The 144,179-nt window shown below is 41.0% G+C and overlaps 1 pseudogene; it reads left to right on the top strand.

Moving 5' to 3' along the window:
* The first annotated feature begins 42,219 nt into the window (after window positions 1-42,219).
* Window positions 42,220-135,578, top strand: LOC140203715 (piggyBac transposable element-derived protein 4-like; annotated as a pseudogene).
* The last annotated feature ends 8,601 nt before the right edge of the window (window positions 135,579-144,179 follow it).

Here is a 144,179-nt window from a genome sequence, read left to right as displayed (position 1 = left end):
CTGCAATTTCTTTTAGCTAATGCCTGCTAAAGCTGATCTGCTCCACTTGAAGCTTATACGTTCATCTTGAAGGTGTGTCTTTTGGTTGGGAAAAAAATACGTGGAAAGATAATGTAATCTGGAAATAATGACCAATAGGGGAGAATGGGTTCAGCGATGGAAGCACAATATGAAAGATAAAGTATCCACAGGCGTCAGGACTCAAGACTTACGGTTAGAAGCTATGGAGCTCAATGTCAGGCATCAAGATTCATCAGACCTGGATGTAGTATTGCAGCTAGCTCAGCGATCAAGGTCAGTGAATGCATGCTCCAATGTAATTTTCAACTATCAGCTGGCATCATGCACTTCTTTATACACTCAGGCATTATTTACTTCACTACACTTCCATCTTTATCTACAAAAAATGGGGACGTGGTGGTATAGTGGTTAGCACAACACTTTACAGTACTGGTGACCTGGGTTCACTTCTCACTGCTGACTATACATTCTCCCGGTGACTACGTGAGTTTCCTCCGGGTGCTCCGGTTTCTCCTCACATTCCAAAGACATACCATTCTTCACTGTAAATTTTTCCATGAATCCATTGATTAGGCTAGGATTAAATTGGGGGATTGCTGGGAGGCGTGGCTCAAAGGCCCAGAAGGGCCTATTCCCCACCACCGTATCTGAATAAATAAATAATGTCCATGAATATTCACTTACATGTAACATTCATAATTTAAATTCATAAGCTCCACTGCATCCTCACCCACTGTTATGAAACCTGCACCTTGCATCTCACCCAACTAGACTGCATGACATCTACACACTTTCTGGTTAAGTCATGCTAGATGTATAAACTCATGTCAATCTGCACCCAGCATTCGTTATTGTTGGAATAGTCTTTCTGAGATAACAATCAGTGGTAAATTGGGATGCTGTATACTGTGTTCAAAGCTAATCCTTTACTTCACATGTCTTGCCCACCTCGGCCCACACATTTTTTTTAGTTGTGTTCTTTTCCCCTGTCCTCACTTCACACAAACCATGCACTGTGCATTTTGAACATGCAAGAACTGCAAATTGGTGGGCAACCATTGATGAGGGAAACACACTATTATTTAATTCACACTCACACAGTCAGCAGCTCAGCATGGAGACTGTGTGCACTTTAGAATTACATTCTGCATGTGGTGTTGCATCGCCTTGTAGCGTGGGGAGCAAGAAGACTTGAGGTGCCAGAATATTAGACAGCAAGGTTGCAAGTGAGATTGCTGTAGGGTACCTGGATGACAACTTTCCTGAATGCAGAATGAAATGATCATACCATTGGAATGCCATTCAGATGGCAAGTGTTCAATATCCTGGAGCCTAGTTTAAGGATTGGCTGCAGATGTATACTTTTAATTATGGGATTGGAGACCAGCTCCTTTTGCATATTAGGGAGTAATCTGTGTTGTATCCTCCAGTGCCCAGTTTTGCAGCTTTTTAAGCCAGAATTTGCTTTAGATTCTTCTTGAAGTCCAACTGCAGTCTCTTCCACCGAAATTCAGCAGGGTGAAACCATCAAGTGGGCATTTTGAAGGGCAGACAGAAGTACATGGAAGGCAAGTATGATCTGAAAGTAAAAACAGCAAGTTATCACTAATCCGAAGCCATTGCATGAGAACTGAAAGATGGAGAGCATAATCAGAGTAAAGGAGAGCAAAATTCATGCTAGCACTTAATTTCCTGAGTCATCATTAAAATTTTTCTCAGAGGAGATCAGCTTCTTATTTAAATATCAGTAATATTATTATTAATCTATGATCCTAATATTCCTGATATTAGTTGTCTTTCTTTGGTACTATGGTATAAGTTCATTTATAAGTTTAGTTTGGAATGTTTGTTTGTGGTGGTGAGTTGTAAATTTTAACCTGTGACCATACAGATAGTAAAGAAGCAGGGACACTAGGTTGATCTTTTGAATGATGAACCAGGCAGAGTGGATTGATTGGGGTTTTATTTCTTCAATGTCTTAACTTTAACTGTTTAACTTTGGTCCACATCATTACTGGGACATTTTGCCCGATGGTGAGACCAGCTTTACTCCTTGACTTTCCTCCACATTATTCTCTGCTCAATATTGTAAATGATATCATCAGATGTGATATCTATTTTCAAAACCTTTTCTGCAGATATTCTACTTGTCTTCTCAGAAGAATATGTTAATTTGGGGAATTGCTGGAAAAGAAACAAAATTATCAAGTGTAACTGAACAACCATTATTTTACTGCATTAAATGCTAGTCTTTATCTCATTGGTTCATCTGAAATCTGTCACTATTGCAGTGGATGTAATGTAAGTTTAGGGCAGCTTTGTACAGTTGCACTTGCTAAGACCACACCTTCAAATATTGCAGTTCTGATCTCCTTATTTAAGAAAGGATATACCTTAATTAGAGGATACTCAGAAAAACGTCTACCAGTTTCATTCCTGGAATGAAGGTTTTGATTGATGAAATAAGCCTGAACAGGTTGGGGCATATTCACTGAAACGCATAAGAATCTGATTGGGCTTGGAAGGCTAGATACTGGGGACTTCTCTCCTTGTGAATGAATTTAAAGCAAGAGGAAATAATTTCAGAATAGAAGATCACTCACTGAAGACAGACATAATAAGGAATTTCTTCTCTCAGGTGGTTATGAACATTTTGAATTGTCTAACCCAGAGAGTTATAGAGACTGAATCATTATTAACTCACTTATGGTGTGATAAGACTTAGGGAAATAAGCCAGAAAGTGAAAATAAGGCCAAGATCCAATCATCTACAGTCTTATTTAAATGAAGAGAGAAGGCTCATTCTACTCTGTTCCTTTTTTTATGTTTTATATATCTGTGTTAGCTGCAGCTACAGTTAATGTCCTTTGCTTTTTGTTAACAATCTTTGAGTCCTCATAGTATTTAGGTTTAATTTTATTTTTTGTATGATACACATATCCTGATTCACTTGTCTCCAATGTGAAAATTCTTAACTTCCAGGTTTTCACCTACACTAGAAAGATTCTTGATTTCCCTCTTAAGTAACATTGGTGGCTCTGGGTAAAAATGCACAAACTGAAAACTAAATTTGTGTCATCACAACTCTGCATAAGGCTTGCAAAGAAAATATGTATTTTGCCAACTGCCAAAATTTATACATTTAAATTAGATTTACTGTCAAAACAGTATTAGAGAAACCAACATATGTTCTGTATTTTACTTAACGTCTCATATTGACATCCTTATTTATGCATTGCATGCATTACAAATACATACATTAAAATGTGGAAGCAATAGAAATAAAAACTTATATTTTAATAGTCATCTGTCAGGTCTGCACAGACAGGCACCTCCCAGTCTCCACCCAGCTAACAGGAGTCAGCTACCTTTCATTTCCAACTTGTCACCTGCAACCTATTTAACTCATCTTTCATCCATAGTCCTTCTTCACCCATTGAACCTGTCAGCCTCAACCAGTTGCCCCTAGCCTTCAGTTACAATTTTGCCTGTGTCTTTAGTACCTGTTCTCACTCGTTTGGTGGCCCCTTGTGGCTTGTTATTTTTGCAATGTATTATTAAAGTTATTGTTTATCACAGAATTGTCTCCACTGCTCTGCTTTTGGGTCAAGCATCCTGTGCATTCCCCGACAGCATGGGTGATCAGTGATTGACCCAGCAAAGTTTGTTAAACTAAAGTAAGTCATCTGTCGACACAAGTGCATAATCCAGAAACAGCAGGAAAACATTGACCATCTGTTCATCATTTCTGTCTCGATACAGTTAACACCAGTCCCTGAACATTTTGATGTATCTCCAACCCAATGCCGCAACTTCTTGACCCAGTGTGTCTTACATTTCAAGCTCCAGCCATCTATGTGTTCTACATACTGAGCCAAGATTGCAGTCGTAAGCTCTGGGCGAGCTCTGCCTGGGCTATCACTAACTGGGACAATAAAACCACTATTTGCAATAAATATGAGGAATTCACCACTGAGATGTGCCAGGTTTTCAACCATCCAGGAAGTGGAAGGGAGGCAGCTGATTGGATACTTCTCATGCATCAAGATCCTGCTTGGTGCTGGATTACACCATGGAATTCAGGACCCTTGCAGTGGAGTCAGCTGGAATGAGGAAATACTGCTGGCCCATTAACATGACAACCTCCTGGAGCTCTTGCAAAATGAGCTGTCTACCTGGTAGATGTCCACACCCCTCTGAAGCCTTATCACTCTAGCCCTCCACATTGACAAACTTCTCGTGGAAAGACCCCACAGATCACCAGCCAGAACCGCAGTTCCATTCTCAGAACCACTTTAGGCTGCGGGACCCTCTTCAACAATCCCTCCAGAATCCATGTAGTTAAGGACAGCTCCCTTAAGCTCTCCCTAAGGGTATGAGCATTGGTGGAAAAACAACTTGTGCACTAACTGCATAGCAGTTGATCTCACACACATCAAATGCCCACTGTATTCAGGAAACGGCACCCCGAGGTAAAGATGAAGGGCATTCTATCTGGCAAGCTCCCATCGGTCTCTTGTTCCAGCACCATAGCCTGACTTACTCTCCTTCTCATTCTAATGGCTCTATGTGTGCATGATGCTCTGGTGGATTCCAGCGCAGCAGGCAACTTTTTGGACCAGACCTTATGTGTGCTCTTGGACTTCCTACCAAGCCTATCTCTCACCTCTTCTGCATTATGGCTATTTTCAGGCATCTCATGGAATCTGGAGTAATGAGAACACACAAAAGGCCTGTTCACTTGAGCACCGGAAAGCACCGCAAGTCCATCAAATTCGTCCTATTGACTCACCCAACATTCTTGTCATCCTCAGTTACCTGTGGCTCTCCACTCACAACCCTCATTTTGAACAGTCATCCAGTTTATTGCTGAGATGGGGACATGCTTGCTTCCACCCTCAGCTGACTTCACCCTGTAAATCCATTGCAATGGCGGAAACCTTTGACCTCGCCAAACACCCACAGGAATATCATGATGTAGCTAACACCTTCAGTAACAGAGAAGACAGCTCCCTACCACAATGTTCTCTCTAAGGTGTGCACGTGTGAGCGTGCACACCTTTCGCTACTAGCGCACAAAGGAATTTAAACTGCACACAAAAGGTTGTCACCCTCCACCTCATTGGCATTGTATGTATATTTCACAATCTACATTCAAAGAAGGAGTCTGAGAGTCTGAGTAGGAGTGCCGAGAAAGACATTTTTCGAAGAAGGAGTCTGAGAGTCTGAGTGGGAGTGCCGAGAAAGACATTTTTGAAATTTTCGTTATTTTTTTCTCCAACGGCGTTCTGAGAGGCGGGACTGCGCAGGCGTGTGACGTCGGGCTGTGCAGTGCGGCAGATTTAAAAGGAACAGAGCCTCATAGAGCGGGCAGCGTAGTTTGCGGGCTGCGGACTGAGCCGGGAGCAGAGTGAAGACTTAAGGGCTTCGGCTCAACGGGCTTAGGTGGAAACGGGCGAAGAAGGTTTGGCATTCATTTTATGTTGTTATTTGAGGAAAGGGGCAGTATGAGTGTGAGGGCAGTTTGCTGTTCTCAGTGTCAGATGTGGGAGGCCCTGGAGTCTCCAAGCCTCCCGGACGTCTACATCTGCGCCAAGTGCATCGAGATGCAGCTCCTAAGGGACCGCGTTACGGAACTGGAGCTGCAGCTCGATGACCTTCGTCTGGTCAGGGAGAGTGAGGAGGTGATAGAGAGGAGTTGCAGGCAGGTGGTCACGCCAGGGCCACGGGAGGCAGACAAGTGGGTCATGGTTAGGAGGGGGAAGGGGAAAGGTCAGGTAATAGGGAGTACCCCGGTGGCTGTGCCCCTTAACAACAGGTACTCCTGTTTGAGTACTGTTGGGGGGGACAGCTTACCCGGGGGAAGCGACAGTGGCCGTGCCTCCGGCACAGAGTCTGGCCCTGTAGCTCAGAAGGGTAGGGCAAGGAAGAGGAGGGCAGTTGTGATAGGGGACTCGATAGTAAGGGGGTCAGATAGGCCATTCTGTGGATGCAGTCCAGAGACCCGGATGGTAGTTTGCCTCCCTGGTGCCAGGGTTCGGGATATTTCTGATCGTGTCCAAGATATCCTGAAGTGGGAGGGTGAGGAGCCAGAGGTCGTGGTACATATAGGTACCAATGACATAGGTAGGAAAAGGGATGAGGTCCTGAAAGGAGAATATAGGGAGCTAGGAAGGGAGTTGAGAAAAAGGACCACAAAGGTAGTAATCTCGGGATTACTGCCTGTGCCACGCAACAGTGAGAGTAGGAATGCGATGAGGTGGAGGATAAATGCGTGGCTGAGGGATTGGAGCAGGGGGCAGGGATTCAAGTTTTTGGATCATTGGGACCTCTTTTGGCGCAGGTGTGACCTGTACAAAAAGGACGGGTTGCACTTTAATCCTAGGGGGACCAATATCCTGGCAGGGAGATTAGCGGGGGCTACTGAGGTGACTTTAAACTAGAATGGTTGGGGGGTGGGAATCAAATTAAAGAGGCTAGGCGTGAGGAGGTTAGTTCACAACAGGGGGATGGGAACCAGTGCAGAGAGACAGAGGGGTGTAAAGTGAGGGTAGAAGCAAAAAGTACTATGGAGAAAAGTAAAAGTGGCAGGCCGACAAATCCAGGGCAAGCATTAAAAAGGGCCACTTTTCAGCATAATTATATAAGGGCTAAGAGAGTTGTAAAAGAGCGCCTGAAGGCTTTGTGTGTCAATGCAAGGAGCATTCATAATAAGGTGGATGAATTGAAAGTGCAGATTGTTATTAATGATTATGATATAGTTGGGATCACAGAGACATGGCTCCAGGGTGACCAGGGATGGGAGCTCAACGTTCAGGGATATTCAATATTCAGGAGGGATAGACATGAAGGAAGAGGAGGTGGGGTGGCGTTGCTGGTTAAAGAAGGGATTAACGCAATAGAAAGGAAGGACATAAGCCGGGAAGATATGGAATCGATATGGGTAGAGCTGCGTAACACTAAGGGGCAGAAGACGCTGGTGGGAGTTGTGTACAGGCCACCTAACAGTAGTAGTGAGGTCGGAGCTGGTATTAAACAGGAAATTAGAAATGTGTGCAATAAAGGAACAGCAGTTATAATGGGTGACTTCAATCTACATGTAGATTGGGTGAACCAAATTGGTAAAGGTGCTGAGGAAGAGGATTTCTTGGAATGTATGCGGGATGGTTTTTTGAACCAACATGTCGAGGAACCAACTAGAGAGCAGGCTATTCTGGACTGGGTTTTGAGCAATGAGGAAGGGTTAATTAGCAATCTTGTCGTGAGAGGCCCCTTGGGTAAGAGTGACCATAATATGGTGGAAGTCTTCATTAAGATGGAGAGTGACATAGTTAATTCAGAAACAAAGGTTCTGAACTTAAAGAGGGGTAACTTTGAAGGTATGAGACATGAATTAGCTAAGATAGACTGGCAAGTGACACTTAAAGGATTGACGGTGGATATGCAATGGCAAGCATTTAAAGGTTGCATGGATGAACTACAACAATTGTTCATCCCAGTTTGGCAAAAGAATAAATCAAGGAAGGTGGTGCACCCGTGGCTGACAAGAGAAATTAGGGATAGTATCAATTCCAAAGAAGAAGCATACAAATTAGCCAGAGAAAGTGGATCACCTGAGGACTGGGAGAAATTAAGAGTTCAGCAGAGGAGGATTAAGGGCTTAATTAGGAAGGGGAAAAAAGATTATGAGAGAAAACTGGCAGGGAACATAAAAACAGACTGTAAAAGCTTTTATAGATATGTAAAAAGGAAAAGACTGGTAAAGACAAATGTAGGTCCCCTACAGACAGAAACAGGTGAATTGATTATGGGGAGCAAGGACATGGCAGACCAATTGAATAATTACTTTGGTTCTGTCTTCACTAAGGAGGACATGAATAATCTTCCAGAAATAGTAGGGGACAGAGGGTCCAGTGAGATGGAGGAACTGAGCGAAATACATGTTAGTAGGGAAGTGGTGTTAGGTAAATTGAAGGGATTGAAGGCGGATAAATCCCCAGGGCCAGATGGTCTGCATCCCAGAGTGCTTAAGGAAGTAGCCCAAGAAATAGTGGATGCATTAGTGATAATTTTTCAAAACTTGTTAGATTCTGGACTAGTTCCTGAGGATTGGAGGGTGGCTAATGTAACTCCACTTTTTAAAAAAGGAGGGAGAGAGAAACCGGGGAATTATAGATCGGTTAGCCTAACGTCGGTGGTGGGGAAACTGCTGGAGTCAGTTATCAAGGATGTGATAACAGCACATTTGGAAAGCAGTGAAATGATCGGACAAAGTCAGCATGGATTTGTGAAAGGAAAATCATGTCTGACGAATCTCATAGAATTTTTTGAGGATGTAACTAGTAGAGTGGATAGGGGAGAACCTGTGGATGTGGTATATTTGGATTTTCAGAAGGCTTTTGACAAGGTCGCACACAGGAGATTAGTGTGCAAACTTAAAGCACACGGTATTGGGGGTAAGGTATTGGTGTGGGTGGAGAGTTGGTTAGCAGACAGGAAGCAAAGAGTGGGAATAAACGGGACCTTTTCAGAATGGCAGGCGGTGACTAGTGGGGTACCGCAAGTCTCAGTGCTGGGACCCCAGTTGTTTACAATATATATTAATGACTTGGATGAGGGAATTAAATGCAACATCTCCAAGTTTGTGGATGACACGAAGCTGGGGGGCAATGTTAGCTGTGAGGAGGATGCTAAGAGGATGCAGGGTGACTTGGATAGGTTGGGTGAGTCGGCAAATTCATGGCAGATGCAATTTAATGTGGATAAATGTGAAGTTATCCACTTTGGTGGCAAAAATAGGAAAACAGATTATTATCTGAATGGTGGCCGATTAGGAAAAGGGGAGGTGCAACGAGATCTGGGTGTCATTATACACCAGTCATTGAAAGTGGGCATGCAGGTACGGCAGGCGGTGAAAAAGGCGAATGGTATGCTGGCATTTATAGCAAGAGGATTCGAGTACAGGAGCAGGGAGTTACTACTGCAGTTGTACAAGGCCTTGGTGAGACCACACCTGGAGTATTGTGTGCAGTTTTGGTCCCCTAATCTGAGGAAAGACATCCTTGCCATAGAGGGAGTACAAAGAAGATTCACCAGATTGATTCCTGGGATGGCAGGACTTTCATATGAAGAAAGACTGGATGAACTGGGCTTGTACTCGTTGGAATTTAGAAGATTGAGGGGGGATCTGATTGAAACGTATAAGATTCTAAAGGGATTGGACAGGCTAGATGCAGGAAGATTGTTCCCGATGTTGGGGAAGTCCAGAACGAGGGGCCACAGTTTGAGGATAGAGGGGAAGCCTTTTAGGACCGAGATTAGGAAAAACTTCTTCACACAGAGAGTGGTGAATCTGTGAAATTCTCTGCCACAGGAAGCAGTTGAGGCCAGTTCATTGGCTATATTTAAGAGGGAGTTAGATATGGCCCTTGTGGCTACGGGGGTCAGGGGGTATGGAGGGAAGGCTGGGGCGGTGTTCTGAGTTGGATGATCAGCCATGATCATAATAAATGGCGGTGCAGGCTCGAAGGGCCGAATGGCCTACTCCTGCACCTATTTTCTATGTTTCTATGTTTCTATGTACATAATCACACTTCCTTTTCTGGTTTCCAATGTGGATGGAGTTGATAACATGGAGTTTGCGTTGATTTGTCTGCAGATTTTAGAACTAGCCTATTTATAGTGATTTTATTGAAGAAGTTATTCAGTGCGCACTTGTTGTTGACACTGGGCAAATAATTTGCATGGCACAAGATTTTTGTGCACAGTGGTCATTACAAATTAGAGGGAACTTTGCTCTGCCACCTCACAGACCGCATGACTGTGCAATCTATCTCCCCTGGGCACCACCCCTCCTGGTTGTCTGTTCTCTCTCTCCCATCACAAGACTCACGTCATGAATGACCACATTGCCGAAGCACTACAGCATGGCTTCATTTAATCATCCCTGTCCTCAACCAATGCAGGATTCTTCTTTGTTCAAAAGAAAGGTGGGTGGTTCTCCAACCCTGCATTGATTACCATGGACTCAACAAAATTACTTTTAAGAAACGCTGCCTTCTCCCCTTGATGGATAATGCATTCAAGACACTCTACAGGGCCCAGATCTTCACCAAACTAGATTTATGGAGTGCGTACAAACTGATCCACATCTGCTGGGGGATGAATAGAAGATGGTCACTATGACTACTTGCTGATGCCTTTTGGACTTTTAAAAAGTCCAGCCATTTTCCAAACCTTGAATAATGAGATACTCTGAGACAGGCATGGGTTCCTCTACCTTAATGACATCCTCATTTTCTCCAATGACCCCTAAGACTACGTTTGTCATGTCAGTTCTGTCTTTCGGTGTCTCTCCAATAACCAACTGTACCTCAAGTTACAGAAATGCCAGTTCCACATCTCAGTCATTTCCTCACTGGGTTGCATCCTTTCATGCCAAAGCATAACTTTGGACTTATCTAAGATCTGCAATCATCACTGAATGGCCCTGACCACAATCCCTCCAACAGCTACAGTATTTTTTGGGCTTCTCCAACTTCTATTACTGCATTAAGAGGAACTACAGCCAAATCACTGTTCCTCTCACCTCCCTCAGAAAATCACCTATCTCACAGATGCCATGATCTGCTGCCACGGACCATGCATTCGAGGAGCTCAAGAGAGGTTTTACCACTGCCCCCATTCTCCATCAGAGGTGGATTAGCTGACCTGGGCACAGGGGATACCCGCTTCCGGCAAGAACCAGGTGGAAAGACAGATCCAACTGCCTTCTTCTCATGTAAGTTCAACTCTACACTGTGCCATTATGTAGAGCAGACAGGGAGCCACTTGCCATTAAATGTCCTTTGAGGAATGGAGACATTGGCTGATGGGAAACAGTGAGCCTTTCCTGATCTTGACTGACCACCAGAACCTCATATCCATACAACAGACCCACCAAGTCAACCCGTGGGTGCTCTTCTTCAAGCAGTTCAGCTTCACCACCTCCTACCAACCCAGCTCCTAGATCAACTAAGTCCCATCTCAACAGTTCAATCCAGATGAAACAGAGATCAACCCTCAGGCCATCAGTCCATCCTTTCAGATCCTTGTCTGAATAACCTGGGGGCTTGAGAACCAGATCCACCAGACCCTATAGTACAAGCCTGCTCTGGCTGACTCACCTGACAACCACGCCTACTGCTGCAAGGCCAACTGCTGGCTGTGCCTAGCCAGACTACGCCAGCCTGGGAACCATGCCTTGACTATCCAGCCAAGATTTGCTCCACGCATTAACTCCAGCAAGCTCTCACACTGGTTCATTAGTTGCTTTAATCCAGTCACTTACAATTTCCAGTTGCTTCCAGCGCTCAGAACACCTACCTTCCGCAAGTCCTGCCTCAAGCCCATCGTCCATGACCCACTCAACCCACCTGAGTTTGCACCTCTGGAACCTAGAATGGTGGAAGGTGGTCCAGTGTACACAGTTCACCGGTTGATAGCTTCGTGTATCTTGGAAGGGGTATGCAGTATCTGATTGATTGGGAAGGGTATGGTCCAATGGAGATGTTTTGGGTGCCATCCAGTTCCATCTTGGTTCCATCACTTATCAAGAAGTTCTCCTTGATCCATACAGATGGCTCTGGGCCAATGGGAGATGGGTATAGGGGGTTAGAGAGTTTCCATCAGACCTGCACAGTAAGGCACTCCCAGTCTCCACCCAGCTAACAGTCACCAGCCACTCATTTCCAATTCATCACCTGCAGCCTATTTAAACCAGCTCTAATGCACAGTCCTTGGTCACCCATTGAACTAGCCAGCATCAACTAGTTGCTCTTAGACTCTACTAGGGCGTCTCGTTTTTTGTGGCCCCTTGGGGCTTGTTATTTTTACATTCTATTATTAAAATTTTTGTTCATCGATGAATCATCTCCACTGTTCTGCTCTTGGGTCAAACTTCCTTTACATTTCTTGACATCATGAAGATAGTACTTTTTTTTTCTTTTTTTTTTGTATAGTGTAGCAGGGGTTCTTTTTTTCTTCATTTAAAATTCAAAGTTTTTTTTCTTTCCTCTTCATGAACTGATAAGAGGAGAATTGCTGTTTTCTTTTTTATTATATATTATATACTAGCTTAACACTATGTATGATTTTGATATTGTCTATTTCAATTTCTGTTTGTATTGTTATTAATATATATATTTGAGATAATTCTCCTCTTGTTTGCATTTATGTTCCTTTTAAATCAATAAAAAGATTAATAAAGAAAAAGAAAGAAGGTATTGCAAATTCAAAATCACTTCATTAAGATCAAAAGACAAATAGAAGAAGGGAAGGAGAAACAGAGTGAATTTTCTGAAGTAAACAGGAACACTCTCAAAACAATACTTTCTCTTCAGCAATTGCTTAAAATTTAAAGATGATAAGTCATTATTTAAGTATCATGGATCTTGGGCATAAATAATATTGGAAAATATTTCACATAACCCTTCATCCTATCATTATAAACACTGTAACATATGCTATTAGAGGTATTTCTGAAACCGTTTAGAGAATAGTTTCAATAAGAGACGATTTGGATATACAGTAAAGATGTTCTGTAATTCTCATACAAAATATGCATCTGCACGAGAATTACTATTCCAGTGTCCTTTTTTTTTGTTTTGAGAACAAAGCCAAATCTATTTCTTCAGATCAATTAAGTTACAGATTAAAGCTCAAAGATGAAAATATTTTTGTTTGAATGTTTAGTATTTGGTTTTATGGTGATTGCTACAGCTACATCAAAAGTTAAATTGCAAAATAAAACTATTGATATTCTTAGTATCATTTCACCTGCAATTTTCTACTGGAAGTATAAAATTCTTTAAACACAAAGGCACACTTTAAAACTTATTTTTGATGTATTGCTATAAATACCTTTCAGCAAAGGCTATACAATACAAATCATGCTTTATATTGTTTCATTATTAATGAGGGCTCCATAAAAGATGCATGTAGTACAGAAGATTGAGGTCTACTACAATGGTATCTAAATGACTGGAAATGAAACAAACAATAATCATGAAATCTGCAAATGATAGTGTTTCTTTGAGCATTACTCTGCCTAAAGTAGCAATGCTTCAAAATCTTTGGAAAACACAGTACTGAATTTTATTCATATAAATGTGGAGAAAGAACTTTGATAGTAGTTAAGAGATTTCCTGTTGTTAACTATTGAATTTTCTGATAGACATATCCAGTCTTGAAATATCACATGTATTTAGGTGCTATTTCTATCACGAATTTGAGCTACAATATCATTCTGTAGTAATTAGGCATAACAATTTCTCTTGCACTAAAATGTCCCAGAGCAGCCTTCCCAAAATGATCTCTGCAAAGCTGTAGATTTTTAAAAGCAGTCAATGTATATGTGCTGTTGGGAAAAAAAAACTAGCAGGATGTAGAACCATTTGATTTATATAATGGCTAATTGCATCCATGAGGCTCTTAATTTCTATTCAGTAGTTATAACATCATCAGAAATAATTAAACTACTATCTTGTTACACATTCAATTAATTCAGAATTTCTGCAAAGCATTAGCAAAAGCTAAAGCAAAATTATGTTGAAATTTGTTTTCCTTTTTACCACACCAGCTTTTGCATTTAGTCCATCATCTTCCATTAGTTCTGAAGTTTTGCTTAAGCAACCAAAATGCATTTTCTTATCCTCTCCTTTCAGTGTTTCAAAGCCCTGGTTCACTCTTCCATCTTCAAGTAACCTATTTTTAATTGCTTGATTAAAAATACATAATATTTTAATTATATTGTTTTATGTGAAATCTGTTTTTATAATTTTAATATTTTAAGTTGTTTAAGATAATTTAAACATCTAATAAATATTACAAGACTATTCAAATTATAATGTTTCTGAATATTAAGCATTTGAATGACAGTGTTAGTGAAACCAGAGAGCCTGATTCAACTGCAGTTGGTTAATTATGCTACTTGGTAGGAGGGGTTCCTCCACTTTCCCTCTCACCAATATAATTCTATCATTATGTATAAAGTGTTGTTTTTACACAGGCATTAAACTTGAAGAATCAAACTACTGTATATCCCAACCATAAGCTTCCTCAAGGGAAAAACCACACACTGCAAGTCCTCACATTTTATAGAGGTCATTGGCGACAGCAGTCAACTGAAGATTCTGGACTGATATATAAATTACATTGAGCCAGAAGATTGATATTATTATTAGGACTTAAGCTGCTGACATAACTCATCGGTCAGGTCTTTCCACAAAGTTACAACTTGTGTCCTAAGTGTTTACATTTCAAGATTTATGTTGTTTAAAGCTTCCAGCGTACAACCACAGGAGTTGGGTTGGTGGACATTATCATTACTCAGTAAGTCAGCCTGTTGCCCAATACATCAGAAACAATGACATCAACATCAATCAAACCCTGCAAAATGCTCATGATACAGACAAATTGACCACTTAATCCAAGCAAACTTTATGCTCTGGCAACAACTATGAATAAAGCAGTCAAATCCATTTACTTCATAGTAATCATTGAAGATCAGCAACAATTTTCATTTAAGAGCAAGTCAGGTCTATTGTCAGCACAGCACAAAAATGGATAAAGTTAGAAAAGTAAAGAATTAAATTGCTTCACAGAAAATACAAAAAATATTACCTAAATTACATTTGGACTACATGAAGGAGAAATTCACTTTGTTCATATTGTTGACAAAAACATGTCTGCTCTTTACCACTCTGTACTTTCGATTCAGTGAAGCCAGACATGCAATGATCAGTATAAATCATCAATCACTTTTAGCACTGGTGTATCAATTGATACTGATACTGGGTAATTCACTTAGGACATTGTTCATAAACAATGAATATATTAGATCACAGTCATCCATGTTCGTCTTTGTGAAATAAATTTTGAACGAAACTTGAGGACTTACATAGTTCTGGACCTCCAAGATTGTTATTCTGCGTTCCTTTGTGTCTCTGTTGTTTAACAATTTTTGAGCATATGCAGTGGAGTCCAGTGATGTTGTGGTGATCCTCGACCCTATTTTGCATTTAACAATTAATCTGCTAGAGGAACACAGTGCATTGAGCAAGATTTATTGGGGGAAAGGAAAAGCTGATATTTAGGATCAAAACGCTGCATCAGGACTGCAAGTGGAGAGGGGAGAGGGCCAATATAAAGAGGAGTGGTGTTATTGAAGCCAGAGGTGATAGGCGGAGTTGTGGTGAGAGGATTATAGGCAGATCAAGCCAGTAGGGAGTGAGTGAGATGGAGTTTGGAGACATGATAGATGGAAGCAGATAAACCTAAGAGGAAGATTCTACCAGGAGTACATAGAGAGGGGCTATTAATGGCAGGTGCAGTACTGAGAGCTTCAACATTCAACCAGCTCACATGGAAGTGAGAGGCACAAGAAGCAGATCTGTGCTGGTGCCACGGCTGAAATAATTCAACATAAGTTTTACTTCTTCCCACACAGCCTCAAACAAGGAAATTGGAAGGTTAGTTCACATACTGTTAAAGGTGTTAAGAAGAAGCCAATGACTGATAAAACATCACATTTAAACATAGATTTGGAGTATTTCTTCTAAATGTTAAAGGAAAGTCTTTCCTTCCATGGTGTACTGCCCTCAGCTATTAGATTCCTTCTTCAGCCCTTTACCTCATCCAACTATCCCCTCCCAGCTTGTTACTTCACCACCCCCACACTCAAGCATCTTCCCCTCACCTATCACCAGCCAGCTTGTCCACCTTCCCCTTCCACCACCTTCTTATTCTGGCTTCTGCCGCTTTCCTTTTCAATCCTGATGAAGGGTTGAGCCTACAGTGAAGATTGCTTATTCCCCTCCATAGGTGCTGCCTGACCTGCTGAGTTCCTGCAGCTCCTGTGGGTGTGGCAGGAATGTAGATACTCCGAATGAGGTTAAGTCTTATTCATTCCAGTTGGGAATGCACAGTAAAGCTAGATCAAGAAGAATATATGTCATTGTACAGGGAGCAAGACAAAGAGTTTCAGTCCTTTAGTTGAAGTTTGTGTCACAAATTTCTTTGTATAGATCCTTCCTGGCTCACATACGAAGAGGTATTTGGGAATCTGGCATGATGAATGGGATTAGATTTCATGGCTGCTGGGCCGCAGGTATCTTCTATCATGTGACAGCAGATCATTTCCACCTGCCTTCTCTCTCACCCATGCACCACCACCCCCCACCCCCCCCCGGCCTCACCGTGCTGCAATAATTGAGGGTTGGGTCAAGCCAAGCATAACTCTGAGCCTTGAGGATACTCACTGGTTCCCTCACTGAAACAATGAGGCAAGATGGCTGCTCCTCCTCTCACTCCTGCTTACTATGTTTCTGTGTCCTGTTCCATGCACGCTTCTCATTCATTCTTGACTGTTTCACAAACAGTTCTGGTTACAAACAATTCTCGGGAATGGAACACTGTCTTAACCCGACTACTGCCTATAGGTTGAAGATAAGATGGATACTGGAGAAATAGTGGCAACTTCTTTGAGAACTATCTCAAAAAGACAATAGAGACATTCAGAAAAGTTCATGCTGATCATTATGCAATACATCTCAGAGAAAACAAAGAGTAGTTCAGTACTTCCTAGTGGTGTGTCCTGGCAAATGACTAGTCAATACTGAAGCACCAACAACAGCATTACTTTTAATAGTTGCCTTTGCAGGTCTGCAGGTAATCATCCACTGGAGAGGCATGATCTATAAATACTGCTTCTATGATAATGAAGGTATGTTGCCTTGATCTGCATAATTGGGTGTGATATTATCAGCAAGTGGATGCTGGAATCAATTAACTCAGAGAAAAGTCTGTATGATTTAAGTTTAAAGGCTGAAAAACAGCAGTAGATATGTATGCAGATTACTGATGTGCCCTGGTGAAAGATTCAGATCTTTGCCCAAAGGGCAAATCCATAAAATTATAATTACCCCTTTAATGTAGCCACTGATGACCTCTGTGGTGCCTGCTCCTACAGTGTCTCAAATGAATGTATCTGTGTGTGTATGTGTGTGTGTGTGTGTGTGTGTGTGTGTGTGTGTGTGTGCGCGCGCGCGCGTGCACACGCACACATATTGGTGTGTAAAGGTAATACTAATCAATAAACAAGTGCCAGTTCACAAGGTGGGGGGAGGGTGGTGTTTAGAAGCATTAATCATTTTTGGCAGCTTCATATACCCTGCTCAAAAGAATTGTTGAAAGAAATGGTGAATAGATTGTTTTCACATTCCTTCTTGACTTTGGAAAGAAGCTTTGTATGTAGAAGGAACAGAACAGAAAAAGTTATAGATTTAAGGAATGGCTCTACAATCCTTTAATATGTCAGAATGGCACTTCCACACAACTCCATGCTAAGAATATCAGAAAACTGCAAAAAAAAACAGAACATTGTGCCTTTCACTCTAATAAACTGCAGTATATATTACACATAATAAATAGCTGACATGGAGTTTAAGGGTATAATTCAATCATGATATCCTGCTGACAATCTGGCAAACTAAAGTCATCATAAATGCAGCATTAAATTACAGTTTTGCAACTCACTGGCACCTATCATTATTCTGCATTTATTCAATAGGAATGAGTGACAGTTTCACCACTCCAGAGTGATAATTGACTGATGTAAATTGTAATTGGTAACCTGTCTGAATTATGACTTTAAATATTTGGCAGCCATATACAGTAGAGGTGCTTAACATTCATAAGCTCCATCCTGCTGTAAAGTGTGCAGAATAAAATAATGAGCCCATTCTACTTAACTGAAAAGTTTGAAAGATTCAATTTATTTACTTGGAAAAACAAATTTTGTCAGTTTTAAGCTTGCTAAGATAACTTTTTGTTTAACGAATTGCAATGATATGATGAATTCTGTGCTGAATAGCTACCATTTGCAATTTATTTCCACCTCTTTGTTTCCTACCCTAGCTAGATGTTTGACATGCTGCTTCTCAGGGAAAAGAAACAAACCCTTTTCACAGTGTAAATGTGAATGATTACTTGAATTTGATGTTTAAGAATTCTCCAAGTACCTTTCAAGTTAGTTTAAAACATGAGGAATGAAGTCACTCTTATAGAGAAAGGTGATAAAATTTATATTTGAAAATCTGGAGCTATCAACAGAGGTATTGTGAAATAGCATTTGATCATATAGCACAGATGTCACTGTCAATGTCTTTCTCCCCGAGTATTTGGAGCATTGGCCATGAGATGATGTTATCTTCCTGGAGTTTCCACGATAATTCAAGACATTTGGCAAAATTTGCTGGTTACATCATTTCTTGATGCTGATGAGCCTCCAAAAGTGTTCACAACCCTCAAGCTTGCATTTAAAGTTTGAATAATGAGGGGTTGGAGGTTGGTCAGTGTGATAATTGTTTACATATGACATGTACATGGTATAATTAATTGCTGATGCCAATCTCATGTAATGTTGATTTAACTCCAGGCCTGTCAAATTTGCTTGTGATGTTTAAATTAAGGTGAAATCATCTCCCTTCCATTTTTGAACTGCATTTCTGAAACAGTCTGCCACCATCGTAGGCCTTCCAATTGTGTTCAGTAAATTAACTGTACTTTCTATATCTTAAAAACTTCAGCTCAGAATGTAGAAGGATGTATGAAAGTTCATTGCTCAACTGGTTTGCAATTAAATATAAAATAACATAGTGGTCATCAAGGCAACTTAAGCAGTGTCTTGACTTTGTGCTTTCTAACTTTTACATCCAGACTAGACCAAAGAAGTCTTATGAGAATATTGGTCATCCTTTGTATGCCAAGTGCTCTGCCCAGAAGATCAGAATACTCACAATCTGAGATAGACTACTTGTAATTTCATTGAGCTGATCATTGGTGCACACCTCAGTGAGAATCTCAGTACTGGAGGCTCCAGTGATCATGCGGGCATGAAGGTGATGAGAAGGAAAAAGAAGGGAGAAATTAGCATAGGTGGACTCTCTCTCTCCTAGAATCAGTGATTCTAATATAGAAGAACATCGAACATAGAACAGTACAGCACAGTACAGGCCCTTCGGCCCACAATCATATAATTTAAATGATATCAATCCTGAGCTGACTAACTCATGTTCAGAGAGAGGTCATGTGAGGTAAGAGCTGGTCAATAATCAGGCATTGGCTTTAAGTAGGATACAACTATTGCACCATTCAGACCTCAGTCAATAACAGTTGCCAGCAAAGGAGCCAGAAGTCAATGGGTCAAATTTCAGAAGTGGAGCTTAATGAGCAGGTCTCAATGTGTAGTCTGACTGCCTAAGAGAGTAAGGTCAAATTTCTGTATAGATGCCCAAAAGTTCAAAGAAGAAATTGTTACAAATTAAGGTTGCACACCTTGGAATTTAGAACATTAAGTGGTGATTATACTGAGATTTGAAAGAAATTAAAGGGAGATTTCAGATTTGGTAGAGGGAAACTGCATCTGCTGGCTAATGAATTTAAAATCTGAAGCTAGACAGCTTTAGACTAAAGTTATAAAACATTTCTACATGTAAAGGGTGGTAGAGCTTTCAGATTTCTGCATCAGTAAAAATTGTTGGGTCCATTGTTAATTTGATATCTATTATTAGGTCTTCTGTTAATTAAAGGTATTCATAGAAATGAGGAAATAGACATGAAGTTTGCTATTCGGTCATATTGTTAGACAGCAAGGGGAATGGTCTATCACTGTTCCTGGAGGTTTACATTTCTATTGTTGCTCTTTCAAAGTGCTGGAACCCCCTTAAGTTACTGTGAGAGTATGTATATTGAGTGCAATGTTTCAAGAAGACAGCTCCCCACCACCACAAGAAATTAAGGATGATCATTCAGTGCAAATCTTCCTTGCCTTTGTACTCCAACATCCATGCAATAAAGACCAGTATGCCATTTGCTTTCCTAATTGCTTGCTGACAATATTGAGCTCAGCACTATCTGAATGCTGAAATAATGAGAGAGTTAGGAGCACACATTTGGCTTGTGCCCTGTGTGCGTATCTTTGAGAGGCAATCAGTCTCACAGTATGATCCCAGCGACATTTCCTATGCTGTACAATTTTGCCCTCTACAAGTTTTTGTGTATGTTCTCATTAGTCCTTCTTCAGCTACTTTTGATTTGTTCGTTCCAAGCATTTTTAGTACCTAATTTGTGTTAGTTTGACTTTCAGCAGACTAATAAAATCTGACAGGAAAATGCAGTGAAAAAAGTAAATAATTAAGAATGGTCATACAGTGCAACATTGAACATAATGTACTCTAACTGTAAAATAGTATATATTGTATGTCACTGTGACACCTTGAATTTTATAAGAGCATTTTATGTCACCTTGTACATAAGTAACACATGCTGGAAATATCAGTAATGCACTTACAATGATAGAAATGATAGACGGACATCATGTTACATGGTTATTATATAATAGATTACAATTCAGTCTTTCACAACAGGAGCTAAACCAAGCATAGCCCTTAAGCAAGACACTTAAATGGCAAGGGATAAATGAACAAAGATGAGGATATAGTTTAGCTTCTATTTTAAGGTGATGCTTGTGAAATTTGAAGGTTCAGTGAATCAGTTGGGTTTTTAATAACAATTCACTTTTACAGATTACTGTCTTTTTAAAATTCACACATTTAAAAAATATATATAATTTGAATTAGCATCTGAACTTACCTTATTAGTTCAAACCTTTATATTTCTAATTGAATAAACAGATGTTCTCTAATGAAAGCTAAGTATTTTGGAGATCCTACAAAGTCACACCTTCATGGTTTCATACATTGACTTATTTAATGGGTCTGTTTCTAAGAGAGATAAAACTCTTTCACTGTTCTTTAGAGCATTGTGAAATACCAAGAGCCCAATAGTTTCATTACAACACTTTGGCATTTTTATGGCACTTGTCCGACACCCATGCTCAAGAGCTGGTCTTGCATCATTAAATATGGGCTGCAATAAATCTCTCATACAGCAAAACCTAAAAATAAATGACAAACATCCAAACCTTTGTCAGCACTAGAACTCTGAACAAATGACGGTTCTCTGAGGTGTTTCTTTCCCTATAGTGATATGTAATGTGATGTCTGTTAGGGTAATCTGTATAATTACTAGTCCTGTCAATTTAGCTGCATTTACATTCCTGCAGGCTACAATGGATTTATGTGTGGCTGGCTGTGTTATCAATCATTAGGTGTTATGAGCCAAAGTAGCAGAAGCAGTTCAGTATGGTTAGTAGGGCCATCAATCTAAGAATAATTCTTCTGCAATCTACTGAATTAGTATCTTTAACATACTGGAGCTTTGACACTTTAAAGTTGATCCTAATATTAATCTTCAAGCTGGAAGGAACAGGAACTACTGCTGTTCACTGATGGATTTAAAAAATGTTCTGGATGCTGAAATAATGAAAAGGAAATGGGATCATAATGATGCGTATTTAATAGGAACCAGCTACCCTTGGCATTCATTGGCAAAATCATTGCTGTGTCCACCAGCATCAATGTCCTCAGAGTCACCACTGATCTGAAAATTGACTAGGTCAACCACATAAACATTGTGGCTGTAGGAATAGTGCTGAGGCTGTATTTCCTGCATTGTGAATATTCTGTTACACTAAAACTTTTTCTGCCATCTCTATGGCACAATTCATGTGTGTGATGGAACAATCTCTGCTCACCTGGATGAGCTCAATTCAAATCCCAAAGCTTGGCACTCTCCAGGACAAAGCAAGCGTATTGGAAAATTCACTTACTTGGTATCTCCTCCACTACCTTTTACTTCCTCTCACCTGCCCATTACTTCCCCCTGGGTTCCTTCCTCCTTCCCTTTCTCCTCTTGACCACTTTCTTCTCCTCTCAGATTGTTTCTCCTCCAGCCCTTGATCTTTCCCACTCAAATGGCTTCACCTATCACCTTCTAGCTAGTCTCTTTCCCCTACACCACCTTTTTATTATGGTATTGTCCTCCTTCATTTTCAGTCCTGATGAAGGGACTCAGTCTGAAACGTCAACTGTTTACTCTTTTCCATGAATGCTGTCAAGCCTGCTGAGTTCCTCCAGCATTTTGTGTGTGTTGATTTGGATCTTTCATGTTTGTGATTCACTACCTTAAATGGTCACGCACTATGAACTAATTCAGTAGACCTCTGGGACATTATGGTTGCAGTGTACCCCATTTGCAAAATTGGCTGTCATTACTTGTTTGGGCTGTTCTGACATTTCCAAAACCTTTTCCTTCCAAGTAGAATAAAGGTGTTATGGAAGCTTATTGCCATTTCTAAATTCTTTGTAGAGTCAAAATCTACAAAATGTGGAAAAACTGCATCTGAATCACTAGGATTATTCAAATAGATGACTCACCACCACCAAGGGCAATTTGAAATGGGCATGATTTGTTATTTTCCAGTAGCACCTGAGTTTCTCATGCACAAAAAAAATTAAGTAAAGTGAATAACTGAAGTAAAAGTCTGGAGGAAATATTCTCTCTGGCCACAGAGATCATCATAAAAGCCTTTACTTTTACATTCTGGCCTTTTTGTCTCTTTTTATCTATACCTATACAAGATGGGTTAAAGAGAGAAATAAATGCAAAAATTAATGGAATTGTTCCTTTTCTTTAGAAAAAATAATAACAATGGTTTAACTTCACAATGACAATGATTTAACTTTAGTTCTATCTCACGTAACTGGAAGTTGCAAGGTTCAAGCAGGATCATGTTTTCATTTCATGCCTTTAAAATTTACACAACCCAGCCTAAACAAACTTATTTATGTATGAGGATTAAAGTTACCCCTAAAATACCCAACGCATGCATGTGGATAACTTGAGATAGAAAATTCTACATTTTTTATCTGGAAATTGAGAACAAGGGTAGGTTACAGCAAATCCCTGTCGTCATTTTGATTTTTTTCTCTCTAGATCCCTAACAGGTCAAGTGGATGTGCAAAAGAGGTCTCAGTAATAGAGAAGCCCCTTAGCAGCTGGTACATACAGCCAAGTCTGTCATTTATAATATTTAATATAGAGCAATACAACTATCTGTATTCAATCATGCAGGAACATTGTGCAGTGGGACAACCATATAAACCTCTAAGGTCTTCAACAGGGGTACAGTTCTGTAGGAATTATATGATAATACTATCAATTTATTTAATGCAAAATGGCTCTGTTTTATTACATTCTGCTTCTTTGAATAATAACTACACTCCATGAGATATTTAAGTAATGCTTAAAATATCCCTCAGTTATTTGTTCTCACATGGGTGCTCATGCAAATGTCTCACTCTAACCATCACCAAACACCTTCCCTTCCAGCTTCCACCAAATCCCACCAACGTGATCATTCCACCAAGGTGTTAAAACCCTTCTTATCATTCCCAATAGGCAATGTTGTATGCTGCACTCCATAGAATATCGTCTGTATTAATACCTTTAAAAGCATAAGAAAGGTCCAAGAGTTACCTATAATATGACATCTTACTCTATGTAAATAGAACTCTTATTCCATTGTTTCTCCGTTGCAATTAAGTGTAGAGAAGCTGTAGTGTACAATAAAACTTGTGTTACGTCTTAAAAACTTTGCTATAATTTGAAGAGGAGATTATGAACATAGCGAAGATAATTTAATAAAGAACAAAATGCTGAAAGTGCCTACCTGCATCCAGGCAGAGGCTAAAGGTCAAGGCTCCAGAGGTAAGTACAACAAGGAGGTGGTTAAGGGAGGCTGAAGAGCATCAAGTTGGTAATCTGGGCAGGACCCATCAGTGGATCTGGATGAATGCACCACAGCTGTCACGGACTTTATAAGAACAGTCGTAGACAAGTGTATCCCTACAAAATCATTCAGAGTCTTTCCTAACCAGAATCCTGGATGAACCATAAGATCCACAATCTGCTGAGGGCCAGATCAGTGACATTCAGGTATGGCGACCCAGTTAGGCACAAGAGATCCAAGGGTGATCACTGGAAAACCATCTCATATGCGCAGTGGCAATTCCGTACCAAACCTAACTCACTGAAGGCTCAACAGCTGTGGCAGGGTTTGAATGCTATTATCTCCTACAAAATTAGTCTAAGTGACTTGGGTGACACCAAAGCTTCACTCATGGATGAGCTCAATGGCTATTATGCTTGCTTTGATCATCAAAATATGGAGGTAACTTCAAAATTCCCACATCCCCTGATGACCCCGTGATATCAGTGTTTGAGCCTCATGTGAGAGCATCATTCAGGAGAGTGAACCAACAGAAAGCATCCGGCCTAGACGGGATACCTGGCTGAATGCTAAAGACCTGTGCTGATCAACTGGCTGGAGTGTTCACTGATATCTTTAACCTCTTGCTTCAGCAGTCTAAGGTACCCAGCTGCTTCAAGCAGTCTTCAGTTATACTGGTGCCTAAGAAGAACATGGTAACTTGACTCAATGACTATCATCCAGTAGCACTTACATCCACTGTGATGAAGTGATTTGAGAGGTTGGTGATGAATTATATCAACTCCTGCCTGAGGTGTAACATGGATCCACTCCAATTTTCCTCTCGTCACAACAGGTCAACAGCAGATGCCATTTCACTGGCTCTTCACTCAATGCTGGAACATATGGAAAATGTCTGCTTAGTCAACCTGCCCTGCTTGTTTTATACTTATGACTGTGAGGTTAAGCAGAACTCTAATGCCATGTAGATGTTTGACGATGACACCACTGTATTGGCTGAATCAGCATGTAGGAGGAGGACTGAAAATCTGGCTCAGTGGGACCACAACGGGTACCTCAATGTCAGCAAGACCAAGAAGATGATTATTGACTTCAGGAGGAGGAAACCGGAGGTCCATAAGGCTGTCCTCATCCGGTGATCAGAGGTCAACAACTTCACATTCCTCAGTGTTATACTTTCAAAGGATCTGTCCTGGGTCAATACATAAAAGTCATTATGAAGAAAGCACAGTAATGCCTCTACTTTTTAGAGGTTTGTGAAGATTTGGCATGTCATCTAAAACTTTGACAAACTTCTGAAAATGCATGGTGGAGAATATATTGACTGGTTGTATCACTGCCTGGTATGGAGACAGCAATGCCTTTGAATGGGAAAGCCTATAAAAAGTAATAGCCCTCCCTACTATTGAGCATATCGACACAGAGTGCTGTCGTGAAAAAGTAGCATCAATCGTCCATGACCTGCGTCATCCAGGCGATGCTCTCTTCTCACTACTGTCATCAGGAAGAAGGTACAGGAGCCTCAAGGTCTGCATCACATGGTTCAGGAAAAGTTATTACTCCTCAACCTTCAGGCCTGGAACCAGAGAAGATAACTTCTCTCAACTTCATACGCTTCATCACTGAACTGTTCCCACTAAACCTGACTCAATTTCAAGGACTCTTCATGTCAGGTTCTTGATATTTATTGCTTATTTATTTTTTCTCTCTCTTTCTTATTTTATTTGCACATTTTGTTTGTTTTTTGAACTTCGAACATTATTGCACTTCAACGAAAGGAAGACAGCAACATTCAATTAGCAAAATTGATGCTTTTATCCATTATTTGAAATGCATCATTTGAAAATTACAACATATCCATGCAAGTAACTCTACAAGAACTTTATCTCCCTACCCTTCTTCTGTTGCAAACCTAGAGTGGTGCAGAAATTCATCTCCAGCATTTTCAATTTGCAAATCTTCCTCCTCTTCCCATTAAAACTTTTTATAGCTCACTGGTTTGACCAGGTACTTTATCGTGTAGCATTCAAGTACAATACACTTTAGAAGGCACCGTGGTTGAAAAGTTTCATCTTTGTCCCTTCAACTTCTATGAATTGCCTTGATTGAAAAAAAACTATTTCAAAGCAATTTCTGTGATGTTGTTAAAAACAATTCTCTTTTATCAGGTTAATTGCATTGTTATTTATACTCAATGGCTTTGGTGCCACAATAACTCAAGACATATATGGTACTTCATTTCAAACATAATCCACATTAAGCAAGGATTATGTGAAGTGATGTTATATCCACCTAAGTAAGATGAATGGGAAATGCAATCACTTTTACTGAAATGACTTATTATTCCCAGTAAATGAATCAGTAGCTGCATAGTTGTACATTTGTTTCGCAAAATTATCTATAAAGACTCGTGCACTGTTATGGATAGAACAGTAGCAACTATTTTGATATGGCATACAATTCTGAAAAAGATCAGGTTTCGTAGATGATGCAATAGTGGTAGGGAAGAGAGAGTGATAGTGGAGTGCGGCTAAGGGTTGTGCTTCAGAATGTAGCACAGTAGGATGGATGATTGGGCTAGAGCATGAGGCAAGGTGGTGCTGTGATCAGGATAATGACGTCACAAGATGGCGGTGTGCCCAGTTGCAGTGGCCACCCTGACTCCAACTAAATGGTGAAATTTCTTGACTTGCTTTACACCGGGGTCAGGGATGGCCCAGGTGCAGAGGGAAGAGACAGAGAAACGGAATGAACAGTCACTAAGTTTTACTGAAAACTTCAGAACTCAAAAGATAATAAATGCTAGGCCAACAGGGCCACTAGCTAAAACTTTCAAATTAGATCTAACACCGTCATTATGGCTTGGAAGCAGAAACTTAAAACTAAATTAATATTGCTCCTTTATAGCATCTATCTAAATTATTCATCTTCTTTCTCAGAATGTGGACTAAGATAAACAGGGAACATTTCCATCGCTATGTTTTGGTCAAAATTTGACAAAACTGAAACAAAAGGAAGGGACTTAAATACAATTACCAAGAAACCCAGATTGGATGGAATGTGCATTTTCACATGTGTGAGTGCTGACTTCTTCCTGTTGCCCACCTGCGAGAGCGCCCAGATTCTGCGGCCTTGACCACAATTGTGACACTGTTCATCTTGTCTATGATTGAAAACAGTGTTGTTCATAATGAAACACTAAAATCAAGGCAGAGGCGGAACAAAGTGATGATGGCACTAAGCGGCGACTTCCTTGCTTGCGTCTTCAGAAACAGCCTATTTCCATCTTTAATATCTCTATTTTTTCCCTTTCAGGGTTCTTTTGAAGACCCTGACCTGGAGTTACACTCTGATTATGTTTCTTTGTGAGAATGAAACACGATCTCGGGGTTTCATAACTGGCCGTTGTTCAGCATGCCAAGGGCTCAGCCGAAGAGTTCGGCTCGCCTTTGGAGGCCTAGGACCTCAGGGCTCTGAAGACAGGTGGATTGAATGTTGGTGTCACGGCAGGTAATCCGTGTGTCATCGGGGGAGTCAGAAGATCTCCGGCTGTGTGTCCAGAGACTCGAGATCTTTGGGCACAGAACTCGAAAAACGCGATGTAACGGACTTTGAACATCGTAAACCAGTGAGTTGTTTGTTATGTTTCCCCTCTCATTGTGAAATGGAGATATCTCTTTCTCACTTATTAGGGAGCGAGAGAGAACCTGTGGTATCTCTAATACTGAGTGAATCACTAAGTCATTGGGGTAACTGCAAGTGTGTTGCCTTTAAGGCATTTATTTGACTTTTGTTGGGTCTATGCTTTAAATGATTTGTTTATAACTATTTTCCAGTTAAAGTTAAAGGTTGACAATTATGTTACAGTCTAACAAAGGTAAATTCATTGTCTATGGTATATCGCAGCATGTGATGATGTCATCTCTGGTTTCGCCGCGTCTTATGTGTAACCTCCGGTTCGGGAAGGTGTAAAGGTGGGTGCCATGCATGCAGCATGACCATGAAGAGCTCCGTTTCTACCCACAACGAAACATTATAGAAGCAACGCCCTAAGTTCCTATGAAAGCATTTGAAGTAAAAATATTAACGCGGTTTCTGTTAAGGAAGCGGCGGTTCAGGTGGCACGCTTGTCAGCTTTTCAATTTCAAACGCGGGGTGGGGTCGGGCCCGGCGGCGGTTTGACGGGACCCCCCTCACTCCCTACTCGGGGCGGCTAGAGACACTCGCTAAAAGAAGAGAGAGCACGTGGTCTCCAGAATGAAACAGACGCTGTATATGTTTGTATTTTTTTATCAACAGTTTTCACCATGCGATGTTAATGTGGAAGAGTGAACAGTAAATGTTTAACCTTACTACGACTCTGTCTTCATTGACTCCGGTTTAACTTAGTGTTTAGTCAGAGTTTCAACACACTGCACGAGAACATTACAGTGAAAAGGCGAAATCATTAGATGTTTTGAGAAGTGGTACGATGGCTTCATGATCAAACATCAAGTTGCTTGCACTCAGCACCAAGAGCAGTAGGACATTGACAAGTGTGGCTGCCCTCGCAAGAGCTAAAGCAGAAGCCGCCAAGGTGTGAGTGTCATTTGCTAACCAAGAAGCAAAACTGAAAATGGAAAAGGCTGCCAGAGAAGTGGAAAACCAGAAGGAAAAGGCACAAGAGAAGTGGAAAAGGCAAGGATAGATACAGAGTTAGAAGTACTGATGCAACAACGAGAAGCTGATGCAGCCGCGGTAGAATCACAAGTGTTGGAAAACGCTGAAGAGATGCACGTTCTAGACGAAACAGGATAAACTATGTCAGAAAGGGCCAAATTGGAATGCACCAGCGAATATGTCCAATCTCAAATTAACCTGAAGATTCATTCTCCCTCTCCATACTTGCCTGTTGGCGTCCCATCTCATGTGAAATCACAGGGAAGCTTTGTTTCATCGTGTCCACCTGGGGAAGACAATTCACAATTGCAACCTTGCCACAAATTCAAATATGAAAGGGCTTACTATGAATACTTACCGACACCAAACTTACCAGATCTGGCGAGATCAGAGACAAAGGCTGAAGTCAGAACATCAAATCCCATCTTGTACGTGCACGCTCAGTCATATGTTCCCCAACATATTCTCCCAGCTAGCAAGCCACCTGCAGCAGGACCCTTCACACAGTACTTAGCGCGACGAGACATCGTCAATTCAGGACTGTACCAGTTTGACAATAAGCCTGAAAATTACCGTGTGTGATACTCCTCATTCACCAGCGCCACTGGCGGGGTCCAGCTCACAGCAACCCAAGAGTTGGACCTTATGACTAAATGGCTGGGAAAGGAATCAAGTGAACAGGTGAAACGCATACGCTCAGTGTACGTCAGCAACCCCAAGCTAACCTTACACAAAGCATGGGAGAGACTGCAGGACTGATATGTGGCCCCTGAAATTATTGAGAAGGCGCTATTTCAACAGTTGGACAATTTTCCTAGAGTGTCAGCCAAGGACCACACTAAATTACGAGAACTCGATGATTTACTCATGGAGATTCAAGGTGCTAAAGAAGATGGCTATTTAACTGGCCTGTCGTATCTGGATACCCCATGTGGAGTTGGACCAATTGTGGACAAACTTCCATTTGGGCTGCAGGAAAGATGGGTGTCTGTTGGCTCAGAGTACAAGGAAGAGAACGGTGGTCGATTCCCTCCCTTTGAGTATTTTAGTAGGTTTGTGTGCAAGGAGGGGAAGAGACGAAACGACCCTAGCTTCGTGAATCAAGGCAGCACCACAACTCACATCAACCCAGTCAAACCCATTTCAAACAATTTTGTCATCAATAAACCCATCTCAGTGCATAAAACCGAAGTCTCCACAATCAACGATGACCCTAGCAAGAATTGTCCATTGCACAACAAACCCCACCCCCTCAGAAAATGCAGAATGTTTCGAAACAAACCCTTTGACAAAAGAAAGGCCCTTCTCAAGGAAAAAAGAATATGTTTTAAGTGCTGTCCTCTACCTCCCACCTCGCTAAAGAGTGTACGTTCCCTGTAATGTGCTCGGAATGTAACAGCACTAATCATGATGGGGCCACGTATCCTGGCCCGTCACTGCAAACTGCCAAGGCTCCTTCACTCCCACAAGAGGACGGCGGGGAGGAAGAGGATCACTCTGATACAACTATTGTCAGCTCGAGCTACACAGATGTTTGCAGTCCAGGTCAGTCGAGCTGTTCATGCTCAAAGATCTGCCTCACTAATGTATACCCTAAGGGAGCCAAAGACAAGGTCATCAAGGCCTTTGTAATTCTGGACGACCAGAGCAACCACTCACTAGTGAGACCAGAGTTCTTTGAGTTGTTCAGCGTAAATGGTAATCCATTCCCATGCTGCCTCAGAACTTGCTCTGGCATTGCAGAAACATATGGCAGGAAGGCAGAAGGTTTCCAGCTCGAGTCGCTGGATGGCAAAGTCATCATCAGTCTCCCTCCACTCATAGAGTGCAATGAGATTTTAAATAACCGATCTGAGATTCCGACGCCAAGTGCAGTACTACACCAGCCCCATCTCCACCACATTGCCAAGCACATCCCAGAACTGGATCCGGAAGCAGAAATACTCCTGCTACTCAGAAGCAACATTCTTAGGGTGCACAATGTCAGGCAGGGGGTCAGTGGACCACACAACGCCCCCTTCGCCCAACGTCTGGATCTGGGCTGGGTGGTGATAGGAGAGGTGTGCCCTGGCAACATACACAAACCGACAGTTAACACGCTTAAGAGTAACGTGCTAGAAAGTGGCCGCCATTAAATTTCTCAGCCCTCCACAAGCTTCATGTATATCAAGGAAGTACAACAAAGGCACGAGCATAGTAAAGTAACAGAGAAGACACTGGGACAGTTAGTCTTTGCTCAAACTAAGCACGATAATAAACTTGCTCCATCGGTAGAAGGCGCATCTTATTAAAAATAATGGACACAAAGGTCTTTAGAGATGAAGCAAACAACTGGGTCACCCCACTACCATTCAGAGAACCATGCCAGCGCTTACCAAACAACAAAGGGCAGGCATTCAACTGGTTCACATCTTTACAACAAACCCTGAAAAGGAAACCTGAGACCAGTTACAGAGGTTGTTCTACTTCTACCTAAATGCTGACCCAGAGACTAAAGTTCTGTACCATGTTTATAGTGACCTGACAAAGGTCAGGCGGGGAGTGTGTTGCCCTTAAGGCATTTATTTGACTTTTGTTGGGTCTACGCTTTAAGTGATTTGTTTGTAACTATTTTCTAGTTCAAGTTAAAGGTTGACAATTATGTTACAGTCTAACAAAGGTAAATTCATTGTCCATGGTATATCGCAGCATGTGATGACGTCACCTCTGGTTTTGCCGCATCTTATGTGTATCCTCCGGTTCGGGAAGGTGTAAAGGTGGGTGCCATGCGTGCAGCATGATCGTGAAGAGCTCCGTTTCTACCCACAAAGAAACATTATAGAAGCAACGCCCTAAGTTCCTATGAATGTATTCAAAGTAAAAATATTAACGCGGTTTCTGTTAAGGAAGCGATGGTTCGGGTAGCGCGCGTGTTGGCTTTTCAATTTCAAACGCGGGGTGGGCTCGGGCCCGGCGGCGGTTTGACGGGACCCCCTCGCTCCCTACTCGGGGCGGCTGGAGACACTCACTAAAAGAAGAGAGCGCGCGTGGTCTCCAGAATGAAACAGACGCTGTATATGTTTGTGTTTTTTTTATCAACAGTTTTCACCATGCGATGTTATTGTGGAAGAGTAAATAGTAAATGGTTAACCTTACTACGACTCTGTCTTCATTGGCTCCGGTTTAACTTGGTGTTTAGTCAGAGTTTCAACACACTGCATGAGAACACTACAGCAAGTCTGTGTCTTTACTGGAGCTTTGCTCACGCTTCAGTGCTCGGTGGTGGGTGCCGATGTTTTTTTTTGCTGGAGGGGGGAAGGAGGATCATTACTTGCTGTCGCTTACGTGTGGGAGGGAGGGGAGTGGGGGGGACTTTGGGGTTCTAACACTTAACTATCATTCATTCTTTGGGGGCTCTCCTCTGTTTTCGTGGATGGTTGCGAAGAAAAATCATTTCAGGATGTATATTGTATACATTTCTCTGACGTTAAATGTACCTTTGAAACCTTTGAAATCTACAGGTCTACCTTAATAGTGATCAGGATAATGAAGTTGCTGCTCAGTTACAGCCAAACGAGAGCTTTGCATCTTGGCCTACTACAACTATTTGGGGAAGTAGACATTGCAAGTGGTGCACGAGGATGCCGAAGCACAGTAAGTTCACCGGTATTTGAGCAAATATTAAACTGGATCATTGCAGGCCCGTGCTCAAGATGATTCTCTGCGCTAACATCCAGTTGCTAGAAAATAAGATGGATTAGCTGCATCTGTGTCAGAACCAGCAGGAGATAAGGGACTGCTGCACATCCATCTTGGCAGAAACATGGCTGCAGGACACCTCTCCAGATTTGACTATCCAACTAGAAGGCCTCATCTCCTTTGGTGCAAACAGAAATGCTGCAACCTCAGAAAAGGTCTGCGAAAGAGGTCTGTAAATCTACACCAATAAGAACTGGTGAGTGAATATCTTGGTAGTAAAAGACCCACTGCTCACAGCAGATGAAGTTTTTAATGGTGAAGTTCACTTCCATTGTGATTGTTGCTGTTTATATCCTTCCCTGGGTTGGTGCTAGGGTACGTCTGTAGGGGCTCTGTGATACCATCTGCAACCTCAAGCCACTCACCCCAATAGTTTCTTCATTGTTGCTGGTGACCTCAATCATGTCAACTTGAAAAAAGCCCTGGCAAATTTCTACCAGCATGTCAACTTTGCAAACGGAGCAGAGAATGTACTGGACCTGATCTGCACCAAGTGCTTGTGGAGACTACGAGGCTGCCCATCCCACTGCTGTCACCTCAGATACTCAGACCACATATCTATTTTACTAATCTTTGCATACAGATCACGGGTTAGAGTGAAACCAGTTTATAGGGAGATGAAGAACTGGTCAGCTCCGTGATGCAGGACTGTTTCGAAAGCACAAACTGGGGCATATTCAGGAAGACACTACTTCAGCATCACATCATCATTGAGAGTATGTGGGATCTGTGACACTGAGAACATTAACATGATTAACACTGCTAGGGCAAACCAGAAGCCATGGCTGACTGCAGGGTTTTGGGCACCACTTAGGGATTAGAACACCACATTCAGATGGAGGGCAGGACGACTCTAACGTTAGCAAGAGCCACACTCTCATGCACCATCAGGAAGGCAAAACAAAAGTACTCACAGAAACTTCACAGACACGTGACAAGGTGTACAAACCACAGCAGATTATTATTCTACCCTGTGCATCAATGACCGTGACACCTCCCATGCTGATTAGCTGAATGTCTTCTATGCACAATTTGATGCAACAAATGGTGTGATGCTATGGAAAGCCCCCTCTCTCCAGAGGAACAGGCACCCTCTCTGGCTGTAGCCGAAGTGAAGAAGATCTTAACCAGACTAAACCCATGCAAATCAGTGGAGCCAAACAACATACCTGGTTGGGCGTTGAAGGATTGTAAAGTCCAGCTAACAGAGAGCTTCATGGGCATGTTTAATATCCCTTTGCAACAGTCCACTGTCCTTGCAGGGTTCAAGGCTTCTGTTGCCCAAGACGCGACAGTATCTGACCTCAACGATTATCACTTTGTGGCATAGTCCTCAATAATCATGATGTGCTTTGAGTAGCTGGTAATAGATCATATAAAATCCCACCTTCCAGCTAGATTGGACCCTTTCAGTTTGCCTACTGCTCAAACCAGTGCACTGATGATGCCATAACCTCGGCCCTGCACTCCATCCTGCCCAACTTAGAAATTGACACCTCATACAACAGGCTGTTGTTTATTTACTTCAGGTCAGTACTTAACACGATCATCCCTCAGAGACTAGTGGGTTAACTGTCCTTGTTGGAACCCAGCACCCCCATCTGTAACTAGATCTTGAACTTCTTGATGGAAAGACCCCCAGGCAGTCCAAGTTGGCAGCAATATCTTGCTGAGCACCGGAGCCACCCTAGCTGTGTGCTCACCCACTACTGTTCACACTGCTGACTTATGATGGCACTGTCTTGTCCTGCTCAAATCACTTCAAGTTCACCAATAGTACAACAGTGGTTGTTCTCATCAGCAACAATGATGAGTTCCATACAGAGAGTAGGTAGAGTGGTTTGTCAACATGGACAAGAGAAAAAGATGATTGTGGACTTCAGGAAGGTGCAGGTCGACCTCTCTCCATTGCACATCAATGGCTCTGCCATGGGGACAGGGAAGAGCACAAAGTTTCTTGGTGTGTACATAATGGATGATCTGACCTGGAACCAAAGTTTCCCCTCATTAGGCTACACCTTTTGAGGAGATTGAGTGCAGGGTTTCCCATCCCCATTCCATCCACTTTCTACAGGAGCACCATTGAGAGAATTCTGTCTGGCTGCATCTTTGTGTGGTACAGAAGCTGCAAGATATTGGACTGCAAAATCCTAGGGAAGATGTCCCCCTCTCCACTATTTGTGACTTTTATCGGGAGTGCTGCATATGAATGGCTCAAAGCATTGTTGAGGATATCTGCCATCCATCGCACAATCTCTTTGACCCGCTACCATCAGGACGATTATTGAGAAGCATGAGGAATAGGATTGCCAGACTGGGTAGCAGCTTCTTCCCTCGCTGTGTGAGACTAATGACTAACATGCCACCGCCGAAATCTCATCACTAGGACAGAGAGTTGGGTACTGTTTGCCTGTTCTGTGCACGATTTGCTATTTGAATTGTACTTTATTAATTTTTTGTGGTGCTGTTTTGTTTTATGTGCAGTGTGTGATATATGTTTCGTGTGTGCACCGTGATCAGGCGGAACAATGATCCATTTAGTTGTATATCTGTACATAATGATGACAATAACACCATAGGAGTAAAAGACATAGGAGCAGAATTAGGCCATTTGGCCCCTCAAGTCTGCTCCGTCATTCCAACATAATTGATTTATTATCCAACTCCACCTCATTTTCCTGCCTTCTCTCCATAATCTTTAACATCTATCAACCTCCACTTTAAAGATACTCAACATCTTAGCCTCCACAGCAGCTTGTGACAATAAATTCCACAGATTCATTACCCTTTGGATAAAGAAACTGCTCCTCATCTCTGTTCTAAATGGGCATTCTTCTACTCTGAGGCTATAGGCTCTGATCCTTGACTTCCTACTATAGGAAACTAGGAAACATACTCTCCATATCCACTAAATCGAGACCTTTCAATATTTGATAATTTTCAATAAGGTCCCCCCACATTCATCTGAAGTCTAGTGAGTACAGGCCCAGAGGCATCAAATGCTCCTCATATCTTAACCCTTTCATTCCTGGAATCATACTTGTGAACCTCCTGTAGACCCTTCCCAAAGCCGGCACATCTTTTCTTTGGCAAGGGGCTCAGAACTGCTCATAATACTCCAGTTGCAGTCTAACCAACACCTTATAAAGCCTCAGCATTATATCCTTGTTGTAAAATTCTATTCCTCACAAAATGAATGCTACATTGCATTCACCTTCCTTATCACTGATTCAAGCTGCAAGTTAACCTGTAGGGAACTTTGCACCAGGACTCTCAAGTCCCTTTACATCTCTAATTTTAAAATTTTCTTCTCATTTAGAAAATAGTTTATGTCATTATTCTTCCTACCAAGGTGGATAATGAAACAGTTCCCTCCATTATATTCCATCTGCCACTTCATTGCCCATTCTTCCAATCTGTCTAGGTCCTCCTGCAGAGTCCCTGCTTCCTCAATGCTATTTTCCCCTTCGCCTACCTTTGTAACATCCACACACTTGGCCACAAATACATCAATTCTGTCATCCAAAGTATTTGTATACTGTATATTGTGAAAAGAAGCAGTCCCAACACCGAATCCTGCAGAACACAGCCAGTCACTAGCAGACAACCAGAAATGGCCCTCTTTATTCCCACTATTTGCCTCCTCCCGTTCAGCCAATCTCCTATCCATGCTAGTATATTTTCTGAAATCCCATGAACTCTTATCTTGATAAGCGGCCTCATGTGTGGCACCTTGTCAAAGGCCTACTGAAAATCCAAGTAAATAACATCCGCTAATTCTCCTTTGTCTATTTTGCCTGTTATTTCCTCAAAGAATTTCAACAGATTTCTCAGGCAAAGGAAGGAAATCTTGCTGACTTTGGCCTATTTTATTATGTGCCTCCAAGTTCTCCAAAGCATCATCCTCACTAATGGATTTCAACATCTTCCCAACCACTGAAATGAGGATAACTGGCTAATTTCCCTTTTCTGCCTCATTCTCTTCTTATAAGTGGCGTGACATTTGCAATTTCCAGTCTTCTGGAACTATAGCAGAAACTAGTGATTCATGAAAAATCATCACAAATGCCTACACAATCTCCTCAGCTACCTTTTTCAGAAACCTCGGATGTAGTACATCTGTTCCAGGTGACTTTTCTACCTTCAGACATTTCAGCTTCCCAAGCAACTTAGTAATAGCAACAACACTTACTCTGCCCCCTGACACTCTCAAATTCCTGGCACACTGCTGGTGTCTTCCATAGTGAACACTGACACAAAATACTGATTAATTTTGTTTGCCATTTCCTTACCCCCTATAACTAGCTTTCCATCATCATTTTTGAACAGTCCAATACCCACTCTCATTTCTCATTTTACTCTTTGTATCTCCAGAAAACAATGTTTGCATCTTCTTTTATATAATTAATTAGCTTTCCTTCATATTTTATCTTTTCCTTCCTTATATCCTTTTAGTTGCCTTCTGTTGGTTTTTAAAAGCTTCCCAATCCTCCTACTTCTCATTAATTTTTGCTCTATTATAGGGCATCTCTTTTTTTCTTTATATTGTCTTTGATTTCCCTTGTCAGCTACGGTTGCCTTATCTGCCCTTTTCAATGCATCTTTATCTTTGTGATATATCTATGCTGCACCTTCTGAATTGCCCAAAAACTCCAGTCATTGCTGTTTTCTAGTCATCCCTGCTAGTGTCTCCTTCCAATCAACTTTGGCCAGCTCATCTTTCATGCCTCTGTAATTTCCTTTACTCCTCTGTAATACTGATACATCTGACATTAGCTCCTTCTCAAATTACAGGATGAATTCGAATTTATTATGATCACTGCCTCTTAAGAGTTCTTTAACTTAAGCTCTCTGATCAAATCTGGTTTATTACATAATGCCCAATGAAGAATTTCCTTTTTGCTAGTGGGCTCAACCATAAACTGCTCAAAAAAGCCATCTCGTCAGCAATCTACAAATTCACTCTCTTGGTATCAGGCACCAAACTGATTTCCCAAATCTACCTACATATTGAAATCCCATTACTATCACAACTTTGCCCTTTTTTCATGTTTTTTCTATCTCCCATAGTGATTTGTACACCACATCCTATCTACTATTTGGAGGTCTTTATATAACTCTCACCAGAGTCTTTTTACCTATGAAGTTTCTGAACTCTACCTACAATGGTTCTACGTCTTCCAATCCTATGTCACCTCTTTCTAAGGATGTGATTTAATTTTTTTTTACCATCAGAGCCACCCCACCTCCTCTGCCTACCTTACTGCCCTTCTGATAAAATGTATATTTTTAGACGGTAAGATCTTCTTACAGCCATGGCTCAGTGATGCCTATAACATTGTACTTTTTAATATTCAAATGTGCTCCAAGATCATCTACCTTATTTTGTATACTGTATGCATTCAAATATAACACCCTCAGTCCTGCATTCATCACCCTTTTCAACTTTGACCCCATGTTACACTTCAACTCATCCCACTGAATTCAATTTTGCCCTAACATCTGCCTGTCCTTCCTTACAGTCTCACTACACACTGCAAGCTTCAAGTCATTGGCCTCAGTATCTCATTGTGCAATTGAATCCTTGATTCCATCACTTGCAGACTCCATTCAGTTTTGATTGGCAGCAACATCTCTTCCACAATCTCCATTAGCACAGAGGAACAAAAAGACTGTATGTTTAGCCCCCTGCTCTACTCACTTTATACTTATGACTGGGAGCCTATGCACAACTCTGATGCCTTATTTAAGTTTGCTGATAACAGCACCTTTGTTGGCCAAATCAAATGTGGTGATGAATATGAATATAGGAGATAAAAAATTTGGCTGAGTGATTCCCAGAACAACAACATCTCACTCAATGTCATCAAGACAAAAGAGATGATCATTGACTTCAGGAGGAGGAAACCAGAGGTCCATGAGCCAGTTCTCATTGGGGGATCAGAGGTGAAGAGGGTTAGCAACATTAAATTCTTCGATGTTATCATTTCAGAAGATCGGTAAGTGCCATTATGAAGAATGCATGGCAGATTTGGAATGATATCTAAAACACTGAAAAACTTCTACAGATGTGTGGTGGAGAGTATATTGACTAGCTGTATCACAATCTTTGCATGGAACACCAATGCCTTTGAATGGAAAATCCTACCATAAATAATGGATACAACCCAGTCCAACATGGATAAGTCCCTCCGCACCATTGAGCACATCTACATGGAAGGTTGTCACTGGAAAGCAGTATTTATCTTCAAGAAATATCACCATCCAGGCCATGCTCTCTTTTTGTTGCCATCAGGAGAGGTTACAAGAGTGATAGGATCCACATCTCCAGCTTCAGGAACAATTATTACCCTTCAACCAGAAAGGATGACATCACTCAACTTCACTGTCCCATAGCTGAACTGTTCCCACAATCTATGGACTCAAGTTCAAGAACTCTTCATCTCATGTTCTCAATATTTACTGCTTATTTATTCATTATTGTTATTTTTTTATATTTGTGGTCTGTTGAGTTTGCACATTGGTCTTTTTTTCCATCCTGTTGGGTGTGGCCTTTCATTGATTCTATTATGTTTCTTGGATTTAATCTGTATACCACCAAAAAAATGGAATCTCAAGGTTGTATCTGGTGACATATATGTCCTTTGATAATAAATTTACTTTGAAATTTGAACTTCAATCTATTTAACAGTGCCCTATCCTCAGCCCTATCATTCCAGTTCACATCCCACTGCCAAATTAATTTAAACCCTCCCCAACAGCTCTAGTAAACCTGCATGCAAGAATATTGGACCCCCTCCCCTTAGTTTCAGGTGTAAACCGTCCTTTTTGTACAGGTCATACAATCCCCAGAAGAAATCCCAATAATCCAGAATCTGAATCCCCACTCCATGCACCAATTCTTCGGCCACACAGTCATTTGCCCAATCACCCTATTCTTGTCCTCACTGCTGCGTTGCACAAGCAGCAATCCAGAGCTTACTACCCAGGAGGTCTGGCTTTTCAACTTTCTACCTAACTCCTTTTAGTCTTTCTTCAGGACCTCCTCCTATTTCTTATCTATGTCATTGCTACCCCTATGTATGACTTCTGCTGCTCACCCTCAACCTTTTAGCAGGCTGCAAACCCGGTCCGAGACATCCTTGCTCCTGGCACCTGGGAGGCAAAGTATCACCTGAGTGTCTTTTTCATGTCCAGAGAATCTCTTGTCTGTTTCTCTGACTATAGAATCCCCTGTCACTACCAAACTCCTCTTTTCTCCCTTCCCTTCTGAGCAACAGAACCAGTGCCGGAGACTTACTTGCTGTGATTTCTCCCTGGAGGATCACTCCCCCCGCAACAGTATGCAACATGGAATACTTATTATTGAGGGGGAAAACCACAAGGGTGCTCTGCAAAGGCTGCCTATTCTCTTTCCTTCTCCTGATAGTCACCCAGTTACCTGCCGCTCCATTCTCCTGTCTCATTCTAGTTCAAAAAACTTGAATTTGAGCTTAAAGTTGATAATCGTTATTCAAAGATATTAGCCTTTGTGCTTTCTTGGTTGCCGATTGGATAAGTTGTCTCAGTCGCCGCAATGTTCTGATCAGGGGCGTATGATTGGCTTATTCCTGCTTCAGTTACAGGACTGAGGAAAAACAGTTTAGAAATAGTCCTTATTGCATTTCTCTTTGGAAAAATAAAAATTATTTGCAAATGCATATCACTACAAGAAACAACATTGAATAATTGATATTTTGGGCAGTCACATGCTCAGAATTGACATTCTGCAGCCAAAAATCCACAACTCTTCAGCAGATCAAGCAGTATCCATCAAGAAAAATAAACAAGAGTTAATCAGGGTAGCATGATGGTTGAAGACAGCCGCTGGAGGGAGATACGCAGGAACACAGAGTGCTACCAGTGTCAGAATTTAATAAGTAGATGAGGTAATAATGGAAACCATTAGGGGAAAGGTGAATGGCAGGTGGAACCTGAACCCGGGGAAGGAGAAGGGGGTACCCATGGAAGAACTGTATGCAGTAGGTGGATGGAACCAGGAAGGGGAGGGGATGAAGATGGGCAATGGGTACCTGAAGGAGAGAGGATGGTGCTGCTGAAGGACCAGAAGAGGATCACAAGGAAGGGGATGAGGTTGAAAGAACACACTAGAGGGGAGAGTTGCCTAAAATTGTTTTTTCCTTGTCAAGTATTAAGAGGTAGTCTGCTTGCAACTATCGTAGAGCTGATAAATACTAAAGATTAATTTTTGCATCTACTCATGCCAGCAATCGAACCTGCAGGTCATAAAGGAAATGTCACAAAACACCTTCCCAGTAATTCGATCATGAATACAGGAGGTAACAGAAAAGCAAGATTAAAACTGTAGTGAAGTAAAAGGTGCTCCATCACTGTGTATCACAGTAATTTAGTCCCAAAAATTAAAATATGTTATGTATCATCCATAATATTGCACAGGCACTGAAAAGTCTGGACAAAGTTCTCAATGAACTCTTGATTGAACATGTTGGACACTGAACCAACTACATTCATTTTTGTTCAAAGAATGCACATATAACTTTAAGAAATACCTTATGAAATAGATGATTAACAACTATGAGAAAGTGAAAAGCCAAGGAAGAAAATATAAAAGGAAATGCAGGAAAATTCATGAAATAAATATCTACAATTTTACAGCTATACGACATGCAACCATTTGAAGAGATCAGCACAACAAGATCCACAATCACAGTATTTCATCATTTACAAATCATGACAAGGAATGTATCATTCTTCAAAGCATTCAAAATACCATTCACTCTGTGTAAATCCAAAACTGGGATGCTAGAGATTGAAAAAAAACTGAGCAATCACAGTTGACTCAACAGCAAAATTGTCACATCCAGAAATTACTTTATGTGTTCTATTGCACAGAAACAGCATTGGTATCTGAAAAAGATTTGCAACAAGTGATACAAAGTCCAAGAAAATCCAAGTATTTATTTTAATTAACGTGAAGAATGTTAGGGTATATTCTGGAGTTATGGTATATAGCAAATACTAATTTCAACAGCAACCAGACTTCAGACATGAATATGGATTGCAATTGAATTTAGATGCACCCAGAACAATGGTGTTCTTGGAACTGCAGACAAGGGTCCATTGCAAACAAAGACACACTCCATTTGACTTGAGAAACCTCCATATGCATGAACGTGGCCCAGAATTAGCAGGGATTAAAATTCATTTTGGGTGTCTGGAGTGTTGATGTGAATATGGAGGTGTTTGAAAATTATATGTAATTCGAAGGAAGCATTGTGGATACATTGTAACATAGAACATAGAAACTTACAGCACATTACAGGCCCTTCAGCCCTCAATGTTGTGTCGACCATGTAACCTACTCTAGAAACTGCCTAGAATTTCCTGCTATAGAATTGTCCTGCTGTTACCATTGACCTTAGGCATATAAGAATGTAACATTGGGTCATGAGGTCATCTTCTTCTAAGAGGGTCTCTAGTATGATGCCTGCTGCTTGTTTTGCTGAACAAAGACTTCTATATCCACCAGCTTTAGTGGCTCTCTAGTGACTTTGTTCACAGTCACAACATTTGGGTGCTTGTCTGAGGTATGTTCATATCCCATCGTGTGGTCAGTGATCTCTGAAGTCTAAGTGGGTGAACATTTTTAAGATTAACATTCACACAGATCTGTTCAAGTTGGTGACCAGGGGAATCATGAAGTATTACAAACACTGCAGAGAGCCTTCTTTCTTTCTTTTTAAATCTTTTTATTTCAGAGAGCCTTATGAAAGGTGGTTACTGATCATTTGGGAACTGTATAGTAGTCAATTCATTTGCAAGTGTATTTTAAGAATAAGTCTGTAACCTTGATGTAGCAGTTTTTTAATGAGAAGTAATACAAAAGGCATGTTGAGTTCAGATGCACATATGCAGCAGATTGCAAAGGAAATTCTCTATGGTTTAAGTATGTACTGTTTAATTTTTATCCATTATTTATATTTTGTGTAGTGGGGGAATTTGTGTGGAAATATCTGAGGGGGAGTTTATACCCAGATATATCTGTTGGGATGGCACCTCTTGAGGTCAGACAACATCAGGTCGGGAATCCTGGTGACCCGAGCCAGCCCTTGACCCTGATTATGACCACCCATAAGCCCATCACTTCTGGGGAGAAGCAAAGCATTTTGTCAGAGTTGCCCTCACTTAAAGTCGCCAGTGGAAATGCAGAATTCTGTTGCAAGCTCAAGGGAATGATGTAAGTTCATCAGGTGCACCCCAAAGACATACACTTGTTGGTAAAAGCAAAGTGCTCAATGAATATGTTGGACAGTATGGCCCAAGGCGTGCAAAGTAGCACAGGGAATGCCAGCAATGAAGAGAGATATTGCTTCTTTAAGAAAAGTGATGTGGGGGTAGTGAGACAAACTGGGGAATGATAACGTCAGTGGTTGGGAACTGATGAGCCTGCCATAGATTATGCAGAACATAAATATCAAACATATGAGGAATATTCAGGGCTGGATAATCCAGAGAGGGACGACCTAGTCTTCCTGAAAAGTCTAAAAGAAGTCCTGACCTCAGTCCACCAGGAAGCATTAGATTTCAGGATAGTGGTAGGATCATTATAGTAACTGTTATAGTATCATGGCTTGGTGAGTTAGACCAGAGGAGGGGAAGCAAATTCGTGAAGTAGCTGCTGTGACATCACAGTGGACTTGCCTTGTGTGCCAGCAGCCAGGGCACATAGTAAGGAAGTGCTGGAGAAGATGTGGGGTGGGGCTGGTAAAGGAGATGATTTGTTATAGCTGTGGCCTCTCAGGTACTGCTTGGAAGCAGTGTCCTGAAAAGAGAGGAAGGTTAGAGAATCTCTCAACAAAGCAGGCAGAATTCAGAGCCACGGCCTCTCTTTCTGATTTGACTCCAGACCAGTTTTTCAAGCTGGTGAGGTCAGTTAAATGGCTGACGTCAGCCTCTAATGGTTGTCCATGGATGTACATAAGAGGTTTATTAGGGGACAGGAAATGTGAAATATTAGTGGACGGGGCTGTCAGTATCAATAACTGATCTACCCTTCCCCACGACTGGAGAGATGATTTACATTACCCATGTTGGAGGTGAAACAATAAGGGCAGAAATAAATGAGTTTCAGGTACTTGAGATTGAAAGAGAGCACCTTCCTGTAGATTTTTTGATGTGCCCAAACAATATAGGTACTATAGACACACTGAGTAACACAGGTGTGATCATAGGCTCAGGAAAAGGAGCAATGAAGTGGACAAGACAGGGACAGCGAGCATATGCAACCCACAAAGCAGCTAACATGGCCCACAGAGACACAGCAGCCCCAAGCAGGAGGAGAGACAGGTTAATGTATGGAAATCATATCAGGAGGTCCCAAGAGTAGAGGGTCAAGCACAGTCAGGAGCTGTCAGAAGAGGCGCAGCTGCCTGAGGAGAGCAGTGATTAAAGTACAAGCTCGCCAGAAAGGGCAGATAGTAAGTAGGGAACAGAAAGGGAATGAGTGGGCAGACATCAGTGTGAGCAGGGCAACAGAAGAACACCAGGCAACAGCAATTACAAGTGTCCAGGAAGAAACTACAAATGCCAATTTAGTAAGATTACATGGAGACGTGAAGGACCTCAGTAAGCCGGGTAACACTTTGAGGGATCAAGCTAGGCGGATCAGAGAGAGCCAGAGGGAGAGAAGACAGTCCTCTCACAACCAGGTGAACAAGTCATAGAAAGCGAGCTGGCTGAAAAGACAGGTTTCACTCCCAGGCAGATAGAGCCACCGGGGGTGCTCTGGAAGAAAGGCACACGTTTGTGTGTAGACCTGGTGAGGTAGTCAGTAGAAAGACAAAACTCAGGTGTATGACTCACCTTCTTGACAACCACCCAGACAGAGTGGGAGATTGTGTACCTGGTAACAGTGTCATTGCAGAGAACCCAAGTGATGAACATCATCTGACCGCATCAGACCCGACCACACCTGATGGAAGTAGACCCACAGCAAACACAAAGGCAGAGGACACCGAGAAAGTGTGACAGCAAGCCATGAATAGCATGTTAAATTATAACGGTCACTGTACTCTGTAATGAAAGCTGGTCGCTGAAGGTAGATGACTAGTTGTATAGCTCAGAATAGAAAATATTGGGGAATATAGATGGGAAAGAATCTGAGTTACAGCAGAGACATCAGGTTCCACAACTTCAATGGTGTGACAGATTCTGACAATCTGTTGTCATGGCACAGAGTGTGAACTGTTGCCTGTAAGCCTGTTACAGTAAACTTGTTGGTGCCCCTGACCACAGAGTAACCACTGATAGCCACTGCTAGGTTTTAGCTAATAGAGAATGAGGAGTGGAGATTAAGAATGTGATCAAATCGCAATCAACCAGCAGGGAAGGAGGCAACAGGCATACAAATGACAAAGCTGCTCTTTAAACACTGTTGGTCAAGTTTCTGAAACAATCTTTGCTTAGAGTCTTGTAGGTAGACATTAGGAATGTTAGCTAGGATGTAGATCCTGAGGGCATTCCCCCAACACACCTCCAGTCTTTTGCTGCCTGTCAAAAGTTCTTAACTGGTATATATCCTTAAAATATTCAAATAGATTTAAACATAAAATTAAAAATAATTTATAGAGTCATAGAGACATACAGAATGAACATTGCCCTTTCACATCCACCCTCAAGCACCTGCTTAAGGTAATCCTTTGTTAATCCCATTGTTAATTAAAAAATAAAATAAGTGTTTAATTAAGATGCTAAAATGCTAAACTTCCACCACATAATTAAAAGTTATAAGATAAAATAAATGAAACATTTACCTTTTGTCATCCTATTGGATGACCATCCTATTTAATTAACGTTGACTGTCAGTGCTTTACAACAGAGAGATGAATGCAAGGTTCATGCAGGCACTCTATTAAGCAATTCTTTGGTGAGATCACATGTGACCCAGTAAAGGATCAGGACTGGTAAGCATTTGATCTTTGACCTCTGCCTTTGATTGTACACGTGCTGGTTCTCAGAATTGAAAGGCAACCGCCTGACATTCTGAGTATCACCTTTGAACCTCTGACCATGAGCCAGCTGGATCTAACCCATTAAATAGATCTCAGTCTTATATACCAGCATTATAAGATACCAATGAAATTTATAGGAAGATGTTTCCTGCTTGCCATTGCTGTCTGCTGCACCTCCAATGGTGCCCTTAGGTCAACTGCAGGGTCATCGGCCAGGGTCCACTGCTCAGTGATGTTTCGGTCCCTTAGCCTTGAAACATCTCCTGGTGGCGGACCAGTGGCAGGGACATCTCCTTGCCATCCCCTGCAGCTTTCAATGGGGCTAGTCAGTCCTGAAATTTCATAGAAAACTAAAAATGAAGGAAATACTTAACAGGTCAGGCAACAACTATGAAAAAAATACAATCATATTTCATATCAAATTTTCAGTAGTTGCAGAATGTTTTTCTTTTGGAACTCCGAGAAGAAATCTCTTTTTTGTTCTATTATTCAAGAAAATATTTCCATAATCTGAATAATTACACTCTATTTTGATCTTCACAGCTTTTGAGAGCTTTCTATCAAATATCGACATCACATTAACAGATCTTGTGTCTTTTATGCTTCCTTGTGTTTTCTATGTTCTGTCAAAAGTTAAAGATGCAATCTGATGTTTTAAGATAGATAATACGGCAGTTGGATGCATTTTCACATCACACTGAAGTGTAGTACTGCTGCCCTCCTGTCATGCATCTCTCGCATGAACAATCTCATGTGCTGCAGCTGTAAAATGTCTCCTTCTAGACACTTTCACATGCGGCTGCAAAATCTCAGCTCAGCACCTTTCCTTGTAGGGTTAAGAATGCTCTTATTAAACAGCTCCATTCTCGTTACTAAAGAGATCTATGTTATATTTAATGAATTGCCAGATTCACAGGGGTGTGAAAGTGAACTTCATCATTCTTGTTCAAAATTTATTACTAATAGATGACAAACTGGTTCATTAGCATCCAAAATTTCCAACGTTATGCATTTCACCTGTGTCAAAATAATATAGTTTTATATTTGTTCTACTAATTCTTACAATGTGAAGGCAGAGACGCATATAATCAAATACAGCATTTTAACAGCATGTTTTTAATAATCTCTTCCAAATGAGCTGCTGCTTGATGAAGATGAAAATAGTCTTCTATTTGATTTTGAGTTTTTTGAAGCTGTTTTTTGTATTGGCAATTTACTATTTAATTATTTTCTTGTTTTTTTTTCTCTCTCCACTATTCTCTTTCTACTTTCCTGTTATGTTAAATACTTGCCTTGGCATTCCCTTTTTATTTTTTGATCTACCTCACTGTGCTTAGAGCCATTACTCAATCATAACCCAAAGGCTCAAACAGTTGTCCCAGAGCATCCTGTTTACTTTCCTCCAAAATCAATTGTGACTTCCTTGCAGAAAAATGCTGCTTCCATCAATGAATTGAAAATAAAATCATACTTGACTTAAAATGGCATAGGTAAGAATGCTGGATTTTATTTTGTTCCTTTGCAGCTAAGGCTATCAAGAACCCTTCTGCACAAGGGAACAAGAATAGCAGAACTCGATACATTGTTCTTACCTTAATTTCTGAAAAGACCCAAATCCCACAGCTTCAAACGACTCTTGTCCTGTTTTTATTCGTAACAGTTGTGTGATGCTGTTGACATTGAGGTTTATTTGAAGTTCTGGCTGTTATGATATACTGCTCCATCTTAGGTTTTATTTTAATAAACTAATGGGATTTTCACTCCTCAGGGAGGTCAATTTACATGCAATATTATTGGTGATGACATTTATCTTTTTGACCAACATACTTTATTTCTTGACTAATGCTTGTATCAACTCCCAAGGTTTGTTTTAAAGAAAATAAGCCCATAACAATATAAAAACAGGATCATGCCATTTGACCATCTACGCACGCCCTGCCATTTAATGAGATCAGGGCTGATTTTCCACTCAGCCTTTTTCCTGCACTAACATCAACCTCCTTTAAACCTTATTTCCAAAAATCTTAAATATACTCCATAACTAAGACTCCATTGCCTTTTTGAGTGGAAAACTCTAAGGATTAACTACCCGGGGTGTGAAAAAAAAATTTTCATTGCAGTGCTAAACAACCCAGTACTTATTTTGAAGCCCTGTAATCCCTGTCACTTGACACTCAAAGCTATGGGAAACACAATTGAAATCAGAATCACAATCACAATCAGAATTAGAAGTAATATCACTGACAAATTATGTTGAAAACTGAGTTTTTGTGACAGTGTTACCTTGCAAATATAATAATAAAAACTATAAATTACATTTAGTACTGTGTATATAAAAAAGAAAATTAAATTGAATAAGCAGTGCCAAAAAAGAATTTAAAAATACTGAGATAGTGTTCATGAGTTCATTGTCTATTCAGAAATCTGATATCCTGCATCTACCTTGTTCAGAAAAGTGGTGTGTTCTCTTTGATGATTTGGCCAATATTTATTCTTTAAACAATACTTATAAATAACCTGGCTGCAGATCTAGTAAGTTTGCTGATGACACAAAGGTTGTGGGTGTTGTGGATAGTCTGGAGGGCTGTCAGAGGTTACAGCGGGACATCAATAGAGTGCAGAGCTGGGTTGAAAAGTGGTAGATGGAGTTCAACGCAGATAAGTATGAAGTGGTTCATTTTGAAAAGTCAAATTTGAAGACATAATATAGTATTCAAGGTAAGATTCTTGGCTGTGTGGAGGATCAGAGAGATCTTGGGGTCCAGGTCCATAGGACACCCAAAGCTGCTGCATAGGTTGACAGTGTTGTTAAAAAGGCATATGTTGTGTTGGCATTCATCAATCATGGGATTGAGTTCAAGAGCCATGGGGTAATGTTACAGCTATATCAAACCTTGGTCAGATCCCACTTGGAGTACTGTTCAGTTCTGGTCACCTCACTACAGGAAGGATGTGGATACTATAGAGAGAGCTCAGAAGAGATTTACAAGGATGTTGCTTGGATTGGAGAGCGTGCCTTATGAGAATAGGTTGAGTGAACTTGGCCTTTACTCCTTGGAGCAAAGGAGGATGAGAGATGACTTGATAGAGGTGTTTAAGATGATGAGAGGCATTGATCGTATTTTAGCCAGAGGCTTCTTCCCAGGGCTGAAATGGTTAACACGAGGGGGCATAGTTTTAAGATGCTTGGAAGTAGGTACAGAGGGGATGTCAGAGCAAATGTGCTGCCGCTGACGTTGGTGGAGGCGGATAAAGTAGGGTCTTTGAAGAGACTCTTAGATACATGGAACTTAGAAAAATAGGGGGCTATGCAGTAGGGAAATTCTAGGCAGTTTATAGAGTAGGTTACATGGTCAGCACAACACTGTGGGCCGAAGGGACTGTAATGTGCTTTAGATTTTTATGTTCTATCATTAAAAGCAGATTATCTATTTATTCTCTCTTTCGCATTTGTGGGAGCTCTCTGTTGCAATGCTGAGCTCCCCTGCATGTCAACCTTTAAAGCATGTTTAGACATTCTGATGCTCCATGAAATGCACTTTAAAATAGTTATTTTTTAATGTGATGGGTAATGATGTGGAAATGGCTATCATGTTCTAGATACTACTGCATTTTGGATTGAAACTGTTATGGCTTTAGTCTTCAGATTATCAGTCAATACAAAACACGGAAATCTGACTTTTCACATTTGATGCATGCTGAGTACAAAAAATCCTTCAAAGCTGCTCTTTATTGAAGTTTAAATGTCTTAAATGTATCAATTGGTGGCTTGTAACTTTTATCTTGTACTTAGCTTGTTTTTATTCTTTTATGCCTCTGCAGTTTGATTTGTTTTTGACATTTTTAAGTGGAACCAACGGTAAAAACACTGTTAAGTACTACGGAATGAGTAGAATGTCAGAGATATATACAAAGATAAACAGGCCTTATTAATTTTAACATAAGTGTGTGCTTTACTTCATTTAAAATGAGCCCTTATCCTGTCTGTGTTTGTTGGAGGACTGCTGCTGACATTGTCTGCCTGGATTGTAGGACTGTCTGTGTGGGTGGGTGGGTGGGAGTGAGGACGGGGGTCCGTTTTGCTGTTGCTTCTTTTCCCGTTGTCTTGTTGTTGTTGTCGCTTTTTCTGCGGAACATAGTGGGCATGCTATGTTGGCGTCAAAGTTTGTGGTGACACTTGTGGGCAGCTCCCTGCACTTCCTTAGGTTCTGTTAGTCGTTAATGCAAATGATGCATTCCACTGTATGTTTTGATGTACATGTAATAACTGAGTCTAACTCCAGGGTCACGAACAAGACAAAATCTGCAGATGCCGGAAATCCAAGAAACACACACAAAATGCTGGAGGAACTCAGCAAGCAAGGCAGCATCTAGGAAAAGAGTACAGTCGGCATGTTGGGCCAACACCCTCCTGAAACTCTAGGGTTTTTGTTCATTAAAGTAAAGAACATACCTTTATGTTCAGGGCAATCGAACTGTTTCTAATGAAAGGGTATGGTGATGAAGTGGTTTCATGAGAACAAGAGTTGCAACAGAACTGCCTGGATTAGACACCATGTGCTGCAGCAAGAGGTTGGACAAACTTGTGTTATTTTCTCTGGAGCAGAGGAGGTTGACGAGAGGTCTGACAGAGGTTTGTAGGATCATGAGAGGCTTTGATAGAGTAGACAGACAGCATCTTTTTCACAGAGTTGAAATGTCTAATGTCAGTGGGCATGTTTTTAAGGTGAGAGGGGTAAATTCAAAGGAGTAGGGGCATTTTTTTTACACAGAGAGTGGAGGGTGCCTAGAATATGCTGTCCGGAGAGTGGTTGAGGCAGATACATTATGCATGTTCAAGGGACATTTAGCTAGGCACATTAATGTGAGGAAAATGGAGGGATATGGACATTGTGTGGGCAGAAGATATTAATTTAGTTGGCCATTTAATTGGTACAGCACAATCTTGTGGGCCTGCACCATACTGTTCTATGTTTTTTGATATATGAATGTTGCTCTTTCGAAATATTTACTTCACTGTGATTGATATTCTTTCAGGTATCTTTAAGGTAGTGGAAGAATGCATGAAGTTAGGGATAAATGGTGTGTAAAGTATCAGAAGACAATAGTATTTCAAACTTCCAGATTATTTTCTGATCACACTGTTGACTAATTTGGAATTACCACTGAAAATAACAAAAGATTGGAAACACTGAAATTTCAGGCTGAGCACATAGAATTAGAGAAATGCTCTGTTCAGCTGGAAAGTGTCTTTGAATACCCATGTACAGGAATCAAACTTGGTGTACTGCAAACATGAAAACATTAAGATATTCTGAGAGATCCCATCATTAGTTCGTATGAAAATCAAATGCACAGAAACTCTAGAGGCTAAAGAGAATGGTTGGCTCAGCCAGTCCCATTTCAGGGACAGCTCTCCCCACCAGTGAGGTCATCTACAATGGACAAAAGTCTCAGAAAGATGACATCCATCCTTAAGGACCTCCACTATCTGGCCACGCTCCCTTCTCATTGCTGTCATCAAGCAGGAAATGCAAGAGCCTGAAGCCTCATGGTGCAAGGTTCAACAATAGCTTCTTACCCACTAAAATCAAGTTCTTGAGTTGATCTGAAAAGCCCAAGCTCAACTATGTATTTCCTAGTCAGGGACTATATTTCTCTCAGTTTGCACAAATGTCATTAGCATAGTTTTGTTTATTTTGTCATGATTGTTATGTGCTGTATAATTAAGGTTAATTTGAGTTTATATAATTTATGTCCGTCATGCTTGCAATGTACTGTGCTGCTGTTGGAATAAGCAAATTTACCCGGCATTTACACGCTGTGCATGTATGCCCATGGCTGTGTATAGGGTGTCCAGGGAGGGGTAGCACCTCTGGTGAAGAGGTTTGTCAAGTCCATTCTGGGGCAGCTCAATCACCTTTGGTCCCCACCGGACACTCTGCTCTCACATATTGCTTTCATGTGACAGCTGCCACAGGCTGGTACACTGCTTCAACTGGCAGCCAAAGCAGGTAGCTGGAAGTATTCATATCACAGTGAGACAGGGACACGCCTGTCTTAGACTGCAAATTCAGCTCTGAGGGAATGGGCGGATGAAATCAACAGTAAGATCCAATGTCCAGGAAGGCTGTTCTGCAATGCTTTGTGGAGAGCGAAGGGCATGATGAGCCCCAGAATAAATCATGTTTAGTCACTGCAAACAATGAAAACCCCATTTCTGATGACTACTCATCCAACTGGACCCAGATTTCCAAGACCAAGAGAGTAGAACTGTCCCAGTGCAATGGCTTTTCTACTTTAAAAACTCTCCTGCACAGGTCTCCTGTCAATGCAGATACAATGGACAACCATCACTCATGTATGCCCACGATAACAAACTTGGACTTGAACTTGAGACTCAGAAGAAAGAATACAGATCTTTTTTGACATATAAAAAGTAAGCATTTGAGAAAAAATACAGAAATGCTGCAATAGTTCAGCCAGTCAAACAACGTATGTGGAAAGAGAAACCAGTTGACTTCTCAGGTCAGTGACTTTTCTTCGGGATCTCTTTTAAGAATCAGTGAGGGCTTGATAGGATAGATTCTAGGAGAATGTTTCCACTTGTGGGCAAATTAAAACTTACAACCTTAAATGGACAATTTAGAGAAATTATAGCTCTAGAATAATTGGCTGTACTTCTAACATGGAAATGGGAAACATTTCTTTCTCCCAGAAAGACACAGAGATCTATGCTCTTCCACCCTGGGAAGCTGTGGAGACTAAATCATTGATTATACGCAAAGCTGAGATATTTATAGTGAACACGAGAAAATCTGCAGATGCTGGTAATTCAAGCAACACACACAAAATGCTGGTGGAACGCAACAGGCCAAGCAGCATCTATAGAAAGAAGTACAGTCGACATTTCGGGCCAAGACCCTTCATCAGGACTTCATAGTGATGTCAGGAGTTACGGATTTCAAGCAGGACATTATATTTGAGGCAACAGCAGATCAACCATGATCCTACTGAATGTAGTTCAGGCTCAAGGGGCAAATGACTTACACCAGCTCTTAACTCTTGTTCCTAGGTGGTTCATAGATATTTTGCAGGTAGAACAGAAGTCATTAACAGTTGAAGTCAGGTTGTTCTTCGGAAATGAATTGTGTGATATCAATGTTTCATTTAACAGTTGTGTCTCTTTTTAACAACCAATAACCACAGCAAGTTAAAGATACTCATTTGGTTTAAGAGGAATAGAAGGTCATTAGGCCCTATGAACCTGTTCTTCCATTCTCTGAAATCAGCTGAATGTTATTTATCTTCAATAAATCCACATCTCTTAATTCATTATAAAGAAATCCATCAGTCTTTGTTTTAAGTTAACTAATGACTCTATTCTCCAGAGCAGAGAATTTCAAAGATTCTGCATGAAGAATATTCCCCTTATCCCTGACCTTTGTGGCCTATCCCATGTTATAAGACTGTGACCCCAGTTCTCATTATCTCAATGAGATCTCATTGTTTCTTCTAAGATTTAGATAATGCAGGTCTTTTCTTATTCCATGCCTCCTCTACAGTAAACATGGAATTTCCTGAAATCAGTCCAATGGATCCTTGCTCATTAGCAAGAATATCCTTAATGAGGTAAAGTGTACAAAATACTCATTGGTGGTCACACCAAAGCCTCATATAATTGCAGTAAGATGACTTCACTCTTGTGTTCCAATCCATTCTTAATACTGCACCTGCATGTTAGCATTCTGTGACTTATGTGCAAGGACCCCTTATTCCTTTTGAGCAAGAACTTTACCCAGTATCCCGCTATTTAAAAACACTTTGTATTTTTTATTTGAGGATCATTTCACATTTTCAAGTTCAAGTTCAAGTCTATTTATTGTTCAACCATATACAGGAACGCAGCCAAATGAAACAGTGTTCTTCTGGGGCAAAGGTGCAAAGCACAGTACCAACAGTCAGACACAGAACGCTGCACGTTTAGCATACTATATATACACTTGACAGCAGAAAAACATACAGTTTCAAAAAAATATATATATATATAAGAAATAATGTAGCCCAAATCCCTGAGTGTCAAAGTCTATAGATTGATGATACACAGATGTTTACTTGGAGCCACGTTTCTGCAAGAACAAGCCGCAGCAGTTCCTCATTTTGTGCAATTATAGCCACAGAAGGGTGCGGTCCAGCTTGTCTTCCCAGGTGCTATCACTGGAGAGAAGCACCCAACCCAGTCCGAAATCCAACAGTACACAACCAGCTCCGGTGCTTTCTGCATCGTTGACTGCAGCACGTGACTCTGTGTAACATCTGAGGCAACATAGTTCCCCAGTTGTCATTCTCACCAGTGAACCAGTGAATTAGATTTGCAGTATTAGAGCATAAAACATAGGAATGGAATTAGGCCATTTGGCCTATCAAGTCTGCTCCACCATTTCATCATGGCTGATCCAATTTCCTCTCAGCCCCAGTCTCCTGCCTTCTCCTCATATCCCTTCATGCCCTGACCAAACAAGGATCTATCAACCTCTGCTTAAATACACATAAAGGCAGCCTCCAGAGCTGCCTGTGACAACAAATTCCATAGGTTCATCACTCTCTTTATCTTTATTCTAAAAGGATGCCCCTATATTCTGAGGTTTTGTCCTTTGGTCTTAGATTCTCCTATCATAAGAAACATGCTTTTCATATCCACTCTATCAAGACCTTCCAACACTAAATTAGTTTCAATGAGGTCTCCCCTCATTGTTCTGAATTCCAATAAATACAGTCCCAGAGCCATCAAATGCTTTTCATATGACAAGCCTACATTATCGATGTCCAACGTCTTCCAAACACAAGAATAAGGTCCAAGCCAATCATTTCCAGCATTTGTTAGATTCTGCAGTGCCTGAGTGGTTGAGGCAAGCTGAAACATGGTGTATGATAAGTTCAACTCCAATGCTATCCAGTAACTCACAAGTGGGATACACTCACTGTACCTGATGCTTTTGCTTTTGATTTTCACATTATACTGGATCTACCATGTCCTTAACCACAGTGTTACCTTTTACATCCCATTAAAGATGTTTTGAATGGTTGAGACCCAAACTATGATCTATGTAACACAGCATTCGTCAAAGCCTGCAAACCCTATTTTTTATTTATTGGGATTCAGTGCAGAATATGCCCTTCTGGCCCTTCGAGTCGTGCCACTGAGCAACCCCCAATTTAAGCTGAGCCTAATTATGGGTCAATTTACAATGGCCAATTAAACTACCGCTGTCTTTGAACTGTGATAGGAATCTGAAGCACCCGGAGGAAACCCATGTGGCCACAGGGAGAACAAACAAACTCTTTACTGACAGTGGGGGGAAATGAACTTGGGTCGCTGGTACTGTAGAGCATTATGCTCACCATTACACTACTATGCCGCCCTAAGAAAAACATGAGAAAAATATGTTTATGTCCTTTTTTTCTGCCTGATAATTATTTCTCAATCATGTCAGGGTATTATACCTAATTCTACACTCAAAACTTGATGACCAATCTCATGTGAGATACACCATATACACTGGTTCATTCTAATCTATTCTACTGGTCAGATCCTCCAAGGATTACGCTAGGTATGTCATACTTGATGATCTTTTCACCAATCTATTTTAATTCTGCTGAATCATAGTATTCATTTCAAGGTTTTCTGTTATTTCCTCCTTCATTATTGACTCCAGTGTTGTCCATAACACTGAGACTCACTCTTTTCTGAAATAAGGAGTTTATATTTGCTATGCTACAATCCACAGGAAGAATGCCAAAAACTTTGGCTGGGAATGTTCAGAGTATTTCAAATCTCTATCTCTTTCAAAACTCTATGGTATTTAAGAGAACTCACAGCCACTGATTAAAAGTAGCCTACTTTGTTGGAATTCAAGTCAATGCCTTACGCATTTAATCCCTCCACCAATAGTGCACCATCGCCGTAGTTTATACCAGTCACAAAATGTACTGCAATTACTTGACCGGTTCAGACAACAGCACCTTCCAAACTATGTGGTATCTTCCACCAAGAAAGTTGAGGGGAAGAGGTGCTCTCAGTTACCAGACAACATCAGTGTGAAAAATATTGTAACTGGATCTAAAATCTGGAGCTAAATGCCCAGCCGTGCTGTGGAAATAAGTTTGCTACAAAACAGCCTCAAGAACATGGCTCACTACTATTCTTAAGGGCAGGAAAGGATGGCCAATAAACAGTGACCTTGCTAGTTAAGACCATCATGATGAAAATTTAAAAAGATATAAAGGACTGATGCATTTTTAAAACCTAACAATCTGGAAGTAGGAAAAAGGAGCAAGCTGTCATGCTGAAAATGCAGTGGGATACAAGCTTGTGACAAATTAAATTGCAGGTGAGATTAACATTCCAGCATTTTTATTGTCAGGGAAAATGTAAATACTCAAAAGAGCAGTTTGCAGCAGATGTTGGCTGAGATGTTTCTGATGAGCTTTATGAATGCTGATAGAAGGAAGACCAGACAGAGGCAGAAGATTAGCTGGATTGAATGCATATTGATTTAAGCATTTAAATCATCAGCACAGATTTTGCTGCCAAAATAACTGTGTGTTTAATAGTGTCAGTGCTACCCATGGACAAATTGTCCAGCAACTTGTGGGGTGGAATTTTGTATTGCCATAAATTGATGAATAATTTGTTCAGTTTCTTAAGTAACCCTGCAAAAATGGCAGTCTGTCTTAAGCTGTCCGTGACTTGAAGGAAATTACTTCATTTGTGTATTATTTCCCAAATCATCTCAGCACAGTGAGTTAGACCTGCTACTTAGCAACATTTGTACCTTTTGAATTGGCTTGCTTTATAGTCCTGCAGTGTCTGTCAATCCCTCTGGGTCAGAAGGAAATAATTTAAATTGAAGTCTCATTCTTATCAGTAATAAATTGCTGGGAAAACTTTTTTTTTATGTTTTAGCATTAAAAATGTACTTATGTAGAACAATGTTTATTTGCATTCTTTCAGAGTCCTGCCAATATCTAATTGCGAACCCTCCATCTGCCCCTCAGCTAGCTCAACTGTTTTTGTCCCCCCATGTAAGCACAAAACCAACCTTGCCCAATGCACTGCAAGTGATCACACAATCTTATCCACAAATATCTGATTGAACCTTCAAAAACCCATTCAAGTCACCTCAGCCCGAAGTTTGACTCTCTAACCCTCCTTCCTCATCCTGTATAGTACGGCCTCCAACCATCTAAGAACTATGATCCATGGCCTAGCTGACTTGGTTTACCATATTGGAGCAAGTGGAATAAAAGTCTGTATGGAAAACTTTGCATCTTGTCCATAAGAGACAGACCCTCCTGTGCAATGGAAATCTGCAGTGGTGTGTTCCAGGTCATATCATCTTCTCCCACCAAGCCAGATCAGATGGGAAATTTCTAAGCCTACATGTTTAATTATTGTTTACTACACTTTTTTATTCTACCTTACATCGTGCTCTTTCCAATCCAGTCTTCCTTTCTTTCTGTTTCTGCAGAAAATTACATTTCTGTTTTGGCTTTTCTGAGAATCACGAAAGTACCAATGCAGACAATGAAGTATTGTAGATCTGAAATGCATCCACTGTTGTAAGCTTTGGTCTCAGAATAGTGTACGGCTCTGATCACCTGTCCTGGCCATGCACCTGCCTTGTTCCCAAATCCTGACACAAGTTGCACACCCCGACCACTAGCACCAGCTGCAAATCCACCCACTATCGGATCTTGGAAGAGCCAGGATGAGCAATGGGATAAGGTATGCACCGAATTCTGGAGCTGGTATCTGGGTGAGAAACCGGTGAGACTGAGCACATACATGTCATGTATATGTGTGTGTGTGTACATGTGAGTGTGCACGTGTCATGCATCATGTCTGCATGTGCCCACTCATGCAACAGACTTGTACAACCATGATTTTGGTCCCCCTTGTTACTGCAACATGACCTTGCTCTGTGAAACCTGTGCTGGTGTGTAACAGCTGATGTACTTAAACAAAACCATGTATGAGTGAACTCCACTACACAAGGCAAAGTTCTGGAACTGAAATGCCAAGACCCTTGTAGATAATAACAACAGCAACAGACTGGTATGGCACTCTGCTCTCAAAGCGTGAAAGTCAAAAACTTTGATCTTGACATTGCCACAGTAACTGGGCCACATCAAGTGTTATGCCCATGCTAGTTTAAGGAATCGATCAATGGGCGTAACTTCTGGAGGAGGAAAGCAAAAGATGAATTTTTTTCTTCACAGAGTGAGGGATATAGAGTCAAGTAGAATCAGCATATAGGTGCCACAACAACCTCTCACTCAATGTCTGAAACACCCAGGAGTTGATTATTGACCAGAGGAGGAGAAAACCAGAGGTCCTTGCACCGGTCCTCATTAGCAGATCAGGGGTGGAGAGGGTCAGCAACTTCAAATTTCTCAGTATTATCATTTCAGAGGATCTGTTCTGGGTCCAGCATGTACAGTAACAAAGGAAGCACTGCAGTGCCTCTACTTTCTTATACATTTCACTGATTCTGCATGTCATCTAAAACTTTGACAGAATGCTGTAGACGAGTGGTGGAAAGTATATTGACTGGTTGCATGATGGTCTGGCATGGGAGCACCACAGCCCTTGAATGGATAAGCATCCAAAAAATAGTGGATACAGCCCAGTCCATCACAGGTAATGCCTTCCCTGCCACTGAGCACATTTACAAGGAGCTCTGTCAGAGGAAATCAATATCCATCATCAAGGGCCATTTCATCCAGGTCATGCTCTCTTCTCGCTGCTGCCATCAGGAAGAAGGTACAAGAGCCACAAGACCCACACCACCAGGTTCAGGAACAGTTATTATCCCTCAAGCAACTGGGCTCTTGAAACAAAGGGGATAACTTCACTCATCTCAACACTGCACTGATCCCACAACATATAGACTCACTGTTAAGGACTCTACAATTCATGTTTCTGTTATTTATTTTTTTCTTTTTTTGTATTTGCACTTTGGTCATTTGTCCACCTGTGTCATTTGTGGATTTTCATTGATTCGACTACATTTCCTTATACTTACTCTGAATGCCTGCAAGAAAATTAATCTCAGGGAAGTAGATGGTGAAATATATGTACTTTGATCATAAATTTACTTTAAACTTTGAGTGTTGACATCAAAGTAAACTACTCCATCCTCTTATGCACTCCCCCTGCAGATTAAGCAAAGACTTTACAACATTTTGGTTCACTCTAATAAGAACCGACATGCAATAGTCATCAATGCAAATATCTCAAACCTGGAAATTTCAGCTGAGACCAATGAGGACCTGCAAGGAATCCATACTGATGCTCCTAGGTAACTGCATTGCCAGGGTGGTTGGTGACAAAGAAGTAGAGAAGACCAGCTCCACTGATTTTCTTCTCATGATAAAGTGCTTGGAACTCACTGTGTTTTATCAAAGGGACAAACATGAGATTTTATTGCAGCAACCCCAGTCTAAGCACTGCCACCTGTTAGATGATGCCATTGTCTAAGGAGGCTACTATGCCTATCACTGATGAATAACCTCTCCCAAAGCTTCTCTCTTATCCCATCAACTTGTTATCAAAGCTTCAGCATTTACAAGAGTGTTGCTGCAAGTAGATCAACGTCAAACTTGGAGACCCCACATAGGCAGCTCCTTCCAAACACTAACTTAAGGTGACCTATCACCTCCAGCCATCAGGAACCACAGAGCTTCTACAGATTATGATGTCCACCAAAACCGGCACATCTTAGGTTTCTTCGCCATGTCCTACCATGACTGGTTTAATTGGAATGACAAGGAGCTGAGAGAGCTAATCAACTTAATGCAAAGTGTCTCTCTTGGAAGTTCACCTGTATTCAAGGGAAAAGAAGCAGCTTTGTAGGTACCTGGAACCCCATGATCTTAAAAAAGGTGGCGAGATGGCAGGAAACAGATCAAAATACCCACAGTCATGACATGCATTGGTTCATCAGCACTGTAGGAGCCATCTACTGCCCAAATATCAAGCTTCATCCCATTCAGAACCAAAAACCGATGTAAACATATTAGGGATAGAGAGGTATTCAAAAACTTTTAGAAGGAACACTTTGAATACTGCTTTAAGACGAAATCTTCCTCAACGATCTCAGCCAAATAACCAAAGATCAGAATGACTTCCATCATTCTCCTTTGCAAAGCAATGGACATCATGGTGTTTTCAAAAATTAAAATCATTAAGCAGTGGGTAATTATGGTCCTCAATCTAATGCTAACTTTCAGAGATTGTCTAATTCAGCTACTAGTACATACAAGAGCAAATTTATGGCAAATAATCCATGGCTCCACATAAAGACATTGCTTGTTGTACCTGAGTGGACCTAATATTTTCTGAGCTACTTTCTTACTTCTAACATATTTATAAAACACCATTATAATTTGAAAAGTTTCCTATTAGTTCTGTAAACTAACTGCTCCTTAACAAGTTTGTTGGAGATGAAACTCAGTGATGCAGTGGTCCAGGAACAATGCTATCTAGTCTTTATGCAGCATCAGTCTTTAATGAGAGTCATCCTGTTGTACACCCACTGATTTGTGTCAAGATGAGGTTGAAGCAAATTTTCCATAGATAGACAAACCTAAGGTGGATTTCTCACAGTCCTTCTTGATTGAAAGGGTCAAAGGCTTTAGTGAGGTTAAAGAAGGCTGTACATAGTGATTGGTTCTGCTCATTGCAGTTTACTTGTAAATATTGTGTAGTTAAGATTGTGTCCATGATGTCTGTCTAGATGGATGGAATTCACTATAGGGAATGTCTGCCCTATTAATTTCCATGGACTCTATACAGATTACAGAGGAGGAGGAGCTTGCTATCTTGAAGTAAATTAGGGTAGATCAATCTCCAGGGCCTGACAAGGAGTTCCCTTGGATCCTGTGGGAGGCAAGTGCAGAAATTTGCAGGGGCCCTACCCTAGCAGAGATATTTAAGCCATCATTAATGACAGGTGAGGTAGCAAAGACTTGGAGGATAGATAATGTTATGTTGCTATTTAAGAAAGGCTCTAAAAATAAATAAGGAAATTACAGGCTGGTAAACCAGACATCAGTAGTGGGAAAGTTATTGGAAGGTATATGAGTATTTGGATAGACAAGAACTGATTAGGGTTAGTCACCATGGCTTTATGCATGGTAGGTCATGTCTAACCAATCTCATAGTTTTTTGAGGAAGTTACCAGGAAAGCTGATGAAGGCAAGGCAATAGATGTTGTCTATATGGATGTTAATAAGGCATTTGACAAGGTCCTGTATGAGATGTTGATCAAGAAGATTCAGTTGCTCAGTGCTCAAGATGAGGTAGTATATTGGATGAGACTTTAGCTTTGTGAGAAAAGCTAGAGAGTGGCTAGCTCTCTGACTGGAGGCCTGTGACTAGTGGAGTGCTATAGGGATTGGTGCTGAGTCCATTGTTGTTTGTCATCTAAATCAATGATCTAGATGATAATGTGGTTACATTTGCAGATGACACCAGGATTGGGGATGTAGTAGACAGCGAGGAAGACTTTCAGAGCTTGCAGCGGGAGCTGGAGCAGCTGGCAAAATAGGCAAAATAATAGCAGATGGAATTTAATGCAGACACGTGCGAGGTGTTGCACATTGGTAGGACCAACCAGGGTAGGTCTTACACAGTGATCGGTAGGGCACTGTAGAACAAAGTGACATGGAAATACAGGTTCATAATTCATTGAAGGTGGCGTCACAGGTAGAAAGGGCCGTGAAGATAGCTTTTGTCACAACTGGCCTTCATATGTCAAAGTATTGAGTAGAGGAGATGGATGTTATGTTGGAGTTGTATAAGATGTTGGTGGGGCCTAATTTGGAGTATTGTGTGCAGCTTTGATCAGACACTACAGGAATGATGTAAATAAGGTTGAAAGAGTAGAGAAAAACTTATAAGGATTTTGCAGGGTCTGAAGGACCTGAGTTATAAGGAAAGATTGAATAGATGGGGACTTTATTCCTAGGAATGTAGACGATTGAGGGGAGATTTGATAGAGGTATACAAAATCATGAGGGGTATAGATAGGATAAATGCAAACAGGCTTTTTCTACAGAGGTTGGGTGGAACTACAACTACGGTCTTGGGTAACGGGTAAAAGGTGAAAAGTTTAAGGGGAACATAAGGGGAAACTTCTTCGCTCAGAGGATCGTCAGAGTGGAATGGGTTGCCGGAACAAGTGGTGCATGCCAGCTCAATTTCAACATTTAAGAAAAATTTGGGTAGGTAATGGACAGTAGGAGTATGGAGGGCTATGGTCCCAGTGCAGGTTGATGGGAGTAGGCAGCTTAAATGGTTCAACATGGTCTAGATGGGCTGAAGGGTTTGTTCCTGTGCAGTACTTTTCTACGACTCTATGACTACATGTTTAACCTGACATAAGCTAAATGTGAGCTAAGGTCACATACTGAAACTAACTTAGCCATCCAGCATTCAGAGGGAATGCAGCCAGAGAATGTGAACAGTAACATGGAGCTTTGAAGTGTGTTTTTTTTTCCCAAATGAAGCTTACTGCTGAGGCTATGAGGTTGCAGGATTTCCAATCAGAATTTTCTTTTTCTAAACGGGAATCTAAGAAACAATTACATTGATAAAGACATCCAACACACGATTAAAGTCTGCAGGGATTAGTACTGGGAGTTGAATTTTGAGTAGTTATCAGGTGGATCTAACAGAAAGTCTTCAGTCTTGGCTCTCTACCATTTTGATGGATCAATACTACCACTGCATCCTTCCCTCCTTCCCTGCGGATGTTTGTATTTCTAACTCAGATGTTATGTTGTTTCCCCTTGAGGACCTGAACATCCACCACAAGTGCATGAGGAAGGCTGAAGAAAATGCTTGCAAGCTTATAGCACACAACTGGTTACGATATTTAAGGGAGAGCCTGGTGTGCAGAAGAGAGAGGATTATGTTGATTGGGTTAGATTAAGAAAGGTAAAAAGAAGCTTTTGGGAATCATAAATATTGGTTTAGAGCAGTTAGGCCAAATAGGCTGCTTCTGGAGTGTACTATAAGTAGCTAGCCTGAAGACTAAATATCTTTAGCACTGAACTGCACTGGAATGGAACTGAAGGCACTGAAATCAGAATTTAATTCTCTTAAAATTACTTTATGAAAGTAAAAATCAATTCAAGCTCAATGCGGCTGACCTTTTTCATCTTAAATCAGAGCAATTCCACATTTGGAGCCACAATAAATAAAAAAGACGGCTAATAAAGACATACCTCTGAGTCTCTGCTCAATTTATCAGAAAAAAATCCCTTCATAATTGTGGGTTCAGGACATGCCAATTTCGGTGTGATATCAGCCAACTTGAGTTTTGCAGGTATGTTGTCCCTTTTTCCAGCACATTCCATGTAATTTAGCTGTATAGATCTGCATTTTACAATTAAAACAAACTTGAGCAGGCGGAGTGGCTCTGGAAAAAAGTGGTAGGTTAGAGACTCTGATGAAACAAATGTAATTAGAATATGCACCAATTAAAAATCCAACTGCCCACAATATGCAAGCGTTTGGCAAGTGAGTAAAGTCCATGTGTAGGCAGAAAGGTATTACAAAGGTTCGACTGAATTTGACAAATAATGTTTGAAAGTCCTGATGAGGAAGGCATCTAAAATTCACAAACAGCTCAAATTACAACACAGAAAATAGGAAACGTACCGCTTGGAAAATTGGAACATTTGTTTGCTTCATTAAAAAAATATGGTTCCTTCAGGTTGCTATAGCTGGAGGTGGTAGTGGAGATAAGTTCCCACTACCTATTAACTGCTCCCAATGATGTGTGTTTCAAATAGAGCTCTGAAAACCAAGCCCAGCTCCTGGCCTTCAGCTTGTTCCCCATATCGTACAGTCCACAGGGAAATGCAATCCAAATATCTTCCACTGAGCGAGCACTGGAGACCGGTACCAATGGGAGAGGCCAGGCCCCAACCCAGCATAGATGCTGCGCCACACCGCTTTCAGTGTCTCCTCTCCTGGGCCAGTGCAATAGGCGACCTTACTGGATGAGGCCTAGTCCGTGGTACAATCAAGTCTACACAGCTCCCTTGCCATCGGCCTCACCAATAAACTAGCAGACAAACTTTTCATATTCTGAATTAGCAATGTCCAACAGGGTCTTGAAGTTACAAGAAAAATGTTCAAGACAAGCAGTCGTGATTAGACTGCACACCGTCATAGTGCACTGACTCTGACATCTTCATGTAGTAGGCAGCAACATGAACTGCACCAAGTCCGACCCCTGCAGCTGCTCTGCTGATGGGATACCCCTGCAGTACTTAAAGTTTTTAACATCCCGCAGTATCTTGCAATTGTAAAAATGACATTTCAAGAGGATGATAACACGCTACAAACAAGAGAAAATCTGCAGATGCCAGAAATCCAAGCAACAGACACAAAATGGTGGATGAACTCAGCAGGCCAGGCAGCATCTATGGAAAAGAATACAGTCAACGTTTTGTGCCGAGACCCTTCGGCAGGACTGGAGAAAAAAAAACTGAGGAGTAGATTTAAAAGGTGGGGGGAGGGGAGAGAGAAACACAAGGTTAAAACCCAGAGGGGGAGGGATGAAGTAAAGAGCTGGGAAGTTAATTAGTGAAAGGGATACAGAGCTGGAGAAGGGGGAGTCCGATAGAAGAGGACAGCAGGCCATGGAAGAAAGAAAAAAGGGGGATGGGTAAGCGAGGCAATGGGCAGGTAAGGAGCTAAGGTGAAAGAGGGAAAAGGGGATGCGGAATGGTGAAGGCGGTGGGGTTATTACCAGAAGTTCGAGAATTGATGTCCAGGCCATCAAGTTGGAGGCTACCCAGAAGGAATATAAGGTGTTGTTCCTCCAACCTACCTGCAGGCTTATCACAATTGTGGAGGAGGCCATGGATAGACATATTAGGATGGGAATGGGAAGTGAAATTAAAATGGGTGGCCATTGTGAAAACCCACGTTTTCTGGCAAAATGTCTCCCAATCTATGTTGGGTCTCACCAATATACAGGAGGCCATGCCAGGAGCACCAGACACAGTAAATGACCCCAACAGACTCACAGATGAAGTGTTGCATCACCTGGAAGAACTGTTTGGGGCCCTGAATGGTAGTGAATGGAGGAGGTGTAGGGATGGGTGTAGCACTTATTCCGCTTGCAGGGATAAGTGCCAGGAGGGAGATCAGTGGGGAGGGATGAATGGACAAGAGAATTGAGTAAGGAGCGATTACTGCAGAAAGCAGAAATTGTGTGGGGGAGGGAAAGATGTGCTTGGTGGTGGGATCCCGTTGGAGATGGCAAAAGTTTCAGAGAATTATGTGCTGGACGTGGAGGCTGATAGGGTGGTAGGTGTGGACAAGAGGAACCTTATCCCTGGTAGGGAGGCAGGAGGATGGGGTGAGAGCAGACATGTGTGAAATGGAAGAGATGCTGTTCAGGGTAGCATGGATGGTGGAGGAAAGGAAGCCCCTTTCTTTGAAGAAGGAGGACATCTCCTTCGTTCTAGAATGAAAAGCCTCATCCTGAGAGCAGAGGAGGAAATGAGAGAAGGGGGTGACGTTTTTACAAGTAACAGGGTGGGAACAGGTTTAGTCCAGGTAGCTGTGAAAGTCATTGCATTTGTGTACGGGGTCTTTCTTTTGTTACATTTAAAATGGCGATTTTGTTATGTTAATCTGGGGAATGCGGCTTTGTTGTGTTTTAACGCTGCAGAGAGTTTGCGCTAACAGTTTGTTTTACTTTAAAATGATGATAACAAGGTTCTATTAGCCAATGGGTGGTTATGTATCGTTTTGTTTTCGGATGCCATGCTGTATGATATGACTGTGGACTGGGTTTTGGCGGGGAGTCGGGAGGAGAGACGAGGAGGACGGCGGACGTGCGGAGAGGCTCCGGTCGATCACTCCGGGTGGTCCCGAGCCGTGAGTTGACGGAATTCGGGTGGTCGTCTGACGTCGAATTGAGCTCCAACGGTAGCGCGCGAAGAACTTGGACTTTGATAAGTGTTGGCGCCTTTTTTTTCCATTACTTTCCTCTCTGTATCAAATGCATATTAATGTCATAGAATTAGTAATATCTATGAAGTGTATTTGTTAAAATTTACTGGGTGTGCTGGCTGATGATTGATGTTTGTGAGTGATTCCGGCGGCGATTGACCCTGAGGGGAGTGTTGAAGCAGGTGCTGGGCGGGATTTCCCCTAGACATAAACGAGCCAATATAACGGAACGTTACATTTGTAATAGGCATCAGCAGATAAGCTGTCTCCAGAGACAGAGACAGAGAGATCAAGAAAGGGGAGGAAGGTGTCAGAAATGGACCGGGTGAATTTGAGAGCAGGGTGAAAGTTGGAGGCAAAGTAGATGAAGTCGATAATTTCAGCATGGGTGCAAGAAGCAGCACAAATGCAGTTGTCAATGTAGCACAGGGGAAGTGCGGGACGGTCACCAGTGTAGGCTTAGAACATAAACTGTTCCACATAGCTGACAAACAGGCAGGCATAGCTGGGGCCTGTGCAAGTGCCCATGGCTGCACCTTTTGTCTGAAGGAAGTGGGAGGAGCCGAAGGAGAAATTATTTAGAGTGAGGACATGTCCGCTAGGTGGAGGAGTGTGGTGGTGGAGGGGAACTGGTTGGGTCTGGTGTCCAGAAAGAAATGCAGAGCTTTGAGGCCTTCCTGTTGAGGGATGGAGGTGTATAGGGACTAGACATCCATAGTAAAAATAAGACGATGGGGGCCAGGGAACCTGAAATCATTGAAAAGAAGCAGAGCGTGAGGTTGGAACCGGGGAGGCCACTGTGTCTGAGTACTCTGCCCTCTTAACACAAGGCAGAAGGCAAAGAGTGGAGCATATTCTGCCTTGAGGTCTGTGACCAGAGGTGTGTGGAAGTGGAAAGGTGGATCAGTAAGTTTGTAAATGGCACAAAGTTTGCTGGTGCTGTTGGTAGTGTGGAAGGTTGTTGTAGGTTACAACAAGACATTGTTGAATGCAGAGCTGGGCTGAGAGGTGGCAGATGGAGTTCAATCCGTTGAAGTATGAAGTAGTATTATAGGGTTTATGGCAGGATTCTTATCAGTGTGGAGGAACAGAAGAATATTGAGCCTCACATCCATAGATCTCTCAAAGTTGCCACACAAGTTGATAAGATGGTTAAGTAGGCATACAATGTGTTGGTTTTCATTAGCCAGGGTATTCAATTCAACAACTGTGTGGTAATGTTCTAGCTCTATAAAACTCGGGTTAGACCACACTTGGAGAACTGTGTTCAGTTCTGGCCACCTCATTATAACAGGGATATGGAAGTGCTAGAGAGGGTGCAGAAGATTTTTACCAGAATGCTGTCTAGATTGGAGAGCATATCTTATGAGGATAGGTTGAGTGAGGTAGAACTTTACTCTAGGAGGGAAGGAAGATGATGCTGACTTGGAATAGAGAAGTACAGATGATAAATGGCCTTGATAGAGTGAACAGCCAGGGACCTTTTGCCCCAGGACAACAATGGATAATGTAAGAGAGTATAATTTTAAGATGATTAGAGGAAAGTATCGAAGGGATATCAGAGGAAGGTTTCTTACACAAAGACTGGTAGAAGCAGATACATTAGGGACTTATATATTAGAGACTGTGAGATACGCACATGGATGAAAGAAAAAATGGAGGGCTCTATTGGAGGGAAGATTAGATTGATATTAGAGTAGTAAGGTTCGTAAAACATCTTGGGTTGAAGGGCCTGTACTGCGTTCTATGTTCTATATTTGATGTTCCAGTTTCCTCCCACATTCCAACGAAGTCTCTTAGTTGACCACTGTATATAGTTTCAAGTGTGTAGATGAATAGTAGAATCTCAAGAAGCTGATGGAAATGTAGAGACAATAATTTGATAATCATGTAGGATTAATGCCAACAGGCAATTGATAATCAGCATGGTCCTATTGGATCAAAGGACCTGATTGCATGCCACATCACACTATGACTCCATTGACCTATGCATTCAGAATGGCAAATGGTAATGTATATGAGCGTTATACATGAAAACTGCGGGCAAATATTAATTTATAACAAATTATGATTACTGCTATTGTTGTGCCTCTGCACAACTACACAAACGAGAGGTGATTGTTAAGTTCGAGGCCTAAGGTAGAAGGAGTCAATTTTAGAAAACCTAGCACATTTATTTTTCAACATAGTCCCCTCCTACATTTGCACACTTAGACCAGCGGTCGCGGAGCATACGGATCTTGGACGTCCAGAAAGTGTCCACAGCAGGGGTGATTGATAAGTTCGTGGCCTAAGGCAGAAGAAGATGAGTTATTAACTTCAAGCTTTCTGCATAGTCACTCAAAGAGTTGAACTGCATGTGCATGTAACGAGAGCCGTATAACTCCTCCTTCTTATCAATCACCCCTGCTGTGGACACTTTCTGGAGGTCCAAGATCCGTATGCTCCATGACCTCTGGACCAAGTGTGTAAATGTAGGAGGGGACTATGTTGAAAAACAAATGTGCTATGTTTTCTAAAATTTATTCCTTCTACCTTAGGCCATGAACCGATCAATCACCCCTCGTAGATTAAGTAAAAGCACACATGTGGGAAATGGCTTTAACTGGTGTATTCATATTTCAGTGAGAGAGAACGATGCACATGCATCAACATGTAGTGCTGGGGGAGGGTGTTATTGCTCTAAAATAAATAGATCCATACATTACACTACCTCCCCCTTTAGATTAATGTAACATAAAACAGTATATGTACAAAACATACAATGTCCCTTTCATAAACCCATATTGCAAATAAACATGCTTTCACAAGTTTAAAAGTAATTCTGCAATTCTAAAGATTCAGTCTTTTGGGTGGCACTCTGTTTCTTTCGGGATAGCACCTCTGGACCTATGACGTGGCATCAGGTTTGGCAGCTGTCTTGTCAACAATAACGTTCTCGGTTTCCAATGTTAGTGACATGATCATCACTGAGAGGTAAGCCCAGTGACATGTAATGTGTCTATCTTGTTGGATGCAATTGATTCAGTGGTGTTCTTTAGTTGAGCAACCAGTATCTGGTCCTCATAATGCCTCCATGACCAATTTCCAACGTCAGTGGTCCAGTTCTTGTAGCTATCCTACTGAGTGTCCACTTGTCTTCTTGGTAATCAAGCACTAGGACTTCCTGTCCAATCTCGAAGCTCTGTGCTGCTTCACTTGGCAACCGATTGAACTGTTTATTCTGTACTTCCCTCCAGAGGTCTGGTTTCTGGAAGTCTATGTGAGATCTCAGATTCCTGCTCGTGAACAGCATTGCAGGTGTTTAATTTGTTGCCGCATGAACAGAGTGCTGATACACAAAAAAACAAGTGCTCCTTATCTATGGCTTTAAAACACTTCTTGAAGGTTTGGATAAACTTTTCAGCCATCCCATTCATTGCTGGGAAGGTAACAGTCTAGGTTGAAGTGGTTGCCTTCATCGGTATAACCTCCAGCCACTTTGAATGATCATCCACAGCAATCAGAAAAGTGGAGTCCATGAAAGGCCCAGCAAATTCAATATGTATTCTCTACCATGGTGAAGATGACCACTCACTCCCACAGGTGTAATGGTGTTTGTGCGGGTGCATTTTGAACTTTTTGGGGGACACATTTTTGCCTGTGTTGGTGTAGAAAACAGTCTGTTGTAGTCAGCCTCTGGAATTATAGACAAAGCTGACCCTGTATCCAGCTCCATTGTCAATTTTACACCAGACACATCGATGGTGATACATCATAAACTGCGATCTGCTTTAGTAATACTATCCAGTTCTTGGCATGGCTGTTCACCTTTGTCAGACTCTATGTTGTCTGGTTCTGTTTTCTATTTGGTAACTTTATACATTTGCCTAGTTTTGTGTTTCTTTCCAATATTTTTATTATTAATTTTACATATAAGAATACAGAGTACAAGGAAAAATATATATCAATACATTATACTAAATCACATATAAAGACTCCTTACCCTATATTCATATAGATTAATTAATTTGTAACAGTGAAATACAGTAATTTTTAATATAAAAAATATCTAACCCACTACCAAGACCGAAGCTGATTAGTAAAGAAAAAAAGGAAAGAAAAATTATTAGTCATCATCTGTGCTTTAACAGCAAATCAAAGGTTTTGAAAATAATTCAAAAAAGGCCCCCACAATATTTGAAAGTCTTGGCTAGATTCAGAGATTGAACATCAGATCTTCTCTAAATTTAAACATGACATCACATCACGTAACCATTGGGCATGAATAGGAGGGGCCGCATCCTTCCATTTAAGCAAGAGCGTCCTTCTGGCTGTAAGAGAAATAAAAGCCAAAATGTGTAAGTCAGATGACTCCAAAATAATATCCTTTCCTCCAACAATACCAAATAAAGTGGTCAAAGGATTAGGCTTAAAGTTTACTTTGTAAAGTACTGAAAAAGTTTGAAATACTTCTTTCCAATATTTTCCAAGACTCGGGTATGACCAAAGCATATGAATGAGTGAAGCTTCTCCATTATCACAATACGGAGATATATCTAAATAAAAACAAGACAACTTATCATTGGTCATATGGGCCCTATGGACCACTTTAAATTGTAGAAGAGAGTGGCGGGCACATAAAGATGAAGTGTTAACCATTTTAAAAATTTGATTCCAAGTTTCCTCAGAAATTGAAGCCTGTAATTTTATTTTAAAGAACACTTCTCATTCCCAACAGCATATTATAAATATTAGATATAGATCCATTATAAAAAAGTTTCAAATTAAAAATTACATCTAATAGATTCTTATCAGGACTTCTAGGAAATGTACTTATTTGATAACGTAAAAAATCTCCTTGTAGTTATCGAAAAAAATGAATTTTGGATAAACTATATTTAGTTGATATTTGTTCAAATGAAAAGAGACTTACCTCTACAAACAAGTCCTGAAACAATTTAATACCTAATCTGTTCCATTCTTTAAAAGCCACATCAGTCATAGAGGGTTTAAAAAACATTAGAAAAAATACTTTATACTTTATTGTCGCCAAACAATTGATACTAGAACGTACAATCATCACAGCGATATTTGATTCTGTGCTTCTCGCTCCCTGGATTACAAATCGATAGTAAATGTTAAAAATTTAAATTATAAATCAAAAAATAGAAAATAGAAAAATAGGAAGTAAGGTAGTGCAAAAAAAAAACCGAGATGCAGGTCCGGATATTTGGAGGGTACAGCCCAGATCTGGGTCAGGATTCATTCAGCAGTCTTATCACAGTTGGAAAGAAGCTGTTCCCAAATCTGGCCGTACGAGTCTTCAAGCTCCTGAGTCTTCTCCCGGAGGGAAGAGGGACAAAATGTGTGTTGGCTGGGTGGGTCGTGTCCTTGATTATCCTGGCATCACAGCTCCGACAGCGTGCAGTGTAAAGTGAGTCCAAGGACGGAAGATTGGTTTGTGTGATGTGCTGCGCTGTGTTCATGATCTTCTGCAGCTTCTTCCGGTCTTGGACAGGACAACTTCCATACCAGGTTGTGATGCACCCTAGAAGAATGCTTTCTACAGTAAAATTAGCGATGGTTTTAGGGGACAGGCCAAATTTCTTTAGTTTTCTCAGGAAGTAAAGGCACTGGGGGCCTTCTTGGCAGTGGACTCTGCTTGGTTGGACCAAGTCAGGTCACTTGTGATATTGACCCTGAGGAACTTAAAGCTTTTGACCTGTTCCACTTGCGCACCACCGATGTAAATGGGGTCGTGCGGTCCGCTATTCCTTCTGAAGTCAACAACCAATTCCTTTGTCTTGCTGATGTTGAGGGATAGGTTATTGTCTTCACACCATGCCACCAGGTTCTTAATTTCCTCTCTGTACTCAAACTCATCATTACCCGAGATATGGCCTACAATTGTTGTGTTATCTGCAAACTTATATATTGAGTTCGATGGAAACTTGGCCACACAATCATGAGTGTACAGTGAGTACAGCAGGGGGCTGAGTACACAGCCTTGTGGGGCACCGGTGCTCTGAGTGATTCTAGAGGAGAGCTTGTCCCCTATTTTTACAGCCTGGGTCCTGTCTGTGAGGAAGTTGAAGATCAGCTGCAGATTTGAGTGCTAAGGCCCTGGTTCCGGAGCTTAGGAATCAGTTTATTTGGAATGATGGTATTAAAGGCAGAGCTGTAGTCAATGAAAATGAGCCTTACATATGTGTCTTTATTCTCCAGGTGTTCTAAGGAGGAATGTAGGGCTAGCGAGATGGCATCTGCCATTGACCTGTTGCTCCGGTAGGCGAATTGCAAAGCATAGAGGTTGACTGGTAGGCTATGGTTGATATGTGCCATAACCAATCGCTGGAAGCACTTCATAGCAATTGATGTCAGAGCCACAGGTCAATAGTTATTCAGGCATGCCATCTTGCTCTTCTTCGACACTGGGATTATCGTTCCTTCTTAAAACACGAGAGGATCTTAGACTGACGCAAGGAGCAGTTGAAGATTTCAGCAAACCCTCCAACTAGCTCGCTTGCACAGGCCCGGAGAACCCATCCCGGGATGCCATCTGGGCTCATTGCCTTCCTTGGATTTATCTTCAGGAAGGTCCTTCTAACGTCCTCCTCAGTGACAATGAATCTCGATGCCACCAGGTCCGGTTCATCTGGAGGGAGTGGGACGCTCCTCTTCTGTTCGAATCTTGCTTAGAATACGTTAACACAAAATAATCTGCAGACGCTGGGGTCAAAGCAACACTTACAACACGCTGAAGGAACTCAGCAGGTCGGACAGCATCCGTGGAAAAGTTTGGTCGACATTTACAACACGCTGGAGGAACTCAGCAGGTTGGGCAGCATCCGTGGAAAAGATCGGTCGATGTTCCGGCCCGAAATGTCGACCGATCTTTTCCACGGATGCTGCCCAACCTGCTGAGTTCCTCCAGCATGTTGTAAATGTCGACCGATCTTTTCCACAGACGCTGCCTGACCTGCTGGTTTCCTCCAGCGTGTTGTGAGTATTGCTTAGAATACGTTAAGTTCGTCAGGAAGAGAAGCGCCACAGTTATTGATATTCCCAGCCTTTTCTTTGCACCCAGTGATCTCATTTAGACCCTGCCATAGTCTACTGGCACCCCTCTGGTTAACCTGGGCTTTCAACTTGGCTCGATATTGCCTCTTTGCCCCTTTAATGGCTTTCTGGAGTTCACGCCTGGATTCCGTGTAGCGACTGGTATCCCCAGACCTAAAAGCCACAGTTCTAGCCTTTAAAAGGGACTTGACCTCAAAATTCATCCAAGGTTTCTGGTTAGGGAATACCCGGATCGTCTTGTGAGACACACAGTCCTCCGTGCATTTCCAAATACAGTCCGTGACAGCTGAGGCATACTCATCGATTTTAGCTGCCGAGTCCTTGAATACTAACCAGTCCACCGATTCAAAGCAGTCACAGAGGACCTCATCTGTTTCCTCCGTCCAACGCGACACTACTATTGACACCGTGACCTCCCGCTTCAGGTGCTGTTTGTAAGCCGGGAGGAGGAGTACGGCCTGATGGTCCGATTTTCTGAAGTGAGGTCGTGGGACAGAACAGTAGGCATCCTTAACTGCTGTGTAGCAGTGGTCAAGTATATTCGGGCCTCTAGTGGGTCTGGAGACATGTTGGTATAACTTTGGCAGCACCTTTCTGAGGTTGGCCTGGTTAAAGTCCCCTGCTGTAATGAGCAAAGCCTCCAGTTACCTGGAGAGAGAATGAACTGGGACGCGAAAGAGAGATTCTCAATAAGCCAAAGTATTTTCGGAATTGTATCCAAATTCTCATAGTGTATTTAACTACCAGATTATCAGTTAACTTACTCAGAGACAAAGGAAGTGAGGATCCAAGAAGAGAAGTAACAGAAAATTTATTAACAGAGTTAGCTTCTGAAAAAAACCACATTGGGCAATCCTCATGATTAATGTAATATAACCAAAATGTAAGATTTCTTTTATTAACTGCCCAATAATACAATCTAAAGTTTGGTAAGGCTAATCCTCCATTCTTTTTATCTTTCTGAAGATGAAGTTTATTTAATCTAGAACGCTTATTCTTCCATATATAAGAAGATATAATGGAGGCAAGAGATTTAAAGAAAGATTTAGGAATAAAAACAGGCAATGCCTGAGAAAGATATATAAATTTAGGTAATATATTCATTTTTATAGAGTTAATTCGGCCAATCAGCAATAACAAAAGAGGCAACCAATCTGATAATTTCCTTTTTATGTGATTCAATAGGCTAAGAACATTTTCTTTAAATAGACGCTTATAATTTTTCGTAATTGTTACACCTAAGTAGGTAAATTCGTTTCTTACGATTTTAAAAGGAAGGTTAGAATTTGTTGGTATCAAATTATTGAAAGGGAAAAGTTCACTTTTATGTAGGTTTAATTTATAACCTGAGAGCTGGCTAAAACAGGACAGTAAGGAAAGTGCATGGGGTAACGAAGTCTCAACATTAGAAATAAATAGCAGAAGATCATCAGTATACAGCAAGACTTTGTGAATAGTGTCTCTCCTTAAAATACCAGTGATATCATTAGATTCTCGAAAGACCATGGCTGAAGATTCTAAGGCCAGATCGAAAAGCAAAGGGCTCAACGGACAGCCTTGTCTAGTGCTACGCTGAAGCTTAAATGGTTTGGAATTATGAGAATTAGTGATAACCCCAGCGGAAGGAGCTAAATAAAGTAATTAAATCCATTGAATGAAACGGGTCCAAAATTGAATTTTTCTAACGTTCTAAATAAATAATTCCATTCAACTCTGTCAAAAGCTTTCTCAGCATCTAGGGATAATACACATTCTGATATCATGCAAGAAGGAGAATAAATAACATTTAATAACCAACAAATATTAAAGTGAGAATATCGATTTTTGATAAATACAGTCTGGTTATCAGAAATGACAGTTGGTAAAATATTTTCAATCCTATGGGCCAAAACTTTAGATAGGATCTTAGTATCAACATTAAGTAAAGAAATTGGTCTATAAGAAGAGCATTCAGTTGGATCCTTATTCTTTTTAAGGATAAGCGAAATGGAAGCCTCAAAAAACGATTGAGGGAGTCTGCCCGACTTGAATGAATCCGAAAAAACTGTACATAAATGAGGTATAAGCAGTGAGGAAAAGATCTTGTAAAACTCTCCAGAAAATCCATCTGGATCCAGAGCTTTTTTCAAATGTAATGAGAACACAGCCTCAACAATTTCCTCAAAAGAAATAGGTTGTTCCAACAACTTTCTATTGTCGGCTAAAATTGTAAGTTTTGTGTTTGAGACTTTTCACTAGGTTGTGCTTTTTATCTGCCAAGCATGCTGTCTCTATGTGACCTTGTCTGTGACACTTGCCGCAGAATTTTCTTTGAACCAACAGTCATTTCTATAATGGGAGGATTTGCCACATTGACAACATTTTTGGCTTTTACATCATTCAGGGACATTCTAACCTTTTCTATAGTTCTGCTGCAGTCCCTGACGATATGACAATGGTCAATGCTCATTCTAAGGTCAGGTTTCTTTCAGACAGTAGCCATTTTTGAATCTTTGACTATGCTTGACACATACAAGTCTGTCCCTTAATGCATCAGATAGTCCATTTCTAAAGTCACAGTACTGGAAAAGTTTGCACAGCTCTGCAATGTATTCAGAAATGCTCTCATCTTTTGACTGGTCCCTTGTGTAAAATCTAAATTCTCAGCTATTGCCAGCAGTTTAGGGTTAAAATAATTTTGTAAAACTGTAACAATTCCTTTGAACATCTTGCTTGCTGGCTTTTCAGAGTTACTAGGTTACATAAGATACTGTACATCCTTGCACCTATTAAGCTAAGAAGTGCAGGGGCTTTCTTTTGCTCCTCCATGTTGTTTGCGTTACAATATAGTTCAACCCTCTTGACATACAGCTCCCAGCCTTCAGAAGCACCATCGAATTCATCAGCTTTCCCACCAGAAGCCATCGCCATGTTATTTTCATTTTAATTTTGCTGTGTCTTTCACGGTAACTCATGGGTCCTTCAGTGTTCTCATGCTGTTCAACTCTTGCTATTTGGTCCCGCAACTGTCAGTGCCGTTTGTGATATTTCCTGACATTCAGGATCCAATTTGTCACCAATTTATTGTGACTGTGCACAACTACATATATATTAAATAAAAGCATGCATGTGGGAGAAGGCTTTAACTGGTGTGTTGACATTACAGCGAGCGAGAGAGAGAACAACCAATTTGCATAGACAACAGAGCAATATGTAGTGCTAAATGTGTGTGTGTGTGTGTGTGGGGGGGTGTTTGCTCTGAAAGAAATCGATCCATACATTACAGCTATGTATCCTTTCATATTTATGGCACTGAATTTGTTGCAAAATATCATCCATTGCATTGCTACACATTTGAGATGAAATTGAGCAAAAATCTTATTATTTAGATTATTAATATATACTCAGCTAATGCTTATTAGAAATATGAATATCATGATACCAATCATGAACACCAATCTGAAGCTAAGTCTCCTACTGTGCCACCAAGCATTTAATTCAACAGGCTCTCCTAACCCTGTAGAGCCAATTGTGTGTTTGGCAGCAAGAATAAACAAGCTGCAAGAATTATTTAAAGATATCATCAATTACTTTGAGGCTAGCTTCTGCCAAATAATTTTTGGGTTTGTTATTATTCCACAGTTGTCGTTTAAGGTTATTAAAGACTCTAGAGAGCGATAGATGGATACACAGAAGATTCTGACTAACGGTGAGGATGAATGAAATAGCTGTATGGAACCTCTGAAATATTCGTACCTAGATAATCAGAATGAGATGAGGAGGCAAGCAGATGTTAAGATACCATCTTATTCCATGTTTCAATCCTACAGCAAGCAATGGCCTTTGCAACTAGCAATCCAGGCTAAAGTCACAGACCCATGCTGTTATCACCACCTGTTTCCTGCTGCTGTTGCTGTTAGTTACATAAAATCTTATCATAGTGACACAAGCGAAAGATTGCAGAAGCTAGAAATATGGATCAATAACACAGAATTGCTGGAGGAACCCTACAGGTCAGGCAGCATCAATGGAGGGAAATGACTGTCGAGATTTCAAAACTGGAAAGGATGAGGAGCAGAAGCCAAAATAAACATGTAGGGAATGAGGAAGGAGCAGGAGCTGGTAAGTGATAGGTGTATCCAGGTGACAGGCAGAAAACAGGAGGGTGAAGGGCAGATGGGGGGTAGATGGGAATGATGATAGAAGCTTGGAACTGCTAGATGGGGAAGGCCAAGTTCTGAAGAAGAAGGAACCTGATAAGAGACAACACTAATCCATGGAATAAAGGGAATGAGGAGAGCAACCAAAGGAAGGAAGTGTGGATGAAGAATAGGTCATAAAGTGTGGGAAAAGAAAGAGAAAAAGTGAGAGGGGAAACAGGGATAAGGGAAATTAAAAGGGGTAGGAGGAAAACAAAATGAAGTAGTTACTGGAATTTAGAGAAATCAATGTTCATGCCATCAGGTTGGAGAATACCAAGAAAGAATATGATGTGCTGCTCCTTCAATATGAGTCTGGTTTCAACATGTCAGTGGAGGAGGCCATGGAGAGGTGTATGAATATGGGAATGGGTAGTGAAATTAAAATAGCTGTCATCTGGGAATCCTGTCAGTTGCAGCAGACAGAGTTAATGTGTTTAATGAAGAGATTCCTCAACTTGCACTGGGTCTCGCCAATGTAGAGGAGGACACACCAGGACCACTGGATACAATAAATGCCACCAATGGATTTGCATGTGAAGCACTACCTCACCTGGAAGGCCTGTTAGGACCTTGAATGATCATTAGGCCCTAAGACATAAGAGCAGAATTAGGCCATCTGGCCCATTGAGTCTGCTCTGCCATTCCATCATGATGGATTCTTTTTTTCCTCCTCCTCAACCCCAGTTCCCGGCTTTCTCCCCGTAACCTTTGATGCCATGTCCAATCAAGAACCTATCAATCTCTGCCTTAAGTACACCTGGCCTCCACAGCTGCATGTGGCAACAAATTCCACAAATTCACCATCCTTTGGCTAAAGAAATTTCTCCGCATCTCAGTTTTGAAAGGACACCCCTCTATTCTGATACTGTGCCCTCTTGTCCTAGACTCTGTCAGCATAGGAAACATCTTTTCCACATCTACTCTGTCTAGGCCTTTCAACATTCAAAAGGTTTCAATGAGATCCCCCTCATCCTTCTGAATTCCAGTGAGTACAGACCTAGAGCCATCAAACATTTCTCTTATGATAACGCTTTCATTCTTGGAATCATCCTTGTTAACCTCCTCTGGACTCTCTCCAAATGCCAGCACGTCATTTCTAAGATCTTTTCTAACTCTTCATAATACTCAAGGTGAGGCCTCACCAGTGCTTTATAAAGCTTCAGCATTACATCTCTGCTTTTGTAATCTAGACCTCTTGAAATGAATACTAACATGGTATTAGCCTTTCTCACTACTGACTCAATCTGCAAGTTAACCTTCAGGGTGTTCTGCACAAGGGCTCCCAAGTCCCTTTGCATCTCAGATTTTTGGATTTTCTCCCCATTTAGAATATAGTCCACACATTTATTTCTACTACCAAAGTGCATGACCATGCATTTTCCAACGTTATATTTCATTTGTCAATTTCTTGCCCATTCTCTTAATCTATCTGAGTCCTTCTGCATCCTACCTGTTTCCTCCAAACTACCTGCCCCTCCACCAATCTCCATATCATCTGCAAACTTGGCAACAAAGCCATCTATTCCATCATCTAAATCATTTATATACAGCATAAAAAGAAGTGGTCCCAACATCAACCCCTGTGGAACACCACTAGCCACTGGCAGCCAACCAGAAAAGGATCCTTTTATTCCCACTCGCTGCCTCCTACCAATCAGCCAATACTCTAACCACGTTAGTAACTTTTCTGTAATACCATGAGCTCTTAACTTGCTAAGCAACCTCATGTGTGGCACCTTGTCAAAGGCCTTCTGAAAGTCCGAATATACAACATCCACTACATCCCCTTTATCTATCCTATTTGTAATCTCCTCAAGGAATTCCAACAGGTTCGTCAGGCAGGATTTTCCCTGAAGGAAACAATGTTGACTTTGTACTATCTTGTCCTGTGTCACCAAGTACTCCATTGTCTCAACCTTAACAATTGACTCTAACATTTTCCCAACCACTGAGGTCAGGCTAGCTGAGCTATGATTTGCTTTCTGCTGCCTTCCTCCTTTGAGGGAGGAGGGGTAGCAGCAAGTCTAACACTTACCATGGTTGCAGGAGCAAGTGCCTGGAAGGAAACTTGTGGGAAGGGGCAGTCAGATAAGAGAGTTGCAGAGACAGTGATCCCTGTGGAAAGTGGAGAGAGGAGGAGAAGATGTTTTTAGTAGTGGGGTCCCAATGAAGGTGATAGAATGTGCAGAGAATAATGTGTTGGATACTATTCTGTACTAAAGAGGGAAAAAATGACAGTGAGTGCATTGCAATTTTTTAGGTGAAGTCCATGACCTTATTTAATAATTAGCTCTGTGTGTTTGTGAGTGTGCGTAAGCTGTGAAATGTTGATTTGAGAGTGTACAATAAAGTATTTGTGTGAGGGTGAGATAATCTTATGAATATCTGGTATAATGCCTGATTAAAGTTCATTGTGGGGTCCACAATGAGACTATAATGCAAGGTGCACTTTCTGAGGCTAGAAGTGTATTCAGTGATCTTGAACATTCACATGAAGTCATTAAAATTTCTTAGATTCTCATTTCAGATCCTGCAGGCTTAACCATTGGTCTTGATTTCCATGGTCACATTACAGAGTCATTAAATGCTTTGTGGCTCTATTTATTTCTTACTCCCTCCCTACATCATGTCTATTATACTCTCAAACATATTCACAGAGCAGGAGATCATTCTGGACTTTAAGATTATTCTGTTTTGTTAACATTAATCCCATCAATTCTCTTTGCCCACACTTGCTCTCTCACATGTACTCACTGGTGTCTCAGATAATCTTATCATGCATTTACACCAGGGATATATTGCTGTAGTTTAGAAACCAGCACATTTGTGAGACATAGAAGGAAACTTGGGAGCACATCAAGGAAGACAAGTGGTCACAAGAAGAACTTGCAAACTCTACACAGGTAGCCAGAATTAGTGTTCTCATATTCCAGATCATTATTCTCAGATTACAGCAAGTACCCTGAAGCTTCTTTGGTCCTAAAGCACTTGTAGGAAAAATACTAAACAGGACAGATAGGTTCTATAATGTTCCACATTATGTTTTGTACAACTGGAGAATTGACTGCAGCTAATATACATCTCCTCTCAAAGTAAAAGTTGATTTTAAGTCATGAGGCTAACTCGCCAAGAGGGATATTGAATTCTTACTGATGCAATGCAGCTAATGTCCTTGCTGCAGGTAGCAATCTTGCAAAGTTATGGACTGCATGAAGATTTCCAATATCAAAAGCATGAGGCAGTGAGCAATTAGAGCGTTCAATATAATTTCAATTTTCAGAGCTTATCTGATTTTAGCTACCAAGAAATTTTACCGCAATTATATACATAGCAAGAAGGCAAGTGGAATATTATATACCAATTCAGTTTTCTTATTTTACAGAAAGTTTAGTTTTAGTGGTAAGGTTTCAGTAAACTGATTTTTGGATTAAAGGGATTATTTTTTGTAAATGAATTGACTACTCCAGCTAGTGTAAAGTAGAATCTTGTTGAATTGCAAATAACACAATGTTGATGCTGAGATTGCTGTTGTGGACTGTCCCACTGTCAATATCCAGGAATGAGATAACAGAATTAGGGATAATGACAGATCAGAAATGTGACTGGACCAGCCATGTTCAGAATAAGGTTCCAAGAATGAATATAAGGCAGGGTAACTTAATTGGACCACCTGCATACATACAATGGACTTTCCCTAAGTAGGCTCAAGCACAAGCTACTTTAAAAAAGCTATCTCATAAGCATTCGACAAATTCCCTCTCTGGCAATTCAACACCAACCTAATTTTCCCAATTCCCTTGCATATTGAAGTCCTTTATTACAATTGTGACATTATCCTTATTATATGCCTTTTTCTGCTCCCTTTGCATTCTCAACCCCACATCTTGTCTACTATTTAGAGGCTTATATATGATTCCCATAATGTTTTTTTTAACCCTTGTAGTTTCTTAATTTTGCCCACAAAGATTCGACATTCTCTGGCCTTATGTCACCTCTTTCTGAAAATGTAACTTCATCTCTTATCGACAGTGCCACATCACCGCCTATGCTTTCCTGCCTGTCCATTTGATACAAAGTTTATCTTTTGATGTTTAGCTCCCAACTATGGCCTTCTTTCACCCACAACTCAGTGATGCCCACAACGTCATACTGACTAATATCTAATTGCGCCAGGAATCTGTCCACCCTATTCTGAATGCTATGCACATTTAAATAAGCACCTTCAGTCTTGCATTCTTCATCCTTTTGAATTTTGCCTCTGTGGTACAATTTAACTCTTTGCTCTGTCTGCATTTGTACCCAATCATTGGCTTGTCTTTCCTTACATTCATGTAACACCTATCATCTACTTGTAAACCTGCTGGCTCATCCTCAGTGCTATACACTGGTTCCCATCTCCCTACCATATTAGTTTAAACCACTCCCAATAGCTCTAGTAAACCTGTCTGCAAGAATATTGGTCCCCCTCTGATTCAAGTGCAACCAGTCCCTTTTGTACAGGTCACACCTTGCCCAGAAAATGCACCAATGTCCAGAAATCTGAATCCCTACCGTTTGTTCCAATTCTCAGCCATGCATTTATCTGCCACCTCATTCTATTCCTACCCTCAATGTCATGTGGCACAGGCAGTAATCCCAAGATTGCCAACCCTGGGATCCTGCTTCCCAGTTTCCTTCCTAACTCCCTTAATTCTGTTTCCAGGACCTCCTCCCTTTTTTTACCTATGTCATTGGTGCCCATATGTACCACAACTTCTGGCTGCTTACCTTCCCTTTTCAGGGTATTGTGGAAGCGTTCAGAAACACCACAGACCAGGCACCTAGAAGGCAAACTACATGTTCCCACAGAATTGCCTATCTGCCTCCCTGATTATAGAGTCTCCTATTACTGCTGCCATCCTCTTCAGTCCTCTACCCTTCCAAGCCACAGGGCTAAACCCAGTGCCAGATGCACAGCCATTGTTGCTATTCCCAGGTAGCTCATCCCTTCCAACAGTACTCAAACTGGAGTACTCATTGTTGAGGGGGACAATCATAGGGGTGCTCTCCACTATCTGATGTTCTCCCTTCCCTCTCCTGACTATCACCCATTTACCTGTCTCCTGTCACCTTGGAGTGACTACCTCCCTGTAGCTCCACTCTATTGCTGCCTCACTTTCCCTAACAAGCCGAAGGTTATCGAGCTGCAGCTCCAGTTCCCTAACACGGTCTCTAAGGAGCAGCATCTCAATGCACCTGGTGCAGATGTAGCCATCGGAGGCTGGTAGTCTCCCAGGAATCCCACATCTGACACGCAGAACAGAACACTGACTCTGTAGACATACCTCCTATTCTCTCAAGAGTTAAAAAAGAAAGAAAAAATAAGAAAAGAGCTTACCTACTTACTCAGGAATACTTCTACTGCGTCTGCGCAGTAAACCTATCAAATCCTGGTAGCCAGCGCTATTTATTGTTCTTGTTTTAAAATGCATCCGTGAGATTACAGTGGTATGATCAAGTCCATTTATTGTTACATTTTAGCCTGGGCTATACAGTTGTTCACATGTGGACCACCCTGATTGTAATTGTGTGTGCAATAATCATCTTCCCCGACCGTAAGTAACTGAGTGGGCAGTGCAAGTAAACAATATGGTGCAGGATCATAACAACATAGAAACATAGAAACATAGAAAATAGGTGCAGGAGTAGGCCATTCGGCCCTTCGAGCCTGCACCGCCATTTATTATGATCATGGCTGATCATTCAACTCAGAACCCCACCCCAGCCTTCCCTCCATACCCCCTGATCCCCATAGCCACAAGGGCCATATCTAACTCCGTCTTAAATATAGCCAATGAACTGGCCTCAACTGTTTCCTGTGGCAGAGAATTCCACAGACTCACCACTCTCTGTGTGAAGAAGTTTTTCCTAATCTCGGTCCTAAAAGGCTTCCCCTTTATCCTCAAACTGTGGCCCCTTGTTCTGGACTTCCCCAACATCGGGAACAATCTTCCTGCATCTAGCCTGTCCAATCCCTTTAGGATTTTATACGTTTCAATCAGATCCCCCCTCAATCTTCTAAATTCCAATGAGTACAAGCCCAGTTCATCCAGTCTTTCTTCATATGAAAGTCATATGAAAAAAAAGCGGTGGGGGCCAGGGAACTTAAACTCTCTTAAACTCACGCTCTTAAACTTTTCGATGATTTTAAGTTCCCTGGCCCCCACTGCTTTATTTTCACCATGGATGTCCAGTCCTTATATACTTCCATCCCCCTCTCTTTTTGGATTCCAGACCTAATCAGTTCCCCTCTACCACCACTCTGCTCCGTCTAGCGGAATTAGTCCTTACTCTTAATGATTTCTCCTTTGGCTCCTCCCACTTCCTCCAAACTAAAGGTGTAGCTATGGGCATCCGTATGGGTCCTAACTATGCCTGCCTTTTTGTTGGGTTTGTGGAACAATCTATGTTCCGTGCCTATTCTGGTATCTGTCCCCCACTTTTCCTTCGCTACATCGATGACTGCATTGGCGCTGCTTCCTGCACGCATGCAGAACTCATTGACTTTATTAACTTTGCCTCCAACTTTCACCCTGCCCTCAAGTTTACCTGGTCCATTTCCGACACCTCCCTCCCCTTTCTAGATCTTTCTGTCTCTGTCTCTGGAGACAGCTTATCCACTGATGTCTACTATAAGCCTACTGACTCTCACAGCTATCTGGACTATTCCTCTTCTCACCCTGTCTCTTGCAAAAACGCCATCCCCTTCTCGCAATTCCTCCGTCTCCACCGCATCTGCTCTCAGGATGAGGCTTTTCATTCTAGGACGAGGGAGATGTCTTCCTTTTTTAAAGAAAGGGGCTTCCCTTCCTCCACTATCAACTCTGCTCTTAAATGCATCTCCCCCATTTCACGTACATCTGCTCTCACTCCATCCTCTCGCCACCCCACTAGGAATAGGGTTCCCCTGGTCCTCACCTACCACCCCACCAGCCTCCGGGTCTAATATATTATTCTCCGTAACTTCCGCCACCTCCAATGGGATCCCACCACTAAGCACATCTTTCCCTCCCCTCCTCTCTCTGCATTCCGCAGGGATCGCTCCCTACACAACTCCCTTGTCCATTCATCCTCCTCATCCCTCCCCACTGATCTCCCTCCTGGCACTTATCCGTGTAAGCGGAACAAGTGCTACACATGCCCTTACACTTCCTCCCTTACCACCATTCAGGGCCCCAACCAGTCCTTCCAAGTGAGGCAACACTTCACCTGTGAGTCGACTGGGGTGATATACTGCATCCAGTGCTCCTGATGTGGCCTTTTATATATTGGCGAGACCCGATGCAGACTGGGAGACCGCTTTGCTGAACATCTACGCTCTGTCCGCCAGAGAAAGCAGGATCTCCCAGTGGCCACATATTTTAATTCCACATCCCATTCCCATTCTGACATGTCTATCCACGGCCTCCTCTACTGTAAAGATGAAGCCACACTCAGGTTGGAGGAACAACACCTTATATTTCGTCTGGGTAGCCTCCAACCTGATGGCATGAACATCGACTTCTCTAACTTCCGCTAGGCCCCACCTCCCCCTCGTTCCCCATCTGTTACTTATTTTTATGCACACATTCTTTCTCTCACTCTCCTTTTTCTCCCTCTGTCCCTCTGAATATACCTCTTGCCCATCCTCTGGGTCCCCCCCCCCTGTCTTTCTTCCCGGACCTCCTATCCCATGATCCTCTCGTATCCCCTTTTGCCTATCACCTGTCCAGCTCTTGGCTCTATCCCTCCCCCTCCTGTCTTCTCCTATCATTTTGGATATCCTCCTCCCCCTCCAACTTTCAAATCCCTTACTCACTCTTCCTTCAGTTAGTCCTGACGAAGGGTCTCGGCCTGAAACGTCGACTGCACCTCTTCCTACAGATGCTGCCTGGCCTGCTGCGTTCACCAGCAACTTTGATGTGTGTTGTCTGCACTGATTTTGTTCATTTACAGTCAATCTAAAGAACAGAACAGTACATACTGGATGAATTCCTCCATCGATAAATATTAGGAATCAATATACAGTTTTATAGTATTGTAGCAGTATTGGAAGTGTTATAATTTCTTCTGGATTTCATTTAACTTCATAATTTGTTACTCAGCTAAACAATGGTTTGTCTTTTTTATACCTTTTTAATCATTTCCATGAAAATTCGGCTAACTGGGGCAACCACTTAATTGAGCCAAAATGTACTGGTCCTGATGTGTCCCAATTAACCTGAATCCACAGTACTTATAGAAATCCTCAGAGCATCCAGAGAATCAGACACAGTTGCAAAGTAGGAGTAATAGAAAAAAAAACTTATCAACAATTATATGTTTAGACAAAACAAATCGTGAATGCAAATCCCTCTTAAGGTGCTATAAATATTGTTTTTCCGCAAATCAGTACATGCTTCTGCACTGGTGAACAGCCAACATTAAAATGCAAACTCTCTGTTATCCATTTCAACTGCAAAGTACCAGCCTGAGGGTTAAAATGACAAATGTATGCATGGTTGGTGTAAATGAAAGTGAAGTGAGAAGTAGTAAGTGTAAATGATCAGCTATACACAGTAATTTTTTTTTAGCGCATTTTCTCCTTCCATGTTGAAAATTGCACCACTCCACATTTGGCCCAGGGGAAAAGTTCCCCATTTGCTTTAGTGCTGAATGTTTACCTCTGTCCTAAAACATGAAAAATGACAGTAGCCAAATGCTCACTTGTCTTTTTTTGACCACATAGGCCACAAAGTGCACTCTCAAACCCGTAGAGGACTTTTTTTTGTGCATCTGAATCATGTTAGTCAATATCTAGTAATACATCAGCTACAGTGAAGGCAATCTAGAAAGTCAGCATCCTTCAATTATTTCAAGGCTGTTAAAGCTAAACAGGACCATTAACTGTCCTTCCCCACACAAAATAAAAATGACAAACGATTTTCCAATTTTCAAAACAAAAATGTACCTTTATAAGATCTTTTCTGTTTGCTGTACATCATTAATCTCCTTGATTGCAGGACAATTACATGCTAATGATGAAAGTACTTTGCCCAAAAGCCAAAGGCAATATAGAGGCTAATAGAGAAAATTCATATTGGTGGTTAACCTTGAAATATAACAAGCTCCATTTAATAATAGAGGTAAATTGAATCACAGAGTAATTACTGTACAGGATAGAAGGAGGGTATTCCTTTCCAGCCCAATCCAGTCTATATGGGTAGCAATGCAAGATTTTTTTTCCTCAAGTGCTTATCAAAATTCCTTTTGATAACCTCTGCTTCAAACACCTTTGTGAGCACTGAGTTCTAGACAATTAATACTCACTGCATAAAAAAAATCCCTCAAATTCTGTCTGTACATTTTCCCCAAAAACTGAATCCTGGAGCCCATGGTCCTTGACCAATAATACATGTAACAGTCTTTCCTTGTCTATATTATCAAACCATCATTATATTTCACACTGTCTTCCATTAGTATCCACCAATCCAAATGAATCACATTTCACTTCTGACAAAAATTTTTATCCTCGGTATCATTCTATTCAGTTTTTCCACCTTTTCACCTAAAATATGGCAGAGTATAGGCACAATAATCTGGTTATAATCCAACAAGAACTTTTCAAAGTATGCTTCAATCTTTTGATGTACATGTGACAAACAACACTAAATGCTTTTTTAATATCTAGCTTCATTTCTGCAGCTTGCAATACCATGTACTTTGCCAAATAGCCTCTCAATATGTCCTGCTACCTTCAACAATCTATGGACATGAAGCCCAAGTTCCCTCATACTCTTTCAGCTATACTACTACGTACATGTTGTCTCTTCCCATCCCTTCCATCGAAACGCATCACCTCATACTTTTGAACAAAAAATTCTGTTAGCCAAGCGTCTGCCTGTCTTACTCGCTTACTAATGCTTTGATGCCATTGAGTAAGTGCAGTTGATTGGTATATCATCTCTGTCTGCCACATATCCAAATTTGCTATCGTCATTAAATTGGAAATCAGTAAATTTTGAAATATTACCTTGTATTCAAATACATAAGTCTTTATCAAAACAAAGCACTGACTTTGGGCAATACACTGATCTACTATTCAAAAGTCACTTTTTCTACAAGAACCTGTGTATAATTCAACTTGTCTCTTTAGGTATTACTTAAAGTGTTTGTGTCTATTGTTAATAATACCAACATAAAATGTCAGCCTTCCTTGAGGAAGTGCGATATTTAATGGAATTGAGCAGTGGCTCAGATAAAAGTGGAGTACAACTCATTTCCTTAAATACCAAACAATTAGCCTTAAACAAGTGCTCTGAATTCAGCTCATGTGATCTTGGAAAATAATTTGCCATCTTAAAAAAGTCATTCCTCAATGTGAGACTTGCATTACACAGTTGGAAATTGGAGCCTGTATGGATTTTAATAGCAAATGACAATTTGTACAGCTTACACCTGAGTCTCTGTCATTATTGGCAAACTTTCCCAATAATGTTATCTATTTTCTTCCCCCTCAAAAGTAATAATATATTTAATGTTTGTATGCCAGACTATCTAGTCTTTTCCCATCATGAAAAAAACTCTATTCCAGGCAACATCCTGGTGAATATCCTCTCTACCCTTTCCAGCTCAATCACATCTTTACTGTGGTGACCAGGCTGCACACAATCTTCCAAGTGGGGCTATTGGGACCTTGAGACTTTTTTTTTACCGTGCCCATGGTCTGTTCTTTATCAAATTACGGTATTGCTTTGCACTGTTGTAACTATATATTATAATTATGTGGTTTTTGTCAGTTTTAGTCTTGGTCTGTCTTGTGTTTCTGTGATATCATACTGGAGGAACATTGTATTATTTCTTAATGCATGCATTACTAAATGACAATAAATGAGGACTGAGTGTCCTCATAATCTAGAAAAAAGTGCAGCCTAACTAGCATTTTGTAAATTGCTAACATACCATCCCAACTATTATATTCCATGTCCTGATCTAAGAAAGTAATTATTCCATCTACCATCCAATCCACCTGTGTTGTCACTTTCAGGAATTATGGACTTGAACTCTTTTGTTTCCTCCGAACATGAACATTACTTCATGCCCAACCATTATTATATACTTTGCTGTATGTTCAGTATTTGTTTGAAAATACATCACCTCACATTTAATGGAGTTAAATTCCACCCGCTTTTGGTCTGCCTAACTTTCCGCAGCCTTAGACCCTGTCCTCACTATTCGTAGCACCACCAGTATTCATAACATCTGCAACTCTGCCGACCATCCCTCATACATCACAATATATATCACAAACAACTAAATTCCAACATCAGGCTCTGTAGTACAGCATTGGATACAATGGCACAAGGATAGAATAACATTCTGACAAAATATTGCTTGTTATTACCTCCATAGTGAGGGCTGTACAAAATAAAATTCCATCAAATACCACGTTTCCGTTGTTTTTTTTAGGGTTTGTGTATGATGTCCTAACTAGTTAGCTTTTTAAAGTATCAGCGCATGTCACTCTTTCATGTCTGAAGTAATTATCAAGCTTGTCTGTTGACAGATTTCAGTGAGACCTCTGAGACTGTTGAACAGAAAATGTCATGACAGATCAATCAAATTGCTTGCTAATTGGTATCATTCAGTAATTCATTTCTTTGTTATACCTGAGAAGCTACAGTAAATGGAATGTCTAAAAAGTCCCCAGTAAGCAACCTTTGAACTTATTTCAAATAGGCTGACGAGAGTAGCTTGAAATATTAGTGAATCTTTTTTTTTTCTTTTTGCATTGCTTACATTGCATTAAATTGACCTAATTTCATTGTTATCAGATGGTTCAAATGCACTTTGCCAACATGAAGTATTGGCTTCACTGAAATAAGCCGTACAATTTGTTAATTTTTTAATAATTGAGATACTGTTTATATGCTGGATTATTGAAGGTGGAAGGCTTTGAGAACTTTGAAAGTTCCTCTTGGGTTCGAGACCTTGGATTGAAGTATAAGTGACAATTAGTGGATTATCATCAGCTAATCACAGTTTATAATGAGTACTTCAGGAGATATTCTAAATTCACATGAAATTATACATCATTTGAAGATAGTCTAATTTGAGCTTCCTATCCTGCATCTAGCTTTGTTCTGCCTTAGGAATGCTGGAAGTTACAGCTGTCCTACCAGAAAGAATGTTAAAACAGTGTACAAAGAGATACTCTTCCATAAAAAGTTAGTTTTTAAATTTCTCCAGTTAAACTTTCTATACTTGATCAATTTTGTTCTCTATGAGAAAGCCTCTGTTACTTCATTGTTTAGCAATCAAACCATTATTTATCATATTACATTATTATTATTACAAGGTCAAGAAAGCTCAGCAATCCGTTACTCCCTCAGGAGGCCAAAGAAATTCAACATGTTTGTGATGATTCTTACTACATGTTATTGTTATTCCATAGAAAGCATTCTGTCCAGATGTGTAATGGCTTGGCATGGCAACTGTTCTGCATGTAACAGCAAGAAACTGCAGAGTTTAACTGCGACTTTATAGTTTACTTGTACTGCATTTTTTTGGAAGCTTATAGACTTTATTCTGCATTGTTATTGTTTTACCTTATTCTAGCTCATTGCACTGTTTAGTGATTTGATCCGTATGAACAGTATGCAAGACAAGATTTTCACAGTATCTTGGCATATGTGTCAATAATAAACCAGTACCAATATCTAGGTTATTTAATGTAATTATGGAATCACAGTACATAAAGAACTTTGACTCATCCAGTCTTTGGAGAGACATCCTGTCAATTCTAAATCCCTTTTCTTTCCGTATAGGCCTAGAAGCTTTCACCCACAAATAGTTATCCAAGCACTTTTGAAAGCAGTAATTGATTTGCACTCACTGCATGTTCAAATGGTGCAAAATACAGCAGATGCTCACAACTAACTACTTTTAAAAAGTTTCACTCTCTTCAGCCATGCATCTTTTACCAACATCTGTGCTCCTTTTTCCTGCTCAGCCTTTCAACATATTTCTCTACAGTGAAGACAGTACAGCAAAGTAACAATCCCTTCAGCTGGCATTATCTGTACCGAACATAATGCCGACTTAAATTGCACATCTGGTCTATATCCATCATCTCCTTATTTGTTGATGGTCCAACTTAAATGTCTCTTAAACATTGCGATCATTTCTGTTTCCAGCATCCCACCCCGCTAACACCCTATCTTCTCTGACTTCTGGTATGGTTGCAATAAACAAATGGATGAGCAATAATTTCCTAAAGCTAAATGAAGATAAAATTGAAATACTTTTGGTTGATCCCAAAACTAAAAGAGATAAACCTCTTGATAAACTTAGGTTATACTGCTCAACCATCGGGCTCTTGAACCAGATAAGATAACCCCTCTGGTCCAAGAGAAGCATGTTAGCATAATGGTTAGCACAAAGCTTTACAGTACCAGCGACCCAAGTTCAATTCCTGCCGCTGTCTTTAAGGAGCTTATATGATCACCCCGTGACTGAGGGGGTTTCCTCTGGGTACTCCGGTTTCCCTGCATAGGCAAAGGTTTACTGCTTGGCAGATTAATTGATCATTGTAAATTTTCCCATGATCAGGCTAGGGTTAAATTAAGGGTTGCTGAGCAGTGCAAGTGTAAGAGCCAGAAGTACCTATTCCATGCTGCATCTCAATAAATACATAAATAAATAAATAATGTCACTCAACTTCACTCACTCTGTGTTCACACAACCTATGGATTCACTTTCAAGAACTCTTCATTTCATGATTTTATGCATATTGCATATTTATTTATTATTATTATTACTATTATTATCATTTTCTCTTTCTTTTAGTATTTGCACAGTTTGTTGTCTTTTGCACATTGGTTGTTTGTCTATCCTGTTGGGTGCATTCTTTCATTGATTCTATTACGATTTTTGTATTTACTGTTAGTACCCGCAAGAAAATCTATCTCAGAGTTGTATATGGTGACATATATGTATTTTGATAGTAAACTTACTCTGAGCATTTGGCCCCTTTGTCAAATCATAAGCAACAAGCCTAGGCGTCGTTCTTGATTCAGATTTGAATTTTAAATGCCACATATAGAAAGTGACCAGAACAGCATTTCTGCACTTAAGGTGTACTGTAAAGGTACTGTACATCCATTTCTGTAAAATAATGATGCTGATAAACTAATGCACACCTTTATATCGATTAGATTAGATTACTGCAATTCTCTTTTTACTGGCCATCCAAAGCAATCTATTGACATTCATTCAGAATGCAGCTGCTAGACTTTTAACTAAAATCAAGATGAGGGAACATTCTCATCCTAGCTACTCTGCACTGGCTTCCTGTATCTTTTAGAATTGATTTTAAAGTTTTCTTAGTTATTTTTAATGAACTCAGTGGTTGGGACTAGAGTACATCACAGAATCACTTTTGGTTTTCATTCCTGCTCAAGCTCTCAGGTCTTCTTCCGCTAGTCTCTTAAATTTAAACTATCTCACTCAAAAGATAAATGGCTGGTCAGTCTTTTTGAACTATGCTCCTAAACTGTGGATTTCAATACCTATGACTACAAGGGATGTAGACTTTATTGACATTTTCAAATGTCTGCTCGAAACATATTTATTTAACCTTGCTTTTAATTAACATCTTTTTATCCTTTATTTTCATGTTTGTACTTTATCCCATTGTAAAGCATTTTGAACTACATTATTTGAATGAAAAGTGCTCTAAAACATTATTATTATTATTACTATTATGGTGCTATAGTCCAGATCGGGGTCCCTTTAAATTTACCTTGTTTATGTTACGATCCGGACCAATGATTCCCTGTTTTCCCGTGTCCCTCAACTTTGGTGATTAGAGGCAATTAACGCTCGGCTGAACCGGTAGTTTATAGTCTCCGGCTTTCAGCCGTTTGGCCCGGAAGCGTCTGCAAAGTCATCTGAGGTACGGTGTGCCGATGTCATCTGGTCAGAGCAAGCCTAGTCTCTGCTGAAGCGAGTGCCGGTAATTCGCCTCTCCTCACCGGAGCAACCCTGTCCAGTTACCTCACCAAAGCGAGCCTGCAAGGTTTCCTCACCGAGGTGGGTCCATCAGTTAACCCGCCAGAGAGAATCAAGAACCGCTGTCTACTGTTCCTGGGCCAAGTCGAGAGCTCACCACTACCCGGAGGCTCCAAGGCAAGTCCTGGCCCTGGCGGCTTCCCAGTTCTGAGTCAAGTCCTGGCCCTGGCGGTCTGTGATTCCTGTCCTACCCCCTTGCCTGAATCCTTTCTCTGCCCCTCTCGCTTCTAGCCCTCGTCTGCAGCCCCTGCCTGCTCTTCGGTCCAGCTCCATCACCGGAGCTAGATAGGTACTGTCTGGTGTTCATTCGTGTTGGTCTTGTCTTGTTTTGTCCTTGCCTCCGTGGGATAAGTCAGGCCATCTTGCCGTTGCCCCGCGGGGAGTCATGTCTTGTCTTGTCTTGTCCTCGCCTCCGTGGGGTAAGTCAGGCCGTCTTGGCGTTGCCCCGCGGGGGGTCATGTTCTGTTTTGTCTTGTCCTCGCCTCCGTGGGGTAAGTCAGGCTGTCTTGTCATTGCCCCGCGGATGGTCATGAGTCCCGGCCCTATGTCCTGTACCCAAGGAGGGGTCCCGGCTCTCTGTTCTGTGTGCGAGTCCCTGCCCTATGTCCTGTACCCAAGGAGGGGTCCCGACTCTGTGTTCTGTGTATGTGTCTATGGTTCCATGTACCTGCTCCCCGAGACCAAGGCTCTGTGTTCCCATGTTCCTCCTCTCCCTAGCCCATGTCATGTCCTTGCCTGCTTCTGGGGTCCGACCCCGAGGCAAGATCCAGTTACTGGGTCCTTGCCCAGTCTCTGGCTTGGAGTCCATACCCTAGCCTCTTCATGTCTCCTCTAGTTCTGGGAGCCGATTCCGAGTCCAAGCCCAGACCCTTGGTCCCAGCCTAGTCATAGTCCTGAGTCCTTGTCCAGTTCACTATTTCCTGCTCCTGCCTTGCTCTCCTGGTATTGAACAATAAACTAAATCTAAGTAACTTCACAAGATGTGTCTTGCATTTGGGTCCACCCTTGCTCCCTATGCCCCGCCACTGTGACATATGGGTCCAAATCAGATTTTTTGAATTTCCTACTTGTTTAAAAGAATAATCTATGCCTTTATTTCTGCAACCAAAGTGCATGACCAAACACTTCCCTACACTATATTCCATCTTCCACTTCTTTGCCAATTCTCCCAATGCGTCCAAGTTCTTCTGCAGACTCCCTGCTTCCTTAGCACTACCTACCCCTCCACCTCTCTTTGTATCATCAGCAAACCTGGCCAGAGCCAGCAATTCTGTTATCCAAATTATTGACGTAGCATGAAAAGATGCAACCTTAACAGCAGTCCCCTTCATTCCCACTCTTCGTTTCCTGCCAATCAGCCAATTGTCTAACAATGCTAATATCTTTTTGTAACACCATAGGCTCTTATCACGTTTAGCAGCTTCATGTGTGTCACCTTGTCAATAGCTTTCTAAAAATCCAAGCAAGCAACGTTCACTGATTCTCCTTTGTATGCCCTGCCTGTTATTTTTTCAAGGAATTCCAACAGATTTGTCAGGCAATATTTCCCTTAAATTCAACTATAGTGACTTTGGCCAATATTTTATCATGTACCTCTAGGTACCCTGAACTTCATCCTTAATAATGGGCTTCAACATTTTACCAACCATTGAAATTAGGCTAACCAGCTTAAATATTCCTGTCTTTTGCTTCTCTCCATTCTTAAAGTGTGGAGTGACATTTGCAATTTTCCAGTCCTCTGGAATCATTCCAGGATCTAGTGTTTCTTGACAGATCATTACCAATACTTCCCCAGTCTCTCTAGCTATCTCTTTCCGAACACTGGGGTGTATCCATCTAGTCCAGATGACTTATTTACCTTCCGACCTTTCAGCTTCCCAACTACCTTCCGTCTAGTAATTGCAACTATGCTCACATCTACCCCTGACATTCTCAAATTTCTGGCATACTGCTGGTGTCTTCTACAGCAAAGTCAGACACAAAATACCTATAGAGTTCATCTGACATTCCTTTGTCCCCCATTACACCACTCCAGTGTCATTTTCCAGTAGCCCAATATCCACTCTCATCTCTCTTTTAACCTTTATATACCTGAAAAAATGGAGGCAAGGAAGTACTCAGTTGGTCTTGCAGTAGGTTAAAAGTTCGATACAGGTGAAGGACCTCTATGGTGCTTTATTGTTCTATGTTCTATATGTTATCAATGAAACTATAAGAAATATCAAACTTTTTGTTTTCCAGCAGGAACATCTTTTATTGATGAAACTATCTAATAAGTTTCAACATAGTGGTGGATTTCCTAAAGGCATTTAAGATATATATTTTGCTTCAGTTTGGTAACAGCTGAGGAAATGTTATTGACAGTTTCAGTTAACTTACACTTGGATATTTGTATCCTCCATCAGTGACTAACGACAGAATACTAAACTTTTTATGAGTATTGCTTTTGAAACTGAATTGATCGATCTTGCCAAAGATAATAAAAAAAGATGAAAGTATTGTAAAATATTGTTATCTAATTATTGTGACTTGGCTTCTTAAACATCTAAAGTTCTTGGAATAAAGAAATAGAGTTCTGGGATCTTTAACCAGCAACGATGAAGGAAAAGCCCTGGGAGTTTCTCTGTACTGCTGACTTTGTCCTCTCAATGACAAAGAGACTTTGATGACTTGCAAAGTGTGATTTACAGATTTCATATATTGCTCCAGTAAGTTAATGTTTTAAGGCAGTGGGCAAAATATTGATTGAACTGATTGCTATTAGCTGAAGCTTGCAAACACTTTTTTGTTTATTGAGGCTGTTTTCACCTAGACAGGAAAAGCTTTTTTCAGTGTGTCCTTAATTGTGTCTGTTAGGTCAAAAATATTGGGCAGTCAGAAGGTGTATCAAAATCAAAGATTATCTAGACACTATATCATATAATTACATATATCTACAAATCTACCTCCGATTAATGATGAAATGTTGCTTATAATGTTGCATATCAATGTAAACTGATTAAACAATTTCTTGCCAGAGACAGTCAGTCTTTGACATAAGCATGGCATAAATATAACCTGACAAATTAGTTCCCATCTGGATATGATCAAGATTTAGCCATATTCGATATAAACTTTATTATTGGATCAATTACAAATGGAAATTGACATTGTGAACTTAAGAAGAAGTTAAACAAAGTGAGAAATCAGGACAGGATACAGTTATATAGCTCTTTCAGCCATTCAGTGATATCATGTTTAATTTGTTCTTAGCCACGCCACACTCCTATTGCTCCATTTGTTCCCCGCCAATGGTACAAAAAGTTGATTCTCTCAGCCTCTTATATATCTATTGATTTTGCCTCAAATATCAATTTCTTCAATTCATGATCCTTTATGTGAAACAAATCCTGCTCTTCTTCATCTTGAATAAGCAGCACTCCCTTTTCCATAACTATACCACCTAGTTCTTGATTGTCTCTCAAAATGACACATCTTCTGAATATTTACTCTGCCAACCATCTCAGAATCCAATACTTGTCAATAAAAGTCCCTTTAATTCTATTAAATTCAAGTAAGTAGAGACACAATCTACTCAATTCTACCTCAAAATAAAACACTTCAGACAAAGAATCATTCTATGTGAATCTTCTCTAAAATGCCTTCAATGAAAATATATTGATTCTTAAATGAGTCCAAGTAACCTATACAGTTTTAGTAAGGCATCCTAAATATTAAATTCCAAAATTCAAAGTAAATGAATTATCAAAGTACGAATATGTCACCAGATCCGATCCTTCATTTCATTTTTCTTGTGGATATTCACAGTAAATAGAAAAAACCACAATAGATAGAATCAATGAAAAACCTCACACTACAGAGATGGACAAACAACCAGTGTGCAAAAGACAAAAACTTTGCCAATAAAAAAAATAAAATGAAACAAAAAGAAAAAAAAATAAATAAAATAAACAAGCAATAATTATCAATGGCATGAGTTGTAGTCTCCTTGAAAATAAGTTCATAGGTGACGGACTCAGTTCATTGTTGAAGTAAGTGAAGATATCCCTTTTGGTTGAAGAGCCTGATGGCTGAGGGATAATAGCTGTTTCTGAAACTCATGGTGTAGGACTTGAGACTCCAGTACCTCCTTCCTGTTGGCATCAGCAAGAAGAGATCATGGCTAGGATGTTGAAGGTCCTTGATAATGGATGCCTCTTTCCTGCAACAAAGCAGCATGTAAATATGCTCAATAGTGGGGAAGTCATTACCTGTGATGGGCTGGGCTGTATCCACCACTTTTTGTAGATTTTTTTTTCCCTTCAAAGCAGTGGTGCTCCCATACCAAGCTGTGATGCAATCGATCAGGATATGTTCCACCATATATCTACAGAATTCTTCATGTCAAATCTATAGAATCTGAGATGTTGAATCTGCGCAAACTTCTAAGAAAATAGAAGCACTGCCGTGCCTTCTTTGTAATGGGATTTACATGCTGGACTCGGGACTTATCTTCTGAAATGATAATGCCAAGAAGTGTAAAGTTTCTGACTCTCTCCACCTCTGATCCCCTAATGAGGTCTGGCTCATGGGCCTCTGGTGTTCTCCTCCTATAGTCAATAATCAGCTCTTTGGTTTTGATGACATTGAGTAAGAGGTTGTTGCCATTGCACCAGTCAGCCAGATTTTCAGTCTCCCTCCTACTTGCAAATTCGTCACCACCTTTGATTTGTCCCACAACAATACTGTCATCAGCAAAATAAAATACGACATTGGATCTGTACTTAGTATCATAGTCATTAGTGTAAAATGCGTGGAACAAGGGGCTCAGCACACAGCCTTGTGGTGCGTTTTTGCTAATGGTAATTGTTGCTAATCCAAACTGACTGGGATCTACAAGAGAGGAAGTTGAAGATGTAGCTGCACAAGGAGGTATGAGGCCTAGGTCTTGGAGTTTTCAGCTCCCTTGCACTAAAAACTACATATCATTCTGCTTCCTTATTTGTTCTACCTAAAAACTAACTTCTTTTGTTCCACAGAAACATTTACATTCCTCTGTACACTGGTGTTTTGTAACAATATTCTGTTTCTTCCTTCTTCCTGCAAAAATAGATACCCTCACCATTCCTCATATTGCAGACCCTGCATCAGATTTTGACAGTTCAGCTAATCTGACCAACTCACAAGATCACAAGACAACGGAGCAGAAGTGGTCCATTCAGCCCATCGAGTCTGCTCCGCCACTCCACCATGAGCTAAACTATTCTCCCATCTAGTTCCAATTTCTGGCTTTTCCCCCATATCCCTTGATACCCTGACTAACTGCCTTTGCTATAAAGACACAAAATGCTGGGAAGATCCAGGAGGTCAGGAGGCATCTGTGAAATAGAAACATTTTTTCATTAGAACCTCTGCAGACTCGTTTTGAATACCCAAAAGTTGCTTTCTTGTTTATCTATAACAGCATATTTTACAACATATTCTATCTCATCATCTGTCATTAATAGAGATTCTAAGTATATGAGATTCCAGCACTGATGCTAGTGCAACCCACTAGTTGAAGATGGCAAAATGAAAAAGATCCATGCATCCCAAGCAATAAACACAAAATGCTGGAGGAGGTCAGCACAACAGGGAGCATCTATAGAAATGAGTAAACAGTCAACAGGGTCTCAGCCCAAAACATTGACTGTTTGCTCTTTTCCATAGATGCTGCCTGGCCTACTGAGTTCCTCCAGCATTTTTGTGCATTTTGCTTTGGATTTCCAGCATTTGCAGATTTTCTTGTGTTTACCATCTATCCCAACACTTCTTTTTGATAGCCAGCCAATTCTCTGTTCATCTTAATAATAACCTTCATCTCCATGAGCTTTGTAATTTTTATGCATTATATTGTCAGAAGTGTTTTTAAAATCCAAATCCATCACAGCATGCCAGCTGTTTACCCTCTATCTACCATGCTTGTTACATCCTGAAATAAGTCCAATAAATCTTCTCTCCCTTTTTTTAATGTAATGACTTCAAATGCCTAGGCAGTGCACTTCAGATAATAATATATATATGGCTGATTGATGGAGATGAATGCTGAATAAAAAGACAAAAAAAAGTTCAGAAGGTTATCAAGGATATGCAGGTAATTTAGCACCAATCAACCTAGGCTTTAGGTAGTTAGCCCCCTGTGAATTAAAATCAACTACATACAGTAATAAGTTGATAATGTAAATTGACCTTTGTCTACCATCAGTTAATTAAAATTAGTTAATTAAATGATCCAGAATTTGGGGAGGGCAATATTTGCAATATAGAACTAACTGTGCATTACCCATGCTGCCTTAGTACAGATGAAGCATTGGCATCCATCCAACTGTGTTAATATACATCCTTTTGCATAAAAACAGGACAGCTTCAGCCTAGCTAATTACCATGCCATCAATCTTCTTTCAATAATCTGCAAATTGATCGGAGGTGTCATTGACAATGATACCAAGCAACAATAACCAGTGTATTAATTCTCAGTTATGGTTTCACCAAGTTCACTCTGCTACTGTGCCCATCACAGGCCTGGTTCAAATATGGACCGCAGTGATGAATTCTAGAGTTGATGACAGAATGAATTCTTTAACAAGACAGATACCTGGTGAATATGGAATCAAAGAGCCCTGGTAAGAATGAATTCGATGAGCACCAATGAGGAAAAAAATCCAGTGACTGGATTTGTAGTTTAGATGAGGGAAGATGGTTGTTGATTTTGGAAGGTAATTATGCCATCTATAGGACATGAGTGCAAGATTTAGAGTTTGGTGGAGGGGTGGAAGGAATTGATGGAAATATAGAAGAATAAAATGGTTTAGTGTATCTTCAAGAACATTGAAACAGTCAAAACTATCATTGTCATCCTCTACCATAAACTCCACCATAAATATTTACATTATTGATGCTGTGGCCAGATTCCGATTGAGCATCATCTATAAATTTGAAGATGATACCACCGTGGTAGGCCATATCCCAAATAATGATGAGTCATAGTATAGAGAGCTCAGTAAAATGATGCTATGACAATAATCCTCTTCAGCATAATCAAAACAAAAAAGCTTGTCATTGACTTTGGTGGGGGGTGGGAGAGGGGTGGGGTTGGTGGCATGTGTATTGTGATGCACATGCTCCATGCTCTTGTCTGCATCGATAATGTTGGAGTTGAGTGGGTTGAGAGCTTCACGTTCATTAATCACTAATGGCCTGTCCAGGTCCAAACGCAGCCAATAAAACTCACAAAAGCTTCTACTTACTCTGGAGCTAAAGGAATATGGCATGCCTCTATTGATCCTTCCCAATTTTTATCATCTTATCAGGTTGCCTAATGGCTTAGTAAGGCAACTACTCAGCACATCATTAAAATCAGCCTCCCCTGCATAGGCCCTTTCTATAGTTTTTACTGCCTCAATGAAACAGCTAGCGTAATCAAAGACCCCATCCATCCTGGACATTCTCTCTTCTGCCCTCTACCATTAAGTAGAAGATACAAAGGTCTGAAAGCATATATTACTAGGCTCAAGGAATAGTTCAAGCTCATTGTTATAAGACTACTGAATATTTGACTTGTACGATAAGATGGTCTCTCGACCTCACAATCTACCCTGTTATGATCTTGCACCTTATTGTTCATCTGCTCTATACTTTCTCTGCAGCAGTTACACTCTATTCTGCATTCTGTTATTGTTTAACTTTGTACCATCTCAATACATCATATAATGTTTTGGTCTGGTCGAATAGTAAGCAATGTAAGTTTTCCACTATACTTTGGTAAATATGACAATAATAAAACCAACTTCTATTCCAATAACCATTCACTCTCTTTATCACTGGCACACAGTGACTGTGGTATGTATTATTTTCAAAGTTCACTGCACTTACTCACCTTGAAAACTCCAATGTAACTTACGTAATTCAGAATCTCTGTCACCAAAAAGAATAAGTGCAGCTGTTGGAAATCCAAAGTAGCACACACAAAATGCTGGAGGAAATCAGCAGGCCAGGCAGCACAGGCAGCATCTATGGAAAAGATTAAACAGCTGATGTTTAGGGCCGAGACCCTTCTTCAGGACTCAAAGATAGCGCCTGACATTCAGTAACGTAGAGGCAAAATACTTTCATTCCTTATTTAACTGTGTTGTGGAAGTACAATTACGAGACAAACTGCAGCAGTTCAACAAGAAAATTAGGACTGAATTGAATTGAATTGACCTTATTACTTAATATGCTTAATATATCCTTCATATGCATGAGGAGTAAAAATCTTTAAGTTACGTCTCCGTTCAATGTGCAATGTACAATTTTAGTAATTTATAATAAATATCATATACAACAGGATAGTCAATATAACATAGAAATACAGTTGCATCAGCATGAATTAATCAGTCTGATGGTCTGGTGGAAGAAGCTGTCCCGGAACCTGTTGGTCCTGGCTTTTATGCTACGGTACCGTTTCCCGGATGGTAGCAGCTGGAACAGTTTGTGGTTGGGGTAACTTGGGTCTCTAATGACCCTTCAGGCCCTTTTTACAGGCCTGTATTTGTAAATGTCCTGAATAGTGGGAAGTTCATATCTACAGATGTGCTGGGCTGCCGCACCACTCTCTGCAGAGACCTGTGATTGAGGGAAGTACGGTTCTCATTTCAGGCAGTGACACAACCAGTCAGGATGCTCACAATCGTGCCCCTATAGAAAGTTCTTAGAATATGGGGGGCCATACTAAACTCTTTAACTGTCTGAGATGAAAGAGGCGCTGTTGTGCCTTTTTCACCGCACAGCCGGTATGTACAAACCACGTGAGATCCTCAGTGATGTTTATGCTGAGGAATTTAAAGCTGTTCACCCTCTCAACCCCAGATCCATCGATGTCTATAGGGGTTAACCTGTCTCCATTCCTCCTGTAGTCCATAACCAACTCCTTTGTTTTTGCAACATTGAGGGAAAGGTTATTTTCTTGACACCACTGTGTCAAGGTGACGACCTCCTCTCTGTACGCTGCCACATTATTATTTGAAATTAGGCCAATCAATGTAGTGTCATCAGCAAATTTAATTAGCTGTTTGAAGCTGTAGGTGACAACCCAGTCATGGGTATACAGAGAGTAAAGGAGAGGGCTTCATACAAAGCCCAGAGGGGCACTTGTGTTGTGGGTCAGAGGGGCAGAAATGAGGGAGCCAATTCTTACCACCTGCCGGCAATCTGACAGGAAGTCCAGGAAGAACAGGAATTCTGCTGATGCTGGAAATTCAAGCAACACACATCAAAGTTGCTGGTGAACGCAGCAGGCCAGGCAGCATCTATAGGAAGAGGTACAGTCGACGTTTCAGGCCGAGACCCTTCGTCAGGACTAACTGAAGGAAGAGTTAGTAAGAGAGTTGAAAGTGGGAGGAGGAGGGGGAGATCCAAAATGATAGGAGAAGACAGGAGGGGGAGGGATGGAGCCAAGAGCTGGACAGGTGATTGGCAAAGGGGATATGAGAGGATCATGGGACAGGAGGTCCGGGGAGAAAGACAAGGTGGGGGGGAACCCAGAGGATGGGCAAGGGGTATAGTCAGAGGGACAGAGGGAGAAAACGGAGAGTGAGAGAAAGAATGTGTGTATAAAAATAAATAACAGATGGGGTACGAGGGGGAGGTGGGGCATTAGCGGAAGTTAGAGATCCAGCAACACAAGGCAGAGTGAAGGCCGAGGTCTTTCAGCTTCTTGTTGAGCCTGGAAGGAATTATGGTGTTGAATGCTGAACTGTAGTTCAAGAACAGCATTCTCACATAAACATCCCTCTTCTCCAGATGTGTAAGGACGGTGTGTAGAGCTGTGGCTACTGCGTCGTCTGTCGATCAGTTGTGTCGGTAGGCGAATCGTAGGGGGTCCAGTGTGGGTGGTAGAATGCTGCAGATGTGGTACTTGACCGACCTCTCAAAGCATTTGTTTATTATTGAGGTGAGAGCAACAGGACTCCAGTCGTTCAGACATGTTACCTTGGTCTGTTTAGGTACAGGGACAATGGTGGATGTTTTGAAGCAGAAGGGCACTCTACTCTTGGGAAAGGGAGAGATTAAAGATGTCCATCAACACACCTGCCAGTTGTGCTGTGCATATCCTGAGTACTCACCCTGGGATGCCATCCAGTCCCACAGCCTTGCAACTGTCCATCCGTTGGAAGTACCTGCATACGTGGACCGTCGAGATGACCAACCTGCCGGTCACATTATCTGCAGGTCTTCTCAGGGGCTCAGTATTGGCGACATTGAATTGAGCGTAAAAAACATTTAGCTCATCTGGGAGAGAGGCATTGGTGTTGGAAACTCCACTGCGTTTAGCATTGATATCTGCCATGGTGTGCATACCTTGCCATAAGCTGCGTGTGTTGTTGGTGGAAAGTTGAGTCTGAATCTTGTCTCTGTCTTGTTGTTTTGTTGCCTTAATGACTTTGTGCAGATGGTAGCTGTATTTCTTGAGTTCATGTGGTTACCGCCACTGTAAGCTCTGTCTCGCGTGGTAAGTGCTGCTCGCATGGAACTATTGATCCAGGATTTTTGATTCGGGAAGACCCTGACCTATTTCTGGAGCACAACATCCTCGATACACTTCCAGATGAAACTCGTGACCCCATCAATGAACTCGGAGACATCATCATCATGGAAGACATTCCAGTCAACATTATCAAAGCAGTCCTGTAGCATGGAGGCAGATTGGTCGGTCCAACAGTGGACGGTTTTATCTATGGTCGCCTCTTGTTTCAGCTTCTGCCTGTACTTTGACACCAAAAAAACCAGAGTGATCTGATTTTCCAAATGGGGGGCAGAGGAGAGCTTTGTAGGCGTTGTGGAAGGGAAAGTAGTAGTAGTTGAGTATGCTATCTCCCTGTGGGCTCACCTGGATGTGTTGGCAAAACCTTGGAGAGACTTTAGACAGTGATGCTCCATTAAACTCTTCGGTGACGATGAAGGCAGCCTCCGGGTATTCAGTCTTCAGGGTGCTGATGGTCTCGTACAGTTCCTTGAGAGCCAATAAATGGTGGTTTTGCCAATGAGGTTCAGATTCTGAAAAATGAAGAAATGAAAGAGAGAATAGGATGAAAACCAGTCAGCAAGGTGCCTTCTAATTTGCTCATTTTCAGAATGATTGTCTATTTTTCAGACAGTTTGCATCCTACTTACTTAAGAATGTGAGGGAGAAGATAACAACAATGCTTTCAATAATTTTCCAATCTTTCAAAGAGACGAGGACAATTGGAAGGTCATAAATATAAAGGTCATTTTCAAGAAAGGAAATTAGGCATTCTATATAACTACAGTGCCATCAATTTGTTCATCAGTGCTGGCAAAGCTTTGCAAAAGATATCAGGAATAAAATTAACAGGATATAGAGAAATTTATGTTAAATTATACTGCTGGATGTAGACAATTACCACATTGAGCCAAGGTGCATAAAGCTTATTCAACATATTCCAAAGGATATGCTGAGAGTAACTACCAATAATTATACACTTCTACATGTAATATCCTCAAAACAGATGGAACTTCCTAAATCATCACTGCTGAGCTGATTACACCACTTTATATCTTGCAAAACATTAATTAGTAGCATTTATATTTAAATCCATTACATTATGACTAAATCATTCGGAGTGGGTCAAGCCTTCAGACTAACATTAACTGTAATAAAAGGGAATGAAATGTTTAAGATATTGTATCCGCATGAACCATGCTTTAGTAATAGTTGTATTCTATATCATAATGCATCACATAACAAACTCAGGGGAACATAAACTATAGCATATTGTGCATTTTTTATCTTGTGATGGAAGCTGAAATTTAATTGCCATAATTGGTCCCATTGTCATCAATCAGATATGAATTCACTGATGACTACTGATATCCATTGGCAATATCTGTTCTCATTAACTTTAAAAATGTAATTGAGCACTATTGCAAACTACTACTTTCAGGAAATTACTAAAATGTATCAGTAGACCATAAGATGTAGGAGCACAATTAGACTATTCAGGCCATTGAGTCTGTTCCAGCAATCCATAATGGCTGATTTATTGTGCTCCTCAACTGTATTCTCCTTCCTTCTCCACATCTTTTGATGCTGTGATGAACCAGGAGCCTATCAATCTCTGCTTTAAATATGCCCAATAACCTGACCTCTACCAGTGTCTGTGGCAATGAATTCCACAGATTCATGACCATCTGGCTAAAGAAATTCCTCATCTCCATTCTGTGACATCCTTCTAGTCAGATTCTCTGCTCTCTGGTCATAGACATCACCCCTACAGGAAACATCCTCTCCACATACACACAATCTAAACCTTTTAATATTCAATAGGTTTAAATGGGATCCCCCTCCTTCATCATTCTAAACTCCAGCAAGTACAGGCCCAGAGCCATAATACACTCCTTGTATGTTAACCCTTCATTCCCAGAATCATTTCTGTGAAACTCCTTTTGGACCCTCCCCAATGCCAGTGCCTATTTTCTTATTAGATTAGGGGCCCAAAACTGCTCACAATATTCCAAGTGCAATGTGGCAAATGCCTTATAAAGCCTCAGCATTACGTCCTTGCTTTTATATTCTAGTCCTCTTGAAATGAATGCTAACATTGCATATGTCTTCCTTACCTCTGACTCAACCTGCAAGTTAAACTTTAGTGAATGCTGCAGGATAAATTCTTTTGCACCTCTGATTTTATAATTTTCTTCCTGTTTAAAGAATAGTCTATGCGCTTATTTCTTTGAACAAAATGCATAACCATACATTTCCCTGCCTAAACTATATTTCATCAGCCACTTTGCCTATTCTGCCATCTGTCTAAGCCCTTCTGCAGACTTCTTGTTTCCTCAGCACTGTTTATTGAAACATGGAAACATATAGCAAATGACTTCTGCAACTGACTTTCAGCCACCAGTCTTCAGATGCAAATTTGAATTGTGGATTAAATTTAAAATTCTGTTTTGAACAATGGGTTCCTAATAATCATGGACAAAGTTAATTAGAAGACACCACAGTTAATTGGAAGACCAGACAATGCTAATTTAAGTTTGTTATTTGTGCGTATTTGGATGTCTGTAGAATGTGTGTGAAGAGGGAGGTGTGAAGGTGGCACGTAGCTCAAAGGAAGCATTGTAAGTATGGAATCGTCCTGAATTTTTCTTTGGTCTTTGACTCCAGAAGGCTGTCAACCTATTTGTGAGGGGATGTATCAAGTAAAGGGACTATCTTTCATATCTACCAACTGCATCTCTCCGGAGACTTTGTTCACGCAACAACAAACACTACCTGCCCCTACACCTGTCTTTGTATCATCAGCAGGCTTGGCCACAAAGCCATTAATTCCATCATCTAAAATATTGACATACCGTATAATATGAAAGAGAATAGTCCCAACACCAACCACTGCAGAGCATCACTAGTCACCAGCAGCCAATCAGAAAAGGTTCCTTTTTTTCACACTATTTTCCTCCTGCCAAACAACCAATCTTCTACCCATGCTAGTATCTTTCCTATAACATCATGGACTCTTGTTAAGCAGCCTCATGTGCAGCACCTTGTCAAATGCCTTCTGAAAATCCAAGTAAACAACATCCACTGACTCTCCTTTGTCTATCCTGCCTGTTATTTCCTCAGAGAATTCCAACAGACTTGTCAGGCAAGATTTCCCCTTAAGGAAACTATGCTGACTTTGTTTTACTTCATTATGAGCCCTTAAGTACTCTTAAACTTCATCCTTAATAATGCATTCCAATATCTTCCCAACCACTGAAATGAAACTAACCGGCTTATAATTTTAAAAACGCAAACAACAGGAATTCTGCAGATGCTGGAAATTCAAGCAACACACATCAAAGTTGCCGGTGAACGCAGCAGGCCAGGCAGCATCTATAGGAAGAGGTACAGTCGACGTTTCAGGCCGAGACCCTTCGTCAGGACTAACTGAAGGAAGAGTGAGTAAGAGATTTGAAAGTGGGAGGGGGAGGGGGAGATCCAAAATGATAGGAGAAGACAGGAGGGAGAGGGATGGAGCCAAGAGCTGGACAGGTGATTGGCAAAGGGGATATGAGAGGATCATGGGACAGGGAGTCCAGGGAGAAAGACAAGGTGGGGTGGGGGGGGAACCCAGAGGATGGGCAAGGGGTATAGTCAGAGGGACAGAGGGAGAAAAAGGAGAGTGAGAGAAAGAATGTGTGTATAAAATAAATAATGGATGAGGTACGAGAGGGAGGTGGGGTATTAGTAGAAGTTAGAGAAGCCGATGTTCATGCCATCAGGTTGGAGGCTACCCAGACGGAATATAAGGTGTTGTTCCTCCAACCTGAGTGTGGCTTCATCTTTACAGTAGAGGAGGCCGTGGATAGACATGTCAGAATGGGAATGGGATGTGGAATTAAAATGTGTGGCCACTGGGAGATCCTGCTTTCTCTGGCGGACAGAGCATAGGTGTTCAGCAAAGTGGTCTCCCAGTCTGTGTCGGATCTCGCCATTATATAGAAGGCCACATCAGGAGCACCGAGCGCAGTATATCACCCCAGCCGACTCACAGGTGAAGTGTTGCCTCACCTGGAAGGACTGTCTGGGGCTCTGAATGGTGGTAAGTGAGGAAGTGTAAGGGCATGTGTAGCACTTGTTCTGCTTACAAGGATAAGTGCCAGGAGGGAGATCAGTGGGGAGGGATGGGGGGGACGAATGGACAAGGGAGTCGCGTAGGGAGCGATCCCTGTGGAAAGCGGGGGGGGGGGTGGAGGGAAAGATGTGCTTACTGGTGGGATTCTTTTGGAGGTGGCAGAAGTTACGGAAAATAATATGTTGGACCCGAAGGCTGGTGGGGTGGTAGGTGAGGACCAGGGGAACCCTATTCCTAGTGGGGTGGCGGGAGGATGGAGTGAGAGCAGATGTGCATGAAATGGGGGAGATGCGTTTGAGAGCAGAGTTGACTACTGACTCTCACAGCTATCTGGACCTACTGACTCTCACAGCTATCTGGACTATTCCTCTTCTCACCCTGTCCCTTGCAAAAATGCCATCCCCTTCTCGTAATTCCTCCGTCTCCGCCGCATCTGCTCTCAGGATGAGGCTTTTCATTCCAGGACGAGGGAGATGTCCTCCTTTTTTAAAGAAAGGGGCTTCCCTTCCTCCACTATCAACTCTGCTCTCAAACGCATCTCCCCCATTTCACGCACATCTGCTCTCACTCCATCCTCCCGCCATCCCACTAGGAATAGGGTTCCCCTGGTCCTCACCTACCACCCCACCAGCCTCCAGGTCCAACATATTATTCTCTGTAACTTCTGCCACCTCCATCGGGATCCCACAACTAAGCACATCTTTCCCTCCCCCCCCCCCCCCCGCTTTCCGCAGGGATTGCTCCCTACGCGACTCCCTTGTCCATTCATCCCACTGATCTCCCTCCTGGCACTTATCCCTGTAAACGGAACAAGTGCTACACATGCCCTTACACTAGCTCCCTTACCACCATTCAGGGCCCCAGACAGTCCTTCCAGGTGAGGCGACACTTCACCTGTGACTCGACTGGGGTGATATACTGCGTCCGCTGCTCCCGATGTGGCCTTCTATATGTTGGCGAGACCGACGCAGACTGGGAGTCCGCTTTGCTGAACACCTATGCCCTGTCCGCCAGAGAAAGCAGGATCTCCCAGTGGCCACACATTTTAATTCCACATCCCATTCCCATTCTGACATGTCTATCCACGGCCTCCTCTACTGTAAAGATGAAGCCACACTCAGGTTGGAGGAACAACACCTTATATTCCGTCTGGGTAGCTTCCAACCTGATGGCATGAACATCGACCTCTCTAGCTTCCGCTAATGCCCCACCTCCCCCTCGTACCCCATCCGTTATTTATTTTTATACACACATTCTTTCTCTCACTCTCCTTTTTCTCCCTCTGTCCCTCTGACTATACCCCTTGCCCATCCTCTGGGTTTCCCCCCACCACCTTGTCTTTCTCCTTGAACCTCCTGTCCCATGATCCTCTCATATCCCTTTTGCCAATCACCCGTCCAGCTCTTGGCTCCATCCCTCCCCTCCTGTCTTCTCCTATCATTTTGGATCTCCCCCTCCCCTTCCCACTTTCAAATCTCTTACCAACTCTTCCTTCAGTTAGTCCTGACGAAGGGTCTCGGCCTGAAACGTCGACTATACCTCTTCCTAGAGATACTGCCTGGCCTGCTGCGTTCACCAACAACTTTGATGCGTGTTGCTTGGCTTATAATTTCCTTTCTTCTGTTCCCACCCCCCCATTCTTATAGAGTGGAGTGATATTTGTAATTTTCCAGTCCCCCAGAATTGTTCTAGAATGTAGGGATTCTTAAAAAGGTCATTACTAATGCCCCCCAAATCTCTTCAGCTACCCCTTTCTGAACCTTGGAGTGTAGTTAGTCTGAAGGTAGTCTGAACTTCCTTCAGACCTTTCAGCTTCCCAAGCACCTTCTGTGAGTACAAACAACCGTACTTCCTTCCCCACCCCACCCCGACACTTTTGAATTGCTGGCATACTGTTAGTGGTTTCTACTGTGAAAACTGACACAAAATGCTTATTAGGTTTGTCTGCCATTTCTTTGTTCTCATATTATTATATCTCCAGTGTCATTTTCCAGCAGTCCAATATCCACTCTCACCTCTCTTCTATTCTTTATCTTTCATATTTCATCTCTATATTCCTTAAGGCATTTTTAGTTGCCATCTATTGTTTTTCAAAAGCTTCCCAAGCCTCTAATTTCCCTCCAATAGTTATCCAGCTTAGAACTTACACTGGAGAAAAGATAACACCTGTAGGAATGACATTTGTAACAGAGAAATACAACAACAAAACCAACAAGCCACTTTGTATGTGGTAAAAACAGGATGTGGGACATGATTGGCTAAGACAACTACAATTTGAATGGTCGTCTGCCCACAATTGTTGAGGGGAATGGCCACAGTGGTACTCTGCACTGGCTACTTATCCCCTTTACCCCTCCTGACAGTCACCCAGTTACCTGTGTCCTTCACCTTGGGAATAACTACTGGTCCTGTTGATTAACTCCTCAGCCTATCTAATAATGCAGAGTTCATTCAGTTCCAGCTCCAATTCCTTAACATGCTCTGAAAGAAATTGCAGGTGGATGTACATACTTCTTGCAGGTGTAGTCATTGGGGACACGAGAGATCTCCCTATCTTCTCACATTCCATTACCTGTCTGGCATCCTCACTGCTCTAAATGTGCAATAAGAAAAAAAGAAAAAATAAACAAAAAATCTACCTGCTTTCGCCTCTCCTAAGCCTTTATGAGGCCATGCCTGAACTTTACACTCTAACACTGGCCCACTCACATAACGTCCACTCCCACAATGGCCGCTCTATTTAAACCTAACATCTTTTTGTTTGCCATTGCCAAGTGCTTAATTAAGCACAATCTAAGTCCCCTCAGGAACAGTGGAGGACAAAATGTTCCAACTGCTCTCACTCACTTCTTTTGAGCTCTCTCTCCTACTATGCAATTTAACATCTCCTTGGAACTGTAGCAACACTAGTTTCTACAGACAGACATCTTCTTGAAACCTTTGTAGTTTATAAATAAATGTTTATTTGTAAAATGTGTTCCCTCTCATGTTCCCCTTAAACTTTTATCTATCACCAATAACCCATGACCTCTAGTTGTAGCCTCACCCAACCTCAGTGCTTGCATTTACCCTATATAAACTCCTCATAATTTTCTATATTCCTATCAAATCTCCCCTCAATCTTGTACATTCTAGGGAATAAATTATTAACTTAATCAACCTTTCCCTATAACTCAGGTCCTCAAGTTCTGGCAACATCCTTGTAAATTTTCTCTGCACTCTTTCAAACTTATTTACATTTTTCCTCTAGGTAGGTGATTAAAACTGCACACAATACTCCAAATTAGGCCTCACCAATGTCTTATACCATTACGACTTAACCTCCCAGCTCCCGTACTCAATACATTGATGTATGAAAGGCTAGCTACTTGTGACGCCACTTTCAAGGAATTATGGATCTGTATTTCCAAATCTTTCTGTCCTATCACACTCCACAGTGTCCTAACAATCACCATGTCACAGCTACCCTACTTGGTCCTCCCAGAATGCAACACCACACACTTGTCTGCATTAAATTCCATTTTCAGCCCATTTTTCCAGCAGGTCTGGATCCCACTGCAAGCTTTGATAGTCTTCCTCACTATCCACTTCACACTCATTTTCATTGTCATCCACAAATTTGCTGATCTGGTTTTCCACATTATCATCCAAATTCTAGATATAGATGACAAACAACTATGGACCCAGCATCGATCCCTGCGGCACATCTCTAGGCACGAGCATCTTTTCAGAAAGGCAACCATTTACTACAACTTTCTGGCTCCTTTCACAAAGCCAATGTCTAATCAAACTACTTCCTCATCTTTAATGCCAAATGAATGAACCTTTCTGACCAATCTCCCATGCGGAACCTTGTCAAAAGCCTTACCAGAATCCATATAGATGACATCCACTGCGTTGCCTTCATCAAATTTCTTGGTAACTTCCTCAAAATACTCTATAAGATCAGTTAAGACACAATTTACCACACACATAGCTATCTTGACTATCCCTCGTAGTGTCCCTGTCTATCCAAATACTTATATATCTAGTCCCTTAGGTTACCCTCCAGTAATGTTCCCCCCACTGATGTCTGTCTCAATGGCCTATAATTTCCTGGTTTATTCTCAAAGGCTTTCTTAAACACCAGGTCTATTATACCTATCTGCCAATCCTCTGGCACCTCACCTGCGGCTAAGGATGTTTTAAATATTTCTGTGATATAGTTAAAATCCCACTAGCAAACCTTCCTACCAGGATATTAGTCCCCCTCCAGTTCAGGAGAAAAAAAAACATTTTTTCTGTTCAAGTCCCACCTTCCCCCAATGAGCCATCCAAGAATCTGAAGCACCACCCCTCCTGCGCCAACTCCTTAGCTACATGTTAATCTGTATGATCTTTGTACAGCATGTGGTGTGGGTAGAAATGCTGAGATCACAACCTTAGAAGTCCCGACCTTTAACTTAGCACATAACTCCCTGAACTCACTTTTCAGGACTTGTTATCCATCCTACTCATGTCATCGGTACCGATGTGGACTATGAGCTCTGGCTGCTCACCCTCCCGCTTAAGAATTCTGTGCACTCCATCTGAGATGTACCTCTGTCTAGCACCTGGGAAACAAAAAACCACCTCGGAATCTCATTCCCATCAACAGAACCTCCTTTCTGTTTCCCTAACCAACAAATCTCCTATCACTACAGCTTGCCTCTTTCCCCCCTCCCTTCTGAGCCACAGATCCAGACTGCACGTCAGAGACATGCTCGCAGTGGCTCCTCTCTGCTAGGTCAATCCCCTCACCTGTATCTAAACCTGCATGCTTATTACCTTGTAATAAGCATACTTGTGAAATGATGGCATACCGCGGAAGTATTTCTAGTTTCCTGATGCAGGAAAGGTTAAAAATAGTTATTCCAGTAGTTTATTTAAACACTGGAGTAAGATTTTCCAATATAAAGATGTAACTACAGAAAATAAACTTGTAGGCTGTTTTGCGTGACAAGATAAAAATTAATAGCTTCCCATTTTCCAGTCTCAATGATTCATTCCCTTGCTGCAGAACTATGTCAGGCTCAAGATAATTGGTGTTCAATACAGAAGTGCACTAGTGCATAAAGAATTCAGGCCAGCATTTGGTATTAGTTGCCTGTAAATTTACTCTGGTTATATACATCAGGTAAAGCTGCAAAAAAAAAGGAAAAAAATCACTCAATTATTTAGTAGATATTCATTTTATAAAATAACATAGCAACACAGAATGAGATATTAATTCTCACAAAGTGCCTTTCTGAAAGTCACTAAGTTATTTTGTAGAATGTTGCATGTTGCCATGTTCAATATTGCTGGTTTTATTCATCAATGTTTATTAAGGTCAATGTCTACCACTACTTAGATTTATTTATATATTATGCATAATGTGATTGTGCCCTATAAATTGAACACTGCTGATGTTATGCTCATAAAACATCGCATTTTAGAAATTAAAAGATACAAATACCCAAAATTTATACTTCCTTCCACAATCATATGAGTAGGAAATTAAAAAAAAGGTTAATTATATTTCTGTTGGATCTCAAAAGTTTTTTCACAGTGCATCTTAATCAAGACAGCAGCATTTTATAGTTGTTCTAAACAAAGTTGTGAATTCATGTGTAGCAGTTCTTATCAAATCACGTAACAAGGATAATCCATATTACTTATTGTACAAAATAATCCATGCTGAAAGATAAAAATGAGATAAATATCAACTTGTCCAAAAATAGAAGAAAAAAATCTGTGGAACACGATAAATACACTCAGTGGCCACTTTATTAGGTATACTTGTGCACCTGCTCATTAATGCAAAAATCTAATCAGCCAATCATGTGGCAGCAACTCAAGATTAAGGATTGTCTAATGTCATTTCCAGTACACAAGTGGAAAGGAGAAAGAATGCAACACAAATTAAACATAATAAAATAAAGAAAACAATAATAAAAATCACAATAAATAAAGCACTTAAGAAAGCTTATATACATAGTTTGATTGTACATACAGCATAAAAGCATGCAGACAGGGTCAGTAGGTTCAGTTGTTCAAACCAAACATCAGAATGGGGAAGAAATGTGACCATCGAATGATTGTTGGTACAAAATGGGGTTGCTTGAGTAACTCTGAAACTGCTGATCTTCTGGGAGTTTCACATACAACAGTACCTAGTTTGCAGAAAGTAGTGCAAAAAACAAAAATAAAATCCAGTGAGCGGAAGTTATGTGGGCAAAACTGCCTTGTTAATGAGAAAGGTCAGAGGAGAATGGTCAGACTGTCTCAAGCTGACAAGAAAGCGAGAGTAATTCAAATAATGACATGTTACAATATGGGTGTCCAGAAGAGCATCTCTGACTGCACAGCACATTGAACCTATAAGTGAATAGGCTGCTACAGCAGCAGAAAATCGCAAACATACATTCAGTGGCCATCTTTTTAGCTACAGCATTTGCCTAACAAAGTGACCTCTGAATATGGTTGCTTAGAACAGCAATCAAAAAAGTTCAGTTTTATCCATGACAGAGCAGCCATCTGCCAATCTACTGCATCCTCTACCATCAGCACACTGTGGCTGCAGGGTGGACTATCTGCAGTTTCAGTATTTTATTAGGCTACACTGACAACACTTCCCAAATGTAAAACCTCATTCACCAATGGCAAGACCAACAGATTCATGAAGCACCAACCCCCTGAAGATTTTCCATCAAGTCCCAGGTCTTCCCGATATGGAAAAGTATTGCCAGTTCTTCAATGTTGTTGAGTCTCGATCCAGGGATTTTTTTTTTGCCCAATAATATGATAAATGTAGCTTCATAGGAAAATCTGCACAGGAACGAAGCTCATGACTATTTTGTCAAAGGTATTTTGGGATAGCCAGTAAATGTTGTCTTGACAAAACTGCTTATAAAATAAAAATATGTAAAGATTAATCAAGGAGAGTTTGGATTTACTTAAGGGCAAGTTATATCTGCAGTAAATTAATTCATTCATGCAAAAGCAGTTCTGTTGCAGGGTCTTCAGTCTAAAATTGTAACCCTTTTTCTTTTACCATAGGTACTGCTTGTCCTGCTGAGTGTGTTCAGACATTTTCTGTTTATTTTCCAGTCTATAGTAGCATGTGGATGAGGATATAAATTGAAGAACTTTGTGATATCACTTCTAATGACAGCTAATATCAGAACTGCTGGTATTTTGGTGTTGTTTGCAATTATTAAATGAAGTTTAGCTTCAAACTCTCAGCCACTTACTCATTTTACTAAACAGCAATATGGAAAAATGCAGATTTTATACTGTTGATGAATTTGTAATATTGATGTCGATAATGAGGACAGAAATAAGCAGCAAATAAGTGTGAAGGAGAAATTAATGTGGTCTCTTGTTAATTCTCTAGTAGTGATATCAGAAATATCAAGCAGTAAGTTTTCAACAACAGTAAGTGAGTTTAAGATTCAAGTCGTTATGTTGCAGATAAATAAAACTCCGAGCAACCCACACAAAATGCTGAAGGAACTCAGCAGGTCAAGCGGTATCTATAGAAAAGAGTAAACAATCAACCTTTCAGGCCAAGACACTTCATCAGGACTGTAGAGAAAGAAGATCTTTTTCTCATCTTTTTCTCCAGTCCTGATGAAGCATCTTAGCCTGAAATGTCGACTGTTTTACTCTTTTCTATAAATACTGTTTTACTCTTTATATTCTACACTACATTGTGTACAGAAAGGCTTGTTCCTGTGTCTATTGATATGTTTTATACCTTCTATGCACATGGATCAAGGATGAGATTTCCTATTAAGGATATTCTGAACACTTTGATTGGCTATTTTAATCCAGTATTTTCATATATTCACTCATTGTTGTTCCACTGTTGTTGAAACATTCAATATCAGTAGCAGAGAGAAAAAAAAACTATAATTAGTGAATATATCTTCTGTTTAAAGACATTCTTTAAAGATGCAAATTTCAGTATTTTAAGATCAAGTATTGTGGGACCAATAGGTATGGTGGCTGTCAAACGAGAATATTGTAACAAAACTGTTTGGGCACCACCATTAGAAGGATCGTGCAGAACTCCCATGAGAAGAGAAATAGAATAGAAGTATGAGGTACTGTTGATCATCATATAACCTCAAAGTGCAAGTTTGGAGATTGCCCTCAGAACTAATTATGACAAGACCATTTCTTTTTGTGGCCAAATCTTATATATTTATATTATACTATAAATGAATTCAGTGGGAAGATAATAGATCACATGATTGCAAAGACAGGAGACAAGTGTATGAAAAAGGCTTTGCTATGGCTGCTAGAATACCACCTGGCCTCAGAGTGTCTACACTAAAAAACCTGACATCTTAATCGCATTTGGATAGAACATTTTGCAGAGGTGTGTAATTTCCTTCAAGAAGGCCACTACCATGAAGGACAGCAGTGCTTGCTTGATTTGGGTGCAAATGGATGGTGCTGGGGCTGTATATAACAGTTCTGATGGGACATGATCCATGGATTGGAATAAGACAGCAAAAAGGTGAAGTTCAATAGAGTTTATCTAAGGAGCTGGTGGTAGACCTGAGGAGAGCTAAGGCACCGGTGACCCCTGTTTCCATCCAGGGGGTCAGTGTGGGCATGGTGGAGGATTACAAATACCTGGGGATATGAATTGACAATAAACTGGACTGGTCAAAGAACACTGAGGCTGTCTACAAGAAGGGTCAGAGCCATCTCTATTTCCTGAGGAGATTGAGGTCCTTTAACATCTGCCAGACGATGCTGAGGATGTTCTACGAGTCTGTGGTGGCCAATGCTATCATGTTTGCTGTTGTGTGCTGGGGCAGCAGGCTGAGGGTGGCAGACACCAACAGAATCAACAAACTCATTCGTAAGGCCAGTGATGTTGTGGGGATGGAACTGGACTCTCTCACGGTGGTGTCTGAAAAGAGGATGCTGTCTAAGTTGCATGTCATCTTGGTCAATGTCTCCCATCCACTACATAATGTACTGGGTGGGCACAGGAATACATTCAGCCAGAGACTCATCCCACCAGGATGCAGCACTGAGTGTCATAGGAAGTCATTCCTGCCTGTGGCCATCAAACTTTACAACTCCTCCCTTGGAGGGTCAGACATCCTGAGCCAATAGGCTGGTCCTGGATTTAATTCATAATTTACTGGCATAATTTACATATTACTATTTAACTATTTATGGTTCTATTACTATTTATTACTTATGGAGCAACTGCAATGAAAACCAATTTCCCCCGGGATTAATAAAGTATGACTATGACTATGACTATGACAAAATGCCTGCAAAGGAAGTTAATAATAATGCATTAGTGGCCTCCATATTGATTGAAGGCATTATGGTGGGCATTGGCATTCATACAAGCCGATTGGACATGGAGTGATAAAAACAGAAAATGCTTGAAAATCTCAGCAGGTCAGGCAGCATCTGCCAAATGACAAACAGTCAATATTTCAGATCTTCAAACCTTCATCAAAAGTGGGAGAGGAAAGAAGTAGTTCAGGCGAGTAAAGTAGGTGGGCATCACAGAAAGAAAGAGTCTGTGATAGGATGAATTAACATGACTTAATGCAAAAAGTTGTCAGCACATTAAGCTTCCGTGTGCAATCAGTTGTAAATGGTAACATGCCGGGACCACTTCAGCAAGCTATTCCTATGCAAGTAGGATTATAAAGAACTGAACAAGCATAATATAAAAACAGAAAATAGAAGGTGTTGGGAAAACTACGCAGGTCAGGCAACATCGGTGGAAAGGGAACCAGTTAGTTTCAGATTTGATAAAGCACATAGCATCAGGTTCAAGGACAGCCTTCTATCCTGATGTTATAAGGTGATTAAATAGTTGTCTAGTATGATAATTGGACTCTGACCTTACGTTCTATCCTGTTATGATCTTGCTCCTCATTGTTTATCTGCTCTGCACTTTCTCCGTAGTTGCTGCACTTTATTCTGCATTATTATTGTTTTACATTATTCTGTTTTAATGCTCTATGTAAATTATCTGCACTGTATGAACAGTATACAAGACTATTGTTTAACTGTATCTCGGTATATGTGACAACAATAAACCACTACCAATACCCTTGAGAAAGACAAAAATAAGTATACTGGAGTAGCAAGGAAATTGGCTAAAACTAATATAATTTCTATTTTGAAGTGCAGATATGTGGGAGATGGGATAGGGCAATATGGTTGTGTACTATTTGGTGTTTGTATTTCAGACATTTCCAGCAAGCCACACTATACACATTGAGGAAAAGAAAAAAAAAATGCAAGCAAACATGTAGTTAAGGAGAAGGAAAACATTATGTCAAGTTATAGGATTTGATTTGATATTTAATCCAAAATACTGTACTGTTTCCAGATGGAGGATGTAGTGTTAGTCATCAAGCTTGTGGTGGCTCTCCTTACAACTGTCAGGAGGCCATAGACAGAGAGGTCAGGGAGGATGAAACTTAACGCTGTGCACTTGTTTGGAAGAAGTGAATGTGAACCGCTGCTTCATGTGAATATTATGTCTGGGTGGTGGGAAAGAAAGACTTAAGTATAGATGTTGAATCTCCTGTGGTTGTGGCAGTCAGAGATGGAAGAGTGAACAAGGGAGTGGTTCTCAAAGGAATGATGTAAGGGGAGAGGAATGTTATATACAGTATACAAAACTACAGATCAATTTAGGTGAACTTAGAGCACAGTTAGAAATGAGCAAGAATGACAATGTGGGCATCACATAGTCATAGTTGAAAGTAGATCATGCCTGGGAGCTAAACATTGATATGCATCCTATCGAAAAAAAGTAAAAAGTAAATGGGCGGAGGAGTGGAGTGGCTCTGTTGGTAAAAAAGTGATATCAAATTCTCAGCAAGAATTGCAGAGGATCACAAGATGTAGAATCTTTGAGGACAGATTTAAGAAATGCAAGGGTAAAGCATCCTGATGGGAGTTGTATACAGGCCTCCAAAGAGTAGTCAGGATGTGTAGTTCAAATTACAACAGGGGAAAGAAAAGGCACGTAAGAAAGACAATGTTACAGTAGTCATGAGGGATTTCAGCAAGCAGGTAGACTGAGAAAAACAGGTTGAGGCTAGATTTCAATAGAAGTTTTTTGTAGAAGGCATTCAAAATGTATTTTTAGCGCAGCTTTGGTTAAGCCCACTAGGAAAAAAGCCTATACTGGATTTGGTGTTGTGCGATGAAGCAGATTTGATTGGGGATCTAAAAGGAACCTTTAGCAGGCAGTGATAAAACATAAAAGAATCACCTTGTAGTTGAAGAAGGGGAAGATAATACTGGGTGTATTAGTAGTGCAGTTGAATAAAGGTAACTGCAGAGACATAAGAGAGGAACTAGCCAAAGTAAATAGAAGGGGACATGGGCAGGGATGATGCTGGAGCAGCAGTGGCAGGAGTTTCTGGAAGCAATTTAGAAGCCACAGGGTCATTTTATCCCAAAGAAAAGAAGCATTCCAAAGGGAGGCCGAGGCAATTGCAGTTGACAATTGAACTCAAGAAGTGGAGAAGATGGCAGCACGACGGCAGCACACGCAGCCTCTCCGGTGATGAATATCTGTTATCTGTCAAGTAGGGGACCGTGCACAATTCTGATTTGATGGAGACAGACGTGAGTGCATAGCAGAACATCTGGAAAACTTCTGAAATGACTGCTTTGCTACCGCTGCTACTGTGTGGTAACCGGAATCTTTGGAGCTGTAGGCCTTGAAATCGTCGGCTTTGCATGTTTAAGCGGCCGGGGAGAGGTCAAAGGCACTCGGCAGAGGATGGCGCTCGGGAGGCTGTATCGGAGAAGCTGCTCGGAAGCTTGGAGTTTTCGGACGGATGGACTCAGGGTCAGCTGGGGTCGGCTGCTTCCAAGGTATTGGCAAGTTGACGGTGCCTGGAGGTTTATGGCAGGGAGTTTCTCCCTTTTGCCGCTGCTATTGGGGACTGGGGAGTCAATCGACTCGGGGACTTTGAGACTTTTTTTTACTGTGCCTGTGGACTGTTCTTCATCAAATTATGGTATTGCTTGCACTGCTGTAAGTGGTTCTGTCAGTGTTAGTCTTTGGTCTGTCTTGTTTTCTGTGATAGCATGCTGGAGAAACATTGTATCATTTCTTAATGCATGTATGCGTTTCTAAATGGCAATAAAAGAGCTGAGTGTTCTCATAATCTAAAAAGTCAAAGACAGCATAAAAGACAAAGAGAGAGCATGCAACATTCCAAAAGCTAGCAGGAAGCTAAATGTTGGAGAAGCTTTAAAAAAAAGCAAAAAAGGCAACTAATAAAAAAAACAATAAGGAGAGAAAAGATGAAATATGAAGGTAAACTAGCCAATTGTAGATCATTGACTAATAATAAAGAGAAAAACACAAGAATGGACATCGGACAACTGGAGAATGATAGTGGAGAAATAGCAATGGGGAGCAAGCAATGGTAGACTAACTGAATAAATATTTTATGTCAGCCTTCACTGGGAAAAACACCAGCAGCATGCCAGAAACTTGAAAATGTCATGAGCAGTAGTGAGAGTAGTTGCTATTACAAAGGAGAAGGTGCTTGGAAAGCTGAAAGGTCTGAAGGTGGGTAAGTCACATGGACCAGGTTACGAGAAGCTTTTTTAAGTATATAAAGGATAAAGGAGAGTTGAGGGTAGATATAGGACCAATAGAAAATGACGCTGGAGATATTGTAATGATATTGTAACGAGAGACGCAGAGATGGCAGAGGAACTGAATGCGTATTTTGCATCAATCTTCACAGCAGAAGACATCTGCAGTATACCGGACATTCAAGAGAGTCAGGGAAGTGAAGTATGTGCAGTGAAAATTATGACTGAGAAGGTGCTCAGGAAGCTTAATGGTCTGAGTTGGATAAATCTCCTGGATCTGGTGGAATGCACCCCTGGATTCTGAAGGAAGTAGCTGGAGAGTTTGCAGGAGCATTAACAATGATCTTTCAAGAATCGGTAGATTCTGGCATTGTACCAGATGATTGGAACATTGCAAGTGTTACTCTGCTATTTAAGAAGGGTGGGAGGCAGCAGAAAGGAAACTATAGATCTGTCATCCTGACATCAGTGGTTGGGAAGTTGTTGAAATCGATTGTTAGGGATGAGATTGTGGAATATCTGAAAGCACATGACAAGATAGGCCAAAGTCATCATGGTTTCCTGAAAGGAAAATCCTGCCTGACTGACCTACTGCAATTTTTTGAGGAGATTACAAGCAGGGTAGACAAAGGAGATGCAGTAGATGTGGTGTACTTGGATTTTCAGAAGGCCTTTGACGAGGTGCTGCACATGAGGCTATACCTAAGGTGTGCGGTTTTGGGCTCCTCAGTTTAGAAAGGACATACTGACATTGGAGAGGGTTCAGAGAAGATTCACAAGAATGATTCCAAGAATGAAAGGGTTACTGTATGAGGAACGTCTGGCAGCTCTTGGGCTGTATTCCCTGGAGTTCAGGAGAATGAGGGAGGATCTCATTGAAACATTCCAAATGTTAAAAGGCCTGAATAGATTTGATATGGCAAAGTTATTTCCCATGGTAGGGAAGTCTAGGACAAGAAAGCATGAAAATCATTCATTTAGAACAGAGATGCGGAGAAATTTCTTCAGTCAGAGGGTGGTAAATATGTGGAATTTGTTGCCGCAAAAGGCTGTAGGGTGCATTTAAGGCAGAGATAGATAGGTTCTTGATTAGCCAGAGCATCAAAGGGCATTGGAAGAAAGCAGGGAAGTGGGGATGACTGGAAGAATTGGATTGCCAAATGTTCCTCATATGTTAACCCCTTTATTTCTGGAAACATCCTCGTGCATCTCCTCTGAACTCTCTCCAATGACAACATATCCTTTCTGAGATATGGGGCCCAAAACCGTTGATAATATTCCAAATGTGGCTTAACTAGGACTTTATAAATTCTCAGAATTATCTCCTTGCTTTTACATTCTATTCCCCATGAAATAAATGCCAACATTGTATTTGCATTCTTGACCACAGACTCAACTTGTAAGCTAACTTTCTGGGAGTCTTGCATAAGGACTCATAAGTTCCTCTGCACCTCTGATGTTTGAACCACCTCCCTATTTAGATAGTAGCCCGCACTATTGTTCCTTTTACCAAAATGCTTTATCATAATTTTCCAGCACTGTATTCCATCTGCCACTTTTTTGCCCATTCTTCCACTTTGTCTCAGTATTGCTGCAATTGTATTGCGTCCTCAGCATTACCTACCCCCTTGCCTGTCTTTGTATCATCTGCAAACTTTGCCACAAAGCCATCAATTCCATTATCCAAATGTCATGGTCCAGATCGGGGTCCCTTTAAATTTAGCTTGTTTATGTTACGATCCAGACTGTTGATTCCCTGTTTTCCCATGTCCCTCGACTTTGGTGATTAGAGGCAATTAACACTCGGCTGAACCGGTAATTTATAGTCTCCGGTTTTCAGCCGTTCGGTGCGGGATCGTCTGCAAAGTCACGGCATGCTAATGTCATCTGGCCGGAGCAAGCCTTGTCTTTGCCCGAAGCGAGTGCCAGTAATTCGCCTTTCCTCACTGGAGCAACCCTGTCCAGTTACCTCGCTGAAGCGAGCCTGCAAAGATTCCTCATCAAGGTGGGTCCGTCAGTTAACCCGCCGGAGAGAATCAAGAGCCGCTGTCTACTGTTCCCGGGCCGAGTCGAGAGCTCGGCACTACCCGGAGGTCCCAAGCACCACATCCTGGCTCCGGTGGCATCCTAGTACCACGTCCAAATCCTGGACCTGGTGGCATTCAAGTACCACATCCAAGTCCTGGCCCTAGCGGCATCCAAGTACCACGTCCACGTCCTGGCTCCGGCGGCGTTCAAGTACCATGTCAAGTCCTGGCCCCGGCGGCTTCCCAGTTCCGAGTCAAGTCCTGGCCCTGGCAGTCAGTGATTCCTGTCCTACCCCCTTGTTTGAATCCCTTCTCTGCCCCTCTCGCCTCTAGCCCTCGTCTGCAGCCCCTGCCTGCACTTCGGTCTAGTTCCATCACCGGAGCTAGATAGGTACTGTCTGGTGTTCATTCGTGTTGGTCTTGTCTTGTCTTGTCCTCGCCTCCGTGAGGTAAGTCTAGCCGTCTTGCCATTGCCCCGCGGGGGGTCATGTCTTGTCGTGTCTTGTCCTCGCCTCCGTGGGGTAAGTCAGGCTGTCTTGCCGTTGCCCCGCGGAGGGTCATGAGTCCCGGCCCTATGTCCTGTACCCAAGAAGGGGTCCCGACTCTGTGTTCTGTGTATGTGTCTATGGTTCCATGTACCTGCTCTTCCGAGACCAAGGCTCTGTTTTCCATGTTCCTCCTCTCCCTAGCCCATGTCATGGCCGTGCCTGGTTCTGGGGTCTGAGCCCGAGGCAAGACCCAGGTACTGGGTCCTTGCCCAGTCTCGGGCTCAGGGTCCATACCCTAGCCACTTCATGTCTCCTCTAGTTCTGGGATCCAATTCCAAGTCCTAGTCCAGACCACGGGTTCCAGCCTAGTAGTAGTCCTGAGTCCTTATCCTGTTCACTATTCCTGCTTCTGTCTTGCTCTCCTGGTATCGTACAATAAACTGAATCTAAGTAACCTCACAAGATGTGTCTTGCATTTGGGTCCACCCTTGCTCCCAATGCCCCACCATTGTGACAACAAATCCTTGATAAACAATGTGAAATGTAGCAGTCCCAATGCTGACCCCTAAGGAACACAAGTCACCATCAACCAACCAGAAAAGGCCCCTTTTATTCACACTCACTGGCTCCTGCCTGTCAGCTATTCCTCTATCCATGCCAGTATCTTTCCTGTAATGCCATGGGATTTTATCTTGTTAAGCAGCCTATAAAATAAGGGGAAAAGAAGAAAAATCTGCCAGCCTCTGTCCAAGGTAAAAAGCATGCTTGCGACAGTTAGGAATTTTCCTAAAGAATGTCTTGTTTAAGAAGAATAGAATTCAAAATATCAGATTATTAACAGATCATCCCATTGTTGTGTAATGAAGTAGGGTAAAAAATATACTATAATGTTGACAATTTTAAATCGTTTTAGTTCTCAATGGAGAATCTATGTATTAATCTTCAAAGGAAAAATTGGTTTAAATATATCAATGATTTTAAATTGGAACACTGTCCAGTAGTGCTCCTGAATAGAGTTCAGCTATGTTTATAATTGCTTACTTGAGACTTTCTCAACATAATTTTACTTCTACACAATTGTAGCTTGCAAAGCAAACAATCATGGCTGAATGACAGCACATTGTGACAAAGGCCGGAATGCTGGAAGAGCTCTGTGAATTTGGAAGCACAAATAAACTTAATGCCATACTGGATCTCTGCCAAGTTGCATCAGCTCTTTGTAAAATTCCAAGACTGCCTTCTTCTGAATGCTTTGAGACTTGACTTGCTCTGTATATTCCCATTATTAACACAAGATTGAACTGCTAAGTGTTACAGGATGCTCAATACCATTTCCTCTTCCTCATTTTGTGACTACTGTATGAAAATGGTGAGGAGAGAGTCACTTCCTCTGCTCAATAGTCACCATGCAGAATGGTTTATGTAGAAACACAAATCCTGCTTATTATGAGGAATGCTAAGGACTAAATGCTAAATAGTGCTAAGGCAATAATTACTTTATTCAATTTTGCTTTTGTCTGTGAATAAATAACACACATCTATGGTCCATATGGCTGTTGGTATAGGAAAAACATTAATTTTCACACTTCCCCAATCAGTTCACATATATTGTCAAAGGTTAAAAGATAAGACTTTAATGATAGAGGGGAAACTCATTGACATGAAAGTTCACTGTATTGAATCAAGTCAAGGTAGGGTAAAATGTAAAACACTCTTCTCTACGTAATTAGATGTCAAAACATCTAATTTTTATCAATTGCTTCTGATGGCTAACAACTTCCCTCTTTGCATCTTCTAACACTTCTGAAAAATAATCTTTCAACAAAATGTAATTTGGGACAGCATCGTTGTATAGTGGTTAGCGCCAGCACCAGTGATCAGCAATCAGATTTCAATTCTCACTGCGATCTGTAAATAGTTTGCATGTTTCCTCCTGATGTTTTGGTCTCTACCCAAGATTCAAGATTGTTTATGTTATTTCCAGCACACAAGTGTAAAGGACAACAAAATAACTGTTACTCCAGATCTGATGCAGCACAAAAAAACACATTAATAAAAAGAAACACAATAAATGTAAATACATAAGTTAGCTTATATACAGTACTTAGATTGATTGTACATCCATAAAGTGATGGTAGGCACAAGAATGCCTGTACATAAGATGACTCTAAAGGGAATCGATAAAGTAGTGATGTTGGGGATGTGGATGGAGGTGTTGACCAGCCTCACTGCTTGGGGAAAGTAACTGGTTTTGGGTCTGGTGGTTCTGGAGTGGATGCTATGTAATCTCCCTAATGAGAGTGGGAGAAACAGTCCATGAGCAAGCTTGGTGGTATTCTACATGATGTTACTGGCAAATGTCAAATTACATAGGAGTTAGGGTTAGGCTTAGTAAGTTGTGGGCGTACTACGCTGGCATTGAAAGCATGGTAATGCTTGTGAGTTTCCCCGAGCAGAACATCGGACTGTGTTGGTCATAAACGTAAATGATGCGTTTCACTTTATGTTTTGCTTTTTCAATGTATATGTGAGAAATAAAGCTAATCCTTAAATCTTCAAAAGAGAGGATGCAAACCTGCAGAAGGCCAAATCAAGATTAAGTTCAAGTTTAGTTGTCATTCAACCATACATGAACACCAATGAATCCAGCCAAACGGAACAGAGCGTTACTCCGAGGCCAAGGTGCAAAACACAGTATCACGGCATAGGGCACACATAGCAGACATAAGCTGTAAAATAGAATCACATTTAAAAAATAGTCTAAGTCCCTGCATCCATAAATATTGCAACAGTCTGCAGCCAAACACAATACATTTTGTCTTCTAAGCAAACACAGGAAAGTAGCACTGACTCCAGCATGAACGCTGCACCACACCACCTCCGGCACTCTGGTGGAGTACACAAACTCCGTTCCCTCTCTCTTGGGAAACATTTGGGGCCTAGTTCTCACAACAAATGAAACCACACAGCTCACCCTCCATTAGCCAATAAAACAGTGATTCAAACTTGCACCATTCTACATTACCAATATCTACCAGGATCTTGTGATCATGAGAAAAGTGATTAAGATGATCACTTGCTGTTAGGCCACACACCGCTTTCGATCACTGACCCCTCTGTCACAGACAGCAGCACAGTCTGCAACTCCAGCTTCTTCAGTTTCTCCACCAATGAGCACTCACTGATGTGGTACACCTTCAGTACTTTAAGTTTTTAATGTCCATCAGGTCCTTGAGATCATAAAAAATATATTTAAAATAGACAATAACACCTTTGGTTGGCCCCGTAGAAGACATTGTGCTCAAGTGCGCCGCCATCTTACCAGAAGGTGTCAGGTACAGAGCTCATAATCCACTAAAAGGTCACAAATAATTGAAAAAGAAATATTCTAAAGCATCTTTGATTTTATATAGATGCATTATGGAAGAGAATTGCCCAATATTCCATGTGGCAGCAAGTCAAAGATGCACAGGTTAATTAGCACTGAGTGTAACTTGCAAAGGACATTCGGGGAGTTGGGGGTTTTGTTCTTGCTAAATGATTGCCTTGGAAAAGATGCCATACTGTGAATAAGTCATACAAAATCAATCACCGTTACTCCCAACAAACGCTGAAGATAAACAAGCTGCTTTTCTCAAATCCTGTCAACCTGTAACTTTCTTTAAAGTGCTTTAAAAAAAAACTAAACCATCAGAAATAATTTGTAGGTCCTGGTAAACGGTTAAAAATGCATAAATATCAGGTCAAATGTACAGCTTCAAAAGTACTACATCATGAAGGAGTTGAAAACACCAAACTCAGTTCAAATACTCCTGCTGAAGAAACAAATGTCAGCACAGAGAAAAAAAATACAGATTGCTTTACCCAAAGGTATAAAATTGTATTGCTTGGAAAATGTTTGATTCATAAAATGCTTTATTTCCACAGAGCTTGTACAATTTGTCTCATCATTCACTATATCCACTGTATTTAAGCTCTATTATACTACCAATCTGATATAGAGTGGCAAACATGTAGTATCAAATTGGATTTATAACTCTCAGATTCTGTTCCTCATAAATGAATGCCTCTGCTATGTTTATTGCTAGATTTTAAAAAATTCAAATTATTGTATTCATCTTGCGTGAGAGCAGTGTAACAAAGTCAATGTAATGTGAATCAATTTTAGTCAATTTGTTGGCGGCTACAAGTTTCAGTTTTACTCCTTGGGACTGAGCATTCAAGTTTAAAAAATATGTTTTGCTGAGTGAGGCAAGCTTTATTCAGTAAATACGAAAACAAATGATAAGTAATTGAAATACGGCGGCTGTATATTAAACAATTAATATTCATTAAGATCAGCTTACACACTCAAAAGTTCTGTTAATTTATTGAAAAAGTTCAATAAAAATAATAAAATTATTAAACAAGAGGACCTATTCAGAATTAAGGTCACAAACAGTGATATACAGACATCCAGTAAATGTAGCATTAAAGTAACTAAAAAATAAGTGCAATTTGATTGAATAATTGAATACTTAATGTTTAAGAAGTGAGAAAGACAGACATAGGGACAGATTAAGATCACTTACCCAAATAAAAGTTTTATAAAATAATCAATAGTGTACAAAACAGTACATTTGATTTGGTTTAAGCTGCATACAAAGATCACTATCATCTTCTGCAACCATCCAGTGTTAACTTTATAGCCTCTTTACGAAGGAGAAGTGCCCTGATTCTCCTTGAGAAACACTTTCTTTTCAGTTTTCCCTCAGTGTATGTGCTGAGTGGTGTGTGACTTCCTGTTCTTCCCTCAGGCTGTGGATTGTGTTAAAGAGTAGCAGGTCATCGTCAGAGGATACACTGATTTATGGAAGAACTAGCATTGAACCAACTTCCAAATGTAATTTAGAAGCAGTAATTGAATTTGAAATTACAGTTGTATAAACACACGCTGCTTTCTGTTGAAAAGGCATGCTGCAGGCTCACAATTGGAAGCTACTTATGAAATATACTTCGGAAATTGACAAAAAAAATGCTAGATTATGACCATGAGACATTTATCATGAACAAATGTAAAAGTTTTTATTTAAGAAGAAAGAACCTATAATTCAGCTTATTGAAACTTCAAGCCATGGGAAGATTGACATGCATTGATATGGGGATAAAAGAACTGGAGATAAAAAGTGAGACATTGAGTTAAAATTTCGTACCTTTGAAACACAGATAGGGGAGTGTAAAAGATATAAAAGGACCTCTGTGGAATGAAATATTGGAAGATTCCAGAGTAGGTGTTTTCTCGCCTAGAACATCAAATACAGTAATTGTCATACTTACTTTGCCAAACAAAATCTGGGGTGTCTGTGTGTATAAAGAGCCACCCCTCAAAATGATACGGTTAAAAAAAAGATTGTCTTTCATGGCTGGGTATTGTCTCCAGAAGCATTTAGAATATTGATTTGAACCATCTTCTCTCCCATTATAAATTTTTCATTTTATGGAATCATTTATATATCGTAAAACTCCAACGATCTGGCATCCCATTTTTCAGACATCCTGATGGTCTAACAACTGACCCACTGAACAGCCAGGACTATGAACAAAAGATTCAGAGGTCCTGCAGGATGTGTGTCCAGGAGCAGGATTGGAGCCTGAATGCTACAAATCAGGAATGTGAGTAGGTGTCTGAATGGAGCTTGGGCACCAGAGTACAGCTGAATTAAGGCTCCTCACTGTGAGTCATGTGTGTGGCCAAAACCAGTGTTGGGGTCCTGAATGTTAAAGATGTATCTCTGTCACTTAATTTACAGCTCGGGACATGTCTGTTAGGTCAATTATATGCCAACTGCTTGTATATCTAGGGAGTTATTCCTCAACATTGTAACAAACAACATCACGTTTTGTGCTCAGAATACTTCAGACCAGTGTCCAGTACCTGAACATTAGAAGAGGCTCTGCCAGTTAATACGTACTCTATTGGCAAATATGTATTTCTGCAAAATTATCTGTCCATACTCAGGATGTTAGAGATAAGTAGACAACATTAAAAGTCTTTAAAAAGTATAAATCATCATTCCAGAAGACCAGCTGTGATGAAGAAATGACCCACCAGGCCTTACCTGTGTCATATTCAAAGGGAGAATCTCTAACAGCTGAGTACCATGCAGGGAAATAATTGCCCATGTGCAGTACAGAGGAGTGAACATTAGTATAATTAGCTTAGGCCAAGGGAAGGCATTTGACAGAATACTTATGACAGCATTGCTCTCTGAGATCTATTTTTTTTTAAATGATTGAGCGATTCAGTGTGGAAAAGACCCTTCCAGCCCAATGAGCTGTGCCACCCAACAACCCCCTTCCTACTTAACACTAGCCTAATCACAGGACAATTTACAATAAACAACTAACCTACTAATATGTACATATAACCATATAACAATTACAGCATGGAAACAGGCCATCTCGGCCCTTCTAGTCCGTGCCGAACTCTTACTCTCACCTAGTCCCACCGACCTGCACTCAGCCCTACATCTTTGAACTGTGGGTGGAAATCAGCACACCTGGAGGAGATCCACGTGGTCATGGCGAGAACATGCATATTCCTTACTGACAGCATTGGATTTGAACTCCAAATGTCAAACCCCAATGCGATAATACCATTGCGTTATCTGCTATGCTTCTAAAATGGGATTTCAGGCCAGGGTTTGTGACTGGATACAACTATTCTAAATAGACTCGAGTAGCACTATCCAAAATAACAGACAGGATTCTCAAATTTCCCCGATCCAATATGGAGCAAGACAGAGCTGCCTTCTTTCCTCCGACTTCTCTATGTGCCTCTTACCAAATTCTTTGGACAGAACATAAGCATAAGAGAGATGACAGTCCCCAGCAGAGGTTCACTCAGGACAAAGCCTCCCTTGCACATGGACAACATTGCCATCTTCAGCTTGGGCCCACTGTCAGTCTGTAGATTAATGAATAATTGTAACAGGATTAGACCAACTCCAAGGATCAGAGTCAGCTGCTGAAATAGTAAGGCCAGGTTCTTTGGCAATGGGATAAACTAAACCTTGCTTCCATTCCCTCTGTAGTCTGATCTTCTCTATGCATGTTCTGTGAATACTTTTTGGAGGAAATGTGGCATGCAACAGGAAATACATAGAACATATGACCAAGGTGAAACAGAAGCAGGGAAGGTGAAAACAGTTTTCCCTCTTAAACAGGAAAGAATGTGGCCATCAGGTGCTGAGGTGCACCTGAGTGTTTACAGGTGCTCCCATATCTGTTCTTGCAATGGCAGTCAATTGCACCCGCTCCCATTTCATCTGAAGCTTCAAAATAAATTGTATCCACTGGACAAGATGTGCAATTCTCCAAAAAAAGGATGGGGAATGTAACCAACATTACTGTCACACCATGCAAATTCCAAAGTGTGAATAGACCCTGGCTAAACAAGCACCAGCTGTCATTTATACTGAGTTTCTACCCGCCCTCAGTGTTGCAAAGAATCAGATTGATCACGTTGGCATTTCTTTGAATTCGACTATGTTGCACAACTTTCCCCCTTCAGAAAATGTTTTTAGACACACAAAAATCAGACTTAGGAGACACATGAAACTGATGATCGTGAAATCTGAGGCAACAATAAGGTGCTGGAAAATCTCAGGAGGTCATGCAACATTTATGGAGGGAAATGGACAGTCAATGTTTCTGGTTGAAACCCTTTATCTGGTCTCAAGATAAAGTCAGACTACTGCATGGTACCCTGGGTTCCTCCAACGGTTTACCTTCACAGAATGTCCTTCAGGTCCCAGAGGATAAGGAGATGGTGGAATTCGTCAGCTGGTTTTCTGAGAAATAATGATATACTTGGTAGAATGAATGATGATGGGTATTTTTAGAAACAAAACCAGCCAGTGTAAACCACCACTGACCCAATTTTGAGAATGATTATTACCAGTTGAAGCTTGCTGCTCATTATAATTCAGAGAAGCTTCTAAACTATTTGTTAACCAGTGAACAGAGGCAGCTATCAATATAACAGAATTTTTGCATTCTCTTCTGTCACAGTCATAACAACATTTCTGAATTTCCCTAGAAGGTCATCACACATCAGCCATCATCACAAACCTTGGCAGTCCCTGTGGTGCAGGAGTCCCAAGAGTGAAGGGAATTCAAGGACTTTGATGTAGCAACAATGAATGAATTGTGTTACCAATTCAGGGTGGAGAAAAAACTTGCTGGTAAAGCCTCCGGGATACAGTTTCTGTGTCAGAAACTACTGAATGACTTTTCTTCTTTGGTTGTTTGTGAATGCATTTTCAAAATTCTATCTTCCTCAACTACACCAATCACATCAAGCACTGCCTAATGTTACACACTCCTGTCACTAACATCTCCAGTTTGGGTGTTGCCAGCTATTAAACATGGAAGGCACAGTGCCCACTAAACCAGAAAATGGAGATCTGAAAATACCTTTGGAAAGAGAAACGACTAACATTTTGCATCAATGACCTTTCATTAGTACTGGTAAAAGTAAGAGATAAGTTTTGAGTGCAGAGAAATGGGTGAGGAGTGGAGAAAACAAAAGGGAAAGTTAGTAATTGGGTAGAGAACAGACTGGGAGAGTATTGTGAACATATGCTTGTAAGGGGTATTAATAAGAAGAGGCAAATGAAAACTGAATTACCAGAAGAGGAGAAGTAAAATAACTGAAAGGAAAGCCTGAAATGTGAGATTAGAAAAAATGAGCAATGCACATAAAATGCTGGAGGAATTCAGCAGGCCAGGCAGCATCTATGGAAAAGAGGACACAGTCAACATAGAAACATAGAAACATAGAAAATAGGTGCAGGAGTAGGCCATTTGGCCCTTCGGGCCTGCACCACCATTTATTATGATCATGGCTGATCATCCAACTCAGAACCCCGCCCCAGTCTTCCCTCCATACCCCCTGATCCCCGTAGCCGCAAGGGCCATATCTAACTCCCTCTTAAATATAGCCAATGAACTGGCCTCAACTGTTTCCTGTGGCAGAGAATTCCACAGATTCACCACTTTCTGTGTGAAGAAGTTTTTCCTAATCTCGGTCCTAAAAGGCTTCCCCTTTATCCTCAAACTGTGGCCCCTTGTTCTGGACTTCCCCAACATCGGGAACAATCTTCCTGCATCTAGCCTGTCCAATCCCTTTAGGATTTTATACTTTTCAATCAGATCCCCCCTCAATCTTCTAAATTCCAACGAGAACAAGCCCAATTCATCCAGTCTTTCTTCATATGAAAGTCCTGCCATCCCAGGAATCAATCTGGTGAACCTTCTTTGTACTCCCTCTATGGCAAGGATGTCTTTCCTCAGATTAGGGGACCAAAACTGCACACAATACTCCAGGTGTGGTCTCACCAAGGCCTTGTACAACTGCAGTAGTACCTCCCTGCTCCTGTACTCGAATCCTCTCGCTATAAATGCCAGCATACCATTCGCCTTTTACACCGCCTGCTGAACCTGCATGCCCACTTTCAATGACTGGTGTATAATGACACCCAGGTCTCGTTGCACCTCCCCTTTTCCTAATCGGCCACCATTCAGATAATAATCTGTTTTCCTATTTTTGCCACCAAGTGGATGACTTCGCATTTATCCACATTAAATTGCATCTGCCATGAATTTGCCCACTCACCCAACCTATCCAAGTCACTCTGCATCCTCTTAGCATCCTCCTCACAGCTAACACTGCCACCCAGCTTCATGTCATCCGCAAACTTGGAGATGCTGCATTTAATTCCCTCATCCAAGTGATTAATATATATTGTAAACAAATGGGGTCCCAGCACTGAGCCTTGCGGTACCCCACTAGTCACCGCCTGCCATTCTGAAAAGGTCCCGTTTATTCCCACTCTTTGCTTCCTGTCTGCTAACCAATTCTCCATCCACATCAATACCTTACCCCCAATACCGTGTGCTTTAAGTTTGCACACTAATCTCCTGTGTGGGACCTTGTCAAAAGCCTTTTGAAAATCCAAATATACCACATCCACTGGTTCTCCCCTATCCACTCTACTAGTTACATCCTCAAAAAATTCTATGAGATTCGTCAGACATGATTTTCCCTTCACAAATCCATGCTGACTTTGTCCGATGATTTCACTGCTTTCCAAACGTGCTGTTATCACATCTTTGATAACTGACTCCAGCAGTTTCCCCACCACCGACGTTAGGCTAACCGATCTATAATTCCCCGGTTTCTCTCTCCCTCCTTTTTTAAAAAGTGGGGTTACATTAGCCATCCTCCAATCCTCAGGAACTAGTCCAGAATCTAACGAGTTTTGAAAAATTATCACTAATGCATCCACTATTTCTTGGGCTACTTCCTTAAGCACTCTAGGATGCAGACCATCTGGCCCTGGGGATTTATCTGCCTTCAATCCCTTCAATTTACCTAACACCACTTCCCTACTAACATGTATTTTGCTCAGTTCCTCCATCTCACTGGACCCTCTGTCCCCTACTATTTCTGGAAGATTATTTATATCCTCCTTAGTGAAGACAGAACCAAAGTAATTATTCAATTGGTCTGCCATGTCCTTGCTCCCCATAATCAATTCACCTGTATCTGTCTGTAGGGGACCTACCTTTGTCTTTACCAGTCTTTTCCTTTTTACATATCTATAAAAGCTTTTATAGTCAGTTTTTATGTTCCCTGCCAGTTTTCTCTCATAATCTTTTTTCCCCTTCCTAATTAAGCCCTTTGTCCTCCTCTGCTGAACTCTGAATTTCTCCCAGTCCTCAGGTGAGCCACTTTCTCTGGCTAATTTGTATGCTTCTTCTTTGCAATTGATACTATCCCTAATTTCTCTTGTCAGCCACAGGTGCACTACCTTCCTTGATTTATTCTTTTGCCAAACTGGGATGAACAATTGTTGTAGTTCATCCATGCAACCTTTAAATGCTTGCCATTGCATATCCACCATCAATCCTTTAAGTGCCATTTGCCAGTCTATCTTAGCTAATTCACGTCTCATACCTTCAAAGTTACCCCTCTTTAAGTTCAGAACCTTCGTTTCTGAATTAACTATGTCACTCTCCATCCTAATGAAGAATTCCACCATATTATGGTCACTCTTACCCAAGGGGCCTCTCACGACAAGATTGCTAATTAATCCTTCCTCATTGCTCAAAACCCAGTCCAGAATAGCCTGCTCTCTAGTTGGTTCCTCGACATGCTGGTTCAAAAAACCATCCCGCATACATTCCAAGAAATCCTCTTCCTCAGCACCTTTACCAATTTGGTTCACCCAATCTACATGTAGATTGAAGTCACCCATTATAACTGCTGTTCCTTTATTGCACACATTTCTAATTTCCTGTTTAATACCACCTCCAACCTCACTACTACTGTTAGGTGGCCTGTACACAACTCCCACCAGTGTCTTCTGCCCCTTAGTGTTACGCAGCTCTACCCATATCGATTCCACATCTTCCCGGCTTATGTCCTTCCTTTCTATTGCGTTAATCTCTTCTTTAACCAGCAACGCCACCCCACCTCCCCTTCCTTCATGTCTATCCCTCCTGAATATTGAATATCCCTGAACGTTGAGCTCCCATCCTTGGTCACCCTGGAGCCATGTCTCTGTGATCTCAACTATATCACAATCATTAATAACAATCTGCACTTTCAATTCATCCACCTTATTACGAACGCTCCTTGCCAAGTCTCAGGCCGAGTCGTTTCAGGGCTGACAAGGAAGGGGAGAAATCAGAGTAAGAAGCTGGGGGGGGGTTGCGGGGGAAGAAGTACAAGGTGGCAGGTGATAGGTGAAACTGGGAAACGGGGAGGGGATGAAGGAAAGAGCTGGAAAGTTGATTGGTGAAGGGGATAAATGGCAGGAGGAGGGGGAATCTGATAGGAGAGGGTGGAAGACCATGAAAGAAAGGGAAGGAAGAGGAGAACCAGACGGAGGTCATGGGCAGGTAAGGCGATAACTGGTGATAGGGAAACTGGAATGGGGAATGGTGAAGGGGGAGGTCAATTATCAGAAATTCAAGAAATTGATGTTCATGCCATTAGGTTGGAGACTCCCCAGACAGAATATAAGGTGTTGCTCCTCCAGTCTGTATGTGGCTTCATCACATCAGTAGAGAAGGCCATGGACTGACGTGTAGGAATGGTAATGGGAAGTGGAATTGAAATGGGTGGTTACAGGGTTATACCACTTTTTCTGGTGGATCAAGCATAAGAACTCGGCGAAGCAGTCTCCCAATCTATGTTGGACCCCCTCCTTTTCCTTCACCATTCCCCATTCCTGTTTCCCTCTCTCATCTTATTTCCTTACTTGCCATCACCTTCCTCTGGTGCTCCTCCCCCTTCCCTTTCTTTCATGGTCTTCTACCCTCTCCCTCCTCCAGCCATTTGACCCTTTCACCAGTCAACTTCCCAGCTCTTTACTTTCCTCCCTCCTCCTCTCCCGGTTTCTCCTATCACCCGCCACCATGTACTTCTTCCTCCCCTACCTCCTCCTTCTTACTCTGACTTCTCCCCTTCCTGTTCAGTCCTGAAGTAGGGTCTCGTCCTGAAACGTCAACTGTTTGCTCTTTCACATAGATGCTTCCCGGCCTGCTGAGTTCCTCCAACATTTTGTGTGTGTTGCTTTGGATCTCCAGCATCTGCAGATTTTCTTGCGTTTTAGAAAAATGAGAATGGTCTAGGAACTTACATTTTGTTTTCTTTCACATGCACTTTAAAGGAAATTGTCCAGTTCCTCTTGTGGATATTTTCCTAATATGGGAAATAGGATTAGTACAGAAGATTGAAGAGGTCACATGGTGAGCCAAACAGTTTGTTTCTGTACAGTATAACTTCAATGCACCATCCTTTGGTAACATTAGTTTTCAAAACAGGAAATGTAATGATGCTCACAGCATTCCAACATTTAGAAATGTGTCTGTGTTATGATTACTGTGTTATGTTTACAGTGTTAAAATTATGTTAGCAATTTTCCTAATATTATTTTTAAACTCTAAAAGATATGAGATTTATTTACACAAGAAGCAGTGGGCATAGGGGTTCAAGCTTACTGCATTTGTACCATCTTTTCTTACTCTCAAACCACAGGAGGCAGCCCTTAACCCTTACATACTGTTCGGGTCAATTTTGACCCTTTTTGACCTTTGACCGTGGTGAAAACTCCCTAAACACTATTTTTTCCAGCCGAAATTTTATGACTTTTGCTAAAGTGACTCAAAATGCTCAAGAGTAAGAAGATTAAAAAATATATACTTTTGTACATTTGCTACAATTTTTGCAACTCTGAAGCTGTTCTGGGTCAAATTTTACCCATACCGATTGCAAGCCAGGAAAATATGAGATAAAGGTATGGGCAGCCTGTGATGCGTGTTCTAGTAATGCTTGGAATATGCAAGTGTATACTGGGAATCCAGCTGTGGGAGACCCGGAGAGAAAGCAAGGCATGCGCCTCGTGTTGGACATGACAGAAGGGCTGAAAGGACACAACGTGACCTGTGACAACTTCTTCACGTCTCATGAGCTTGGTCAGTCGCTCCTGAAGAAGAACATCACAATGGTGGGTACTTGAGCTGGAATAAGCGGGAGCTGCCACCTGCTCTGACTGAAAGAAGGGGGAGAGACGTCTTGTCTTCTAAGTTTGCGTTCACCCATGACGCCACGGTTGTGTCGTATATGGCAAAGAAGAACAAGAATGTGACCCTCATGAGCACTTTACATAAGGCTGCAGAGGTAAGCGATCAGGGGGACAGAAAACCAGCCAACATCCTGGACTACAATGCCAACAAAGGGGGGGGAGGGAGTTGACAACCTTGACAGAGTCATAGGCACATACAGCTGCAGGAGGAGAACAGCCCACTGGCCTCTCGCTATATTTAATAACATCATTGACATTTCCACATACAATGCCTTTGTCATCTGGAGTGACCTGAGCCCTACCTGGAGGGCAAGCAAGAGGAACTGGAGGAGGTTCCTTTTGGAGGAGCTTGGAAAGGACCTTGTGACTCCTTCCATGCAAAGGCAAGAACACCTTCCCTGCGCAGCATTCTCAGCAGCAGTGGTAAGGACAGTACAGCAATCTGAACCTGGCCCTGCTCAACAAGTCCCACAGGAGGCCAACACAGGGGGACAAAAGAAAAGGAGATGCAACTTCTGCCCTGCAAAAAACGACTGCAAAACATCGACTACTTGCAGCAAATGTGGTAGACCCATATGCAAGGCCCACACACGCAAGGTTTCCCACTACTGCTTTGAATGCAAAGACTAGTTTGCAAATAGCAACTACTTTTTTGTTTAGTTTGTTGGTTAAATGTTACTTAATGTTGAATTAATAGTTAATAGTTATAATTAGATAGTAGTTAGTAGGATTCTTTTAATAATAAAGCAGTGAGGACCGTGTTTGCTGGTTGTAATGGTTACAAATGGTTATATAATAAACCTCACAGTTCCAGGATATTCTTGCCATTTTCAGTTTCTATAAAATATATTTAATTCTTTATGGCTGCTATGTTTTCGTGTCTTAGGTAAAATAGGACATTATATTGTGTGACAGTGTATGATTTTCCCCAATGACGAGTGGTGTAAAACCTAAAAAATATACTGTCCCTCATCTCTGATACATTAATTAATAATTAATCACACTTTTATTAATGTCAGATAGGCTATTTTGACATTGTAAATAGATTGGTGGCTCAAAATTTGGTATAGACACTTGTTATAGGGGGATTCTTGGGCCAGGGTCAAATTGACCCTGACCATATTGGGAAGGTATAAAACATCTGCAGCCCACTCAACTACCTCTTTAAGATGTAAGTGCATAAGATGCATTCATCAAAACCTGGAGTTTCCCCACTTTGCCGGAGAGCTTTCTTGACTTCTGCAACGCAGCAGTGTACAGCAGAATGTTATACATCACTGATTCTTGAGACTTCGGTGAAAACATGTCCCACGAAGAAAAATGTTAATTCCATTGAAAATGAATAACATTTTCTTATTTAAAATAATCAGGGTTGATCATCTGAGGGTCTTTTGCACAAATGCAACACTTTTTCATATGTTTGTTTTTAATTTTATAAATTATATGATTATATGATAGCCCAGTACCCACAAAATCAGTTGTCCTTAGACAAGAGATTATCATTTCAATATGATAAAAAAGTGTGAAAATAAAATTTAAAATGTATAATATATCTGCTAGATGAAAGAGTAGAGTGAAAAAAACTCTTTAAAAATAAAAGCAGTGAATTTTCAACAATATTTACTCTTATTTTATGGTTGCTCAAAATGTGTCCCAGGTTTTTTTCAACACCGTCAGATATTTATAAAAAGCAATAAAATCAGGCAACCACATGGTCAACTATATTTCTGAGGACCCCCTTTCCACCTTCCACATTAGCTAAATGCAACAAGGTCAAACAAGCTCCTGTAAGTTTGCTATTCTTTCAATAATTTTTACATATTTATTGATGTTGCTACTGTCACAACCATGATGTGTCAATACAGTCTCTTTTGTAGAGAAAGAATTATTTTAAATTATTACATAAGTCTATGCATTTTAAGTAGAGGCCAGAGGCAGCTAGCAACAGAGGGACAACAAGATGACTCTTGTATACAACTCATGCATGTCATGTAAAAAAAAGTGTGTTTTTGTCACCACCGTCAGACATCAACACCGCCAGGCTTTCTGTCTGACAGTGGTGACACATAGTTTGATGGTGTTGACAAAAACATCCAAATCTTCCTCAATGGAGGCAAATATAATTTATGATCACAATAAATAGTAATATGGCTTGTAATAGTTCATTAACCTCCTTATTTTTAATATACATAATTTCCCCTTTATTTCTTCCAAACACAGCAGAGACATTTTGCAAGGAATTCAAGGCAAGGTGTCTGAGAGTGATGATAATTCTGACTTCCATCCAGTTGAGTGCAGCCTCTTGTGTTCATTTGACAGATAAATTCATGGAATGATGCAACGAATTATCCAATAAATTAGCCACAATTGTTGTAAAGTAAAACCAGAATTCAATAGTGGGAAACATTCAAAGGAGAATTTTGCTTAACATAAAATCAGCATCTATCCTTTTACAGGATGACTTCTTATGAAATTCTTATGTAACAAAGTGTGTTGGCAGAAAACAAATGGCAAAGCGTAAAGCAAACCCAGTGGATATAAAGACACGATAAGGAAGACAAACTAGGTTTTTAAAAAGGTTATAATAAAGAATATAAGAAAGGTACATGCAAGGGATAACTGCCTGGAAATTCATCAAAGGCTGTTAATACTAAACACTCCATACAGCACTGTCAGCATATTGTACACTGCCTCCAAAATTCATTTCCTTGACTTCAATGGAACTGATTTTCAAAGGCACATTACAAACTGATGGTATTACATAACACGGTTAGCAGCACTTAGAATCACAGAAAATACAGCACAAAATCATGCCCTTCAGCCTTGTCTGTCTACATTGTCATTCTCCCCATATTCTACCATTCCCCGAAGACAATTTACAGTGGGCAAATTTCATGCCTTTTGGATGTAGGATGAAGAAATCCATATAGTCATAGGAAAAATGTGAAAAATCCATGGAGACAATATGTTGGGTAAGATTAAACCCAGGTGTCTAGTGTTGTGACACAGTGGATCCATTACCGGCACCATTTCTGATATCTGGGCATTCAAGATTAAAGCAAAGTATTCAAGGATGAAAGGACATAGTGTATATTGTAGGCCCTTTAAAATTGATGGATTATTATTCCAATTGAAAATATGGAAATGAAAACTGGAACAATAAAATCATACAATGAAAATCTAAAACAAAGATTTTGAAAATACTCAGGCATTCAGCTAGCATCGTAGAGAAAGAAATGCGGAGTAAAATTATCCAGATGACAAAAAATATTGTTAGTGGCAATTAAGAGAGGGTGGTGAATACTTAATAATCATAACAGAGCTGTCTAGAAGAGTAAGGAGAAGGAGATGAATAATGACAGCAGAGATAAAAAAGAAAATTGCTGTAAGTGGAAGGTGTAGAAAGCAACAGTTGCTGAAAACCTGAAATAAAAGAGAATTCTGGACATACCCAATATATCAAATATCTGGAAAGAAAAAACAATGGAATTATACAGGTTAATGTTCCAAAATCAGAAGAAAGCAGATCTGACTCAAGCTGCTATCTGAATTTATTGAATCAGTATAGAGTCCCAAAGGCTGCAAGTGCTGAGAAGCAGGGTAAAAAATGCTGTGCCTCTAGCTTACTCTAGGCTTCATTGGAACAGTGTAGGAGGTCAAAAACAAAGGGGAGGAGGAATGGAGAATTAAAGTGATGTCCAAGCTTAGAGTCACTTCTGCAGACTGAATGATGATGTTCTACAAAGTGATGACCCAGTCTGTGCTTCGTTTCTTTAACACAGAACCCATTAATTCTTAGGGCACCTACAGTATTCATGTCACCTGTACAATCTTAGTATCAAATTTATCACAGATTATCAATTTGCTCTCTACATTACTCCACCACCACCCCCACCACAACTTAAAATGCACCTACTTTCTCACTCTTCTAGTACCAATGATGAGTTACGAACATAATAGTTTATCTTTTTTTTGGATATTTTGGCATTTTTTGTTTCAATTCTTATTTAACATGCCTCTGCAACACGGGTGTGTTTAAATTAAGTAGTGAGGGGGAGGGGACGAATTGGAAACATAAGGATGGAGATAAAGGGAAAATGAGAATAAGAAAAGTTAAGAAAGACAGCAGAATCAACAGAGCAGAAAGCTCAAGAAGGGATCGTACAGTGTGGCCAAGTGAAATAGGATTTCATATGGGAGGTGAGGTGAGTAATGAATTAAAAGTATTGTATATGAATGCACGGAGTATAAGAAATAAAGTAGATGAGCCTGAGGCACAGTTGGAAATTGGTAAGTATGATGTTGTGGGAATAACAGAGACATGGCGTCAAGTGGACAGGGCCTGGGAAATGAATATTCAAGGGTATACGTCCTATCGAAAGGACAGACTGATGGGCAGAGGGGGTGGGGTGGCTCTGTTGGTGAGGAATGATATTCAGTCCCTTGAGAGGGGGAACATAGAATCAGGGGACGTAGAGTCAGTATGGATAGAACTGAAAAATTCTAAGGGTAGAAACACCCTAATGGGAGTTATCTACAGCCCCCAAACAGTAGTCTGGATGTAGGGTGTAAGTTGAATCAAGACTTAAAATTGGCATGTCGCAAAGCTAATGCTACAGTTGTTATGAGGGACCTCAACATGCAGGTAGACTGGAGGAATCAGACTGGACCCCAAGAAAGGGAGTTTGTGGAGTCCCTCCGAGATGGATTCTTAGAACAGCTTGTACTGGAGCCTACCAGAGAGAATGCAATTCTAGATTTAGTGTTGTTCAATGAGCCGGATTTGATCAGGGACCTCGAGGTAAAGGAGCCATTAGGAGGTAGTGACCATAATATGATAAGTTTTAATCTACAACTTGAGAGGGAGAACGGAAACTCATAAGTGTGAGTATTACAGTTGAACAAAGGGAACTATGGTGCTATGAGGGAGGAGCTGGCCAAAGTTCAATGGAACAATACCCTAGCAGGGATGACAGTGGAACAGCAATGGTAAGTGTTTCTGGGAATAATGCGGAGGGTGCAGGATCAGTTCATTCCAAAGAGGAAGAAAGAGCCTTAGGGGAGTAATGGGAGGCCGTGACTGACAAGGGAAGTAATGGATAGTATAAAAATAAAAGAGAAGAAGTATAATATAGCAAAGACGAATGGGAGGCCGGAGGATTGGGAAACTTTTAAAGAGCAACAGAAGGTAACTAAAAAGGCAATACGCAGAGAAAAAATGAGGTACGAAGGTAAACTAGCCAAGAATATAAAGGAGGATAGTAAAAGCTTCTTTAGGTATGTGAAAAGGAAAAAAATAGTTAAGACAAAAATTGGGCCCTTGAAGACAGAAGCAGGTGAATTTATTATGGGGAACAAGGAAATGGCAGACAAGTTGAATAGGTACTTTGGATTTGTCTTCACTAGGGGAAGACACAAACAATCTCCCAGATGTAATAGTGGCCAAAGTAATAGGGTAATGGATGAATTGAAGGAAATTTATATTAGGCAGGAAATGGTGTTGGATAGGCTGTTGGGTCTGAAGCTGATAAGTCCCCGGGACCTGATGGTCTGCATCCCAGGGTACTTAAGGAGGTGGCTTTAGAAATCGTGGACGCATTGGTACTCATTTTCCAATTTTCTATAGATTCAGGATCAGTTCCTGTGGATTGGAGGGTAGCTAATGTTGTCCCTCTCTTCGAGAAGGGAGGAAGAGAGAAAACAGGGAATTATAGACCGGTTAGCCTGACGTCGGTGGTGGGAAAGATGCTGGAGTCAATTATAAAAGATGAAATTACAACACATCTGGATAGTAGTAACAGGATTGGTCCAAGTCAGCATGGACTTATGAAGGGGAAATCGTGCTTGACTGATCTTCTGGAATTTTTTGAGGATGTAACTATGAAAATGGACAAGGGAGAGCCAGTGGATGTAGTGTACCTGGACTTTCAGAAAGCCTTTGATAAAGTCCCACATAGGAGATTAGTGGGCAAAATTAGAGCACATGGTATTGGGGGCAGAGTACTGACATGGATTGAAAATTGGCTGGCTGACAGAAAGCAAAGAGTAGCGATTAACGGGTCCCTTTCGGAATGGCAGGCGGTGACCAGTGGGGTACCGCAGGGTTCAGTGCAATATATATTAATGATTTAGATGAGGGATTTAAAAGTAACATTAGCAATTTTGCCGATGTCACAAAGCTGGGTGGCAATGTGAAATGTGAGGAGGATGTTATGAGAATGCAGGGTGACTTGGACAGGCTGGGTGAGTGGGCAGATGTATGGCAGATGCAGTTCAATGTGGATATATGTGAGGTTATCCACTTTGGTGGTAAGAACGGGAAGGCAGATTATTATCTTAATGAAGTCAAGTTAGGAAAAGGGGAAGCACAATGAGATCTGGGTGTTCTTGTACATCAGTCACTGAAAGCAAGCATGCAAGTACAGCAGACAGTGAAGAAAGCTAATGGCATGCTGGCCTTCATAACAAGGTGAATTGAGTATAAGAGCAAAGAGGTCCTCTTGCAGCTGTACAGGGCCCTGGTGAGACCACACCTGGAGTATTGTGTGCAGTTTTGGTCTCCAAATTTGAGGAAGGACATTCTTGCTATTAAGGGAGTGCAGCATAGGTTCACAAGGTTAATTCCGGGGTTGGCGGGACTGTCATATGTCGAAAGATTGGAGCGACTGGGCTTGTATACTCTGGACTTTGGAAGGCTGAGAGGGGATCTTATTGAAACATATAAGATTATCAAGGGATTGGACACGCTGGAGGCAGGAAGCATGTTCCCGCTGATGGGTGAGTCCAGAACCAGAGGCCACAGTTTAAGAATTAGGGGTAGGCCATTTAGAACGGAATTGAGGAAAATCTTTTTCACCCAGAGAGTGGTGGATATATGGAATGCTCTGCCCCAGAAGGCTGTGGAGGCCAAGTCTCTGGATGCTTTCAGAAAAGAGATGGATAGAGCTCTTAAAGATCATGGAATCAAAGGTTATGGGGATAAGGCAGGAACTGGAAACTGATTGTGGATGATCAGCCATGATCACAGTGAATGGCGGTGCTGGCTCAAAGGGCTGAACGGCCTACTCCTGCACCTATTGTCTATTGTCTATTAACAATTATCTTTTGTCCAACTACACAACAAGGAAGAGGATATTCCATTAAAAAAGTGTTAATAAATCAATCAGAAGTCACAGGAGTGACTAAATAAGAAAACAGCTTTCAGAAATGAAATAACCCAAAAAAAGACAAAGTCTGGGATCTGATAGTTTCAACTACATGGTTTGAAAGAAATTTTGTGAGGATATTAAAGATACCTTAGCCAAACTCATCTGAATTTCTTTCAGTTTAGGAGGTGACCTTTTAAATTGACGAATTGGAAATGCAATTCCATTATTTAAGGAAAGTGACAGAGAGAAACCAGGAAATCATAGACCTATTAGTGGAACATGGTGAAGTTATAGGAACCTGTAATTAAAGACAGAATTACTGAGCATTTAGAGAAATTTGAGCTGATTAAAGATAGCCAACATAGATCTGAATTGAGAAGGTCATATCTAATGAACCTAATTGAATGTTTGAGGAAGCAGTTAAAGTAGTAAGCAAAAGGTTGAGATAGCATGTTTGAACAAAAGATATAGCAGTTATGTTCTTGCAGAGTGAATTTTATAAAATTTCACTTTAGAGAGATTTTACTAAAATTTAAACTCATTGATTTATTCTGCAAAAATCTGTGATAATTACAACTACAATAAAGAACCATATATCCAAGATACCAGTGACAAAGACTGGAGCTAAAGTAGCGTATATGATAACATAACATTATAAATCAGGTTTTAGCTCACATTGATTAAGTGGATGAGCTAACTTGTGGCAGCTGGATCTTAAGACAGATAAGTGAGATCGTCTAAGTTTGAACAAGTTAAAAAAAAACACAAGATCTGATTTTTTTAAAGGTGAAAAGCAAGGAAAAAGAAGTAAGGTGATTTCTATGTACATAGAAAACTAAAATGTACTGATTTTAAAGAAATCAAAAGGACTAAATGGATGCCTTCCTTGAAAAATAATGGGCTAGAATTTAAAATGAGAAATAAATATAGAATTTTAACAATAGCAAATTTAACTGAAGGTATACAAACCTGGGGGCATTGTTTATGATTAGCTGCAGCCATACAGAACTCTGAAGCATTCTGCATGATTAACTGAAGCTATGCAAAAGCCTGGAACCATATTTTAGGATGTGTCTGCTTATTAAGCAGTCCCCCAGGATAGAACAATTTACTTCCAATCCAATTCTGTGCATTTAGAGGTGGTTGATAATGTCAATACAGGACCAGTAGACCTTACTTTCTTAGAATGGAGGTAAAAGGAGACAAAATTCCTGCAAGCAACCAAATTTGATAAGGATACTTCACAGAACTCTCTATAGTCCTGTATCACTGTACAGTTAGCTTCAGACACAAACACTAAAACTGCCATCTAGGGAAGATATATTTAGTTTGGAAGAATTGTAGCATTAATTCACTAAATTGTTATGTATATTGAAAAATATGACAGATTGTTAGACTTAAAAGCTATCAAGAGGTGCAGAGAGACAACGGAAATAAGCCACGATTATATTGAATGGCAGACTCGGCTCAAAAGAATTAACAGCCTGCTTTAAGTCTTTTTCATATATCTAATATTTCTAAGTTATCCAGATCTTGAAAAACCTTTGTTTTTATTTATGGAATGAGGTTATTGAACTGAATGGATTACCAAGCTGAGGGCAGTTAAACCACATTGCTGTGTCTCCATGGTCAAAGCCACAGTGGATTGGGCAAGGGCATTAGTTTTCCCTCCCTGAGGGAATTAATTAATGAGATAGCTTGTCACAAATATTTTGGTAGTTAAATGCAGACTATTGCAAATGCATACCAATAAATTAGACTGAGTAACATTACCATATTGTGAACCAAGTGAGCTAATTTTGATGTAACATAATCACAAAATTGCCATTCCAAATAGATACTGAAGATAGATGAAATTAACTAGGTTTGTATTTCCAGGAATTTAGTAGGTTATGAATATATTTGTTTTTTTATCTTTTTATTTGGAATTGATGAGGAACATTTTTTTCCAAAAATGTGGGTAAGGATCCAATTCAAGGATTATGAAATCAGAACCAGGTCTTTATTTTTTTGGAAGGCAATCTTCAGGCGGAGAATATTAGATGTTGATCATACAGGAAGAAAAAGATTTTAGTTCAACTAA

Source organism: Mobula birostris, chromosome 10, assembly GCF_030028105.1.
Source record: "Mobula birostris isolate sMobBir1 chromosome 10, sMobBir1.hap1, whole genome shotgun sequence".
In the NCBI taxonomy this organism is placed as follows: domain Eukaryota; kingdom Metazoa; phylum Chordata; class Chondrichthyes; order Myliobatiformes; family Myliobatidae; genus Mobula; species Mobula birostris.
The sequence above is the reverse complement of the archived record's forward strand: the minus strand, read 5'-3'. Positions and strand labels throughout refer to the sequence as shown.